The sequence below is a fragment of the Phoxinus phoxinus genome, assembly GCF_949152265.1.
Source record: "Phoxinus phoxinus genome assembly, chromosome: 23".
Taxonomy (NCBI): domain Eukaryota; kingdom Metazoa; phylum Chordata; class Actinopteri; order Cypriniformes; family Leuciscidae; genus Phoxinus; species Phoxinus phoxinus.
In genome coordinates this window covers 19,774,001-19,883,951 of record NC_136898.1, presented here as the reverse complement: position 1 = coordinate 19,883,951, position 109,951 = coordinate 19,774,001, and the positions used below count along the sequence as shown (strand labels likewise).

The window sequence follows — 109,951 nt, the reverse complement described above, 5'->3', positions numbered from 1 at the left end:
GTAATGTTGGAATAGAGCTGTGCCCACAGTAATAACAGGGCTGACAGTTTTATACTATATTGCCATTACTAGCCCTGTGCTCCAGGTCTTGAAAGGTGTCTATAAGAAAAATTAATTAGGTTTAAATTAATGCAAATATTTTCTGTACAAAATCATGGCAACTTGGTAACAGGGTTGACTATTTAAAATCGCACAGCCGGCAAACATAATAATATTTATAGATGATGAAAGAGAGTTCACAAGAGGATGAGACTGTTATTATGAGATATTTTTTAGTTATGAAATTGTACAGTATTCAAGTTATAGTTAACCTAACTTGGATTTTTTTTTATGTCTATTACAATACATAATAGAAGAATACATAAAAATGTTTCCAAAGTTACTGGATTTTTGCTGATGTGTTAAAAAAATGGCTAGAATATCACAGTTAAAATCAGTTTTTACTTGTTAATGCCGGACACAAAATGATGGCCTATATAACAGTATAAGGTGGATTACTATAAACTTTCACTTTAAAAAAAAATTGTTTACTCTTTATCAGTGAATATAGCTGTTTGTACAGCAAACCAGACATATAATGTCCTACAATGCAACAGCATCACTGTGTCATGGGATTCATATGAACTTTGAGTCCTCTGCTTTGAATATCCAGACAGTTTTCCATCCATTTCAGTTTGGGCGATAAGCGTTCATCTTTTAAAGTGGTCTATACTGTGAATTCTGACGGGTAATAATAGACTCAAGGATACGGTCATTCTAATAATAGTTGAGACAGTTGTTTGGTCCTCCCCAGGGTCAAACCTGTAAATATAGCACAACAAATCCTCCTTCAAAAGGAAGCAATCAGGGTGTTGAGTTACACACCGTCTACACAACTAGTGACGCGTCACGACACACTCCTGTGACGCTGCTGACGTCGTGAACTTGCAGTGTAGACCAGGTGTTTGGATGAGGTGTTACATCCATGCAAATAAGTTCTTATCAGATACACTCTTAAAAAAGATCTTTATTGGCCTCTGTGGTTCCACGAAGAACCGTTAACATCCACGGAATCTTATTAAAATGTTCCACTATCAAGAAATTATTCTTTTAAAAACTGTTCACTGAAGGGTTCTTTGAGGAACTGAAAATAGTTCTTCTGTTGCATCGCTATACGAAAACACCCTGTTGGAACCTTTATTTGACTTATTCCTTATTTGCTTCTACTATTACAATGCTGACAAGTGACTTCAATTAGTAGGACATTTTTGGCATTGAATTCAGAATAAGGATTGTGGCTCAGGAATGTTAAGCCGATTTAAACGGCTTCTCGAACCAGAACAAATGTAGGGCATGACTTGATTTTGTCCAGAATTGATTGGATTGTGGTTTGCTATTGGTGGATCTCAGATTCTCATGTGAGTGACAGGTTACCCCGCCCTCCTGCCAGTAAACACGTCACCAGAGAAGAGATGAGCTGCAAGAGGAAGTTATTTTGATTAAAGATTACAAGGGTATGGATTTAAAAAAAAAATATATGCACTATTAAATTATTTGTAATAGACTAAATACGGCAATATTCCATTAAAAAAAATAAGAATGGTCAATTTTGATTTCATGGTGACTAAGTAGGCCTATGCCTACTGGTTACATAAAATAGATAGGCTACTAGTTTTAAGAAATAAATGTTGATCGGCTTGCCAGATCTGTCTGAGGTAGCCGCTGCCTTGCTGTCCCTCTGTCGGAAAATTGGGAGAAATGCAAGACTCTGCAAGTGTCCCCTACCACACGTTGTTAATAACTATCACTGTGAAACGGGGACATAAGTTGCACAGCTGTGGTCTGTGGTTAGATATGTCACTGGATTGATCGAAGGCCACACAGAATCGTCTTATTGAACAACAACAACAGCCATCGGCTGTTTAATAATGGCGAGTCGTGCGTTTGATCCGTTGTTTTTATTTTATTTTTCTTGTAGGCTATACTTAAAGCTTAAAGGTTATAATATGTATGTAGTGTTTTACACGTAACCATTAAGAAAGTGCTTTATACATTATATTTAAGGACATTGAACTCTGAGGTTGGTGAATGGCCCAGTTAGACATGTGAATTTGGAGACATCTGCCGGTGAATGATGGAAATGCGGAGCTAATTTCAGGAACGGGTTAAATAGGATAAAGGATAGGATAAAATCTTATAGAATACATAATAGAGGAGGAAAAGTGCGAATTTATAAAATGAAATTTTATGCCTTTATAAGGTTGACTGAATTCCTGAATGAACAAAGCATGATCTGGTTGTTTCCTGGCCACGAGTCAGCTGACCTGAAGCAGAACCAATGGGATTCCGGCTCTCAGGAAGACGAGCTCGAGCTGACAGCAGCAGCACGCGCTGAGCCTGCGAGTGTTTGAACTTTACATGTGTGCCCGGTCAATGTACATACATGAATACCGAGGTAAGTCTGCCTTCGAAACATTACATTTTCTGATCAGTCACCTGCAAGCAAAAAATATATAGAAATAACTAATAACATTTATATCACGTAATGGCATTCGATAAACTTGAATGTTTTGGCAACAGTTACGAAATTGTCCATATTGTCATAATAGCCCATATATCTACACGTTAAGCAGGTGTCGGTTCTGTACTTTGCAAAAAGTGCCGAATTAACGGGACTTAAAGCGGAGAACATCACTGTTCCGTCAAACATAACATCTCTACAGCTGTGGCAGGACTTGGAGACCAGACATCCGAGGTGAATTATTACCTCAACTATATTAATACTTATGTAGGATTTTTAAATCAGTGCTATTTACATTGCAAGTGATCGACACATTATAATCAAACATGCGGTCAGTCCATCAACCAGAGACTTTGTTTATGCGTTGCGCTCCTTCAGTGTACAACTTCAAATTGTTATATTGTATTACATATGGTAATTAGTATTGTTATTTAGTATATATGTTTACTTATAATATTAATTATTTGACGTAATAATTGTTATTATGTGTGTAATATTATTAATAATAAAATAATACATATTTATAATTTAACTTTCTGGCATATTATGTTAACTAACATTATCATGTCATATATATGTGTGTGTGTGTGTGTTTCATGTAATAATATTGGGTATTTGCAGTGTAAAATATTTCATGCATATGTGTCTTTCTTTGCCTTCTGAAGAGTTCTTTAAATTGTATTGTACTTTGCATGCTCTAAATAATATAAATAATGCTTAGAATAACAAATGAGTTAACCTATTATTTTCTGATTGAGCATCTGTTAATTTTATTTTATTTTCTATTGGTTATGTTCTGAATCTGATGAGATTCTTATTGAGCGCGTGTTTGTCCTGTTTGCCAGACTGTCAGTGTTACGGGATCAGGTGGTCCTGGCAGTGCGGCAGGAGTACGTGCCTCTGTGTGCGCAGCCCTTGAGCCTCAGAGAGGGAGACGAGGTGGCCATCATACCACCCCTTAGTGGAGGGTAAACCAACTACCAAGGTGAGCATCAAATCTGATAGCCTATCTGTCTGTCTGTATGTACAGTATATATATATATTTATATATATATATATATATATATATATATATATATACATACCGGTACATGTTTTTGTGTGTGTTTTTGTATATATAGAAAGTATTATTATTTTTTTATTCATGTTTTCTGTTTTTTTAAAGGTATGGCTGCAGATCAGGGTCAAGATCTAATTACACTCACGACGGACAAGCTTTCTGCTGATGGCGTCTCTGAATCTGTGACGTGTCCCTCCTGTGGCGCTATATCTCTGTTTATTGGTCAGTCTTTTGTAGTTGGATCATTGCTTCTGTTTAGAGTTGGCTTTCTTACAGATACATATATATTTTTTTGTTTATGATTAATTTAAACATTTTAGAAACACAAAATCATTACAAAAAAGGCTTCAGAGAGCAGAAATAGCAGAACTGTTGTGCGTTTTTGAGCAACACACTGCAGTGTTTAGTTTCTGAATGAATCCGTGTATTAAAGGAACACGCCGACTTTTGGGGACTTTAGCTTATTCACCGTATCCCCCAGAGTTAGATACAAGTCCATACATACCCTTGTCATCTCCGTGCGTGCCGTAACTCTGTCTGACGCATCCACCGCTAGCCTAGCTTAGCACAAAGACTGGAGGTAAACGGCTCCTGCTAGCATACTGCTCCCAAAAAGTGACAAAATAACGTTAGTGTGGCTGGTCCCAAGGGATGCCTATCACATTCTGGATCAATGGTTGGATTCATCCGAGCAAGTCGCATTTAGACCAGTGGGATCTATGAACCACCTTGCATTGTATTAGAGCATGACGTGCACCGAGAGACGAGGAGTGAACCCTGTCCAGAACGCCCTCCCATGTTTCTTGGTCTATTTCAATATTAAGGTTAAAACTGTTAGTTGGTCACATGATGCAAAATGTACCATCTATGTCGAGGAGACCCTGATCCCTCCAAGCAGATACACCACCAGAGCAGAATGGTGAAATGAAGGATTCGAATGTAATCCCCTTTTTCAGGGACTACCAGAGATAATTTTGAGGGGAAGAAAGTAATACGGCTTGAATATGAGGCATACATTCCAATGGCAGAGTCAGAACTGAGGAAGATCTGCAGTGATATCAGGACAAAGTGGCCCAGCGTCAGACATATCTGCATACAACATAGACTTGGGTGAGTCTCGCAGTTTGTTTAGATAATGTGAGTTCATTGCTTGATATTTTTACATCTAAAGAATATTTGTGTTCTCTCCCTGCTCTGTCCACACACAGTGTGGTTCCTGTAACGGAAGCAAGCGTTATAATAGGGATCTCATCACCGCACAGAAGTGAGTCCCTGGAGGCGGTGAAGTACGGCATCGACACACTCAAAGCCACTGTACCAATCTGGAAAAAGGTATGAAGTTGAACATGCCTAGTAGTGCATGACTTCTGTGTAACCCCAGAGAAAAAAAAAAAAAAGTTTTTTTTTTTTTTTTTTTACAAATGGTCATTAAAAGGTGATTAATCTTCAGTAAATGCTATTTGTCTGCCTCAGGAGGTCAAAATAAATGTTTATTTCCTTCTTACATTTGATAGGAGGTTTGAAAACCATAATGCGTCACATAAAACCAATGTGTTTGATTCTGTTAATTTCTTGTAATAACAAGCTTAAACACTGAAGAGACACGATTGATGCGACGACTTAAAGTAAAATGTAAATAAAGAAAGCCAGAATGGGTAACAGGGTTGCAGATGTTTCTCAGTAGAGACTACCGGTAGCTAGTTTTGCGCCTAATGCTTTTTGGTAGTTATTAATAAACTTAAGTTTACAGTAAGACTATATTTTATGAATCACTTTTACTTGCAAACGTAGTAATACGTTTCATAAATGCAGTCGACACAATTCGTGTAAATACTGAGTTTTGTCTTCCTGCCATGTTTTAGTTTTAAGTGATACATGAAATGTTACTTTAAGGAATGTTTAATTACATTTTAATCATTAGAATTATTTCATTAAACATTTTTGATGCAATAACTTGAATATAAAGTGTGCATCATGACTTGTGTTTATAATTATTGGATAGTTGAGAAGGTCAAAACCTCAGAAAACAGACATTTGTCCAGCTAGTTTTCATGCTAGGTTAAAAGTATATAATCAAATAGTTTACACAACAAAAAAGGAAATGTGAGCCTTTATTAAGTATAATTAACTTTATTGAATATTAAAGTAATAGAGTTATAAGACATGACAGTCTACCCTGTTTGTGGAACACTGACTTTTGTTTCTTTATAATAAATTATGGTTACACTTTATTTTAAGGTGACATAGTTGCATTGTACTTACTCAAATAAGTACTATTAATTAACTTTAGAGCTACGGTAATGGTTACTTGTAATTAAGTACATGTAGTAATGTGAAACTGTCACCTTAAAATTAAGTGTTAAAAATTATAAAGTTATATAATTATAGTTATATAATAATTTGTAACTTGTTCATTATTGCCATCAAAGTGTAATCATTTCTCTTGTGCAATTGTTTACAACATGTTTGTAATTATGTTCTTTTCAGGAAATATATGAGTCTGGGCAGCCTTGCTGGAAAGAGAACAAGGAGTGTTTGTGGGCGGATGATGGAACAGATTCCAAGGAAAGTTGAACTGGTAAATGAGCAAATGGGCTACAGTAAATCTCGTGAAGCATCAAGACTTTTTTATTGAAAAAATACAAAGCTCAAGTTCTCCTGTAACACCTGATGAAACACAAATACAGATTTTCATCAAACGAGTATATTCTGCTCTTTTTTTGTGTAAAGAATAGAAAGTTTTACAAAGGTACCGGTGCAAAAACATCATGTAAACATTAAGGAAAATCTTTGTTGTGAATCTTGCCTTTGATTGGTCAGGCCTCTTTTCCTGTCACACCATCAGTAGAAGTTAAACCCTGAATTAATACAAATTAATACCTACTTATATTAACTGTCCTTTCAAAATATTAAATAAAAGTTAACATTATCAGTAATTCCTAGACATTTCAAAGTATCCGAGTGTTTATTAACAAAAGTATTATACACTGCCCGCCCAACAAAAAAATGTCGCGATTTGAATTTCAATAGGCAAATTCTTAAGAGTTTATGATTGAATCATAACCAGCATGTTATATGTTTGGTAACAGTTCTTCTAACCCTAATTGATGGAGTAGATTTTAATTTCTTTAACAACCATGTAGGAAGACGCATCATGGCCATATTCCAGGATGACAATGTCAAGATTCATCAGGATCAGATTGTGAAAGAAAGGTTGTGAGGATCATGAATCATTTTCACACATGAATCGGCTCCTCTGAGTCCAGACGTTAACTTCATTGAAAGTCTTTGGGATGTGCTGGAGGAGACTTTACAGAGTGCTGGACTCTTGCATTGTCAATAAAAGATCTTGACCAAAAATGTATGCAGCTCTTGATGGATATAACATCACAACATTTATTTCCATTGAGAGGTGCATCAATTTCTGGTCAAGATCTTGTAATATCTTGCTTATTTAAATCCAAACAGTGACTTTTTTTTGGCCGGGTAGTACAGGTGAAACTCAAAAAATTTGAATATGGTAAAACCTTTCTTTTTACTAACTTTATTAATTTGTGCAAGTATTCACTAACTTTTTCTCGTTTAGTATCGGTACATTTCCCTGATGTTTTATGCAGAGTAGCACTGCTTATTACTTTAGTTATTTGCTCATGATTCTTGCATAGTACGGACTAAAGTGGCAGCTGTAGTATTTACAGAAAGAGTTTTACAGTGTGTTGCTTTGGCCATAACACATTTACATTCTATTATATTTATTTTATGTTATTGCTGAAATGGTTTCAACTATATATTTTGTAAACGCTTCACTGATATAATAAAGCACAAAAACATAAAGGCCCCGATATACTCGAGGCGAAGTTCTTTTTCGTTCTTATGAATATGTAAATATGTGCGGCAATATTTCCTTTCAACAACAGAATAAACAACAAAAATGACAGCAGTGAGAAAACAAGACTTAAAACATTAGATCTGCACAAACTCTGCAATTCAGCACTCCAGTCATGTTATTTATATAGCACTTTATACAATAGATTGCTTTAAAGAAAGCTGCTTTACAGTATTAAACATGAAAACTCTCCAGTGTGTTCAATGTTTTTACTCGTGTCTGACCTCCAAGGACTGAACAACAGAAGAAATTAATTTCCAGGATTTCCACGGCAGAGCCACAGCTATTACATAATCGCCACGGACCAATGGAACAAACTTTTCCAGAAAGTTCGCTATAGCACGCTGTTTCCAACTCCCGATTTTGCTTGAAATATATCGGAGCTCAACTTTAAAACAAATGAACAGATGTGTTCAAATAAGAACACTATGTATTCAAATGTATTCAAAGGAACTCAAAAGTTCATGTTTTCTCATATGCCAGCATATGACACCAATAATCAAAAGTTAGAATAGTCAAAAAGATCAAGTTAAGTACTAACTACTCAGAGGAAGTGGTCAGACTGTGCCAAAAGATACACCCGCTAGCAGAGAAAAAGCATGAGAAATGAATGGGATTGGAATACCAGTTGTCAGTTGATGCATGTAAATCAAACTGGCAATTTCCAGTATTTTTTTAACCCTGTTCTGGACATTTGTGTCAGGGAAGAAACCTGTGACATCTCCAAATGAGTCTCGGCCGATCTCTCAGGGCGCCTCGCTGTTTCCCTTCAGTTCCTGATCTTCCCCTTCATTCTCCTCGTTCTTCATCAGCTTTTGATACTTCCTCTTGAAGAATCCAAGCTGAACATAAACAGATTGGGTTTTAAAGGAAGACAATGGCACAAGATGTACGCTGAAAAGACAGTGAGGAAAAAGCTAAATGAAGCACCTTCCAAAGCAATGCGACGGCAAGAGCCAATAGTAACAGACCGCCGATAACACTCCCTGCAATGACGCCCACCGGAACGTCCCCTTTAGCTCCAGGTTGGCTCACTTTGACTTCCACCTGCAATGAACTCGTGTCAGTCTTCTCGACATGGGTAATGACTGTCGGCGCGTCGAAGACGTTTGAGGCGAAGTGTTGAAATGATCCTGCTGTATTTAGACCATACCTTCAGCTGTTTCTGCTCGATGAACAGGAGGTCCGGTTGAGACGTCTCTATATCAGCTCTCACAGAGAGCACGACGTACAGGAAATCAGCCTTGAATGGGCAAACAAACACATTGTTAAAGTCCCCATGTGGTGAAAATCCAGCTTTTAATGTTGTTTATATGTCTATGTGGTGTTTTTATTATGTTAAAGACAAACAATGTGCAAATTCTTAAGTCAACACCATTGTTGAGTCATTTTTCCTTAAACCTGCAGCGAATTAAAGACAGTCTCAAAAATGTGGTTTGAAATCGCTGGTGTTTCTGACGTCACAAACTACCTTGTAACCAATCAGATCAATGTGTGATCGTCAACGAGTGGTTCGCTGAGCTGCTGTGAGTGAGTGAGTGGAGGCGGGGCTCATTTGCATATTCATAGAACAGCGTATACTAAATGAGGCAAGTGTGTAGAGTTACAATGTTTTAAGGCATGACCATTTTTTTTTTAAATATGTAATTTTGATGATCGAAGATGAGTTTTAAGGGATAAAATGATTGACTGCAGGTGGACTTTAACCCCAACACTTGTATGAGAAAAGTAATATGAGTTCACTTACCATCGCAAAGGTGCCGTTCCATATGTTTGTAGTTACATTCAGGTAATAATCATTCTTCTCCTCCAGGTCCTTCAGGACGCATCGCATAAACTGACATGTGGCCGTTTTGCAGTTCTGGTGAACAGATGAGCAATACGGTTATGGCTGAGCGGATGCCAATTTCAAGACATCCTGTTATTTGTAATCATGAGACAGAATTAGTCATCTTGACTTGCACATCAACATCTAAATCTAATTAAAAACATTATTACACAAATAATTATAAACTGGGTTTCATTCTTCATTCATTATTCCTTCCTTTGTGTGTCGCAATCAATAACAAAGACAACGGTGAACGTTTTTTCTCTTTCTTGGATTTCAGGAAGATATTAGATCAAGCACTGACCAGTTCCTCTGTTCCTCTAAAACTCTCCTCGGTGAATCGGGCTGGATAAGGTTTCTGACTGATCTTAAATGGGTCGATCAGATTGCTGTCGGCACAATGGAATTTTTCAGCCTGTTGCAGGAAATATCGTCGTCAAATCATTTCCACATGCACAGACACAGCTTGCAGTCATATATGGATGATTAAATGTAAAAGAAACTGTTATTGCTCCTCACCGGTGAAGTTTTAATGCTGGTTATGTACAGGAGGGGATTTCCTGCTCTAGTGCTGGTTGGTAGCGACACATTGAGGTAAACCAGGCTGACTGGGACAGTTCCTGTAGAAACCTGTAGAAATAAATAAACACACTCACATTAGCAGGCTGAATCACTACCATGCACTTCCCTGTCAGAGCAAACCAACAGATGGTGGTAGTGAACAGCCTGAAGGATTTATGCATTTCACTACAACATGAACTCACCTTTAAATTAAAGTTCAAATCTGGGCCGATGTCCTTGTAACCCCTTACTGTGGTTGCAAAGTTTTCCTCTTTTTCCAGCAAATAAACCTCTAAGTTTGATTCTCTGAAAAAAAATGTGAATAAAGAAACATTTAAACATTAAGAATAGGGTTAAAATGTTTTATTTAACTACTGAACATATATATTATTAAAAAAGAGGTTTTAAAACAGAACAGAAATATAATGTTTATATCAATTACTAAGTTACAAGAAGGGTTCCTTCAATTAACTTTCATGATTTTGTCCATGACTTTTCCAAAGTTTGTGATCAGTAAGATATTTTAATGTTTTTTAAAAAAAGTATCCTATACCATTAATTTAATCACAAATATAGTAAAAACAGCAATATTAAAATAGTAACAGTTTTCTATTGTAATATATTTTAAAATGTAATTTATTCCTGTGATCAAAGCTGCATTTTCACCAATCCTTCAGAAATCATTCTAGTAAGAAACGTTTCTTATTTTTATCAATGTTGAAAAGAGTTGTGTAGCTTAATAATTGTGTAAAAACTTTAAAAACAAATATATAAATTATTTGAAATAGAAAGATGTATATGTATACGCTCGTAACATGTATATGTTTTCGATCAGTTTAAAGCATCTTTGCAGAATACATTTTTTTTTTAAATGCCCAAAGTTTGAACGGTACCGTATAATTACTAGAGGATTTTTAAAAATCACTTCATCGAGATCACAGTCACAAAGAGCATTTTTTTTACCAGAAAACATTATTTAAAACTGAGGTAGAAAAATGTACACTGACAGTTTTAATTTCTGAAACTTTTCAATGACCTTTTAATATTGTATTAATTTCCATGACTTTTCCAAGTGTGGAAATCACACATTTCAAATGCTTTCCTGAAATGTGGGAACCCTGTACAAGAAAAATGAAACTAGCACAGCTGGTAGACACAGCTGACCAATCAGAATCAGGCATTCCTGATAGGTGTTTAATAAAGGAAATGTTGTAATGTTGTAAAAGGGGTGTGTTGTCTGACCTGCTGAGGATGATCTCAGAGTTGTACTGGACAGGAATGGATTCATGGAAAATATTATCAGCGGGAGTTTCCTCTGTGCTGTCACTGCAGTGCAAATAAACCAATCAAACATTGATTAACATCAATTCATCTCCTTACACATTAAACCTGTGGACCTTGAGCTATGAGCTGTCACATATTTCAACTTTTCTTAATGTCTATATTTACCTTAAAGCCTCAAAGACAACTTTGGCATCTTTTTCAAGCCGATTCAAGTTAAAGTCAAAGTTGACCACAAACGTAACCTGAGGGAAAGTAACAAAATCGTTAAAATCATATCAGTCGGATCTGAAGACGAATGCTCGCAGACGTCTGTCTCACCGATTGGTCTGTCCTCAGGGCTGGATAACTCAATTGGCAGATGAGTTTGTCTGAATCTTTCATCAGACTGCACTTCACCTCTGTTCCATCAATCTGAAATATCAGAAAGCAAAAACAGCTGTTTTGAACACTCTTGTGCCTGTGCTGTGTAAGTAAAACACAAAATACAGTACAGAGTATATTGCACTGAAAGGGATAGTTCACCCAAAATTCTGTCCTTAGTCACTCACCCTCATGTCCTTCCGCACCCGTAAGACCATCATTCATCTTCAGAACACAAATTAAGATATTTTTGATGAAATTCGAGAGCAGTCCCCCCCCCCCCCCCCCCCCCCCATTGGGACCAAAGCAATTTACACATTCAAGCCCCAGAAAGATAAATACATAATTAAAGTGCAATCCAGTAGGGGGAGCACCGAGCATCACGACGGATGCGTGTCGTGTTGACTTGAGAGCTGACGTACTTCTGTGAACGCTCTTTGGATAATATTATTTTGTAAATATAGAGGTAAATTATGTTTGTTTGTTTTTTTGCCGCAAACAAAGCACTTGCGTCGCTTCATAAAATTGAGGTTAAACCACTGGAGTCGTGTGGACTACTTTAATGATGTATTACTGTTCTGGACCTTGAATGTGTAAATTGCGTTGCTCACAATAGAGTGACCAAAAGCTCTCGGATTTCATCAAAAATATCCTCATTTGTGTTTCGAAGATGAACAAAAGTTCATCTTATGGGTGTGGAACAACATGAGGGTTTTCATTTTAGGGTGAACTATCCCTTTAAATTATGGGTAGATTCTTCTGGTGAGCCGTAGCCTGCCACAGCACCACCTGAATCCTGCCCAGTTCTATAAAAAATCTTTTCACAATCATATATTGTACTGCTGATGTCAAGTAGAATATAATGAATGAATTGTTTGGATTAGTTGTAAAGTACCAGTGGTGTAAAAGAAGCGTAGAACAGGTTACTGGAGTGGCTGACTGTCACCCGTGCATTGTATGCATTTTCCTTCCGGTTCATCACTGTCACGGTGAAGGAGAGTCTTCTCTTGTTCTGGCTCACCACCAGTGGAGTTTTGCTAGAAATAATAAAATAAAATAAAAAACACTTTCACTCTTTTTTACAGCCATGCAATAGAATAACTATTTTGGATTCTCCAAAGAACTTTTCAGTGAAGAACCTTTTTTCATAGTGTGCAAAAGATAATTTTATTCATCTAAAGAACCTCTTATGGTATGGAAAGGTTCCATGAAATATTAAAGGTTCTTCATGGAAGCTTCAATGCTAATAAATAACCTTTATTTTTAAGAGTGTGAGAGATTTATATGGATGTGTTATCGAAACTTTTCACAAAAGAAATTGGGTTAATTCGATCATTTCAAATTTCCTTATAAGAGATCATTTATTAACATTTCTGTCTTGTTTAAGTCATATGGTTGAAAGAATCTTACCCACGTTTCTCTTCACTCTCCACACTCAGTACCAAGTCACTGAAGCAAACTTCATCTTGGCCACAGTCCTTTGAGAATGGGATCTGGACCAAACCAAACCAAACCAAACCCCAGAGACAAACACAAGGATTTAGGAAGAGTTTCCTGAACAAAGATGATGCATTCTTCTATTCTTAATAGCCTAAGTCAGAGGATTTTAAACTGGGCTCCAGGGGGTTCCATGGGAAATTTGATAGATTAAAAAAAATAAAACTACTACTACTGTAGCCAAGGTATATCTACTGCCATGCCCTTCCATCCCCAATTGACGCCCCTGATCGAAAGGTTAGAAATCCCCTGACACAGTTGATTATTAATTGCCCCTTTTCTTAACACATTCCCATCACAGTAAACCACAGGTACTTCAATTTTGGCTCTCGCAACACTCACAAAAAACTCCCACGCATTGGGACTGAAGACGTCTAGAACAGGGTTTGCGTCTGGATAGCTGAGAACTACGTCCACACGCAAAGCAATTGAGTTGACGAGGTCAGGGGTCTCCTGCACATATACATCATGCTCTTCACACATGTCCTGCGCAGAGACGCTGATGTCTTTCTGGAGGACCCGATCCAAGTTGCTGAAATAACCTCTAGGGCTGACTCGAGAAGACTGCAGGTCAGAATCCAGGTTCAGGTTGTACTTGATACCTGTTTTTAATAAATGGGTGTTTAAATGCATTACTTCCTCTGACCAAATGTGTCCAATCTCCTAAAAATATATGACCCAGACCAGAATCAGTATCCTTACCCACTAGGCCGAGTGGATTCGTTGGTTTAAATGTTGCGCTGAAACACACTTTAGCCTTGAAGCAGGACACCTGCCTCCCACTGTAGCGACACGGTTTACTCAGGATACTGATCTTATCAGGGGTGAAGGAAACCTTGGCTGTGACCACTGCAACTGCGCTACTCCTAAAACCACAATGAAAGAGTTCAAGAATGCATCAATTAAAACTCAACCGTTCAATTGATTTATGGGTTTTGGAACAAACAGGAGAGTCCCACAGAAAGTTGATGCTTAGAGAATTGCTGAGGTGAAAAATGGGATTCCAGAGGACAGCTGGAGCGATCATTTCCCTGGCCACAAACATATCCAGATATCCCACCATGACTGAGGCCGTCGATGCAGCTGTTACACACTTCACTCAGTTGTTGAAGGTGGGCCATTAATGAAGTATTACAAATTAGCATGGTCTCCTGTTACATTGGGACGATCTAATCGAGCTGTTTTACACCCCCGCAAAGTTGTAAAAAATCAATTGGTTCAAATTCTCACCAGAGTTGGACGACTTTCCCAAAAGCCCCCACTGTGACATCTGGGATCGAGTCTCCATTCATATCTCCGCTGGCGTCTAGAGAACGGCCAAAGTACTTCAGCGCTGGGTCCAGTTTCGTTCCAATAATTTTCTAAATTTGTGAGAATATTCTGAATTCTGGCACTTGCAATTACATTTTATGTGCTGAGAACTCAATGAAGTGTTTCGTTTTACCTGTGAGCTCTGCTTTCTGATGGTCTTTCTGTCTCCATAGTAGATGTAAATGGCACCATGGCCATTGCCTTCCAGTGGGGCACCAACCACCACATCACTGAAGCCGTCCAGGTTCAGATCTGGGACGACAGTGATGGCCGTCCCAAACCGAGCATTCTTTTGAGAACCCTCCAAAAAACCCTGGTTACTTAAGATACCCTATTAAAAAGTAAAAATAAAGGGGTCTTATTACGCGGCTCTCTGAAATGTCACAACATTCTGAGGTCTGTGAATCAGTATTAATGAGTATCTCAAATCTCAAAAATATTATTTATGTGGTGAAAAGCTGTGTAATAAGTGATACAGTATATTACTATATTATCCCTTAAATGTCCATCTTGTCTGAAATGATTAACTTTGTGTGTCAAATAAATGCAGCCTTTGTGGGCATAAGAGACATCTTTCAAAAACATCAAACAAATCTTACCAACACCAAACATGTTGGATTTGGTGGTATTTAAGGTGCATTCGTGTCATGTTGGAATTATCGTAATTCACCCTTCGCAGGGAGTTTGATTGACAGGCGATCTGACCAATCATAATCCGGCATTTTGTCCGACAAAGTAGTCAGGAGAGTTAGATCAACGTCGGTGGACTTGAACTTGAAAAACAGTGTGTACTGATATCTTTCTGTGGTTGAAACAACATTCCTTCTGATGTTCATTCATGTTTATTTGATGCTATAAATTAACTAGAAGGAAATGATGGGTTCACGAGCAGCTCTAACTGAGCCTCTACAGCACAACACATTGAAGAGCCAAAAAATGATATTTATTGTTTAAATTTCTTTAAAGATAATGAAATTTTAAAGTTCAGACTTTGTTTCAAAAGTATTTGTTCAAAAGTAACCTGATCTGTTTAGTCTGTCGATGTGTTGTCAGTGTCCTCTTTGCTCCGCAATGTATTTTTCACTGCGTGAGAACATGATGTGTGGCGTGAGAGCGCAGTGGCTTGTCGGACATAGCAACAGTACTGCAACTAAAGGGGACGGGTCTTTACGAACGGTCAATTGCGGCCGACATGTAAAAAGTGTTCACGTCCTCATAGAACTCATAATTACAACTTGTAAACTGCATTTTTTGAGAGCTCCGACTTATACCACGTGACCGTAGCAGATTCAGATTCAACTTGCGACATCTGTGGCCTTGTGCTGTATGATAAAACTGCACATTTTAGAGTGACCTTTATTGTGGCCAGCCTAAGGCACACCTGTGCAATAATCATGCTGTCTAATCAGCATCTTGATATGCCACACCTGTGAGGTGGACGGATTATCTCGGCAAAGGAGAAGTGCTCACTAACACAGATTTAGACAGATTTGTGAACAATATTTAAGAGAAATAGGCCTTTTGTGTACATAGAAAAAGTCTTACATCTTTGAGGTCAGCTCATGAAATATGGGGGCAAAAACAAAAGTGTTGCGTTTATTATTTTGTTCAGTGTAGTATGAAATTCTGACGTATTACATACGCCATGTTGTCACTGTCATGTGACCTGTACCGTCAGTTGCGTTGCTTCAGCGCCATTCACAAATTCTTTCCTGTGGCCTCATGGGATAGTAAAGTGTCCATCGAATGCGCACTTCAGAAACGTGGCGGAAGAAGTAGATAATCCGGGAACTTTTCGCCTACTGTGTATTAGGGACACTAACTCTGTTGCCATACTGGTTTTCTCCTACTATATAGTAGGGAAGTATTCGATTTCGGATGCAGTGCATGAAACTCGAACGTTACATGTTGACATCTCATAATCATGGTAATTTAAACATGGTGTGAGTGCAGCATTAGTGTATATAAATCTCTTTTACAACTTTCGCTTTATTAGTAGGTTATAGTATAACTAACTACAGAAAAAAAGAGAAGGAAATAAGCACAATATACATAATCACCTTGGTAATGGTGAACAGGTAGACTCGTCCTGTCTCAGACTTCTCCTCGCTCATGTACATCGGAGCACCGACCAGCAGCAGATCAGTCACTCCATCAGCGTCCACATCGACGGGACAGAGAACGCTGCCAAAATAAGACCCGATCTGCAAACCACAGACACCACAGTTACATATTACAGGACTTTACTGTCTAATGAAACCCAAGGTCATTAAGGGTCAAATGTACCTGATCTCCTCTTTGTGAATCTATGACCACAGGTTGTCTCTGGCTGTCAATAATGTAAACTATAACCTGTCCTCTATGAACGGCACGAGGAGCACCGGCCACATAAAACTCAGACGAGCCGTCAGTCACAGAGCTCACAGAGTAGCCTGGACACATGACAGGGGGAAATGTATACACAAAAATAAGTGAATTAATCTAATATGCTACCTTTTGGAAAAACATTCCAGTGTTAATGTGAAAATTATGATATTTCAGTTCATTAGATGCAACAAAACGAACTTATCTATACTGCTGGTACAATGCTTACCAAGTAATGAACTGTGGTTTCTATCTTCCAAAAATTTCTCAAACGCAGCTTTGGGCAAAAATTCTGATTTCTGAGCAGTTTGGTGAACAATAGTCCCGATCCAATTATATGCTCCAGCTGCTCCCAGTAGGATCACATCCTACAACCAAGACTCAATGTAAACCACCAGGAGAAAAATACATCTAGAAACACTGATGGAAATACACAGACATATTAAGCCAGCACCTTATTTCTGGTCTGGTATGCACTGAACCCCACTTGAGACATTTCCAGTTTGAAATTATCCCCACTACCTTTTCCAACACCTAAAGACGTCAATGAACAAAAACAAAGAAAATATTAATTTGAACATTATATATTTGTAAAGAAACGCATGTCTGTTACATTGTTACATATAAATGAAAGCATTTTATGAGTACACAGTAAAATCAACATAATCATGGACCTTCAATGTTGAAGATTCGATCTCCGAGAGTCCCGACAATCTCTATAAGCGTCGCCTCCTCAGACACATTGAAAAAGTATTTCTCGGTTGGATTACTGGCTATTGACTTAATCTCAGCGATGAGTTTGCTTGTGTCAATGTCATTCCTTATGTAATATCCAAGCACCTAAAAAAGTGCACAAATCCACCTCTTCACAACATTCATAAATACTGAATATTGTTATTTATAAAATATTACCCATTTTATTTTCACTAACCGCAATGCCAAAGCGAGTAATATCTTGGCTGTCGCATGCCGGAATAACGGTTTTCCTCAGATTTGCATCATGTGACTCTCCATCAGTTACCACCACCATCACTTTAGTTGCCCCAGGACGACCTCCGTATTTGGCCAGGAATGCCTCCTTTCTGTGAGATCCAATCACCCGCAGAAATCAGCACAAACCCACCAAGGGAAAAGAAAGCATTTAGTGTGAAAATTGTAAAGCTAAAGTGTAAAAACTACACTTATAGTGGTTTTTATATATTTACTATATCAACTTTGGGCAATTTTTTGATAAGTTAACTTATTTAACTTTTATCATGTCTTCATTATTTTTGCTGCTTTTCAAATGCCTTTTATGTAATTTTTTTTTTTTTTTTGGCTTGAGATATTTGATATACAAGTGATCTATGAAGGAAACAAAGAAAAATCAAAGTACTGTAACTATCACTTGTGAGCAGAATATGTACAGTACACTGTAAAAAAAAAAAGATATGATCAATAAGTTCTCACAACGTATGTTTTTACATTACAGTATCATCAAAATAAGTTAGGCAATAAGCTATACAAGATTAACAAATTTTTAAGTTAATGTAATTTAAGTTGAAATTACTTAAATTAGAGTAGTCCAGGTGAAGTTGTTCAGAAAGAATCATGCATACCTGGCAAAATCAATGGCTTTGAAAGTATTAGTCTCTAATCCTTGTTTCTGCTGAATTTTTGAAGCTGCTTTAAGCATGGACTCTTTTGTCTGATAGGAATTAAAGTAGAACTCGAACGAGGCGTCAACGGCGTACTGCATCACACTGACCTGTCGCAAACGAAATCAGAAATATATGTAAACAACCGATACAGACCAGAAAAACAGGTTAAATAAATTGTACACAAGCGGTCTGACTGGCCTGAGTGCTTTGAGGTCCAATGTCTAAGTTTTCCAAAAGTTTCTTGAGAAAAGCGACGATTGGTTCCCATGGGTATATACTGTTGGATCCATCCAAAACAATGGCAATGTCCATAAAACTGCCACAAGCTGTTCGAAAGAGAAACGAAACAACATAAATGTTCATATTCTGCTGGGGATTCACAATGGAGATTAAGCTGACCAGTAAACTTTCAGAGACAAGACATGGAAGTGTGTGTACTTTGAGTGGCAGGGGAAAAGACGGACTGGAGTGTAAACTGTGGGCTCACTTCAGCACAGATTCCTGGGTAAAAGTACAGACTTCCACAGAGTTGAGCCCACAGAGGACCGCATGTCTGAAACACAAACACAAATATAACTTAATATAATAATAACTGAGCACATGACATCCCACATAAACTAACTGAAAACACAAGTAGAAGAACCTATTTTTCAAAGAAGCAGTTTTTATTATTAGAGCCACACGATTAATTGTTAAAAGATTGCGATCTCGATAAAAAAAACCCACACGATATTATTCCTAATTGGCAACGGTTACTAGAGTAACTTGATACTTCAAAGAACAATTTTATCAGTTATACTGTTACACCAGCAGATGGCGACAAGTGACATTTGTAATTAAATCATTCATCAAGAGATTAGTTCAAAAACGCTGATTCATCCAGTAATGAAACAAGTCTTTATGGGAGAGTTATTGGATCATTCATTCAAAACGATTTTTTGGTGCTGCAGCAATTAACATTTAGTCAGAACCTCTAGTAAATTGCTTGTTATTTTGTTTAGTTGTCTATTCAGAATCGTGGGAGAATCATTCGTGATCTCTATTTAAAAAAAGAAAAAGAAAAAGTGTGATTCTCAATTAATACAGAATCGTGCAGCTCTAATTCGTATTACAAACAAACAGGGAACTTCTCTTAGTGCAGGTCCCAAAATAATAGAAAATCTAATGTAAAATGTATGTTACAAAACTTTAGCGGCATTTCTGCAAAATGACATTACATTGCTTCTTACACGTTTCATGGAAATTTCAAGTTGAAAGGCCCAGTGATTGTCTGTAAAAGCGCATTCATTTTTATCCAAAACAGATGAACGTGAATCTGACAACGCTTTATTATGTTGGTTGTTGTTCGTATGGCGGCAGTTCGGAAATGAAATTTCCGGTGAGTGGCGCCACAAGGTTATTGCTCTATTGAGTTTGAAAATAACATACCACATACACGATGTGTCAACTAAAGCAAACGTGAGATTAGAGCACATTTGCTGAAGCAACAATGGCATTTTAGCTTGCTTCTACACTTATTGTGAGTCCTGTTTTATCTCAAGAGTATTGTACCAGGTGAGCTACCGGGCAAGTTTACCACATCAGAAAAGCCACATATGGAGATGAATATGTGAAGCAAGTCGAAATCTATTAGTTTACATATCATGCACTTTTGAGATCATAATAGTATTGTACAAAGAACCGCAGAAAAATAAGTCTTTATTACAGTAATTGATAATCTGCCTATGTAATCATAATTTGTGTAAAAAGTTGTTGCTGTTTTACTGCCACTAGTGTTCATTTCAGAAAATACATTGAATTGTATGTATACAGTAGGTACGTTTTGGGATTTTTGCATAAATGTATGTAGAGGTACACTTTTCCAATGAGCCTGCAATGCATCTGTCTTACCATAAACCCGCTGTTTTTGGTTGTTGGAGTTAGAGTAAGACCTAGACTCATGTTGATGTTGTTGTTGTTGGGGATTTTTGGCATATCGACTGAATCTGAGGGCATATTAAACATAGTGACATCTTCACCTTTACTTCATAATATTGCATAATTTCTTATTAAAAATCCAAGAATTTGCTATTGAACTTCACAGCATGAGATTGCTCTGTGAACACTGTTTTGATGTACTGTATCTCACTGGGAATGATGGGGAATGTTTGCTTACTCTGAAGGTTAAGTGGCTGACAGCTGGTTCCAGGCTTGTTAACCTCACACTTATAGATATCTCCCTTCCGATTTTGATCGTATCCCTTCCACGGAGAACCCACGAGGAGCCTGAGGAACAGTATTAGGTGTTGGTTTAGTACTTCTATCCTGAAGTACAGGTTCAGGTGAGTTTGCGGAGCACATAGCAGTTATTCAGGATATTCTACAAGACAGGATCGCAGAAACAGATTTAATGAACGGTAGCCGTAGGGTGTGTTTTTGAAAGCGGTTCCAAGATTATGTGTGTAGGTGCACCGAACATCCAATATATAATCTAAACACACCCACTAAATTACACAGAATATCACTGCAAGGTCATCATAATGTGATAAGGTGCTCTGCCCAGACTAAACACAGCATTCCTTGTTAAACAGACACATTGCACAACAGCATATATATATACAGTGGAGAGAACAAGTATTTGATACACTGCCAATTTTGCAGGTTTTCCTACTTACTCATGTAGAGTTCTGTAAAAAAAAAAACACATTGTATGATTTTTAAATAATTAATTTGCATTTTATTGCATGACATAAGTATTTGATCACCAACCAACCAGTAAGAATTCCGGCTCTCACAGACCTATTAGTTTTTCTTTAAGAAGCCCTCCTGTTCTCCACTCATTACCTGTACTAACTGCACCTGTTTGAACTCGTTACCTGTATAAAAGACACCTGTCCACACACTCAATCAAACAGACTCCAACCTCTCCACAATGGCCAAGACCAGAGAGGTGTGTAAGGACATCAGGGATATAATTGTAGACCTGCACAAGGCTGGGATGGGCTACATACAGGACAATAGGCAAGCAGCTTGATGAGAAGGCAACGACTGTTGGCACAATTATTCCAGCGCATGTCCAGGCCCGTCTGAAGTTTCCCAATGACCATCTGGATGATCCAGAGGAGGAATGGGAGAAGGTCATGTGGTCTGATGAGACAAAAATAGGGCTTTGTGGTTTAAACTCCACTCGCCGTGTTTGGAGGAAGAAGAAGGATGAGTACAACCCCAAGAACACCATCCCAACCGTGAAGCATGGAGGTGGAAACATCATTCTTTGGGGATGCTTTTCTGCACAGGGGACAGGACGACTGCAGCGTGTTGAGGGGAGGATGGATGGGGCCATCATGTATCGCGAGATCTTGGCCAACAACCTCCTTCCCTCAGTAAGAGCATTGAAGATGGGTTGTGGCTGGGTCTTCCAGCATGACAACGACTCGAAACACACAGCCAGGGCAACTAAGGAGTGGCTCCGTAAGAAGCATCTCAAGGTCCTGGAGTGGCCTAGCCAGTCTCCAGACCTGAACCCAATAGAAAATCTTTGGAGGAGCTGAAAGTCCGCATTGCCCAGCGACAGCCCCGAAACCTGAAGGATCTGGAGAAGGTCTGTATGGAGGAGTGGGCCAAAATCCCTCCTGCCGTGTGTGCAAACCTGGTCAAGAACTACAGGAAACGTATGATCTCTGTAATTGCAAACAAAGTTTTCTGTACCAAATATTAAGTTCTGCTTTTCTGATGTATCAAATACTTATGTCATGCAATAAAATGCAAATTCATTACTTAAAAATCATACAATGTGAATTACTGAAATAAATTAACTTTTGCACGATTCAAATTTTTCGAGTTTCCCCTGTATATATATATATATATATATATATATATATATATAAACAATTACGCTACTTAAAATAAAATACATTTAAACAGAAATACCTCAAGTTAACCTAAATGAGAATGTGAAATGTTGATCAGGCAACTAGGCTACCTGAAATAAAGTAAGACCATTTCAACTAAAACTTTTTATGTGTTTTGGCCGTTGATTTACACACCAATGGCGTTTTGGAGGCCTGAAAACGCAAACTTTTGAAAACGGGTTTCAACGTGCACGTTTTTGAAAAGGATACCATTATTGCCTCCGTGGAAGTAAACCACAAAAACGCAAATTTGTGAAATTGAGACGTCATGCGTATGTGTATTACGTGTTCAGAGCATTGTGTTTCTTTACAAAGTGACATCGCCACCTAATGGCCTGGCATCAATAATCCAGCGTTTTAGTCGTTTTCACGGATGTGTGTGAACCTGGTGTGAACGGGCATCGTTTTGACAATGTTGCCGTCTGTAGCCTACGTGGAAAACACAAAGAAAAACGTTTCTGTTTTTAGTACAATCATTGTTGTGTAAACGTACCATAAGTTTAAGTGTATAAATTTTTTTTAATATATAAATACACTTAAAGCTGCCGTCGGCAACATTTTTTTGATCAAATTCAGTGAAATTGACACTATAATCCGACAGAACAACATAAATAAGGTGGTTTTAGAAAAAACCCTGAGCTTCTAACTCCACCTGGAGCGTGTTATTTTGTTTTGCAAAAATCCACCGCTCCCGGATGATCGGGTCTAATCAGCGCAGGGGGTGTGAGATCTGACTGTCAATCACAGGTCGTGCACAAATCACAGATCCCCCTCCCTCGCGCAGACGCGGACGTTACAATATCACATGCACACGACACGCCTGAAGTTCGCCTGAAGATTGTACGAAGCGTGATGGCAGAGAGAAAATCTAATAACAAGCTTCCAGTTCCTCGGTTATTGCTATCTATGGATAGATTAGCATGGGCAGCCTACCTCCGAGTCTATGGTGTTGATCGATGCTGAAGAGACGGACGCGTTCACAGAAAATCAGGTACACACGCACTGACGATGGGCGGGTGCTCGTTGGTAGTGGGGGAGGGGCATGATAGTTGTAAACATTCAACATTTTGTCTAAGTCCACTCAATCTGCCAGACTTGCCGACGGCAGCTTTAAACTTATGTTATTTCAGTTGCCTTGCAATACTAAATAACTAAAACTAATTACAAAAACACAACATTTCTAAACTTTAAAATGAAAATAAAACGGACAATACAAAAATAATACTAGAATAACACAATATATATGTTATTATTTCAATTAAACATTCAAATTAAACAGACAACATTTATAAATTTAAATAGAAAACTACATGGTAACAGGGTTGCAAATTTAGACTAAATGAACTCAGCCAGCTAATTTTGAGAATAGTAATTGTTTTTTAGTTACTGAAAAAATTGTGTTTATCATAAATGAAAGAAAAGGAAATTGTTAACATAACAGAGTTGAATGGTTTAGATTGACAAACAACATCAATACAATTGTGTAAAAATTAAGAAAATGGAATTACACTTACTTTTGTTCAAGCCATGTTACTTACGAACTGCTGCAATTTAATAACATCTTAAACATGTTTGTAATGGGAAAAATCATGCAGTAACAGGGTTGCATGTAAAATGTCTGACACAAATATTATGTTTTTGGTCATTAAAATAAGTTAATGATTAACAGTATTTTGAATATCAACTCAGGAGATCATATCAAAAGTTTGACATTGTTGTAAGATTGTAATTGTTGTATAATGTTGGACAGGACAAACATCAGCATTTTAAGAGGATACAGACATATGAAGCAGTTGACCACCTTAATGAGATAGTTTATCTATTTAAGAGTTCTCACGACAACAATTTATTTATTTTTTTGCTTCTAATGAGAAAAGTAATGGGATACTAAATAAGGAAATTTCAGGGGATTTTAGAAACTGACGTACACCAATATTCAAAATAAGTACATCAGAATATGAAACGGACTCTGGGTAATAATGACTCATTGTCCATGGAAACGGCTGTTAGGGGTCTCTAATGTGTATTGTGGGAGGCCAAACCAGATCAGTCAGACGGAGCTAATGCTGGACTCACAGTGAGACTGATGACATCAGCACCATTCACAAAAGCACGAACCATCAAACTAACATGATGTCACCAAAACCTCCCAATGCAGCAGAGCCCACGCGTGAGCAGGAAGTGCCTCATCTGACCTGTTGCACAACACGGGAATGTTGAGAAATACTCTCATAAAGTTCGTCTAGACTGGGAAGGTGAGCAGAAGCGAACAATAACACACTTTATGGCCACAACAAAGTATATGAATTGACCCAGCAGTCATTATAGAGTTATCAAATGTTTAGCAAAATTGTGCAGTTTGGATGAAAGTTTTCTTTGTGTTTTAGAGGAAAGACTGTATATTATACCAACCAATTGTGTGACTTATTGCGGTTGTTTTAGAGCATGTGTTAGTATAGCTATTATAGGAACGAGGGGAAACCCTACATTTCCCTTGCAGATTCTAAAGAAACTTTATTGCGATCTCCCGGATGCAGGCAAATTGAATGAGCACAGGAAGTGTGTGTGCTGTATATTGAGTGGATTGATATACTGAGGGGAAACAACTATCAGCTATCAGTGTGTGTAAGACATGCATACTGCAGCAGGAGTGGCCCTATGATTTCCACGATGTGGAAAATGCAGAATCCATTTGGATGAAAATTTTGGATAAAAAATAAAATAAAATAAAAAATTGGCTTTTGAAATAAATCTCTTCTTTGCCAAAGGAATTGTTTAATTTTCATTTTGAAAATCAAAACACACAACACAAGGCCTAGGGCTCTATTATTTTAAAAGTTCAATAATGTATTGTATTGTTAAAGTTTTAATAATTAAATTGATTAGACATGAATTTTGATTATTAAAATGTAATTTAACCAATCAAATTGAATCCAGAAAAACAGATTTCATAGGGCCCTAAATATTACATTTCTCAATTCTCTTAAAATTCTAATAAGTTGTTCTTGTCAATACTGGATGCGCGTGCATTCAATAGAGGCAAAACCGCTAACAGGTGTTATGCCGAGTTCTGCATTTTCAGCATCATTAATCCTGTCTAATATGGTAATTTTGATAAAACATATATTTTTTTTTCAGGATTATTTGATGAATAGAAAGTTCAAAAGAACGGCATTTATTCGAAATAGAATATTTTGTAACATTATAAATGTCTACTGTACCTTTCGATCAATGTAATTCATCCTTGATGAATAAAAGTATTGATATACTTACATTTTCGGCGGTTAGTGTAGTTTACCGCACAACAGCTCCGTGTCATCTCTGTTTCTGTAAAGAGTGCTGCTTTTTGCCGCCTAGTTGCGCGCGCATCTCTGTGATGACGTTGCACAGAAACCCGTACTATAAGTTTCACGATTCAAATTAATTACACGATTTTTGATTACTAAAATTTCATTTAAGTCCATAAAAATTCTAATGGAATTAAAAAAGTTTTAAAATTTAAATTAATTATAATTTTTGATGTCTAAAAAAAATAATAATAATTCCTGAAAAACATTACTGGAATTTTGGGGGGAAAAATGTAATAAAAGGGAATTTGGGAACAGATTTCGAGCACTAAGCATGGCCTGTTGCTCTGGTCATGTGACACCCCTCGAAATCCAATAAAACTTGAGAAATAGGATATAGTTTTTCGAGTAATGTTAGTATTTAAATGTTCCTTTTGTAGAGAATGTATTTGGAAATTAAAGAGTATTTTTAATTCTCAAATAAAACTACATCCAACATAGGGACAAACACAACTCTCACAATAATTAAATAAAACTATAGCACGCAATTCCCATTATATTTTATCTTACCATTTTCCTTGACCGTTGCTGAACTGTTGTACAGAGTAACCAAACTGTTCTTCTGCAGACCCTGAGAAGATCTTAGCTCCAGAAGTCCCCACATTAAAACCCTGAGAGTTATCGATGCTGAAACCTGTTGAGACATGCACAAATCAGTCTTTTGTCTTAACAAATACATCCATAAAAATATTATAAATCAACAACACATCTGGTCTGATACGCAGCATAATAGTCTCTGAAATGGAGTTGTATTTTTAATAGGTATGTGATATAGACATGCCCCAGCACGAATGTGAACGAGTGCCTGTGTGCAGGACAACTTTGATGTGGAGATAGTAAACAATATTTAGTCATAAACACAGAGATAACCTCCTCTCTGTATTTTGGAAGAGCTTTATGGGTCAGTGACACGAAATAATAATAAAGAGTATCAAATCTTTTTAATAAAGTTTTCTTTTCAAGAATTTGACTTCAAGTTGATTTAGAGCTTCATGAAATGTAGAAACATGCCTGAGCAGGGTTTCTCTCTGATGACTCAACGTATGCTCTCAAAGCTCCCTGCGCATCTGCATCTTAATCCTGCTATCTCGGTTTATCTTTTAACGTTTAATCTGAAGTTCAGTAGAAAAGGGATAAAGGGATAAAAATATCTTTGAGTGACACAATCCATAACATCATGAATGAGGGAACATATAGTATCTCCTCTTACAGAGTTCTCCATTCATTATGTATAGAGACAGTCATCACACAAAGAGAGCCTTTAAACAGTGTGTGTGTGAACGCATGGAACGAGACAGAGGAAGAATTAAGCATGGACATGGGCGGAGGAAAAAAGGAGAGGTCAGACAGAGGGGTTAAAGAGAGAGAGAGAGTGTGTGTGTGTGTGTGTGTGTGTTTCCAGTCCAGTGCCTGTGTATAGACACTGATCTTTGACACCATTCAGACAATGGCTTCGACAAGCATCCTGCAGTGCTACTACACCATTTTAACCATGATGTTTTGACATGTGGGTTGATTACTAATAATAATCTTGATAAAAAAACATGCTAATTACAGCGATCCTATAAAAATAACCATTTAAAAAAAAAACTTGTACGACTATGGTAAGTGGAATGGTGTTATGGAATGGAGAGGTTCCATGGATGTTAAAGACTCTATAGGAACCACTGATACCAATGAAGGACCTTTGTATTTTAGATTGTAAGTGTGTTCATGCCATGTCGTAGTTAGTGTAAATTTGAGATTATGACAAAAGCATGTGTCCACTCGAAGCACCGATTAATTTCCCTCTTTCAGTTCAAATTAATAGTTAGCACAGCATGTTTGCATATGAAATATGACATCATATAGCATGCAAATGCAAAAAAAAAAAAAAGATTAAAGGGGTGGTTGAGTATATTTTCACTTTTCTAACTTTAGTTAGTGTGTAATGTTGCTGTTTGAGCATAAACAACATCTGCAAAGTTACAACGCTCAACGTTCAAAGCAAAGGGAGATATTTTCTTTTAAAGAAAAGGACTACAACAAACAGCTGGTGGGACTACACGACATTCCTCCGGGTTTAGTGACATCAGCAAGTCTAAAATGTACATAAGCCCCGCCCCCGGGAACACAGTCCATGTTGAGAAGAGGAAGAGTTGTTGTAGTCGAGCACATTTGTGAGTCAGCTCAAACTTTAGCATCCGTCTTTTCACATGCAATAGAAAGTCACGCTGTGTGCATCTCACAACAGTTCCTATACGAGCGATTTATAGATTACCATGACAGAATATGCTAATTGAAGATAGTTAACTCCACATCAGCAACATAAATTACCATTCATAGATTGGTCCTGTTGCATTCTACATGTTGTCACGTCAGACGACAAAATAAATATACATCGCAACGCGACGAAATAAATAAAAAACATGTTAACTTTCAAACTCAGTGAGAACAAACAAGTGTATTCCATGACAAAGATTATTTCAGTCACCTAGTGTGTAGTTTTAATATTGTTAAAATGGTTGTAGGCTAATATTTATGAATTTGATAGAGATACTCCGCCCACTCTTCTGATTGGCTGTGACATTTTGTATGGATTTGGTTGGTGTGGACAGACAAATTGCTTGTCACTGTAATTTCATTGCATGGCCTCTGGTTCAGCAAAATGGTAACCACAGAAACTTCAACACAACATAAACCTTGTAAATGTTGAATAACTTAAAAACTTGAACAAACACTAAAAGGTCTTTCTCTTTACTCAAAAACTCATAAATAACACTCAATTTTAATATTTACATTCGAGTTTCAGCAAAGCATGATGGGAACTAAAAATCAACTTAATGCCAACCAAAATTATTTGTGCAATCTCAACTCTCAGAAAAAAAGATTGTTAACTTAATTTTAAACATTTGAAAATGAAATTGAATGCTAATGACGATCAAAATACTCAAGAATTGTGTTGCTACAGCTCATTTTGTTTAAATTTTGATAACCCTCAAAGTGGTTTTGGTTTTTTGGTTTTGACAAGCAGAGCGTGGGAACAAATGAATAGACATATAGGGCCTGTTCAAAAACCCACACATGCGATCTCTACCACCGGTGAGTGTGTGCATGCAACAGGAAGTAAGTGTGCAAGACTGCCCCAGGTCTTAAAAATAACAAAGCTCATTGCCCTTAAACGCACACTAAACCCACACTAAGAGACTCCCACAGTGTTCAGGACCTCAAGTGCCCTGAAATCACTAGATGTCAAGGAAAATATTCCACTGTAAGCTAAATGAATTAGATATTACATAATTTGGCAATAAACAAAGTGTTGCACATTTTACTGGTGCAAAGATGGGTAGGTCTATATGTATTTTGTACAACATTTTTGTTTGTGACGTTTTCCCCTTTAGCAGTTAAAAACAAAACTGCACGCATTTTGCAGAAGAACATTGTTTTGGTTGTGCTTTGGTGACTGTGCGGATGACTTTGGTCATCCTACTGCTTATAAAGCTGTCACTTCCAAGTTTAAAAAATGAAATTTCTATCATCATTTACTCACCCTCAAGTTGTTCCAAATCTGTTTTAGGTTACACTTGACTTTATTTGATAGTCCACTTTAGACATTCTACTAACTAAGTAACTTTTCAACTACATGTCAACTAACTCTCATTAGAGTATTAGTAGACTGTCAGTAGACTGTTATGGTTATGTTAGTTAGGTGTTACACAGTGAATACTGAACAGACATTCAGAAGTTTATTTTAAAATGCCAAGTATTGAAAATCGAAATAAAGCTCTGTAAGCATTTGCATTTTTTCACCACTGTAAGTCTGTCCTATCAGTTAATCAAAAGTTCTGGACACACTTGCTGTGTTCATGCCCAATTGAACACTTGGGTTATATACAGGAAATATGTCATGACTCATGTAAGTAGATAATGGGTAAGCAAAGACCGCAGATGTTAGTATTTGAGGGAGTTGAAGGCTTTCAGGGGATATTACGTATTGCATGTAAAGCACCCATCAGCCCGTGTCATCTGTTTCACGAGAAAGAAAATGAATGCAGTATTGATTATTTAGTTTTTTTTACTGAACAAAAAGTAGCATTTCATTTTTCATTTTTTTTAATCATTTTTGAATGTGAGACATTAAAAAATGATTAGTTCACTTTAGTTAAATGTCTACTTTTTCTTGGTAGTCAACTCTGTTATTTTTCATTTTGTACAGTAAAAAACTGAATAATAAATACTGCATTCATTTTCTTTCCAATAAACATTTAGTACTTTCCAGACCTGGAGAACATGGTTAATAGCTCAAATAATTCTAAAAACGGTCAACCCTGTTACCTGAGGCACAGCCATATCTCAATATAACTACACATTTAGACTGAGATGGCATGATTCAGCTATTAACACTTAAAATCTTTTTTTTTCTTCTAATATAATGTTTAAAATCATACAGAAACGCACTTTTAAAAAAAGTCACCAAAATCACCCTTTTGTTTTTCAGACTGCATATAGTTTACATGCACATCATACTTTATACAGTGCAGATAGACAACAAAAAATAGACAAATATCTGTTGCTCACAGACCCAAGAAAACAAAAAGAAAACTATTTTCTCAAATACACTGAGTTTTATTTCACCTCCAACACAATTTAGCACTGTAGTCATTCAATTTGGTCGAATTAATACAAAAAATAAAAATAAAACTAGCATATTTGCATAAGTTGGCTATACTTACATATAACAGTGAGAAGTACCTGCAGCATGTTCATTTTTAAGTCCACAGTGATATCCAGCATCAATGTGAGCTCACCAGTGTATCTGCATCTAGTTCAGTGTGAGTGTGTGTGTGTGTGTGTGAGTGTGAAACAGTGCTATGAATGAGAGGCTGCTCAATGCAGAGCCATGGGTGGAGCGTGAAGACCAGCTCCACCTCTCTGGATGTAAACCCCTCTGGGCATAATGGGCTCAAGCACACCCTAAGCCCACACATAACTCTATCCCTCCTCCCATGACGTCCAGAAAGCTGGAGCTCGACATCTTACATTTTTTTTCAATCGCTATGACAGTTTTTTCAATACATTTAACAAGTTTCCTAAACTCTTAACACAGTTAGCACAACATCCGTCTTTGTAGGCTATACAATTAACACATTTCTTGTTGCTTTGACACAAAATGCATACAGTTAACACACACATTTAAAATGCTTGAACTTATTTTGCACAGAAGCTCAACCAAGACCAAAACAATGTAATTTTACAGTCAATTTTACAAATGCTTTCACACTGTATGTCAGAACAGATAACATCATGCTCTAAACATAACTTATATAGGCTAAAGTCAAAGTGAACAGCTGTTCATATTGTGAATTGAAACACAAATATATCCCCTGTATTTTATTCCATTGCTGATGAGAAACAGCTTATTGAAGTTATGCAAATATATAAATCACAGCTGATTCCCATCTAGGAAGCACACTCAGGTGTTGAGGTTCTTTCAATCGCATGATCATATGTTCTAAAAGAGGACTCTTTGAGCTGATCTGAAAGCTCCTAAATGAAGAACAGAAACTTGCTATTGTCAACATGGTGATTCCTGACAATGAAATAAAACTGAAGGACATTCAGTCCAGAGTTGTAGAGGACAACCTTGTCCTTGGAAACATTGCAGCAATCAGCATAACATCCATTTCTCGGACTCTAGCTAAACACAGAGTCCGAATGAAACAACATAAGTTCCTTTTTGGGTGCATCAAAGAACTCCGTCACCAATACCAGGAAAGGTTATGCAATACAGTCATTACTGTACTATACACAGTGTGTTTTGCAGTAAACTACTCTATAAACCTGGAGTACAACTATCATCTGAAATAAAGGAAGATATAATGTAGCCTAAACGAGTAATTGACTTGTATTTTACAAAGGTTTAGATAATTACGTTAATAGTGTTTTTTTACAGTTAGTTTTATTTGAGTCAGAAGTATGTGGCAATTCTTTATTAATTACTAATGGATTCCCTTTTCACTTTAGAATACTGTTTCAGTTTATAAATAATTCCTGAAGAATCATCTAATAATTCTTTATTAATTACTAATAAGTTCCCTATATTTTCCATTTAGAATAATGTTTCCGGTTATAAGTAGCCTAATTCCTGGATAATTAGTGTATTATTGTAGCGTTAGTGTATTTTTGTATTTTGAAAATTAGTTTTGGAGTTTAGTTTACAATGTGTGATTTTGAGCATGAAATTAACCGTTTTGCCAATTGTGTGTTTTAGGTGTGTTGGTGCTTTAAGAGGTTAGGAAACTTCTTAAAATGTATTGAAAAAACTGTTGCGATTGTAAAAAACTGTAAGTTATTTTACACCATTCATTTTTATTTTACATTTTATTTTGAGTGCATACAAGTGAGGGTGAGCTTCTTGCATTATCTCTGTCATCGACAACAAGTGTTTTGCAGGTGTCATTTATTCAAAGCTGCAAGAGTGCAAGTAAAAAGACCCATTTGTTACAGTATGTTCTCAATACAGTATGTCACCCATTTTGAGAGTGCTTGATTTTGCCAAGTTAGACGTGTTCCTAATCAACACATTTTGTTGATCCTGGAACAACATTCCTGTCCGAAAATGTAATCATGTCTCATCCCTATACCTAACACTACCCATAAGTTATCCCTAAAACCAGAGGGAATAACACTGATGTAGAAGCACCTAACCCTGGTTGGAAGCCTAAACGTGACATAAACGGTAAACTTTTCCCTCAAATCTGATTGGTTGTTTGGAATGTTTTTCCAGGATTAACAAAGATGTTGATCCAGGAACACGTTGCACTTGGTGAAATCAGGATCTGCGTGCTCACACGCAAACTAAACCCATGTCGACACATTAAAAGACATCCATATATGGTAAAAGCAGGGTAAAATTACACTGAATAGGTTAACCTATCCATTGCGACATGGTGTGTGGCAATAGAATATGATGAAAATCAGTATGGTTTTTCCAAAAGCTGTTGGCGCACACAGAAAATATTTAGTTATATTACGGTAGTTAAATTGACCTGAGGCTCCATGTGAAATGGTGCTAGGAGTTTTTAAAATTAAAAAGTTGTTAAATGTGCAAAAAACATAATTAATGTTTAGGAACTATACTTTACAACCAACCTATTTCACAGACAACGCCTTTTCACAGTACATAGCAATGTTATATATATATATATATATATATATATATATATATATATATATATATATATATATATATATATATCATTTTTAAAATTAGAAACACAATTTGACATTCATAAATTAAAGTTGACTAATAAAACCCCAACTTTATGGTTTTATTAAGTAAATGAAGGCTGTAGACCCTATTAGAGACGCTTTGAGGCCACTATACTGAACAACACGAGTCTAATAAAACCATAACAATGTGCATCAATCTCTTTAAGATATGCTAAGTATTCCGAAATAGCCAGAAGGAAGAGAAAAAGGGAAGACCTGGCCAACAAAAACAAGGATTAAACCAAGAACATTATTTAAATAGCCCCTGGGGCTTGAACAATCACAGCAAGAGTCATTCATTACAAGTATTTCACATAGAGGAGTTAGAACACTGTGTCATCGTACTGCGAGTTTGTGCCATGAGTGAGTTAAACGTCTCAGAAACACTTCTCAAAGAGTGGTCTGAAACTAAAACAGCAGGACGTGAGGGACATTAGACAAACTTCAAATGATGTAAAGACTTATTTCTGATATGCTTTAACATACTGAAGCAAGTTAGAACGAGACAGGAACTGACAGGCATCTCACCCAACCCCCTCTGTCTTTAAGGAGACACATCGCAGCTCTCATGCAAGTACAAACTTATCCGTCCATACTTGAGACGGAGCACAACTGAGCAAAAAGCGATTAAGTCCAACAGTTGTTGTGAGATGCTTTAAAATACAGTAATATTATCATAACCGAGACCTCCAGCAGGACCCGTGCGGCAGCAAACTGAATATCAGTTATTTATCTGTACATTTCCAGGTACCATCGTTGTCATGTGTCCCGTTCATGCTGGATTCTCACACAGACCCTCTTGTTCTGCCTGGTCCTGTTCATTCTCCTTCTGTGGCAACCGCTTTCTCTTGAAGAAGCCAACCTGGTGGGAAATCAGTATAATATTATATTATATCATTAAAGCACACATTTTTCTGTAATTAATCGTGATTAATCGCACCTAACATTAAAGTTTTTAATACATTTTTATATTGTAAGACTTTCACACTGAATCTTCAAAATAATGTAGAAACAACCGTCAATGTGGTCTACGCTCCCGACGCATGTCCCAACTCGCCCGCCATCTCCTCCTATGGAGTCAGAAGCATCTGAGGTCGCTTCGTGCCATTCACATCCCTGACGTGCTCAATCGTGCAGCCGACGAGCTCCCCCTCAACGAGGCGCCTCTATGCTCTGAAGTGGAACCTGTTCGTTGAATGGTGTTATTCCCACCGGGAAGACCCCCGAAAGATATCCGATCAGATTCGTGCTTTCTTTCCTGCAAGATTGGTTGGAGCGAAGGCTGTCTCCCTCCACCCTAAAAGTGTATGTTGCCGCTATTGCCACACATCACGACGCAGTTGAAGGGAAGTCATTGGGAAAGCATGACCTGATCGTCAGGGGAGCGAGGAGACTGAATCAGGAACCTCAGATCAGCTCTTCGTCTGTTACGGAGGCCAGCAGAAGGGAAAGGCTGTCTCCAAGCAGAGAATGGCCCACTGCATTGGCTTACCACTGCAAGCCCGTTCGGGTTGCGAGCACACTCAACTAGAAGTGTTGCTTCCTCCTGGGCGTTGGCTCAAGGCGCCTTGCTGAGAGATATATGTAGAGCTGCTGGCTGGGCGACACCTAACATGTTCGCTAGACTCCCATGGGTCGGATACATGCGTCCATTGCTCCAGTAGTGTTCCCCAGAAATGGCTAACCCAGTGAGTTCCTTCGTCACCCCTGCGGCATTCAGACGATGCGGAGTGTCTGACGCCAGGCCTACACTCGTATGCATTGTGGATCCTGTGTTAGACTGGGTGTCCATATGTAGCGGTCCCTGCGGCGACCCCATATGTGTATTCCTCAACGATCAGCTCCTCTACGGATGAGCCCGTGTCTTTCCTCCTGTCGTCTCTGCTGGTGTTCTTTCCCCCCTATAACTAGGCTGGAACCACCCCAGACACTGCCATATGTTGTACTACCCTACTTGGCTAGTGTAACCGTCACAGTGCCTCCCTCCGGGGTAGGACGTGGCTTCCGCAGCGTTCCCTTCCCCAAGGGCACGCTTTCCCAGCGTTATCCAATAAATCACACTGAGTCTTGCGGAACAGCAGTGACTGACCTTCTCTGCTTAGAGCTCCTAAGCGCTGGAAGGGCCAGCAGCCGTGGCGTTTTGGTAGATATCCCCATTCGTCAGAATCAGTCGCCACAGTTGCTGAGCTTCCGCTGTAAGGCCGAGTCACAGGTCCGGCTCCTCAGCGGAAAAACAAGGATGCGAACGCACCTGCTGCTCGTTATATGCTCGTGCCGCGATGCACAGCAGCTGGTGCAATTATCGCATGCCAATATGCATTGGCTCGTTTTATTTCACTCGAAGTAGATAGGCTCTCGCAAGCGATCCCAATTCATCAGAATCACTTCTGACTCACGTCTCCGTTCCCTCCTCGGGGAACGAGGATTACCATACGTAACCGAGACGTTTTTACTTGCCCCATTTATTTATTTTTGACCCATGTAACCTAGTAAACAGTGCTTTAAGATTTTCCGGTAGGTCTAACATGTAAATATACAGAAATTGAATAATCAGTCACTGCATACATTATAGATTTAATACAGATTAATCCTTATTAAAGCTTATTAAAGCTTAAAGCTACATTCAGTCAAGAGCAGTGAGGGATTTTCTCTTTTGTTCTTCGATTAACATTAATCACAGACAGCAGCAGGTTTATTAGGCTGCCGTCACTTTAAGAGCTGGCACACATAACCCGGATCTGACACGCAACTCTTTACGTTCCTTTAACACTTTTTAACTAATTTAAGACTGTGCTTATGAGAATACTCGACAAAACGAGAATTTTGACAAAGGGGATACTGCTTTAAATATTTTGACATCTCTAATTATATTATATTATTAGAATAAAGCATTACAGTGCAGTTGTACAGTAGTTGTAGTTCATGCTAAAACAAAGAGCACATACCTTCCATAGAATCACTGTAGCAAGAACAAACAGGAGGAGTCCGCCAATGACACTTCCTATGATAACACCAATAGGAATATCTCCAATCGCTCCTTCTTTACTGACTGTAATTTTTATCTGCAGCGGAGTCAGGAAAGATTAGATAAAGCATATCAATGACACTTAAAGCAATACCACAGTACAGTCTAGACTAGCAAAGGTTGTTTTTCAACTTTTTGACAGGACTCCCAAATATGATAATCCCCTTTCCAAAAATATATTAGTGTGAGAAAAATATTAAAAGTACTATTTAAAGACAATATTATAGCTTTCACAATATTATATACAGTAAATATTATATACTGCAGACTATATACATATATACAATATTATATATTCACTACCGGTCAAAAGTTAGAATAATTTTGATTTTTTTATCTTAATATTTTTGCAGTGTTGATCATTGCTCAAACAACTGCAGAAAGGGTGATGAACTGACCTGTTGTTGTTTGTGTGTGACGACTATGAGATCAGGCTGAGATGTTTCTATTTCAGAGCTTCCAGCCACTAAAACGGTCTGAAAATCCGCCTAGAAGAAGATAAACATGGAGAGTGAACTGAAGTATCTGCTCAGGACAGATATCAGACATGATAAAGCGGTTCAAGAGACACTTACAGAGGCAAAGGTGCCCTTCCAGATCCTTGCGGTGATGTTTACAAAGTAGCTGGTTTTCATCTCCAGATCTTTGAGGACACAAGTCATGGGTTCACAGTTTGCCGCCTTGCAATTCTGGAAATGAACAACTGTATGTTACACAAGTTTGGGTTCAGTAAGACATTTCAACGTTCTTGACGTTGGTTGCTTTTGATCAAAAATATATTGTAAAATTGTATTACAATTTAAAATAACGGTTTTCTATTTGAATATATATTCAAATGTCATTTATTCCTGTGATCAAAGCTGTATTTTCAGCATCATTACTCCAGTCTTCAGTGTCACATGATCCTTCAGAAATCAGTCTGATATGCTGACACCAACTTTTAAACTGTATTGTATGTGCTGATTGTGCAAGAAGGCCTATGTTGCACTCTATAAATTTCACATTAACACACACACACACTGACCAGTTCTGTTGTCCCTCTAAAGCTCTGTTTAGTGAAGCTGGCAGTGTAGGTTTTCTCTCTGATGTTTAACGGGTCAATGAGAGCGTTGCTGTCACACTGCACATTTACAACCTGCGCATCAGAAACACAGCTTAAATGATCATTTTCATTTTGATCCCAGCCTGGGATTTACAGCATAATGTCCTGTGAAACACTTTATTTGTATAAGAAGTGCTCAGCAAAACGATAGAAGCTATACTTTTTAATCGGACGTTGAACTTACAGGTGCTGTTTTGACTGAAGTCACATATAGTAAATGGTTTCCAGCCTTGGTGCTGGTGGGCAGCGAGACGGTCAGATGAGCCTGATGGATTGGGAAGGTTCCCGTCGAAACCTGCAGAAAGACATGCTTCAAATAGCCATCGCATATTTCACATTGCAAACAGGGGAAGCTCAGGACATGTTAGTATAATATTACATTTTGAATTGTTTTGACTCACTCGTAATGTTATGTTGAATTCTGGGCCGATGTCATTGAAATCTGAGACTGTGTGTTTGACTTGATCCTCAGCACCAATGACGCAATAATCCAAGCTTATGTCTCTTGAAAAATAATTTAAAAGATTTATTTTTAAAATACAATATTTTTTTATGTATAATATATATATTTAAAATATGAGGGGTTACATATACATATATATATATATATATATATATATATATATATATATATATATATATATATATATATATATATATATATACTTTAACATTATGATCTGATTAAGGTTGTCAAAGCATCATAACATTAGTCCTGACCTGGTGAGGATGATTTCGGCATCATACTGGACTGGGATGGATAGAGAGACCTTGTTATCAGATGTCACTTCCTCCTTACTGTCACTGGAAAATATTATGCAATGTTATTGACAGGCAAAACAAACAGATGCACAAAAGTTAAAGAACCATCTTAAAATAGTCTCTTTACCTTTGCACTTCAAAGTTCACAACAGCATTTTTCTTTAGTTGATTCAGGTTGAAATCAAAGTTGATCTCGTATGTTACCTAATGGGACAAAATGGAGTTATTAAAGAAAACAAAAATGTTGTGTTTTCATGTTATATGGGGACATCCATAGACAATTATTTTTATACAGTACAAACTGCTGTATTTTCTGTCCCCTTACACTAACCCTACCCCTAAACCTACACATCTCCGAATACGATCTGCATTTTTACATTTTCAAAAATCATCTTAGAATGATTTATAAACCAAAAAATGTCTCCACAAGGTCAAACATTTCAGATATTGCCATCTTTGTGGAGACACTTTGTCCCCATAATGTAGGGTTTACCCGGCCGGCCGGCCACACACAAACACACACACTTTTCTCTTACCGTCTGGTCAGGCGCCAGGAATGGGTATCCAACTTTGCAGTCGAGTGAGCCTGCTTTTGAAGTGCATTTCACCTCAGTGTTATCACCCTGCAAACATGAGCAGAAAAGTTCACAAATACAATTTCTCGTACACAAAGCAGAGAAAGATTTATTGTCAAATCATAAAATGGTGCCCATACAGGGGGTGTAACAGAGGCGTAGAACAGGTTGCTGGAGAAGTTAGCAGACACTCTTGTGTTGTACGCATTTTCCTTCCTGTTCATTACTGTCACCGTGAAGGAGAGTCTTCTTCTGTCGGGACTGACAAGAAATGAAGATGAGCTGCAAAACACAACAAAGTCTGTCAGGAGGATTCTGGCTTTGATAACACATAGCCATGGGGATAGAAATTGAATATTTTTAGTTAACTCTTATTAACTCTGTGTATAGACACTGGCCCTTTAAAATATATTATAGGTTACCTTGGTACATCAACAGCTTTCACAGTCAGTTTCAGGTCACAAGTACATTTATCATCAGAGCCACAATCCTTTTCAAAGGGGACCTGAGCAAAAAGAAATGCATTTTTGTCAAAGTTTAAAAACTTTTAAACAATTGACGTTGGACGTACTGACGTCCTTAATTAAATCCAGAGGGAATCTTACAAAAAAATCCCATGCTTTGGGCTGAAATGCATCGAGGGCAGGGCCGGTTTCTGGATTCTGTGGACTGACGTCGACTCGCAAAGCAACTGGACTAGCAAAATCAGGGGTCTCCTATTACACGATGAAAACAACCATGTCAAATTATCATCAACGCACTTATAAATAAAACAAAGCTGTAGTGCAGTGAGCACTGTTGTTATGAACAGCATGAGGATCGTGGTAACTGGCAAAAACTCACCTGGACATAGACTTTATGATCTTCACAGGTTTGTGTTTCAGAGACGCTGACAGCTTTCTGGAGAACACGCTCTGAGTTGTCAAACTGGGCTCTTGAAGTGGCTCTTGATGACTGCAGGTCAGCGTCAAGGGTCAGGTTGTACTTGATATCTAAAGAACAGTGATTTCATTCACTTTCATGGAGATTTTTAGAGAAATGAACATACATGAGATACAAAATACATGAGACAACCTTACCTACTTTACCCACTAATGTAGTGGGTCTGAATGTTGACCTGAAACAGACTTTGGCAGTAACACACGGCACCATCCTTCCACCGAACATGCAAGTTTTACTCAGAATGCTGATCTTCCCCGGGTTGAAGGAGACCGTTGTTGTGATAACTGCGACTCCCCTTGACCTGAGATCAGAAATACTTTATAACATGACAATTTCAGTAAATGATTTACTAGATATTTAACAACTACACTGAGAGCTCACCAGAGCTGCACTACATTCCCATCTCCTCCGACCGAAATATCAGGGATTGAGTCACTGTTCATATCTTCACGGCCATCTAAAGAGCGTCCGAAGAACCGAAGCGCCATGTCCAGTTTGGATCCAAGAATTTTCTGCACGAAATAAGAAGACTTTCTTTTAGTATAAAGGTCAATGACAAATAAAAATGCTCATTTAAAAAAAAAATAAGGAAAAAAGATCATCTTTAAATATAAATATACAGTACATTTTCCTATAAGTGTGATCTTTGTATTTGCGTCAGAGTAGACCAATCACAATAGACTGGTCTACTGTGCTCTGATTGGTCAGATGGCCCAATCACAACAGACTGGTCTACTGTGCTCTGATTGGTCAGATGGCTCAATCACAACAGACTGGGCCCTCTGACCAATCAGAGTACAGTAGACCAATCACAACAGACCCGGCCATCTGACCAATCAGAATACAGTAGACCAATCACAACAGACTTTGCAAATTCATTGAACGGCATATACTAAATTAGGCAAGGGTGTAGTTACATTCAAGCTATTTTAAGGTTTAAATATGTAATTTTTGTGATCAAAGATGAGTTTTAAGGGATACAATTATTGACTAAAGTGGGATTTTAAAATATTATATATTATAAATTAAATTATAATATTTGATTAATATTATTATATTGTTGCAATTATATTATAATGTTACAATATTATTTTACAAAGAAATTATAACAAAATAATAACTACTTAATAAGGTTTTCATCAGTAAATTATGGAGTGCTGCAAGGATCTGTGTTAGGCCCCCTGCTATTTTCAATATATATGCTGCGACTTGATAATATTATAAGTAAACATGGAATTAGTTTCCAGTGTTTTGCCGATGATACTTTTAAGGATAAGGTTTTCATGGCTGGTCAACAACTTAACCAGCCACACTTCCTTGAATTCATACTGGTAATTTCAGCAGGAATATTAAAATAAAAATGAGTGCGTTCTACCTGTGAGCTCTGCTTTCTGATGGTCTTTCTGTCTCCATAGTAGATGTAAATGGCACCATGTCCATTGCCTTCCAGTGGGGCACCAACCACCACGTCACTGAAGCCGTCCAGGTTCAGATCTGGGACGACAGTGATGGCCGTCCCAAACCGAGCATTCTCAAATGCGGAGGGTCCCTCTAAACTGCCCTGGTTGCTTAAGATGCCCTACGAACAACATGAGGAAAGAAATGGACAGTCTTTTTAGGATATGCTTTGAGTGAAGATGATGATTATTGGGGCATGGACAGCAAATCTATGTCACCTTGGTAATGGTGAACAGGTAGACTCGTCCTGTCTCAGACTTCTCCTCGCTCATGTACATCGGAGCACCGACCAGCAGCAGATCAGTCACTCCATCAGCGTCCACATCGACGGGACAGAGAACGCTGCCAAAGTAAGACCCGATCTGCAAACCACAGACACCACAGTTACATATTACAGGACTTTACTGTCTAATGAAACTCAAGGTCATTAAGGGTCAAATGTACCTGATCTCCTCTTTGTGAATCTATGACCACAGGTTGTCTCTGGCTGTCAATAATGTAAACTATAACCTGTCCTCTATGAACGGCACGAGGAGCACCGGCCACATAAAACTCAGACGAGCCGTCAGTCACAGAGCTCACAGAGTAGCCTGGACACATGACAGGGGGAAAGAATCAAAAACTGAGAAAAATCCAATAGCTTGGATGTGAAAATAAACATACATGACATCTATATTAGCTTTCGGTAATGAAAAATACATTACAACTGAATTTCTGACACAACGCTGTCTCACCGAGTAATGAGCTGTGGTTTCTGTCATCCAGGGTTTTCTCAAAAGCATTTTTGAGGAATATGTTTGATTTTCCAGCTGTTTGATGGACGACGGTCCCGGTCCATCCATACGCTCCGACAGCACCCAGCATGATCTCATCCTGAGGAAAAAAACATGTTCTGAATCAGTATAGTACATTAGAGATTTGTTAGACTGCTCCATCAGATACATGATGTGTTGAAAGATTATTGCCACCTTTTTATTGGTCTGATGTGCGCTGAATCCAACTTGGGACATCTCCATTTGAAATTCTTGACCAAGATTGGTGCCTTAAATGAAACAAGACAATATATTCATATGCTTATCCTGATTTAAAGCTGTACTTTGTAAAAATGTTTTAAAAAACACGTTTGTGAATGCAAGATTTACCTTCAATGTTAAAGATTCTTTCCCCCAGACTTCCCGCGATATTGATGAGAGCTTCCTCTGATGACACATTGAACATGTAGTTCTCTGTCGGAGTGCTAGCGATCAGTTCAATCTCCTCGACGAACTTTTGAATATTGGCACCTTCCTTGAGAATCTGTGTGAATTCGTTAATGAGACTTTTAAATTTATTCATTATTTTGTTTGTTTTGTTGTCCAGTAAAAAAAACATATAAACAACCTTAAAACAATATGAAATGCATTTAATTAAAGACATATTATAAAATTTTTTAACTATTTCTGAAGTGTATAATATTAGATACACTTTATTGTGAAATTTGCCTATTTACATCAATATGATTTCATTTTTTGTAATGATTCTCACTACTCATTTTACCTAATGTTCTTCATTTGAACAGATTTCATATAATACCATAGATACAAATATAATCGTCAACATTAAAAACGTTTGATAACACTTTATTTTGAGGTGTAATATTAAATTAATAACAGTAAATTATGCATAAGTGACTAACCCTTAACTAAACCTTAACCTACATGTAGTTGTATACTTATTACTGATTAATTACATTGTAACAACATCACATTAAGATAAAGTGTTTTCATAAAAAACGTTTAATATTAATATTAATTAACAATGTATAGGATTAGGATTTGGTTGAGGGTTAGTTGCATGTAATTATTCATAATTTACTGTTATTACTACGGTAAGTATATGTAACATATGTAACAAGGACACTGTAAAGTAAAGTGTAAAAATAAAGTGTTACCAAATAAAGTTTCTGTTTTATGAATGTAAAGCTTTTTTGCATGCTGATCTCTCACTTACAGCAATGCCAAAGCGAATGATGCCATCTCGGTCTAATATCTCAATGACCTCTTGACCTTTATAACCATCAGCAGATTCTCCATCCGTCACCACTACCAACACCTTAGTGGCACCTGGACGTCCACCGTTCTCTGGTAGGAAAGCGTTTTTTCTGAAACACAAACCATTACAAACGTTGTTGATGTTTTTTTACAATAATTATCATAAAATTACAAAATAAAAATAAAAAGCTTCAATTAAATTGAATTCATTTAAAAAAAAGTGTACCTGGCATCGTCAAGTGCCGCAAACGTGTTGGTTTCGAATCCAGTTTTTTGGGTAATAGCCAAAGCCGCTGAAATAACTTTTTCTTTATTCTGGTCAGAACTAAAATAATAATGAAAGGACAAGTCCTCTGAATACTGCATAATACTGACCTAAAAACAACAACATCCAAATTAAGTCATATCATATAAATCAAAGACAAAATTGAATCAGGATAAGCTGCACAACTGTACTTACTCGAGTTGTATCTGGTCCGATATCAAGATTTTCCAAAAGCTTGGAGAGAAAGCTTATAACGTCTGGCCACGGATATATACTGTTTGATCCATCCAAAACAATTGCAACATCCATTGGCCCTCCACAAGCTGAATGAGAAATTCAGATTTAGAAGATTAAGAATGACTACTTTACCCAAGTAAACATGTATTTTGTAACTTTCTGACGGTAAAAAACGGGCTACTTTGAAGGGCAGGAGAGAAGGCCGGCTGGAGTGTGAACTGTGGGCTCACTTCAGCACAGACTCCTGGGTAGAAGTACTGACTGCCACAGCTCTGAGCCCACAGAGGACCACAGGTCTGAAACACAAGCATTTATATAACCTTAATACAGTTTAACCATAACAGAGTGTCTTCAGTGTGACAAGGATTGAATGAATGTTTTCAAAGAAGATTCTGGTGACACAATGCTATCACATCATACCATAAATCTGCCCGGTTTAGCTGTTGGAGTGAGAGTCAGACCCAGACTCATGTTGATGTTGATGCTCGGCACACCATCTATGCTGACGGAGTCTGCGAAGACACACGTATGTTTTGGGAAAAATCGAAACCCTATTAGTTATATTTTAAAGTCGGCAGGAAATCAAAATAGACAATTCAACTTCCTCTTGCAGCGTCATCTCTTCCCTGATGTTTACTGGCGTGAGGGCGGGGCAACCTGTCACTCACATGAGATTGACCAATAGCAAACCACAACCATCCAATCAGTTCCCAATCGACAAAATCAAGTCCCGCCCTACATTTGTTCTTGTTTGAAAAGCCGTTTCACTCTGATATAATTCACATTAGAGAAGAAAAGACTAACGCAACTTCCGTTTCATTCCGACTTTTCCAGTTCCTTACAAAAAAAGTAGGCCTACTGTTGTTTTCGAGAGCTAGCCTGGGAAAACCCTGACGAACTTCTGGCAAATTTAGATTTGCTCTGCAAGTCAGTCTGGCCAAGAGTCCATTCAAGCCCATTTCCAATTTTTCCAAATCGAGGCACCAATCACAAAAGTTGAGGCGGGCTTTACACGATGACGATCGCTCTGATTGGTTTTAAGTCTATCCAATTGCGCCCAGAGGCATTTGAGCGACGTCCGTTGGTGATGGAAATGGGAATGAACCTTCCCCAGACTCACTATCAGTTACAGCTGAGAAAGGTCTGGTGTCAACCAGGCAATCAGATAGCAATACAATGGCGCTGAATGATAAGCTATCATATTCATTATGCATTTGCATAGCACTCCATTGTATTATAATCGGCCAAAGCCCATGGCAATACCACAATACTTATTTGTAAGTGCATTATTATTTTAAAATAAAGAGATATTTACCTTGAAGGTTTAGTTTCTGGCAGTTGGTTGGACCACGAGTGTCACACTTATAGAGATCTCCTTTTCTATCCTGAGGGTATCCGCTCCATGGAGAACCTACCAGCAGCCTGAGGACAAATAACACACTTTCTCAATGCAACGCAAACAAACTTTGCATGCAGAATTTTGCCAGTGATTATGATATTCAGCCGGGCAGAGATTTTCCTCTACTAAAACAATGACACAAAATTTCCCTTCCAAGAATAAGACAAAACAAGCAAGAAAAAAAGATGAAGGTGTCTCATTTTTCCCCACTGTAATCTGTGACTGTGTCTCAACGCATCAGTCTGACACTTCCACTTCAGTGTATTTTTATATATTTTGAATATGTTGTGGAGAAAATACCACAGTGTGTGTGTGACAGATCTCACCATTTTCCTTGATCATTGTTCAACTGTCGTACAGTGTAGCCGAACTCTTTTCCCGCAGAACCTGATGAGAAGATCTTGGCACCTGCAGATCCTACATTAAAACCCTGAGTCCGAGTAATACAGAAACCTGCAGTAAAAGGATATTGTAAAAGTCGGTATATTTCAAACAATAGTCAAAGTGAGAACCCAACCCTTTTAGACTTTGCACATGCAACATGCCCACACAACAAACTACGGGACTTACACTGATTCATCATGCACAAAAGTATATTTCTTTTCCAAGAGTATGGATGGACATCAAAAGAAATAAAAAATCTAATAAAGTATTTGAACATAACTAAAATAGCCTAGATCAATTTACTTGAGAAGCAAAATTGCGTAAATTAATAAATTATCTTGATTTGATCTACAATTTTTCTTTCCCAATTGCCAATTATTTTAAATGTATTAAGATTTATTCTTAAATTAAGTAATGATGTAAGTGAGATATAAATTAAGTAAATGATGAATCAGAAAAATAAAAATTATATTTCTTGCTTATGTTTTATCATTTGCTTATGTCTTATCATTTCATCAAATAGATCTTAAATACAATTTACTCAAATTCCTTCATCATATTTTAAGAAATCATTATAATCATGTTGAAGTTTTTCTCATTACTATCATTTTGATGCGTTTATTATTTTAAATGTATGTTTAATACTTTTATTTTATTAATCTTTATGCCTCAAATGTAGCTGATTGACTTATGTAGTGCTGTTTAGATGAGGACAAAAGTCTATAAGTGTCCAACAGACCACAGATGCCCGAATGTCTCAAAATAAAGTGTAATTTATTTACAAAAGTATACTTTTGTAAATAAATTACACTCTATTTTGAGACATTCGGGCGTACATGAATGTTATCTTGACTCCACATCTTGGAGTGTGCGGGCTAACACCTCAGAGTTTGAAAACTGTGTCTTGTGTGTCTGCTTCGATGCAATTTACTATGAAAAGAGAAACTATTTTACTTAGAAATATCAGAAGTAATTTTAACTGTTCATTTTATGTTTGTTAAACTTTTAATCCGCATTATGGATGAATTAATTTTACTCTTCATTTATTATTTGATGGTCTGCTGTTAAGAAATAAAAATGGACTTATCTGACTGGATCTCCTGCATCATTAAGTAAAACGTTTTGTTATGGGGTAGGAAAATAAACTTCATATAATAAAGATGCAGTTTATTGTCTTATCTTGTACAATTTAAGTGTATCTTTGTTTGTTTTTTTAAGAGGTTTAGATATTCAGTAGGTATTTAAAACATTTTCATTATCAGATCATTAACACGAAATCTGAAAATCCAAATGTAAACATGTCTGTTTCCTCAAATGTATAAAAAAGATGAATAACTAGTAAACATAATTTGATAAACATAAAGTACTCACTCTGCAGTAATATCAGTAGTATCACAACTTTTTCCATGTTGTCCCTTGCTGGAGAAATTGTTAAGGAGAAGGAGCAGATAGTGTTGCCTCCAGTCATAATGAAACATCCTGAACTCAGGCTCAGGGTACAAATGAATATGGCAGGATATGATGTCACTGCAGCTCTGGCCAGATTCGGATCCTTCTTTGATGTTAGCCGACAAAATGCAAACAACTGACCAAATAAGGAAACTCATAGCTATCTTAAGAACAGTATGAAAAACACACCCTTTTCATACTTTATAAGAATCCAAATGGAAAAGTGATCAAAGACAGATAAAAAAAAGAACAGGGATAGATTGTGGAAACCAATAAAAGACCACAAAAACACAATTTACTCATGAAATTATGTTACAAAAAAGAGATTTTCAAGAAGTTGAGACATTGCGCACAGGTGCGCCTCGTCTGCGGTCTTTTCCTGCGTTCCTATTGGCTGAACTGAAATGGACTAGGCTGGGCGTGGACAGGTGGGAGTCAAGCAGCTGAGGAAAGCACAGCACTGTAATAGTCATACATGAGTGATCCCACTGCAGACCATGACACACACACACACACACACACACACACACACACACACACACACACACACACACACACACACACACACACACACACACACACACACACAATGATTAACCCAAGTCTCCTGACGAGATTTTATCTCCCAGACTGGGATGTAAATAATGAGTTTACCTCACTGGCATAGTTTCAAGGCAAACAGGAAATGTTTCCCACTGACATTTCTGTTGAATTCTGCAATTCCGCGGAAGACTCATGCAAGCCACAACCTTGACATAGGCTATGGCTAATAAAATGTTTCCAAAACTTGGTTTCAGATGTTATTTCAAAGGCTATTTATCAATGCATCTATAAAATCTATAAACATGATAAATGGTTGTGATCAAGGAATACCAATAATTAACTTAAGCTATTTGGGCGCTACACAACAATTGCCAGTTGGCGGCGACAGGTGTCAGTTTTTATGAGTGGTTCATTCACTAACGGAACACAACACAACTTTATCTGCAGAGAGGCGAAAGGTTCTGCCTTTTCTTCACTTGGAACTATTTAACTTGAAGGATGCATATGTAATTATGCATATGCTCATTTTCTGCAATAGGCTACGCCATTACAGAAAAAAAAAACATACAAATATGTCTCTTGAAGTGTCTAAATTACAAAATAAGCATTTATTTTTTTCCCGCACATTTTCTTGACAGCATGTGCAAGGCTTTTTAAATCCGTGCTGAAAAGTATGTACAATATGACAAACCAGTGCATTACATAGAAACTTCACAGCAGAGTGTCTCACATGTGCCCAAGACCGATGGTCTCCATCTGAGAGTGAGGCTCGATTATCCTGCATGTTTTAAACACCTTATATTTAAACACTTTTTATGTGTTTTAAACATGAATACTGTAGATTGTGATATTATATACAAGAGAATCATGGTTGGCATCTCATTCAATGTACAAGAAAAAAAAAAAAAACATAAATCGTGACTAGATGATACAAAGATATGACAGTTGATGTTAAATTTACAGTGGCAAATATGAAATGGAGCCTGTGAACAACATTTTGAACCACACAGCAATAACTCTATTCATGCCAACTTAAAAGAACAAAAATTGTGTGTTGAAATGACAATTGTATGATAAGCTGAATACTACAGATCATAAGCCAGTGCAACATGAATACGAAAGAAAGCCATTGTTCTGCAGAACACCATCTTTACCAATGAACGAGTGTTCAATCAAACCACTAATTTAACTAAATTAAAAATAATTGCATTATATTTAGTACTCATATTCTTAAACAGAGTTGAGAAAAACTGCTCTTTCTCGCTGAATGTGATAAATATTCACACTTGAGTGTCGAGCAAAATTTCCAACATCTCTGCCACATCTAGCATTCTGCACTTTCATGTTTGTGGCAAAAACTGGAGCATTAAAAACAAAATATATCTTAACTGATGCCAAAAAATGTCAACATGCGTACAGTAGGAAAAGCTTGCAATGTAAGTTTCACATGTTACACATGCATGGTTTTTACAAAGAAAAATGAAAAGGGGAAATAAATAACTGTTTTTGAGGTTTTATACTAGGCCTACTTTGAGTTTGTGGCAGACTCTGGTTAGATGTTGCAAAAATAATATTGCAAAAAAAAAAAAAATTTTTTAAACCAATCATTGGCTTAATGCAAAATTATCACAAATGTAAAAAAGCAAAGAAAGATTTCTTCTTTCCATTCGGAGAGTCAGTGCATTGCAAATTAAGGCACTGAATATGTACACTATGTTTGATTTCCCCCATTGCAATATGTAATTCAGTCTCATGTTTTGCATTTTGCATAATTTAACTGCACTATATATGTCAAGTGGTGTGCACTCTGGGTTTGACTATTTCTGCTGTTTCTCAGAAACTATTATATATATAGCACCACCTCCAAATATAGATATATACATATATATTTATAGCACCACCTACACATATATATATATATAGCACCACCTCCACATCATATATATATACACACACACACATACACATATATACGTGTAATTTTTTGTTAAAATATTTCTTCTATTCTGGCTTAATATGAACAGGCATCTGTTAGTCAGTGATTTTCCTTAGAAGTCACAAACACAGTTTCAGTGGCGATCTCAAAACAATGCTCTGTTTCCTGGACCTTCCCAGCCATCCCGACAACAGCAAAATTGACTCAACCAATGGTGTGAGTTTAAGGCGGGGCTGTCGTCCAATAGGAGAGCGTTTGGAAATCCTGTTTGAAAACAGTCATTGTTCAGTTTGGTGGTGCTAGTGGTGAATAAATTACACACTTTAGCTTTAACATTTAGTCAGGTAATGGTTTTTCTAATATTTACATATGGCAAAAACTAAAAAAAAAAAAAATAGTTGATGGCAGTCCAATTTTATGATTCCAGACATTCACTGAGTCTGCAAACCATCTGGAATACCTGAGAAACACTGCGGGCATCAATGCGCTTTCTACCTCCGAAAACATGGCAGGTATCAGACTGAATACAGATAATGCAATTATTTTGATAAAACCATTATTTCATTATTAAAGCTATATTGCAATCATAACTTTATATACACTTTAAGCTTTACATTTACAGTACAGGCATTTTCCTCTTCATTCCTGAAGACAAAAAGCGTGAAAAACATCAGTGCCAAAAAGTTGCTTCGTGAACAAAAAGGAATGTGCCAATATCCATAGCCCATAACACTAATCAAAACAAATGCTTTGAACTGAAAACTGTACAGTACTTCATCGAAACAAGCTCTAAAAGTGAGTAATTGGAATAGACCTCCATATATAAACCTGCTGCCAATGAGAGTGTATGGTTCTGATTACAGGACTGTAGATAACACTAGACGTTTCCAGGACGGGTTCCTGAGCCTTGCTATGCTGATGATGAATGCCGTAGGGGGGTTACAGATGAGGGTCCGTGGCTGGTGGGATGTTGAGTTCAGGCTATAGATGAACCTTTGATGCTTTGCTGTTCAAAGCTTGACTCTCGTGCTTGGCAAAATGTCCACCAATCTTGTGGCGTCTCAGAGGTTCACTTGAGTTCACGTTCAGTCGAATTTTGCAGGGAACACATGAAGATGAATCAAATTGTCAAGCAAAGCGCTGGGTTCTCTTTGGTGAACCCAGACTCTGATCTTCATATTTCTGAATGTTCCTAGAGATGTTCCTGCTATGCGATCTCGGTGACCTTGGCTAGAGGTGTCGTATGTGTTGACCTGAGGGATGGAGGCTACAGAACCGCAGGCTTCAATCAGAGTCCTTCATATCTTCCTCCATGTCTTTAACTGATTTTCTCTTGAAGAATCCAGCCTGGAGGAGAACAAACAGAGTCAGCATTCAACATCACTGAGCCATAGCACGTTTGCACTGAAGATGTGCAGCATAGGATGTGCAGAGGTGAGCCAACATAAGAAAAATAGTGACGCTTACCTTCCATAAAGCGAAGATAACAAGTGCCAGTATTAAAAGTCCTATAAGAATACTGAGGATAATAATCCATAGTGGGATTCCGCTTCGTATGTCTTTGGTGACTTGAATCTTCACCTGCAGTAAAGATGTAACACTAGTCACATTTTAAAAGCTAACATGGAGTACTAATTGCTAATTTAAAGGTGCTGTAAGAGATTTCAGCCATTTTGATAACTTAGCTAGTCCTAGTACCGCACACGGAGTATGTGTGAAACGGGCGTAACACGTCACGTCTCTGGCATAGACTGTAGTATTTAAAATAGCATGCATATGTATTAGTTATATTCTCAATTAAATTTTCAGAGCAATCCCTGCAAAGTTTAGAGACTAAGATTAGTGTGTGTCTGGGTGGGGGGCGTGGCATCACGATGGATGATCGGCACAACCCTATTATAGATGTTTTATTAGTGTCTGGTTTGTTTTAGAGACTAGGGTGTGTTCACACTTGTAGTTTCGGTCAGCTTGGTTCGTTTGGTCTGGACCGGAAAAAAAAAAAGTCCCAGTCTCACATTGGCATTTTAACACCTCCTAAAGGCATAGGGATGTGTTCACAACCTGATTGGTTGGCTTTCATGACATATTTCTTGACGGAACTTACAGAACATCCAAAAAAATGCCGTTCTGGGCTAATGCTCTCGTTATATGTGCATAGCCTACATATGATGATATTTTGACCAGCTGAGAACTCGTGAAGAGGCTTGTAAGGTCTGTAAAGGAGTCAAAACAGCTCTCAAGAATCCCTCCGTCACACACACAAACAAACTGATGTGCAACATGACGAGAAAAAAACAGGTATGCTTGAGCATTCGGTCCTTTTTTAGGGTCGCATCTTGTGACATTATATTTCAGCCGAACCGCATCAGAGTTCGTTTGAGACTTATCTTTTCAGCGTCTCGGCCTCTTTGTTTGGTTGCACCAAACATGCCAAGTGTGAACACACCCTTAAAATAAGGGCGATGAAACAAAAGTAGTGATAGATCTTCCAAATTTTGGGCCCTATCTTGCACCCAGCGCAATTGACTTTGTATGAATGTATCATTCCTATTTTGCACCCGCGCACAGCGGACTTTTCCCTCCACAGACGCACGTCGGTAAATTAGGGAATGAACTTGCGCTCGCGGGGGCGGTTCAGCGCAAAGAGGAGGCGTGTTCCGGCGCAAAACTCCCCTGGTGCTATTTTCCAGTTTTAGAAAGCAATTGCACCACTGACCAGGAAAAAAACAGTCTAAAGACAGTGGCGCGTTGCGCGTTAGTGATATGGTATTTTAAGGGCGCGTGCTTGGCCATAATGTAACGTGTTAACGCGCATCCACTTTGATTCTCTAATAATTATAAACAGACGCAGCAGTTTTCATTTGTGCAAATCATACATTATTACAAGGAAAAATATTAACACACGAGGGAAATCATTGTTGTGTCCGTGAAGATGTGAAAAAGATCTATCTAGATTAAAAAATATATAATCTAGATTAGGCTACACATTTACCCAAATTATACGCCTGTTTAACCGAAGCTAATTTGGGTGGGTTTCTCCCATCATCTCCAATGTCACTTCTCTGTGTTTTACGGCCCTGACGAGAACGTCGGTCTCCTCGGCTGTGAACCGCTCCTGGCGTGCGCTGGCAAATCCGCCGTTATAATAGCAATCCGCCGTGGAAGAAGCGCGTCTGCTCTTAAAGGGAATGTTAGATGACGCTCTGATTGGTTTATTTCACGTTACGCCCAAACCACACCTATGAATAATGAAGCTACTTCAGACCAACCCATTTTAGATTTGCGCCAGGCGCAAGAGTCGTTTATACCACCAGGAAAATAGCAACAGCGCCGGGATCCGCCCACAAAGTAACTTGCGCTTTGCGCTTCGACACTTGCGTTTCAGATCGTTAAAATAGGGCCCTTTGAAGTAGATCTAAGTGAAAAATGGATTATCAAAAAAGAAAACGATGTAGGGCTGGACTTGGTTCAATCCATCGGTTGTAATGTAGTGATGTCCAATGAACCTGGTTAAACCACTTCACTAAATTGTACTGAACTCTCCGAAACAGTCTTAGGCTCGAGTCAGCACAGATCTACATGTTCCTCAATCAAACTCACTTTCTGACATGCCTGACAGTCACCATGAGTATATGATCCTACGATGCCGGTTTTTACACACTGAACTGAGAACGCAGCCTGACATGCTGAGAAGTGAGTGCCAAGGGTTTCTAGCGGCAAATCTAGGAAATCTAGCGGCAGCAAATTTTATTTTGCAGCCAGGGTGGTCTAGCAACTCTCCGTTGGCTTTCGAGCTGGAAAAACCAAACTCTAGTCAGGCCAATCACATCATGTATAGAGTCGGCGGGCATGCTTAACATAATGAGGACAGAGTTGTGACGGTTCCCTGCTACTTGAAAACAAAGAATGACTGCTGCTGCTGCTGGCGAACAGCGGTCCTTCGAATCGGCTTTGGCCGCGACTCTTGGACTTGGAGTTAAGCTTTTCTTTGAGAAAAGAACAAAGAACAGCACTTAAGTCATTCTTAAAAAAGGACCATGTGTTCGTAGTTTTGCCGACCAGATACGGCAAAAGTTTAATCTATCAACTAGCTCCGCTGGTGGGAAAACGCTCTGGTTGGTTGTAGCGCTATCCTATTGCGTGCAGAGGGAATTTGAAAGACAACCATTTATCCCGCCCCTCGGATTGAGCCCTGCCAATGGTGAGTTCCCAGACCCAACATCTTGATGTGGGTCTGGCTTGCCGGGCTAGTGTTTTTGATGTATTTTTCTAAAAGAAAAATCATAAAGTATAACAAATAAAAACTATTGGAAATATATCAGCGATCTGATGGCAGTAGTTCTCGAGTCAACAGCAGTAAAATGATAGCAGTTCCCTCTCGAGTTCTCCAGTCACCAGTCACCAGTACACTGAACTGACTTGGACATGTCTGAACAACTGACTGAACAGTCACTATGGGTTTGTCAGCATTGTCATGACATCATTTTAGGGTGATTCCAGATGGATTATTCACATGACATTTAAAGATCAGGTAATTGTCTGGTACCAGGAACAGTTTATGTGCGGTATTAAAAAATAATCCCTTACAGCACTTTTAAATATAGACTGAGCCTGATGCAATTTTTATTCTTAATGGTCATGAATTTAATGTAAAATGCTGCTCATATTGATATTGGTGCAGAATTCAGGGCTGGCTTGCTTTCATACCTCTCTGTTCTTGACGTTATCATTTAACACGAACAGGTCCGTGTTCTTGTTCTCCAGCTTGGCATCGACAGCCATGTGAATGCTGGAAAATTCTCCCTAAAAATGATAAATTTTTTCAGACGGCAAAGTATATTACTACAGCATACTGACAGATCATACATAGCAGAACGTGAAAGAGAAGCAGAAGCGGAAGAGCGTACTTTGATGAAGGTGGGTCGCCACACTCGGAAAGTGGTGTTGATCTGGTTGAAGTCTCCAGGAGGGATGGAGCAGCTAAAGGACTTGCAGGGATTTCTTTCTTCTTTACAGCTCTGGGAGACAGAGAAAAATTGAGATGCGATCACATGCCCATTTCCAATTCACATATTCATAAGAAAAGCGATGCTTACTCACCAAAAGATAGACGCTCAAGGACTCTTTTTTAGGATTCACTGCATGAGGGTTGTCAGGCTTGATGAGTAAAGGGTTAATCCATTTGGCATCACAGCTGATGTTCTGTAAGAAAAAAATGAGGTAGTTGAGATATGTCTGAGCCAGGCATGTAGATAGGGCCACTTGAGGAATCTGAGCACCTACCGCTGTGTGTGTGAGATCTGTGAGGTACAGCAGCAAGTTTTTTGCAGACGTTTGATACGGGAATGTTATCGTGAGCAGCAGTGGAGGACTCGGCATTTCAGGTTCTCTCTCAATCTGTTGAACACATTCAGAAATCAGTCAGAACGGGGCTGCACGATTAATCGAAACTAAATTTCATGTGCAGCTTATCAGTGCAGCACAGATCTGGGATCAGTAGTAAATGCTGCATCTGAAAGCCAGAGGCCGCTCTCGCGCAGACACTCCAAACATGCTTTGATTTAACATGACTAACAAACACGACTACGACAATATATGGTTTGTCTGAGTTCCACAAGCCTTCTCGGGTATTTTCATGATAATAAAGTATATTTATACTTCAATGCTAATTGACATAGCCATTATCACTGTATAGAACACTATGAAATGATATGTTCTGTGCCTTATTCTGTGTAAGGAGCCACATCATCTCACAGAAGGATGCTCAACTGTCATAATGAAGTGAGTTGAGTACAACATTTTTTATTAAATGCGGTCTTTTGTTAGACAATATGTTCATAAATGCTTCTCATGTTTGGAAATATGTTTGCAGCGTTTGGAGCAGCGTTTACTACTGATCACAGAGCCGTGCTTTACTGACAAGCCATGCATACATTTTTTTTTTGCATAATTGCACTAAGCCAAATCGGGTTGTCAGAACCAGGAAGTATGACCATATTAGCCCCGTTCTGTCAACTCTGCATTGGCTCCCTATTAAATATCGTATACATTTTAATATATTGCTGATTACTTACAAAGCGCTAAATGGTTTAGCTCCGCAGTACTTGAGCGAGCTCTTAACGCATTATAGTCCTTCACGTCTATTGCGATCTCAAAATTCCGGCCAGTTAATAATCCAAAACTTTGGAACAGTCTTCCTACCATTGTCCGGGAAGCAGACACACTCTGTCAGTTCAAATCTAGACTAAAAACACATATCTTTGGCCAAGCATACACATAACACATTATAGACTTCTATAATTCAATGTTAGGCTGCATAGATTAGGTCAGCCGGAACCGGGAACACTTCCCTTATATCCTGATGTACTCGTTACATCATAAGAAGGATGGTGTCTACGCTAATATTAGTCTCTGTTTATCCCGAGGTTTACCGCAGTCCGCCGGATCCAGGCCGTATCCGGATCTGATGAAGGACCAGCGCCAGGACACGACGACAACGCAGTCCTGAAGTGTCAACTAGTCTCTCCCTGTGAAAGCCTCCCTCCCTTGCCTTTACCTCAGTCTGTACAGATAAAACGTTGTCAGGATAATTCCGGTTCACGTGGCTACGCGGAAGCGCAATTTTTTTTTCTGTATTATAAGTTATCAAGGCTCATACCTTGGAACTTATTTCATGGTTTGCGTTCTCGAGACACCAGGCACTGTTTTGTGCAAATGAGCGGCTGGATCGCATTGAGGGTTTTCTGTTAGAACGGTGTCTAAGTTAATAACTAATGATCGTTGCGACAGAAGTGAATCAATCAAATCTAACTTTAGCTGGACAATAACTTTAATCTAGAGCTGCTGTAAAGCCAAAACAATCACTGTTACTTTAATTCCCAATTATCACTGTAAAGCTGCTTTGATACAATCTATATTGGTAAAAGCACTATATAAATGAAGGTGACTTGACTTGACAGTATATCACTCTTTGTGACATAGTTTACGCCAATGTTTTATATGAACTACTATGACATAGACATAGTTCTCCTTCACAGTTCCTCATTAGTTTTTTCTCTTGACCACATGATAGTCTCCTGAGGGCCTGAAGGAAGTGATTCAAACTCCAGGTTGAGGTTTTGAGTCTTACCCTGTAGCTGATTTTCACCTCGTCTCCGATCACACTAGTGTGGTTGAAAAAATTGGGTATTGTCTCCTTCTCTTTCAATATGATGTGGTCCTCCTTCATGTACTTGTTACTACAATAAAAACATGAAATGACAATCTGACCAGTAGTTCTACTGTATATAATTTGTACAAAATATGATATTTAAAAAATAAATAAAAAAATAAACACCATACAAATAGTTAAATCTAGAGTTAACTTCAGTTGAGTTCAATTCTTAGTTTTGGCAAAGCTGATTGGTTGGTTTAAATAAGGCACTTACGAAATGAATCGCAGGTTGGCTTCATGCTTCACAGGGATGACAATACTCACAAAGTAGTCTTTCAGTGCCGAGTCTGACCTCTCACTATCACTGTGGTGAAAAATAAATGATATACATCAAAATATCCTTTTGATACTCAATACTCAAGCGAGTCAAACAGTACAAAGAAGAGTTCACTGGTAACTTTCAAAGTAGTCATGAACGTAATTCTTACGTTGTTGCAGTCACATTAATCACAATGTCCTTACGAATATGAGAGGGATTGGGCTCAAATTGGATTTTGAAGCTTTCCTGTTGGATTGAAATGATAAACAGTGTAAACAGAATGAAATATAACAATGCTGATTTTATTGCAGAGGCAAATCTCACCATTTGAGCAGTTTTAAGGTAAGGATATCCAACTGCACATACTATTCTGGTATTATTCGTTTCACAGTCCTTCTCTTTAGGCTGCAAAAAAATTAAAACAGAAACTGTTTTTGTCACACACAAAAAAAAAATCAATTTAAAATGTAATAAACGACTTGAACATTCACTGATTTGTTAGACCAACCGGCACTGACTGATCTACAGTATCTAAAACCAAGTGTTATTTACATGATGCCATTACAGTTGACTCACCTCAACTTTCACATAGTTGATATTTTCCGTGTGGCTCAGTGTAACCCTGGTATTATAAGCATTGTCTCCACTGTTGCGGACGTTGATGTCGACATAAAACTTCTCTTGGTTGCTTTTTATGAGAAGACTATAAATATACAGAAATAAGAGATAAACAAAGTCAGTTTGCATCCAGTGTTCTAGTTTGCTTCTGTTATCCTGTTTCATGCCTTGTGGACAAATCTGAGGCTGATGGAAATGACAGGACAACCCAACAGGGGAATATTCTTTCAAAAGTCAACAGAAGGGGGCAGCAGACGACAAGAATTGACTAAATAAATTGGAATACACCAGAAATCATTTACAATAAGAATAAAACAGCCCCAATGACATAATTATCTGCATTGTCAATCTACAACAATAATTATATTAAAGACAGAAGAATCAGAAAGACATTTTAGGAAAATAACATGAAGACTGGTCACATTTGGAAAGTTACTATTAATACCTTGAGATGTTTGCAGCGGCTTTAAGGTGTAGATTAGCAACACACTTGTCATTATTCCCGCAGTCTACTAATGCGATCTAGAGCGAAAGAAAATACAAAGTAAAGTAATAAAGGAAGATTTATTCTGACATGCTTGAAGGGTCATAAAAACACACTTCAAAACATCTTCATCCCCTTTAGTGTGCGAAACAATGTTTGGCCAAACATTTATAATGAAGTTTCCTGCCAGATTTCGTTTTACACCCTTTTCCAACGATGTCATTTAATTACACGCATTAAGCCAACAGTGTCCCGCAAATATACTTGGAGGACAAGAACAACAGAACTTCAGGGAGTAGCACTGGCAAACACTAGTGATGTCTCCAGGAAAAGCGGCTCTTCCTCCTGATAACCTTATCTCGTGAGCTGGCAAAGCTGTCTGCTTGGGAATTAGTGTGTGTGTGTGTGTGTGTGTGTGTGTGTGTGTGTGTGTGTGTGTGTGTGTGTGTGTGTGTGCCGTGCGTGCATGAGATACAGAAAGTAAAGAAGAAAATAAAACATTGAGTTATATAAGAATGTAAACATCCCTGTGTTTACCTCCAGTCTTTGTGCTAAGCTAGGCTAGCGGTGGGTGCGTCAGACTGAGTTACGGCACGCACGGAGATGAAAAGGGTATATCTAACGCTGGGTACGGGGAATAAGCTAAAGTCCCCAAAAGTCGGTGTGTTCCTTTAATGGTATTGGATGATTTGCTAAATGAATTTAATAGATTACACCTTCAGTCAAGCATTTGCGATTGGTTTGTAGAAGTGGTTTTAATGCATGTTTGGGCTCAGCAGGGTTCACTATAGCGTGTGGCATTTTGAGCTCTCTGAAACAGTGAATCATTTTGCAAAGCAATTGATTCAAAGCTTTGAAAAGCTTAGTATCTCCCATCACTATTATATGCACATCCAAAATTTATAAAACATTTTTTTTTTAAACAATTTAAAAAAACAGGCACACTGCTTTATCTGCGCGTTTACGAGACATGCAACGTTTAAATCCAAACATGGTCATTATTTGGTTGAAACATTTCCATTTATTAAAGTTTCATGGGAGCAGATTAAGCAGTGTGCTGTGTTCTAAATGAATCTCATATATGTTATTATAAATAAAAAATATTTATATTTAAATTGTAAACAACGTTGTCTTTATAATATCACAATGGGCATTTTTCTTATAAAAAAAGTTAGAACAACTTAAAAAAAAAAAACAAAAAAAAAACAGCATCTACGAAAAGTACAAATCTCACTATTAAATTGTGCAGATTCATACAAATATAAATGATTATACTTCACACACAAACAAAAAATGTACAGTATGCTTTTATAATCAAGTCATCAAAATGATAAAATAAACAAAAGTCTTGGCATTCCCTATGGCAGCCCATCCCTGTCTCTGCTAATCAAAATCTCATTATAACTGCGTGTGAGAGAGCAAACATGGAGAAAATCTCTCAGCGCTGGTAAAATTAGAGAGACTTCATTAGACTAACTTACAGCTGCCACCCACATTCACTCCCCCTTTTAATGAGCGTTATAAGTGGAGCGGTTACTGGAGCGGTGAATGTTACACTCTGACCTACACGTATAAACCTCAGATCAGGAACGAGAATGAGATCTTACGGTCTTGTTGAGTGACGTCGGTAATTCCCCGTCTAGGACTGGACCCTTGTCTTCATCCACTAAACCGAATTCCAGCGTGACCATAATGGGGTCTCTGAAATCCAGTTTATCCTGTGGGGGATAATAAAGGATGTTGCACATTTTTTCAGCTTAACGTCAGTCAGACAACTCAGAAATGGTATCAAATTAATTCAGTCGCTAGCAGCCGATTATCAACTCTGTATTATTGGTAGGACATATTCTGATATTGATCATGCAGTATTGCAACCGTCCATCATTACCACAAGGGGGCGTCGCCTCTTACAGCACGTTCTCTTCGGATAGCATACTTCCTCTAGAGCTCAGAGGACAAGTATGCACTGAAGCGGGACATGCTGTAGTCTCTCAACGGAGGCTGGGAGTGACTTTACTGGCCTCAGGCCTTTGATCAGAGAACCTCTGGCTTTTATTAAACTCAAGTCTACTTTCATGCTTAGTTTTATGCTCTTTATCTACTGAGAGACGTTAAACGTAACATAAGCTAGATCAGTTAATGGTTTCAGAGAAGAACGGGGGCTGGTTTTATAAGAAGCCAGTCTGCACACACAGGGAGGGAGTGTACAGTCTGCGTCGCGAGCTACCACTGCTTTACATTTATAGATTTGGCAGATACGTTTCTTCAAAGCAAAACACATTATATTCAAGAAGACATTTGAACATAATTAATACATCTTATACTCTGAAAATGTCTAATTATCTGGTATTGTAAGAGGCTTATTGACCAATGATATCATTTCCTGTTTCCCTGTCACAGAAGATGTCTATTCAAGTAATTGTATGCATTAATATCATTTTAAATAAATAAACAACTAATATAACTATAAACATCTTTACATCTATTAACATCTTCTATAAACATCTATTTTGATTATCGCCTTATTTGCTTGACTTTTTTTATGCGTTACATTGTTACTTGTTTGAAAAAGTGACTTGTTACTGGAAAAGATACACTATTAAGTTACTGTCATGTAGGGCTGTGCGATTAATCGTAGTTGATTTTTGATTTCGATTTTACCCTAATGGTTTTTGCCATAATCGAGCAGCCCTACTGTCGTGCTACTGAATATTGTAGTTAAGTTAGTAGTGCCGCTTCTTTATAAAAAATACATTAACACAAGCACCATATACTGTACACAAAGAGAAGCTAAAAATCACAAGACAGAAGTTTGTGCAGCCCTATAGACCTCAGTCAGGGTAGTGCCATATTTAAGTTTTGACAGGAATGAAAACGAGTCTGTGAGGGACAGAATACAGTGCGTGAAACTCCATGAAACAGTTTTTAAATTATATGATCCAGAACCTTTATACAGTGCATTGCATTGTAAAGACTTTAAGAGTTCAATTCAATATGGCGTCTAACATAACTAAGGTCTATACTTGCGTATGAAAAACTGATTTACTTGCCGACGTGTAGAAGATGTGCTCTCTGCAAAGCTGGTTAACGATCAACTCGTTCTTCTGCAATCTCCTGTCCTCAGTTTCGTTAAACCGTCCTCTGGCAATCGTTCTCAGCGAGTCCAGCGTTAAATTGTACCTGATGACTGGAGGGAAACGCCATTTAAAAACACAGAACATTAAAGACTTGATTGACAAAACAAAGAAAGAGCATCCGTGACTCACGAGTTCCTGTGATAGTGTCTTTGTCAGACTTCATTCGATATTTGAAACACACATTGGTCTTCACACATACTGTGGTCCTCCCGTGGATCTGACAGGTCTGCTGCAGATTGATCTTGCTTGGGTCGAAGGTCATTTCGGCACGAAGCTCTGCAACATCCCGAGACCTGGATTAAACAAATTCAACAAGATGTTTGTGTGAATGGAGCAGCAATTGGAGGATTACTAGGTGTGTCATTTCATTCCGTACAACAACAGCTGGTTCGTAGATCATAGACTGATTTCAGTCCAACTGAACACTTCAGATGGTCTCCAAAAAATGTAATATGTGGTCAATTACAGGCGAATGGAGAGCTCCTAAAAGGCTGGGAGGTGCAGCTTGGGGGAGTGAAGATGGCAGAGGTCACTAGACTCCACGGCTTTGCTGAGTCGTGGAGTCTCAGCATTTGGGGTCATTTTGTGGCTACTCTGGAATCTGTGATCTCTACAGGGGAATCTAAGAAAGGAAACGCTGCCAAGAGTTTATTTCGTGCTTGGAGGCACTCTCACACAGATTCGGAGCCCAACAGAAATGGGTCGTAGCGGAGGGACATAACCCCTGACGGACAAGCCTCTACGATGTGGGGTGTTTAGGCTCAGGTCCAGATTTGAGACAGCTGCTGTGGGTGGGAACCAGGAAGACAGACATCCAGAGGGTAGCGAGTTCATGTCTCATACCCATGGCTTTTTTAGATCCAGACATTAGTGGGAATTTAAAATGTTGCACTACAGAATAGATTCACTCACATAAAAATGACACTAAGTCAAACACACTCACCAATAAAGTGCGGCCCCTCCTATTCCTCCGATAGTGACGTCAATGATGCCATCACCATTCAAATCCATGATGCCGTGAATTGATTGGCCAAAGAACTTCATGCTCACTCCATCTCCTCCAGCAGCAATGCGCTAAACACAAACACCATATTTATTTGTATTATTATAGTCATTATATTCATATATTAATATATTAATAACAGTTATCTTAATATAACAATTATTACATTACATGAACTAAATAGAAATAAGTTTAGCTATAGGTTTCATTGCCAAACTTATTGAAATGTATCAAGTAAAGTTACAGGTATATAGGCTCCAGCATCCCGGCGACCCCACATGACATAATAGTTTGAAGAATGGGTGAAAGGATATACAAGTGACTCTACATCAATAATTAATATTTGAATAGCTCTTCAGTTTATCACAAATTCAATGTAAACATTAAATATTAAAGTTACTGTACGCGTGTTAAAAATCTAAATGTTTATAAAGGCGGTCTGCATTTCTAACCACCAAAACGTTAAAGACCATATGATGATATGCTGTCAAGTTTCCTTACCTGAACATACTTCTCCTTTATTGATTTCTGAGAACCGTGGTAAATATACACCGCCCCTCTGTGGTCGTTCTCCAAAGGCGATCCGATCACTATGTCATTAAAGCCGTCCAGGTTGAGGTCAGGAACGGCAGCGATTGCAGTGCCGAAGCGTGAGCCGCAGGGCTCGTTCTTACTGAAGCTTTTACAGTTGCTCCGAGAGTTAGCCGTACAACAGGTCTGATTGACCGGCTTCAGCGTCATCTCATGCTCAAACAGCCCATCCTGAGGGGAACAAGCAGACACAGAGTAAATGCCTGAGATACTGCAGCTCTCAGTGAGGCCTACAGTCTCCAATGAAAATTTCAAGCAAATATAAAATTGTTATAAAGATGATTAAACAGATGCAGGAAAGAACAGGAAAGAAAAGACAAATGACGATTCAATATGCAAATAACAAGAAGTCCGTAGATTCAGTGATTTGATTTGAACATTTTGGTGAAAAACAAAACAAAACAAATAATATGTGGGCTCTATACAGTGCTGCCGTGTAACACTAAAATGCCTCCAAAGAAACACTGACCAACGGGCAAAACCGATTGCTCCATTTACACCATTATTTGGAAGCTCTTGAGAGCAGGTGCTCCACAGAGGCTGGTATTTTGCTGGAGATATTACAGTTTCATTCGATTTCCATTCCCATGATGCCAAGCTCTTATTCCAACCCTTCCCCTGCTCTGGGACCACTTATCTCAGGCTGAACGCCAACGCAACACACACTCCCTGAAGACAGATCCAAATTTACTGCTACCACATGCTCCCGGGCTGGAATGAAGGTACTACACTCCCCATACACATGTTTTCAGTATGTGGAATGAGGCATATCACACACAGATTAAAGACACACACACACCTTATTGAGTTTGTAGACGTAGACTTGACCTTGTTCGTCTCTCTCTGGACCCATATACATGGGAGCTCCGACCAGAAGGATGTCAGTGTAATTGTCACGGTCAATGTCATGCGTCTGGAGGACGCTGCCGAAATACGAGCCGATCTAAGCATGACAGAAATAAAAAAACACCATTGAGAATGAAACTGCAATTTAAACACAAAGTGATGAATCACAATATGAAACAGAAATATGCTTTATAGCATATACATATTTTTTCTGTCATGACAACTCTCGGAGTGTATTAGCATGGTAATGGGTATGACAATGTGGATATATTTGGTCTCGGTGGAATAGATCTGCTTCGCTGCTGCTTTTATTGCTGCTGTGCTGTAGGTTATTGCTGTTGCTGCAGAGCAAATACAGGACTTGCTACTGCCAATACTAGAGGTCGACCGATAGTGGATTTTACCGATAACGATAGCTAGGTTGGGCCATACTTGCCGATAACCGATTAATGAACCGATAGTTTTTAAAATTGATACTGGATAAAAACAAACATAACACTCCAAGTAAAACAGTGCTGAACTTTATTATAAAAAAAAAAAAAACTGTATTGAACCATGAAAACATGCTAAATGAAATAAATATATAAATGTGAATAAATATTTAAGTCAATAAAAGACATTCATTCAAACTGAAACAAAAAGTAACACTCTAAATAACAAATAAAACCAGTTATATTCAAAATTTAACTATTTAACTGTTATTTTCAAGCCAACTTAATTAATAAAAAAGTAACAAAATTTGTATTAAAGTGAAGATGAAGAAAAAAAAAATAACCGAAATCGAATGCTTTTCTGATTCGTTTATGTTTCTGTCGGCTGTATGAACATATCAGTTTGCTTACGTCTCTAGCTTTAAATATGCAACTTCTCTGCATATTTAATGCATAAAAGTGACCAGCTGGATATGAACTAATGCAAATATAGAGGTAACAATTGTGACATTAAACATTCGGGTCGGACTTACGTTTATGTTTGTCAGTGTTTTAACCGCTTGAGGAACTACTAATGTTAGCGTCCTCTCAGCCTCGAAGGCAAACAAACATACTGTTGTGCTGTTATTTCTCTACTAATGCAGCATTTAGTCAACAAATTTATCACTTTATAATGATATGACAATGTACTGTATACATACATTTGAGCTGTCGGTGCTTTAAACGCGCGTCTGATGTCAGCGCTCTCCACGCAGCATGTGCTCTCAGTGCAGCACGCAGAATCACGTGTCGAAATAAACAACACGAGGCACGAGTTTTTATTACACCTCTAGAGGCCGCTCTTGTACTGCATCATGCCAGCAGACCCTTCTCAGCTCTTACACTGTAATGAATGACAGCGCGCGCTTCTCAGCCGCTCCAGCAATGGACGCAACCAGGAAAAACTATCGGTATATATTTTTGCCGATAACGATAGTTCCACCAGTCAACAATCGGTGCCGATTCATCGGCAAAACCGATGAATCGGTCGACCTCTAGCCAATACACACACAACACGCTGATGAGCAAGTAAGACACGCTGCTGCTGTTCAATACAGCGTACATGAATTACCCGTAGCAGATCTGTACAGGTGGAGCTGGGGAAGGTGGAGGGTTTCTGAAAGCGCGCTGCACTGCTAAGGCAAATGCTACTCAATTATTTGAAAGTTGATCAGCGAGCTCATTGGCTACTGATACAGCAGGAACCAATCAGCTGTGCCCTATAGATAACGATGAGATCTGTACAGAGACCTGTACAGAGAACAGGACCAATTAACCTGCCTCATCTAAAGTTTCATGACAGAACTTTGTATATATACAATTATTTCCCATCTACAATGGTAATGACAAAACACTCAAAAGAGTAATTATAATTATAAATTCAGATTTTTTCTATTGATTTTCTTGTAAAATAAAATACAATATCATTAATTTATATCATTTATTTTTAATTTAGGGGTGAAATGTGAGAGATTTTTGAGAGATCCACCCAAAATTGCTTGAGATTGTGATTATGAATATATACCTGCTCTCCTTTCAACGTCTGTGTCATGGTGAAATTTTCTCCGTCGAAGCGGTACACCATGACACGCCCGCTGTGGTTAAACCGTGGTGCTCCGGTGATGTACAGCACTCCATTGGGTGTGTATGCTGACTGCACATCATAACCTGCAAGGAAAAACCACACTGCAACGTTTATACCACACAACTAACCCAATCTCTAAAACAATTTACAGTAGTCTGCATGCTTAATATGAAACAGCTGGGGCTGAAATCATAAACGGTTTCATAACCGAGGACACAGACATCGTTGGGCGTAATAATGTTAGAATAAACCAACTCGACTGATTGTAAATCTTTTTCCTCAAATCAGCATTTGCGAAACGGCGCTCGTTCTCCAAACACGTTTACAGGCAGAGTCATTGCAAGTCACTCCCTTTGTTTCACTCTGGAGCGACATCCTTAAAAGGGGATGTGCAGAGAGTGTGAGCATTTGCACTTACCGTGTGAGTGTTTACGGGATGGCAGAAGATTGTGACAATGTGTTTAGACTACTACCACAATGCTGTCTTCTGCAGTTCTCCGTCTTCCTGATATGCACATACAGCATTTTTATTGTTGACTTTTTGGTACTCAAGAAGTATAATCATTCATGGCCTTGGCCTGACACTTAACATGCCTCTAACTAGGTATGAAGTTCAGAGGTGTAGCTAGTTACCAATGCTGTTAGTGACAAAGCCATGTCTAAGCTTTTGTTTCCAGGGATGGGACACAAGATCCAACACACTGATCTTGGGTTCGATTGTGACATTTGCCACCATTCTCCCACCCTGCATCATTTTCTCTCAACTCTCTACTCTTACTATCAATAAAAGTGGCAAAAGTCCCAAAAGAATTGGTTAAATGTTGAGTTCATACCTACGTATCCCGCCATGCCTTCGTACCTCTGCACCTCAGGGTCGTGGAAAGTGTTTTTTTTTGGAATGACAAACTTGTTCCCAGTTTGCATCACTACAGTCCCATTCCAGTCGAAAGCGCCCACGGCTCCCAGCATGACACCCGCCTGTCAGAAAGACATATATTACAGGAATATGACAAGATCAATATGTAAGTCAAGCAAGCACGTTTGAGCTTCAGCTTACGATATTTGATCAGCTCAACATATGCGTTGATCAATGTTTATATGTGAATAAAAGCCTAAATTGAATGTGTTTATCATATAAATCGATCATGCCTCTTCAAAAGACTTGGATTAAACCACTCCATTCATATGGATTACTTTTACAATGTTAGTTTTGTTATAGACTTTGAATGGAGGCATAGCAATCTCTCAGATTTTATTAAAAATATCTTAATTTGTGATTTGAGAATGATGAAAGTCTTATGGGTTTAGAACGACAACCCTCATGTCATGTCATCATTTTAATAAAATCTGAGAGATTGCTATCGCTCCATTGAAAGTCTATAACAAAACTAACATTGTAAAAGTAATCCATATGAATGGAGTGGTTTAATCCAAGTAACGTCACAGAACATCACTAAATCAACAGCATTTACACTTGTCCCTCCTTTTATTAAAAAAGAAAAGAAAATCTGGGTTACAATGAGATGCTTACAATGGAAGTGAATGGAGCCAATTCATAAATATTAAAATCCATGACAATGCATTGCCTAAAACGACTAAAAATTATGCTTTAAATAGCTTTACAGCTCAAATAATACAGACGTTTAAACTGAAGAATTAATGTAAGTGCTTTTAAAAAATGATCAGCTTTATATTTCTCAAACATCTTGCCCCATTCACATTGTAATTGCCTTACCCAAACATTTTTTTAAGAAATAACCTTTACCATTCAATATGCAACAAGGGATGAGATAATTTATCTAAAAATGTTTCTACACAATTTACACAAAATTTGTTCCGTTCGCATTTTAAGACTGAGGCCCAGCAATGCATTTGAAAATGTGTTAAAGTAACACTGTCGTCTCAGTAACATTGAGAAGGGATGTGACACACTGACACACTCAGAAAGCTCTTCCTTCTCTGATTCATAGCTAAGCACTGAGCCGTGTGCGCGTTTCCTCTGTCGCGACGCATGAGACTCCAGCAGCAGGAAGTCAGAATGAGGTATAAATCAGAGAACTGCATCTGATGTAATCTGATCTATATCACCGTATTCACGAGAGCAGACTGATCGAACACTTACTTTAGACGTGTGAGCGCTGAATCCAGACTGAGACATTTCCATCTCGAAGGAGGAGGTGTGATTCCCAGATGTGGCTGTTAGATATAAAGGCCATTTTTAAAAATGTTCATACACAGTTTTAATGAAGAAAGTTATGGTTACTACAACATTAAACATAAAAAACTTTTTCATATTCATAATTAGACTATATAACTCGAATTTTACTATTTTTGAAAAAAATAGGGCTAATCATTCTTACTTTTCAGATTCAAAACAGAATCATTTTTATGAAACTGACTTTAAAAAGATTAACCAGTCTTGAAAAAAAAAAAAAAATGACATGACTAAACTTTAAGACTAGTCTTAGCAGTTTATGCAACCGGCCACTGTTAAATATGACTCGGGTCCAGTCTAGGGGGATTTTATTTTTGTTTTTTGTGACGGATTCATCATCTACCAGGTGAAAATCGTATGTCCACTCATATTTTCCAGTACTTCAGGTTAGGGATCTAACATTTTTATCGTGATGCATTAGGTACATTACCCTCCAAGGCAAAGATCTTGCTTCCTAAAGCATCGACGATGGTCACTAAAGCAAGTTCATCAGACACATTGAAGAAATGATCGCTTCTGAGCTCGCTAGCAAGGGATTCAATTTCGTCAATAAACTTCTTCACCACTTCAGTGCTTTTATTCTGCCGGTTATAGTCGCCGAGGACCTATGAAAGAAAAATGACATGTGCCTCATTAAAAAGTCTACGTTCTATTTTTTCCACTGAATTCATGCAGCACAGTATTTGTTATTTGTTTTGTATTATTATACATGGATGAATGTACTTACAGCAATTGCAAACCTCTCAATACCATCGTTTTCACACTCGTCTATGACACGTCTCAAGTCGTAGTGGTCATGTGACTCCCCATCTGTGACGATCACCATGACTTTTTTGACCCCTGGTCTTGCTCCTCGCTCCACTGTAAAGGCCTCTTTCCTTTAGAAAACAAACAACATCAGGTCAAGATTCTGCACAATGTTTACGACTTCCTTTGTCGGAATAGACACTTATTAGATGGTTTTTCTGAAATACATCAGGGTCCAAAAGTCTGAGACTAACCAGTGAAAATTGCTTTAAAAAGTACATTATTTAATACAACTGTTTCATTACCAGTTACTGTATATTATCAGCGTAACAACTTGTATTAAACATGAATTTCTATTTCTTAGTTTTGTTATTCAGCACACAGTTTATTATAAAACGTTACATTTTTAGCAAACTTCCGACTTTAAAAGTAGATTTTGAATCATATTTTCACTGTGGCCTCAGACTTTGGGACTGAGGTAAGCGCAGCACCTTGCTTTATCAATGCCGAGAGCGGTCATGGTTTTTTGGCCGGTTCTTTGAGGTATCTTGCCGGCTTCAGTAACAAGGTCTTCTGTGTTACTGAACTGGCTGAGATTGAAGACATGGCCGACATCATCCCCGTACGACACGATGCCCACCTGGAGAAGCAAAAGCCCGGACAAAAACACACACACACACACATAAAGGTCAGGTGGTGCTACCAAACATGGACAGTTTGGGTGGCCCTCAGACACTCTCTGCTACATGTCTGTCTGTGCTGACTCAAATGTGATGTCATCCTCTAAAAAAGAAAAGTTTGACCATTTATTTAGCCATGGAATATGTGGTCTTCCCCAGCTCAGCGTACTGGGGCCGTATTTTCCAGCGCCGCGCTCAAGAAAGCCTTTATTTCCTTAGAATCAAACCACCCAGTAGCTTCTCCATGGAAAGTCTTTATATAATACTCCTTGTAATGATGTTAATATAAGATGATGACATTAGATGAGACTAGATGAACACAACTTTGACTAAATAAATGGCTTTGGTTTTCAACAAATACACTCTTTAGAAAACAAATCCAATCATTTGAAATCCCATGTAAAGGGAGAGTTCACTCAAGAATGTACAGATGTCTTTCCAAACCAGTGTTGTTATTGTTAACTAAAACCAAACTATTGAAAACATTTGTTTTGTTAATCGAAATAAAGCAGAGAAGCTGAAATAGAATATATTAGATGAAAAATTAAAAGGACTAAAATAAGTTTAAAGGGTTCGTAATTACCTAGTAATTACACCTGAGTAATTCATGATAGAATTTTCATTTTTGGGTGAACTGTCCCTTTAATTGGAAGTACTAAATTTAATGGACACCAGAGCTACTTGCTTGTCTCGCGATTGTTCCTGACGATCTCACTGCGTTTTGAATTATGGGTGACACTTCCAGTTTGGGAAACTTCCATTCAAAAAGGCTGAAACTAATCATTTCAAATCATAAGTTTGCCCAACAAATAAAGCTTGTCCGTTAGTTTGACTGGATGAGCTGTCAATTTCCCTTCATGGTTTATTTTCAGGCATCATGAGAATAACATACGCTTGGTATATTAACGTGACATGTTATAACAGGAATATCTACGACAAGAGCTCTTTTCAGTCGCTGCTTTCTATTCCTCATGATCATTTTCTTTTTTCCCTTTGGAATCCGCTGTAATAAAAAAAAATAAAAAAGGACAACATATACTGCGCATTTGTGGTCTGTTCTCCCGAATTTAATTTACGATATATTCCATTAATAATTCACTGGAATGCATGAATAATCTCTCGTTATTCTCATCAAATCATCACGTCTCTTTCCAGGTTTGTTTTCACAGGTAAATGCAATTTATAATCTGTCAAAATGACGGAAATCATTTTGAAATAGTATCACGTAATGCTGAAGTTAATGAACATTTTTGATTAAGGCAACATAAGTTACATAATACAGATATATTACAGTGATATTTATTAACCAAAGACTTGCGCTTTTGGGGTAATTTGATCAAAAGTACCTTGTTGATGCTTTTACACTTTTAAATTTCCTTTTAATGTTCGATGGTTAAACGGTGAGTAGATTAATGTCGTCTCGTTGTGACACTTTCTTAACATATTGCGTTCATAGAGCGAGCCTTTTCACTGATTGTTTACAGCGGAAGTTACACCCATAATTTGCGCAAAGCGTCATGGGGCGCAGGAATAGTGTGGATACGAGCGGTTTATAGATTATCATGACAGAATATCCTAATTGAAGATAGTTAACTCCACATCAGCAACATAAATTCATCAACTAACCATTCAGAGACGTCCTGTTGCATTCTACATGTTGTCACTTCTTATTGAGTCTCTCCATCTTTGACTCCGTTTAAACATAAAGGGCAGAACGGTTTCTGTCATTTTAGTGTGTGTCTGCGTGAGGTAATCGCAGCTGCTAACACACGAGCTCTTGAAACCCCGCCCTCTGCAGCAGCTCATTTGCATTTAAAGAGACAGAACAAAACGGTGTGTTTTTGCTGACCCTCAAAAAGTGACAACTTTAACATGCTATATAAAAATATCTGTGGGGTATTTTGAGCTAAAACTCCACATACACACTCTGGGGACATCAGAGATTTATTTTACATCTTGTGAAAAGGGCATTATACCACCCCTTTAAATAAGTAATTTTGGTGATCAAAGATTTTTGACTACATGAGGACAAAGTAAAAATACTTTGTCACTGTGTTAAACATCCAATGACGCAGTAAGTGGCTATTTTATTTTAAACTGGTGTGATTTCTAAGGTATTTCAAAGCAAGACTGCAAGGCTGTTCGACAAAGCACTAATCCAAAAAAATCTCACCCGGGCTGGTCCGATATTAATGTTCTGGAGGAATTTTTTCAGGAAGTCAGTGATGGGCTCCCAGGGGTAGATGCTGTTGGAACCGTCCAACACTATGACAATGTCCATATCCTGCTTGCACTCTGAAACAAGAAAATAAGCACAATCATTACAATTATACGAGTGAGAAAGATAAATAAATATCACATTGCTTTACATAATACACTTGCACACTTAAAGTACATACAAAATGTAATGAAACGTATTGAGCAATGCAATTGGACGTGACAGTGACCTCATTGTGAAATATGGAAGTGATATGGTGATTAACCACAGCTTATGTGACCTTTCATCAGAAACTCAATATAGTTTGAATATATTTATACCATTCAAATAAAGGCTTAGCCTGCACGTCTGAATGCTGACCAGAGCTATTTGCCTCAGAATCAAATTGAGAATTTAAATTTAAAGAGAATTTGAATTTAATAAAGCATAATTCAAATGAAATGATGCAACTGTCTTTCCTGTGCTTGGAGATGAGCGAGAAGTTGTTGCTATGATACTTCATACAGTATGTATGTGTGTGTTTATGATGAGTCACTGGCTCCATGTTGCGTTGGTAGATGTCAGCTCTCCTAAACTCTGTCCTAACATGGACATGCGAGGCAAGGGGGACCGGCTGTGGTTTACATGGCTGGAATGCGCTAATGTACACTGACAACACGTGTGTGTCGTACCTTGGACAGTTGGAGCGACGGAGTTGAGGACTTTGAAGGAGGAGCTGACGTTCGTGCAGATCCCAGTGATGTACTGCTGCTTTCCACACATGTAGCCATACTGGGGACCACAGGCCTGTCCAGAGGGAACGAGAGAAAGAGAGATTGGACAACTTTTGGAGGAATTCAAGGAACATGAGTTGCTGACATTTAACTCTACAGTCCTCATACATGCATATATATATCAGTACACACACACACACACACACACACACACACACACACACACACACACACACACACACACACACACACACACACACACACACACACACACACACACACACACACACACACACACACACACACACACACACACACACACCCATTCCGGTTTTAATTGGTGAGACTTGATAGCTTTAACTATAATAAATTATTTAATTTGTAATGTTTATCTGAAACTATCAGTCCTATCAGAAACTATCAGTTTCAGTCCTTTGCAGCATATGTAGTTTGAAACTACGTTTGGAAACTGTTAGAAACAATGTGTGAAAAAGCTGAAAAAAGTGTGACAAGCTGAACTCCACATTTTTATTCTATTGAACTGACTTTTAAAACTTAATTTGTCACACTGCAGGACCATATAAATAAACGAGTAAAATAAAAAAGTAAATAAAAACGTACTAAAACCTTAAAGGAACACTCCACTTTTTTTGGAAATAGGCTCATTTTACAACTCCCCCAGAGTTAAACAGTTGAGTTTTACCGGTTTCGAATCCATTCAGCCGATCTCCGGGTCTGGCGGTAGCACTTTTAGCATAGCTTAGCATAGATCATTGAATCTGATTAGATCGTTAGCATCTCTCTCAAAAAAAATGACCAAAGAGTTTCGATATTTTTCCTATTTAAAACTTGACTCTTTTGTAGTTACATCGTGTACTAAGACCAACAGAAAATGAAAAGTTGCAATTTTCTAGGCCAATATGACTAGGAACTATACTCTCATTCCTACGTAATAATTACGCAGCGCCTGAAAATAGTCCCCAGCTCGGTAACTTCCAACGTGACCGACACTAAGTTTGTAATATCATTGCGCTGCTGGTACAGTGTAAGGCTACGTTCACACTTAGCGTCTTTTTTGACAAAAAAAAGTTAACAACGGCGTTTTTTTAGCAAAAAAAAAAAAAACGCTGCGCGTTCGGTTACAAATAGCAGCCGAGCGCGTCTTTTGTTGCTATAACAACAGCTGCAACAGTAGTGTGCCCACACAGCCTCTTTGTGATGTATGTTATGATAGATTTGTGTACTCATATCAAACAGCTCCTTGTGCTCCGAAACAAGGACGATTAGTTTTTCTACCGGCACCGTGTCCATTTTTCTTGTTGTTATGGAAACGACAGGTCTCGCTACTCGCTTGTCATTGGTCAGCTGTCAAAAAGGCGCTTGACGTAGGGCGTTCTTTTCAGAAAAGTTAAACTTTTTTCAACTTTAAAAGACGCTCTGAGCTGCAGAAAAAGACGCCGGCGGTGGCGTTTAAAAAAGCGCTCAGGACTTTTTTGAAAAAACGGTTTACTCCATAGGGTTCTAATGTAGAACAGACGCTGGCAGTTTAAAAATAGACGCTAAGTGTGAACATAGCCTAAAGTGTTCCTTTAAACTTTTCCTTATACAAAATCTTGATGTTGAAAAAGTTCATGAACTACTCTGAGACAAACTCATACAGAGTTCCGTTATATACTTAATTCCAGAAATCCTAAAGGAATGCTCCTGGAATGTTTAACATAATTTGGACCCAATCCTAATGGGTTAAAAAAAATCTGACTGGATAAAATGAAATCCCTACTTTTCTATATATATTTTTTTCCAGAATGTCAGTTTACCCAATCAGATTACATTTGATTCGTAGAGGATTCCGGTTTGATCCCATTAGGTTTGAGTCCAAATTATTATTTTTTCTAGGATTGTTTGACCACTGGAAAAGCAGTGATTTTGTGAACAGCAATCATGGATTGCAGACAATTTGTTCAGTCATAAAAGATAAAATAAAAACACAGACATACGCAGCATGTCATTGGCTGTTCTATAATTATAAACATTAACTGGGGGAAAAAAGTGTGTTTCCATGAAGTTTTTTCTAATGTAATGATTTAAAAAGTCTGTGATCAGTCACTATTAATTAGCAGTGGCTAAAGTAACAGCGCAAGACACATCTGCAGATGTTCCCTACCAGAAACCCACTGCCATCTGGGTTAACCACCAGCGTCGTCCCCATAGTCATGTTTTCCTTGACTTCATTTATGTTCGGAATTGTTGTGTTTTCTGTAAGAAAAATAGACAAAAATGCACTCTCAGTGTTAAAGTCCTATGAAAAGAATATCTAAACAAAAACACTGCATTTTCCCATAGGCAGATAGGACGCTCTTTTCCTGCTATTTGCCTTTTGAAAAACTAAATTCATTTCTGGTGGGGCTTAATGGGGGGAAAGCACTTTTTGTCCTTTCCTGCTTAAACAAATCATGTGAAAACAATGTACAGTAAGCAACCGTGTCTCTCATGAAAAGAAAAAACACCTTACTATCAACCCATAAAATCAACATTGTCCATATTTAAGATTTAAAAAAAGTGAAATGACTGTGGGATTCAAGTGCTATCTGTTCAGAGTTCCTCTTGGATGGGTCTCATATTAAGGTAGATCCCTGAAGAAAGGCGACATGCAACATTGAGTTATCTGGTGAAAGATTCTGTAATTATGTGTAGTTTAGACATTAAAATATTTTTTGGATCGCTTCCTGTCTAGGCCTCCTCTGAGAGTCAGACATTGAGGCAGGGGTTAGCATTCAAACACACAAACAGAGCAACACTACAGGCTAATGAGTCTTACAAACAACACACACATTATATCATCGATCAAAATGTGCAGTGATGCAAAAATAAGCATCTCTTAAGAGAATATGTGCTTGACTCCCATTGCACATTCAGTATTCAAGACGCTACTGTAAGATGCTAAGTGAACGGGACATTCGAGACTCACACCTGTGTAGGTAAATACGGTTGTCAATCCCAAAAAATCACGGTGTAAACGACCACATTTAACCTATCTTTCGATATTTGGTGCATGTTTTTTTTTAAAAATATAAATATTTCAGCTAAAATGAATTTCATTCAGACATTTTTTTTTCATCATTGAATATTGTGTTTTACTCAATTGCGAAATATGTCACATTACTGAAGTAAAATACTAACTTCGATTATTTACTAACTCAATAATGAAAATTTGTTCAGGTCCTCTGTACTAGCTTGTTCTTTTCACTTGTAGTGAATCGTTTGAAATGTATCATTCCTCGTTTGTAAAGCTTCAGATAAAAGCTTCTGCTAAATAAATGTAATAAATGTAAATGTGATGTAAATGACGCATGAGTCAAGGTTAAAGTCTCTCTGGCCATCATGAACTCTTCTTTTCTCAGAATAACACCTCTAGACAGGGGAAACTGTTGGTTTCAGTTGTGCGGTTTTCTCAGTGTGGTGTTAAAGGGGTGGTATAATGCCACAGAGAGACTCAAGAAGAAGTGACAACATGTAGAAGCAACAGGACATTTCTGAATGGTTAGTTGTTGAATTTAGGTAGCCTATGTGTAGTTATCTTCTAGTCATTAATTAGCATATTCTGTCATGATAATCTATAAATCGCGTTCCCGGGGGCGGGGTTTATGTAAATTGTAGGGTTAGTGATGTCACTAACCCGGGAGGAATGTCGTGTAGTCCCTACCAGCCGTTTGTTGTAGTCCTTAAAAAGCTATTTCTTTAAAAGCAAATATCTTCCTTCGCTTTGAACTTTGAGCATTGTAACTTTGCAGATGTTGTTTATGCTCAAACAGCAACATTACACACTAACTAAAGTTAGAAAAGTGAAATCATTTCCTGACTTTATCAAAGAATTTGCGGACTTTCTATCAGAATTAGTATTGGCTGCAGATAAAGTACTAATTGTTGGTGATTTTAATATACACATAGATAATGAAAAAGATGCATTGGGATTGGCATTTAAAGACATTATAAACTCAATTGGAGTTAGACAACACGTGTCAGGACCTACTCATTGCCGTAATCATACTCTAGATCTAATGGAATAGATGTTGATGCTGTTGAAATACTGCAGCAGAGCGATGACATCTCAGATCATTATCTAGTCTCATGTAAATTTAGCCAAGGCTGCAAAGCCAACTCCGTGTTATAAAAATGTTAGACCGATCACTTCTGCCACTAAAGATTGCTTTATCAATAATCTTCCTAATCAGTTTCATCATCTGAGCATCCCGGATAGCTTAGAAGAACTAAAGGTATTTCGGATTTCATGGAAGGAGAGCTCGATTGCTTACAGAGAGGCTTTAAAAGTGCTTATTTTCAACACAATAAAGAAAATAAACACAATCCTAGGTATTGATTTGAAACAGTGGGTAAACTAACGAAAAAGAAAGCTTCAAGCCCAGAAGTTTAGACCGTACCATAGTACCGAGACAGCTCTCGTTAGAGTCACAAATGATTTGCTCTTATCATCCGATCGTGGGAGTATCTCTCTATTAGTGTTGACCTTAGTGCCGCATGACACCATTGACCACAACATCCTTTTAAATAGACTAGAAAACTATGTTGGCATTAGTGGAATTGCACTAGCATGGTTTACGATCGATCACAAGTTCAGAATGGCGTACCACAAGGCTCAGTACTAGGACCGCTGCAGTTCACTCTGTACATACTACCATTAGGAGATATCATTAGGAAACATGGAATTAGCTTTCACTGTTATGCCGATGATACTCAGCTGTATATTTCTTCAAAACCTAATGAAACCTACCAATTCACAAAATTAACGGAATGCATAGCTGATATAAAAAATTGGATGACTAGTAATTTCCTACTACTAAATTCTGAAAAAACTGAGATTCTAATTATTGGACAAAAAACTTCCACAAGTAATAACCTAGAATACTGTCTAACACTTCATGGCTGCTCTGTTAAGTCTTCGTCGGTTAGGAACCTGGGTGTGCTCTTTGATACCAATCTTTCATTTGAAAGTCACGTGTCTAGTATATGTAAAACCGCATTTTTCCATCTTAAAAATATATCTAAATTACGCCATATGCTCTCATTGACAAATGCGGAACAATTAGTTCATGCGTTCATGACATCAAGGCTAGATTATTGTAATGCTATTATGGGTGGTTGCCCTGCATGCTTAATAAACAAACTACAGCTAGTTCAAAACGCAGCAGCTCGAGTTCTTACCAGAACCAGGAAGTATGACCATATTAGCCCCGTTCTGTCAACACTGTATTGGCTCCCTATAATCGTATAAATTTTAAAATATTGCTGATTATTTACAAAGCACTAAATGGTTTAGCTCCACAGTACTTGAAAGAGCTCTTTACGCATTATAGTCCTTCGCGTCTATTGCGATCTAAAAATTCCGGCCAGTTAATAATACCTAGAATATCAAAATCGACTGCTGGCGGTAGATCCTTTTCCTATTTAGCACCAAAACTTTGGAACAATCTTCCTAACATTGTCCGGGAAGCAGACACACTCTGTCAGTTCAAAGCTCGATTAAACACACATCTCTTTGACATAGCATTCACATAATACATTATAGACTTCTATAACTCAATGTTAGGCTGCATAGATTAGGTCAGCCGGAACTGGGAACACTTCCCTTATATCCTGATGTACTCGTTAGTCGTTACATCATAAGAAGAATGGCATCTACGCTAATTTTAGTGTCTTTGTTTATCCCGAGGTTTTCCCGCAGCCCGCCGGATCCAGGCCGTATCCAGATCTGACGAAGGACCTTCGCCTGGACCCGATGACAACGCAGTGCTGAAGTGCCAACTAGTCTCCCTATGGAGGATCCCTTTACCACTCTACAGATAAAGCATTGTTGAAAATTTGCGTATCTTCACCACTCTACAGATAAAGCGTTGTGGGGAAATTCGGCTCAGCGTACCTACCCCGAAGTGATAAAATAAAATTCTGTACAAAAAATTTCAAATTTCAAAATAAAAAATAAAAAGTAGTTTGTTTAAGCATGGTTTGCAGCGAATTACAAACCTGCGCATATATATTCAAACGCATATAACTATATAATTAATTCTTGATGCGCATGTGAGCGCCATCAGCGTTTATCACAGGTTCGCGTTTAAAGTCTGTTTAGAGAAAAACGGTGTCGTCTTAGCGACCCCTAATTTAATAACAAATGATCACTTCGACGGAAGTGAATCAATCAAAACTAACTTTAGCTGGAAAATAACATTATTCAAGAACCGCTATAAAGCCAAAACAATCTGTTACCTTAAATTATACGTTTATCTCTGTAAAGCTGCTTTGAAACAATCTCCATTGTTAACAGCGCTATATAAATGCAATCCTTCAGTCACTTTGGTGCTCTTGCGCTCTGCACTTTCTTTCAACACAGCTGACACAGGTAAATACACGTGCTAGAAGAGTTTTTGCTAGAAGACATTCTGGTCCAATTTCGGATGCCACGATGCCATCAAGCGGTATCTCTGGTCGTAATCAGTCCTTCACTGACCAAATCAGCGTTCATTAGCAGAATGCTAGCGTGTTATGGGCAACAACAACTCAACCTGTAAGAAATCGAAAGCACATAAGTACTCGTTCATTCAACTTTCGACCTATAACCCATGTTGAACTTGCAAAACCTACAATCAAGTCTGAGATTTCTCAACGGCAATCGGGTGAAAGAGACAAATTTAGCCGTCTAGCTCCATAGACTCCCATTCATTTTGCAGTCATGGGTGATCGCCCCCAGTGGAACTCTGGTGGGACTACAACCAAAATTCGGTACAATAGGATTTAATAGGGAGTGGTCAGGCTCTCTGACCATCTGCTACTGTTCAATTACATTACATTCAATTACGTACATTACTGTTTGGGGTCGGTAAGTTTTTGTAAGAAGTCTCTTATGCTCACCACGGCTGCATTAATGGATTAAACAAACATTAACAACATTAATATTGTGAAATATTATTATAATTTAAAATAACCGTATATATATATAATATATAACTGTCATTTATTCCTGTGATCTGTGATCAAAGCTGAATTTTCAGCACCATTACCCCAGTCTTCAGTGTCACATGATCCTTCAGAAATAATTCTAATATGATGAATTAATTCTAACATTTCTTATTTCACTTAAAGCGGCACTCGGTAACTCTAGCCACTGCTTTGCTGATTTTCTCAACGAGCTCCCCCTATAGCTGCGGTGCGTATATTTTTCACATCACTATCGTAAAGTCACTTGCGGCGCGCCGGCGCACTCCTCCCCCTTTCTACCGCTGCTCATGTGCTTTTGTTATGGTCGGAGCCGGTGTGGTGAACAAATGAGTCCCAGACGCACCAACTTTATCGTGTGGAGCATATCTACCAAGGTGGGTAATACATCATACACAGTATAATTTAACATTGACATGTACATTTTGTATTCCGTAAAGCAGTTCGTGTTTCTCGCTCTTTCTCGCTTCTCACGAGACTTCCTATTTTCAACTTACCGGGACGTTAGTCCCAATGTTGCAAGGCTGGTTTTCCGCCTGGGAACGCTGGGGGGAGCGGGGAAAGTAACCATTCTCACCAGAACAGATTTAACCATCCAAATGATTTCTAAACGGATTTATTAAGTTGAAAAAGTTACCAAGTGCACCTTTAACATTTTCACTTAACACAAGTTGTGCTGCTTAATATTCTTGTGGAAACTGTAATATAAAAAAAATCAGGAATGTTAAAAAGTGGGCGTTCGTACTGTTAATAAAAAGTAAAACTGACTAAAATGAATCAATATAACAAATAATTAGACTCACTTTTCAAATGATTGATCAAAAAGACATGATGAATGATGTGGAATAAGACCAAGTACATGCATTTAGAAAAATGTTGACTGTAGGAAATGCACTGAGGAAGCGCGTACCATTTTACCTTCCTGGAGGTGTTATTTTGGAAATAAAAAGATGATTTCACAACCTGTTTTTCAAATCTGGAGGATTTTGTACACCCTGCTATAAACTCATGAACCAAAGTGCCAAGTTGGTGCAAGGCATACTTCTCTTCTGAAATCCACTAGTACCCTTGAGTCATGCAGTAATGTTTGGGACAGTCAAAGTGCCAATTTAGAAACTATGGCAATTTCAGGGCAACTGAGGTAATGTCTTTTACCTCTTCCTGTAACAGGGTTTTCTGGTATAAACACAGTGAATACAGACAGAGAGTACACAGTAATGAACAAAAATAGTCCATGGAAAAACACGATGGCATTACCGGTTACAGGAAGGACACCTCTCACCTGACAAACCGAATTTTTCACATGCAGTGCTTTTGTTTTGTCCCACGGGGCACCTGTAGACGTCTCCGGACCGGTTAGCCGGCTGTCCGTTAAGAGGAGAACCAATCAGAACCCTTCAGAAAAAAAGAGCAGGAAGTAGAGAATGGGGTCATTATTCCCTGACCACAAAAAAAAACCTTTGGGATTTGTGAGAAAGTGGAAGCCCGCTGAGCCAAAGTGCAGTTGATTGATTCGCCCGTTTTCCAGTGGGAAAGAAAAGCATAACATAAATATGCAGATGCTTATTTTTAAATATTACATTCAAATGGAACACATGTGAAAAGTCAGTACGACGGGGAGCAAAGAGTTTCTTTTTTCGTCACAATAACAGTTAGAGAGAGTTTGACTACGATATTGACGGATATGTGATGGTTTACCCTTGAACCCCACTGTGATTTATGTGCTTTACCGTGAGATAACGGAAGGCTGTTTAGGTTTCATTATGTTCTCTGGTCCATCTGAGTGCACTTAGCTGAATGAAGAACATTCGCCGTGTTCCTCAGATTTCTAATGGTGGTTTTTGACAACAGTGCTAAAAGTAGACATCCTTGTGTAAGCATGTAAACAAGTCAAGTCATTAACATTCCTGTGCACAAATGAGCCTTGACACAGCTGTGGATACAACACAATCTTCATTGGTTACAACAGGCACCAGTCACCTTATAGTCTACAATAATATATTTTAGGAATATTTTACAAAAAATCTAATTTTTATATTTTTTAATATCCTTTATGTTATTCAAATCTATGGAAGCTTGTTGCCGCCATGGAATAAAAAATGAAAAAGGTAATTGCGACATTTTATCTCACTTTTATTCTGACTTTTCTTCAGAATTCTGAGAGATAAATTTGATATTTCAAGTTATAAAGTCCGAATTGTGAGATATAAGCTTGCAATTGCGAGAGAGAAAAAGTTATGTGGTGGTTTGCATCTGTAGAAGGTAATGGGAGAAATGTTGCATAATGTCCTGGCTGCTCTATTCCATACAATGAAAGTGAATGGGGACAGTAAAGGCTGTAAAGTAAAAAAAATTAAAAAAGCCAAAATTGCACTAAAAAAGCACCATGGATTTTATCCACACAACTATTCTAAGTCTTCTGATGTCATATGACAGCTTTGTGTGAGAAAAACGTCACATACGCAGAAAAAACTCAAAAATATGGTCCACGAATCCATGTGGCCACAAGACATTCAAGAACCAGTGATTTTACATGCTGTTGTTGATGACCACTTCTAGGATAGTTCAATGTTTCTTGACCACTTTCGGAGTTCAACAACTGAACGTCATCATTCAGGTTCAATGTATGGAAAAGAGCAGCAAGAACATTCTGGAAAATGGACAGATGGATGGTTTTAAGCTTTCCATTAAACATATTTTGCTGTTTTATTGTCATAATTTGATCATCAAAAAAACTCTTGTATTCTGTAAAATCTATCCAAATCAATTCTGTCAAATAATCTAACGACCCTGAACAGATTATTGGCAAGGTTTCCACCTCAGTCAAGGCCACCTGTGAGAGGTTTATGTGAAGCTGTCTTGGGGTTTTCACACCAGCTGAGGTGTTTCTCTGGAGGTAGAAGGTTAACCTTTTACAAGTTGAGCTAAAACCTGCTGCTGGACCCATTTTTAAGAGGCTACAGATGTCTGAATTCACTAAGGTTTTACTTAGTTGAACTATTTCCTACAATAGGGAATCATTTCCATTTATTTATATGCTTAATGGAGTTAGCAGGCCTGAGTGCATTAGCTTGATGTCTTTATTTAAAAAAAACAAGAGCCATTACAAAAGCAGACTACATCAGTGGTGCTCATAGGTTTACCATGACATTCTAGCATTATTATTGAATTGTTCAGAGTATATTTTAATATGATGCATTTCAAGCACTCGCGATACTTCTCACAGGAAGGACAAATGTAGACCGCTTCTGGTTGTTGCACAATGCGACACATCAACAGTCACGTCCGGTGTAGACACGGTGTAAACATTTATAAAAGTAATATGTAGCTTACCACTTTCCCTCACTGTTCTCGAATTGTTGGATGGTGTATCCGAACAAGTCCTCCACTGGTCCACTGAATGACATCTTGTTCTTCTCGTCCACATTGAAACATGACAACCACGGCAGGAGAACTATCAAGAAAAGACACAATAAATATACAAGACAACATAAAACATACAGTAATGTATCCACTTTATCTTCTACAGAAGACGAGATTGTCCATTTAAAGGAGTTGAGCAGATAAAGGCCATTATAATGATAGTATTTATTTGATAACTGGAAGTCTAGAAGTCTGACTCCAATTCCAATTTTGTTCCATTGCCAAAACAAGACGAATGAACACCGCAAGTTAATGCAATTATTCAGCTGTTTATTAATTGCTAAATATTTCTAATGAATAATAATTTGCATCGATAAAATAAACACAAAAACTTTCCATTTCCCTTTTTTTTGTTTTGAGAGAGAGACAAGGGTCCCAGTTGTGCATGCCCAGTTGTGTGGGAATGAAACATGCGAATTCTACAGGGAGCAATACACGCATAGTAGGCAGAGGAATTTCACAGAGCAATGTGGAGCAGCCGTCCTGACCTCTCGGACAATGTCCTCTTCATGGAGACAACCAAAATCTGTCTTTTAGCACTGTATATAAAAGGATAGCTAAATATAGTGTTTAAATGCTTCATTGTGCGGAGGCCACAGAGAGCCTTTTCATGTGTTGTGTGCAATGGAATTCCTGTCATGATTTATTCAATTCCTGGATTTGGAAAGGAATTGTGAAGATTAACAAATCACTGTGGTGTTGAGTAGGTTCCTGGATCTGGGGGAGAGCACGAAGAGACAGAGAGACAGAAAGCCAGTTGTATGTATTTCCTAATGTCTGTTGTTGGTAACTGCCATGTTCTGAGCTAATGAATGTAGAATAATATGTAGGGCTTTGGTACTTTGGGCTCACTGCTAATGTCATGACTCAGTGAGGGAACAGAGAGACAGTGTACGTCTGTGGGCACGCCTCATGTGAACGTCCACTCGACAGGAATTAAGATTTCCAGCTATGCCTCCAAACCCGGTTTCCATTGAGTCTTACTTCTGAGGAGGATGTGCATGATGGGTGAACATCTGAAAAACCAGACCAACGACCATTTATACATATGATGAGGAAGACTAAAAAGAGTGTTTTGGAAAAGCAAGCAGAATAAAAATAAGCTGTAGAAGAAGAAACATGTCCATTTGAGACGTGCTGAGCCTTTCTTGGCCTGAGGAACTGCCGCTTTGTTTTTAGTAAGATGTGCAAGTTAGATAAGCACAATGAATTTCCTCCGCAATCTAGACCTAATGTGTTTTATAAAAGCATAAACATGAAGATGCTAAAGAATATGAAGGTGCAGAAGAAGACTAACACAGAGCTGATGAACATGATGAAGCTGAAGATAAGAACAATCTGAATATGAAGACAAAGCTGATAAAAGTCGATAGAAATTATGTAAAATGAAAAGAATGAAGAAGAATTTTTGAAAAGGAAGTCTTAAAATAAGCTGTTGAAGCTCAAGTAGGCCAAGAAGAATCTGGAAAACATGAAGATAATGCCAAATAAGATACAGAAGGAGAACATAAAAAACACTGAAGAATCTGAAGATGATAATTCAAATTTCTTTTGCACACTACTCAATGTGTTTGAGGAAAAGAAGAACAGAAAGAAGAAGGCGAACGCAAAGAGGAAGCTGAAGTAAACGAAGACAATGACACATAAAAAAGATTATGAATACAAAGAATAATAAGAGGAAGAAGTTGAATGAGCACGGAGAAAGAAGAAGCTGTTAAATCCTTAAGGGAGAAGCTTAAGAAAATCATTGAGCATTAAGACAAATAATAATAAGAGAAAGGAGTTGAATGAAGAAGAAAAAGAAGTTAGAAGACGATGATGATGATGATGATGATGAAAAAAGGAGAAGCTGCAAAAGCCTCAATGGACAATCTTAAGAAAAACACAATGAAGAACCTGAAGGACATAAAGAAGAACATTCGCAAGTTAGATACACAACAAATGTCCTCAAGCATGTTTTTGATGTTTTGAAAAAGCAAGAAGAGCAACAAAAATATGAAAAAGAGACAGAAGAAGAAGACAGACAGAGACGACACTGAAGATTTGCAAGTTAGATAAACAATGAATTTCCTCTGCAATCCACTGACTCTGTAAACAAAGACATAGAGAGCCAAAGGCAACCGGACAGCTGGTTTCCTCCCCGACTACGTCTATCTCCTCACAGACGAACACACGATCCTGTAAACCAGGAGGATATAGACTTCTTTCTTAATGAAGTGGGTGTTTGTAATGTGTAACGAGAGGAAAAGGCAAGACTTCCTGCTGAGGTTTAATGCAGGACGCGCTCGCAGCACACAGTGAGCTATGCTTTGCAAACACGCTACAAATCATACACACACAGCGCTTATGCAAACACAACGACACACACAAATCTCTGAAACCTTCGGAATACACCCTTAAAAACACTCTTGCATTAGATTTCAGTCATTTTTGCCGGATTCATGATAATGGTGAATGGAAAAGTTTAATCCATTCTCTCAATAGACTTGATTGATTTCAACCCGCTACAGTATAGAGAAAATACTAAGTCAATTAGGAGATTCAAGATGGCCACCAGCCAAAGAGGCCATTTGCATTGATCACAAATGGAGAAGAGATGCCCAGACGCATGGATCACGGCTCTACAAAAGCAATATTTACAACACCGTCTCACTCTTAAAAAGGGACCTATATTGCAGTTTTTAAATTTTTTACTTTCTTAAATGTGTAATGTTGCTGTTTGAGCAATGAAAAGGTCTGCAAAGTTACAAAGCACAAAGTCTATATCCGTGTCTGAACTCCCTGAAACGGCTCCATTGTAGTCTTGAGTTTTCTTCCAGGAATGCACACATCACAATTCCTCATTTGAATAATTCAGCATATGCAAAAAAGAGGCAAGGCCTGGTTGAGTTAGTTAGTAGTGTGTTGAAACTAGCGGTTATGGTAAGGGGCGTGACATTTCCCAAACACCAAAGCGGTTGACCAATCACAACACACTGGTCCAGCCAACCAATCAGAGCACATTGAGCTTTTCAATAGCTTTATAGGAACTAAACGGAAAGACTGAGAAGAGAGGAGCTGCAACAATGACAAATATGTGAAAAATCATGTGTTTTTTAACATTTAAGCATGAAAACCTGTTCTAGTAAAGCCCAAAAACTAAATCAAGACTTTGTAAAATGGCATAGCATGGCCTCTTATGAAATAATTGCAGAAACCCTCCTAACCACAGACTGAATATTATAAGAATATGAACTGAATATTAAACATCTCAGAATAACTGGCACAATATCAATTCCAATTAATTTGGGTATATATTTACATTTTGCATATGAAAGAAGTTTGCGCTGTATGTTTTGATTCACTGAAAGAGTCATTTGTTGTGACTCAAACTAATCTTGTTGTGCTGTATATGTTTGATTTCATAAAACAATAACTTGCTAAGAATATTCATTTGTTAGTGAATCGGCTGCATTGTATGTTTCTGCATGCAGCTTGTAAGGACAACTCAACAGAAACACATTTCCATTCTTTTTAGTACACAGTATTGTTTATTTTTTTATTATTCATATTCAATACAGAAAGCAACTCTTCTGTTTATGCTTTTTGTTTTGTCTTGATATGTCTCAAATATCAAAAGTATCAAAAGTCTCACACATGGATCAAAAGCACTTCCTGCAAGTCACAATGGAGCATCTGCTAAATGTTACATTTGAAAGTTCATTTCTATTAACAGGACATCCTTTACAAACACATGCAGGGCTTAAGTATGAAAAAAAATTGTAGCCCCACACACACACACACACACACACACACACACACACACACACACACACACACACACACACACACACACACACACACACACACACACACACACACACACGCACACACACAAATGGACGAAAACAATATGCTGGCGGTACTAAAGAATCGTAGGCATGTTTTGATCTTTCTATTCTTCCAAAGTTTACAGAAAGCATGCGTGACCTTTCATTTCTGAAAACTTTGCCAAACTATTATAACTAACATAGCTGGATGACACTTCACAATGACATCATAGCGACATCATCACAATATTATCACCACGCCCAAATGTTTATGGTGCAAGCCTTGGTATCCGTGGAGATGTGACAAGAAAACTGGGAACACATTTTGGATCTCTACAAGCTCTTTAAAGTGGTGAAGCTCCGAGCTTATATTGCAGACAAGGTCAAAGCGCGTTAAATGACGCTGTCTTCCTGCTTCAGGTTTGATCATGTGTCATATGTTTAGTGCCAAAATGTGATTAATTGTATAAAGCTGTAAGATACACTCATCCAATGCCGGCAACGTGTCGGATTTATCTGCTTTAAGACTTTTAAATCAGCCCATCTGGCAGCAGGAGAGTAGTGTGATGGAGAAACGAGGCCTGGGTCGAGTCCTTGTCTGGCTCACACATGCTCTTTCATGACAAAGCAGATCTCAAGATAATCAAGTAAATGTGTCCTCATGCACACACTCTCCTTGTCGTTTCTTTGCTGGCCAAAAGGGTTGATGTATCTCTGAATCAATCGGAGTACTGACATACACTTCCTTTGGTTATTAAGTGCACTAAAACGACAATATAGAATAAAAAGACATGAATAACTATTTATATTATAAGCAGTATGTATTAGTTTAAAAATTTGGCCAAATACAAATGTGCTAATTAATTAATTGTATACTATTTTGTTTAAATCAGGGTTTCCCAAATGTGTGTTTGCAAACCCATGGTTTTAAGACATAAATATTAGTATTGTAACTTGCAGTGTAAAATAACATAACTATTAGGCCTATGATTATGGAATATTCTTTTTTTAAATAGACAATTGTAATTTACAACATTAATTTGTATTTCTTCGTTTTTATAGAGTTACTAATATGATGATAATAGTTACTAGATGAGTAAAGTTTGTGAACAAACTTTGATGTTGGCTTGAGAAATCCTAGCCTGAATGTTTGAAGTAATTGTAAAAGCTTGAAGTGTGAAATAGTTTAGAGAGAGAGTTTAAAAAACTTGAAATGATTTAAATTTGAAGTAGTTTTAAGTTTGAATCCATTTTTAAAAAATTAAAAGTTTGAAGGTTTTACAGTTTTTTACGATCGCTATGACAGTTTTTTCAATACATTTAACAAGTTTCCTAAACTCTTAACACACCAACACACCTAAAACACACAATTGGCAAAACGGTTAATTTCATGCTCAAAATCACACATTGTAAACTAAACTCCAAAACTAATTTTCAAAATACAATAATACACTAACACAATACACTATATCTAACAAAACACTGCAAACATGTTTCAAAATCAAATAATTATTCAAAACACTAACACATGTTCTCTTCCAACAGGAACATTTAGTCAATCATAACACAATGACAAAAAAAACACTAACATCAGCTGAAATTACAGAAACTGCATTATGTTATGTGTCACGTCTGCCCTTATACAATAGACAGTATACTGTGAATATACATTTTTCTCTACATTTTTGTTTTGTTGAGTTTACAGTTTTTTGCGATCGCTATGACAGTTTTTTCAATACATTTAACAATTTTCCTAAACTCTTAACGCACCAACACACCTAAAACACACAATTGGCAAAACGGTTAATTTCATGCTCAAAATCACACACTGTAAACTAAACTCCAAAACTAATTTTCAAAATACAATAATACACTAACACAATACACTATGTCTAACAAAACACTGCAAACATGTTTCAAAATCAAATAATTACTCAAAACACTAACACATGTTCTCTTCCAACAGGAACATTTAGTCAATCATAACACAATGACGGAAAAAACACTAACATCAGCTGAAATTACAGAAACTGCATTATGTTATGTGTCGGGTCTGCCCTTATACAATACATTTACATTTATTCATTTAGCAGACGCTTTTATCCAAAGCGACTTACAAATGAGAAACAATAGAAGCAATTACGTAAACTAGCAGTAGGACAACAGTATGTAAGTGCTATAACCCTTCACAGTACAATGCAACGCACAATTTTTTTTTTTTTTTTTTTTTATAGAATAGAATAGATAAGAAAGTGTTAGTAGTGCTGAATCAAGTGCTCAAGTGCTGCCGAAAAAGATACGTCTTCAGCAGTTTCTTAAAGATGGCTACAGACTCAGCAGCTCTGGCTGAGTTAGGCAGACCATTCCACCAGCAGGGAACAGTCATGGTAAAGGTCCGAGAGAGAGATTTCGTGCCTCTATGAGATGGCACCACCAGACGCCGCTCACTTGCAGAGCACAAGTTTCTGGATGGCACATAAGTCTGAAGTAATGAGTTCAGGTACAGGGGAGCAGTGCCAGTGGTTGTTCTGTAGGCAATAGACAGTATATTGTATCAGGGCCGGAGTGGGACTCATTTTCAGCCCTGGAGTTTCATGCCTTAGACCGGCCCACTTTAGTTCCCTGACTGACTATATTAAAATAATGTAATTAAACCCTCAGTATATAAGTCTGCAATAGTGCACTGTTTTGTACAGCCTTGTAATTCATTGTATTTAAAAAAAATATAATTTTCTATTCAGTGCAATAGCAGTAGGCCTACACAGGGTTTTATAAATACAAAGGTCCCAAAAGTGATCTGGCTAGGGGGTTCGGGGGCATATTATGATTCCACTGTCATTGTCAAAGAACATAGGCTAGGCTATATCTGTGTTAAATAGGAATTCATTGTTATAAAGTTATTCTCATTCTGGGCACAGTATGCAATAGGCTATTCCTCTACCTGCTCTCCTCTCCCATCTACATCTCCTTCTCTCATTCTTCTTCTCTCAGTCTCTTTATCTTTAGTCTACCTGTAATCTCCCCTCCTCGAAGCTGAGCTTTGATTGACACAGTCTTTGCAAACTGATTATTTATGTCGGTTGTTTAAAAGTTCTATTGTAAAACAGCTGTTTAGTTTAGCTACTTGCATCTTATCTCGTGAAGCGTCGCGTTGGGATTCGCGCGCGGCCGCGGCTCGCGCTTCTGTGAACATAAATCCCACTTGCTTTGATCGGTCATCTCAAACATTTTCCCATTGCCGACGAGCGGTGTTTGAGTGCTGAAGCAGCTCAGATGATGAGGTCGGTTATCGTCGTGACTCGCGATATACGAGTCATTGCAGCAACAAATTAGAGTTAATATTAGGCAATTATTTCACAACGTTATACACTCAGAAAAATCGGAGAACTCAATAATGGGTACGGCTCTGACTCGTAGGCTATTTGGCCGCTTGAGTTTCTAGAGATTTTTTATTATTCTGTCCTTTTCAGCGCCGCCTTTGCGCTTATCCATGTTTTGTATCTCTAATTTTTTTGTTCGCACATCTCTAACAACTGACTTTATTTTTTGTGGGGCTGCGAGAAAATAATAATAAAAAAATAGTGGGGCTGCGCTGTGACTGGAGCTTATAAAGGGAAAACATTCAACCCAGTGCCATGACAACACCGGCCCTCCTGGCCAATAAAACAGACCGGCCCACCGGGAATTCTCCCGGTGCTCCCGATTAGCCAATCCGGGCCTGGATCATAGATTGTGTTTTGCACTGTAGTTTCTTGTGAAGCCTCTCTACATTTTTGTTTTGTTGGGTTCAGTAAATACATGCATTTTGTTTCTTTTGCTGCAGAAATTCAATACAAAAAAATAATGACCATCTCAGAGTAGCTTTATGTACAGTTTATGAAAAAAAAATGACAAAGACAGAATTGCTGCAGTAAAACCTTTATTTGCAAAAGGAAATTACTGCAAGATATACCTCTCCCTTGTCCTGGTCCTCGTCTTCCTCTCCCCCGTGCAGGCATTTTTTTTTCTTTCTTTCTTTCTTTCTTTCTTTCTTTCTTTCTTTCTTTCTTTCTTTCTTTCTTTCTTTCTTTCTTTCTTTCTTTCTTTGTGTTGCTCTATATTGTTCCTTTTCCACACACGATCAGCCCAAAGAGTCCTCTTATACATTATAACATATGGTCATGCGATTGAAAGAACCTCAACACCTGAGTGTGCTTCTGGATGGGAATCAGCTGAAATTTATATATTTGCATAACTTCAATAAGCTGTTGCTCAGTAGCAATGGAATAAAATACAGGGAATATATTTGTGTTTCAATTCACAATATGAACAGCTGTTCACTTTGACTTTAGCCTATATAAGTTTTGTTTAGAACATGATGTTATCTGTTCTGACATACAGTGTGAAAGCATTTGTAAATTTGGCAGTAAAATTACATTGTTTTGGTCTTGGTTGAGCTTGTGTGTAAAAGAAGTTCAAGCATTTTAAATTTGTGTTAACTGTATGCATTTTGTGTCAAAGCAACAAGAAATGTGTTAATTGTATAGCCTACAAAGACGGATGTTGTGCTAACCGTGTTAAGAGTTTAGGAAACTTGTTAAATGTATTGAAAAAACTGTCATAGCGATTGTAAAAAACTGTAAGTCTCTCAGACAAATTGCTTGCTACGCTGTTGCTATGGTATTCAGTGTGGTATAAGGTGTTGCTATGTGGTTGCTGGGTTACTCGCGCTGGTTTCTAGGGTGTTGCTATGTGGTTTCGAGGGTATTCATGCAAATTGATAGATCAATAACTAAAGGACAGTCGACGGAGGCGACGTGTTTTGTTTATGCTAAAAGGCTGCTTTGCAGAGCGCACCCTTTAAAAAATTTAAAAGTACATTCGATAGATACAAAAATTACATTCATGTGTTACTATGATTGAAAAAAACTGTTGTTTTTTTGCACATAATGTAAAGCATAGCCTACATTGATACATTTACTATCTTTGTTATTTGCACATTGTTTGAAGGACAATATTGGGTGAAATGTGGAATAACATAAAATACAGAATATAAAAAAACACCAGATTAAATGGTTATTAAATAAACATTAGTTGAGGCTCTACAGCGAATTCCATGGGAATACCAGGCTTACATTTCACTGCTTGTTGTATGAACTATAACTGGTATGTGACAAATAAACTTTGAACTTTGATTCACTAGTTTTATTCAAATGCAACCATTCCCACAAATTTAGCGCTGAAAGCAATTTACAAATGGAAAGGAGGGCCGTCACATGAGCCCTAAATTGCGGGTGATTTGGTAAATAAGCCTGAAATGCCGCATGTGAAAGTGGCAGAACTCTTTAGTGAATTCACCACACAGGCCCAATATACTGTTCCTGAATACTCTGCCTTCAGATGTGTCCTCCGGAGGACCAGCGTTTTATTGGCCATGAAAAAGTCCGCCCACAGAATGACATAATGCTCCCTGCTGATTACAGAAGCTTTTATTCCAGTTTCCTCTGCACTAGCCGGGAGAGAGACCCCTGATCATGTTCTGTCAGACGCCCACCCTGTGCAAACACTCACACACAAACACACCCAGACACTCCCCGAAAACTGTGGTTCCCACATAGTCCAGCCACACGGAGCACAGATGGGCCAGCAACCCGGGCTTGCTCAAAACATCACACAGAAATGTTTCGAGACTAAAAATACACAGCGCGGGGCGAAGCGGGTCACTTCCTGCATCTCAACCAAAAAACATAATGGCCTCAAGAGTCATATCACATACAGTCAGGAAACAATTTAAGGTAACCAATTGATGTTATGACATCCCATGACAAAAAAATAAATAATAATATACAAATAATAGGCAAAATATATTGCTAATATAAATATATAATGTATTGCTAATTTTAAAATATATTTGCATAAATAATATATTTACATTAGTTGTTTCAATCATGACAACTTTCGGAATAGTTTTAGCATATTATTGTATATGGCAATCTTAATGTATTTGCTCTTGTTGGCCTATATCTGCTTCTGCTGCTGCAAAACAAATTGGGACTTGCTTCTAGTAGATACACAGACACACTTCTGTGAGCATGTAAGATATGATGCTGCTGCATAAACATACATACATACTGTAAATCCCACAGCAGATCTCGACAGGTGGAGGACTTCTGAGGGCTGCAGCGCTAGCTTACAGTAAACAATGAACCAGACGATTTAAATGTTGAGGAAGCAATCTCATTGGCTGCAGGATCACCAGAGGCCAATCAGCTTGTGCCATGCGGTAATGATGTAATTCCGTGCAGATGGTGTGTAAAGGACTATTAGCCTGCCCTGCGCCCTCTTTTCTACTGAACAACTATATGAATATATTTTCTAAACAGAAAAAAAAATCTGTGTTTGATTATCCAGGACATTGACATATTCCGATCCTGAGATCCCATCCAATCAGAAAGCAAAATTAGCGACAAAATAGATGTTCTAGCAATTATTGCAAATTAGGTCAAATAAATAGCGCTGCCCTCCGTCCAAAAGGAAAAGGTTAGTCTGTCTATCTGCAGCATGAGAATAAATCGAAACATCCCCCGTGGCTAATCAGAGAATGTCACATGTGCTATAGCGCGGCTCTGGAAACAGTTAGCCTGTTCTGCTGTCCCGCTGGAGGGGAGTTCGATTCACTGCAGCAGACATTATCCAGTTCACTTCCTGGAGCTGTGCTGAATGCCAACATTCCCTGAGCCGTTTTACATGCTGCTGAAATTAACAGTCCTACATCATGTACATGGACTGACTTATGTCTCACAGCTGGAGTGGCCGTTTAACTCAAAGCTTGCCTAGTTGTCCCGGATGGTACTTGATTCATGTGAGTTTGGGGATTCTCTGTAGAGGGCAAAGTTCAAGCTAAATATTATGGTGCGATGGGGAAAAAAACCTGCAGGAGTTTATAGACTGGCAGCAAATGCTAATATATGGTATAAGCACACATTTCAGATATCATTATACAGATACAGTAGCAAAAACCATTGATATGGCAAGAGAAATTATGATGTTTCTATTTAGTGTGCCTTAGAGGCTTGATAAAACAAGAGCTCTGTGTTGTCGTGCAGCACGTCAACATTATTAATAGGCTGAAAGATTTACTTTTCTGCGTCTAGAAGAGATATGCTATTTGTTGTAGCGCTTAAGTGGAGATAATGCGATCATAATATAGGGGCATTCTTGCCTTTTCTTCGCACACACCCTGTGAAGTTCAGTCACATGACAGATAAAATAGGCTCATAAAGATGAACATTGTTTAGCTTTCTCTTGCACTGTCCTTCTAAATACAGCCCACTATATTTTATTTTAGTAACGTATCTTTATATACATATATATAAAGGTATAAACAAAAATGTTGTCACTTTATTTAAAGGGGAAATACACGTGAATTATTAGGGAATTAGGGAATAAGTGTCTGGATTCTCTTTTTTCATCAGTTCAATAAACAAGAAGTCAACATTGAGTTACTTACAATTTGATTTTAGACACAATATTGAGAGTTACTTTGTCTGTCAACAAAAACTATTCCAAACAGCAGCTGTAGTGAAAGAAGAGCATCAGTGGTTTTGAACAAACTGGTTGAATGAATGATTCAATGAATTATTCTTAAAAACTGCATCCGAAAACGTATTGCTTTTAAGTATGTACTTCTTTTGAATAATTAATAGAAGTAATTCCTTCATGAACATTAAAAAAGTATATTCTATACAGCATAAAGGTGTGTAGAATGTTGTCACTGTCATCTGACCTACATTAGGCCTCATAGGATAGTAAAGTGTCTATCATACGTCTATAATATGCACTTCAGAATTTCTCTGGAAGTAATAGGTCATTTACTTTTCACAAACTGCTTTATGAATTCTATTAATTGCTGTTTTTTATAGTACGGATTGTATGCATTCGGATGCAGCCAACCACTTGTTTCATTCATGAATGAATCAGCAGTTTTTAGCGAATCGGTTGAATGAACGATTCAATGACTCACTTATAGTAACTTGTCGCCACCTACTGGCATACCAAACTAACCTGCAGAAAGAAAAATCCCACACACTATACCAGCTAAACAATGTTTCCCTGGATACATTTACATTGAGAAAAAAAATACAAAAATCAATCAATAAATAACTTTACATAACGTACAATACAAAAGTTACATTTGCATAAAACATGATAAAAAAATGTAAAAAATGTAGTGACAGCAAAAACCCCCAACATGGTATTTGACAGTTCTGTCAACAGTCCTGAATCTGATACTCGTTTACTATGACGTTCACAGTTTCCCAGCCAGCTCATAAACAGCGACACACGGGTGAAATAGCACCTGTATAGAATCAGTTTATGGCGTTATTTTCCTGTCAAATGTCGAGAGCGCATTATTGTAGCGCGAAAGTACATTAATATGATGCGCGAGCGCGAATCTCTCTGCTCGCGCACGAAATATGATGCGCGAGCGCGAATCTCTCTGCTCGCGCGCGGAATATAATGTACCGAGCGCGAATCCCGCGCGCGCGCTCTCAGATACACGCTGCTCTTGTAAGAATGATCTCTGGGCTCGCTCAGAGAATATGCCTGCACTTAAAACCTGTTCAGTGCCATCGCGAATCTCTCCTCTTCGCTTAAAGTAAGCGTGTATGTGCTCAGACTGTGACCCGTGCGTTCGCGCATGCCTAAGTACTCTTCTCTTCCATTTCTTTCTCTTTGCTCTTGGCATAAACGCTGTCAAAACGGCAACAACCAATCATAAATAGGCTTCAACGGCTGACCAATGAAAACGCGTCATCGCGTTTTATTTGTTTTGATGTTAAATATGTCAAATGTATCTTAGAAATGTCTGGGAAGAGGGCGATTGGATTATTTTACATATAAATGACCTAGACTGTCTATCTGCACAATATGTTTTGTAAAAATTGGTAGGCTACTCCAGACTCTAAAGTTATCTGAAAGGAAATGTTACAGGGCTGGATTTCCCGAAACCTTCTTTAAATTATTATACCTTAAACTAAAGCTATATCTAACGTTAATACGTGTTTCCCGAAACGTTCTTATTTAAGTATAACTTTATAACATTTTACTAACATTCGTTAGTAAGGTTGGTCTGGACCACTCTTAGCTATAGGATACCTTATCACTGTGATAGGCTATATACGAATATAATTCTGAAGCTGTAGGCTAACACACCCAGTGTTCAATTAGGATTATGGCAAAGAATAAATTATGCAAAGATTCACTGCTAAATTCAAATGTGCTTTTGCACTGAACCAGAGACAAAGGCGCTCAACTCTTGTCATATTTCATACACATATCTATTTTTTTCTATTCTACTAGTAGTAGCTACGTGGTGGTGGGGTACTTACGTGTTACTTACATTCTTGTATATGTATAAATATATTCCTTTGTGTTCAACAGATCAAATAAATTCATACTGGTTTGAAACTACTTGAGTGGGAGCTAAATTATGACTTTAATCATTTTAATTTTGGGTTTAATTTTAATTTTTCCCTTTAAGCAACAATAAGGTATAGTTCGGGCAACACGTGAAAAGGTATCTTCAAATACCTTTAGAGTCTTATCTTAGATTCCCCCCAAATATTTGTTCAGATTTGAATTTAGCAGTTGATCTCGCTACGTACTTAATGGTTAATAACTGGTGTGATTGCACGAGACAATGTGTTAATTATCAGACGTAAAATATTATTTTTGCCTTTTGGAATCGGCTTTCAAATCTATTTGGCTCAAAAATCTCACTTTCAATGGGCATGGCACCTGTAGTGTGAACAATGTGGTTGACAGTCTAGGTCATTTATATGTAAATTAATCCAATCGCCCTCTTCCCAGACATTTCTAAGATACATTTGACATATTTAACATCAAAACAAATAAAACTCGTCGATTCGGCGGACCCATCTCGGCTTGTCTTGATTGAACTTATTCCATGTGCGGTTCAATATCAACCAATAAGATTCCATGTACGATGTCGCGTTTTCATTGGTCAGCCGTTGAAGCCTATTTATGATTGGTTGTTGCCGTTTTGACAGCGTTTATGCCAAGAGCAAAGAGAAAGAAATGGAAGAGAAGAGTACTTAGGCATGCGCGAACGCATGGGTCACAGTCTGAGCACATACACGCTTACTTTAAGCGAAGAGGAGAGATTCGCGATGGCACTGAACAGGTTTTAAGTGCAGGCATATTCTCTGAGCGAGCCCAGAGAAAATTCTTACAAGAGCAGCGTGTATCTGAGAGCGCGCGCGCGGGATTCGCGCTCGGTACATTATATTCCGCGCGCGAGCAGAGAGATTCGCGCTCGCACATCATATTTCGTGCGCGAGCAGAGAGATTCGCGCTCGCGCATTATATTAATGTACTTTCGCGCTACAATAATGCGCTCTCGACATTTGACAGGAAAATAACGCCATATCAGTTCCCTCTCATGATGTTTGTGCTGTGAGGTTTATGGCCTTTGAGAGAGAGGTCACCAGGTTGTGTCCCTGGGGTTATGTTTTTAAGATGCTTCAAAATATCTGGCTGGTTTTATGTTGAATATTTAATGGGAGAACAGGAGTTTACCCTGTAATGTTTCATTACTACAGTGCTCGTTTTGAGGAATGCTGCTTTAAAAAGAACGAGCGCTTCTAAAACGGCATCACAAATCTGACTTCACAAATCCCTCTCACTCCTAACCCTCTAACCGCCTGTCTCCTTCCTGGTATGTAACACCCAAACATTTGTGTCTGATGTAATCTGTGCTACTGTAGTTGACCTTTTCTATAAAAAGCTAGAAGGTATATGACAGAAACAAGAGAGATGCAGTTCAGTAACTTGCTGATTCAGAATAAACGTAATTGCATATGTGTCTCATTCTATGGTTGAATATTTAAGAAATATAATTTACAGTATTTGGTTTCAAAAATGTGCTTTTTTACAGTTTTCATCACATTAATGTAACATTCAGGAAGTTGTGACGTTCATGCACATACAAACTGATAGTTGCAAAGCTACTTTTCCTTAAATTATGCTTAATTTACCCAGTAATATAAGCTAAAAAAAAAAAGATTTTATTAAAAATAAAATAAAAAATTTGATAGTCTTCTATTTACTAGCATAAATATAATTTTGTAGATTACTGTAGTATTATGTTGCCAGAACATATCTTGAGGCTACTCTGTGAAATCTAATTTACAGTAGTAAGAGGCCATAGTCATATTATTTTTATTAAATCTGACAGCTTGTAATGAGTGTTGTTTTATGATGTTTATGAAGGCAAAGTCTGACTTATATAAAAGATAATAAAGTTTTTTCATAAACATTTGAGTTTTGTACTTTTGATTTTGTGGTTACAGTTTTGAGAAACTAGATTTCAGTAAAATGTGTCTAAGCAATTGAGGAAAAAAAAACTGAATATATTAATTTTGCACCAGCAGAAAGCAAGACAGGAAAATGAGATCTACTGCAGAGTTTCCTTTATAGTTGTTACAAAGAAGTGCAAAGATCTCAGCAGATTTAAACGCTAACAATGATAGTCTTCCGGTCTCAGAAGTGTTACTTCCTATGTCTCTTTTTTGAAGTTAAAGCAAGTTTGAGATCACAGTTGTGTGTTTCAAACACGCAAGAAACTATTAGATAAGAAACTGAGAAAACATAAGCTCTGAAGCCAGATGCACTATTCATAACAAAGGTTCAGTTCTTTTGCACCAGGGTGAGGATGTCATGTCGTTACAAACCATTATGTCTTCTGTTAGAAAAAAAAACTCTACATACAATTAACATCAATGGAGTCCAATGTTGTTTTAGACCCCATTGACTTTCATTGTATAGACAAAATCACATAAAACATTCTTCAAAATACAAAAGTCAAACAGGTTTGAAACGACATAACGGTAAGTAAATTACGACAGAATCTTTATTTCTGTCTTGACAACTCTTGGGGCCCTATAAACGCAAGTGTCAAAGCGCAAAGCGCAAGTAACTTTGTGGGCGGATCCCGGCGCTGTTGCTATTTTCCCGGTGGGATAAATGCCTCTTGCACCCGGCGCAAATCTAAAAGGGGTTGGTCTGAAGTAGCTTCATTATTCATAGGTGTGGTTTGGGCGTAACGTGAAATAAACCAATCAGAGCGTCATCTAACAATCAGAGTGCTTGTTCCAACGCGGATTGCTATTATAACGGCGGATTTGCCAGCGTACGCCAGGAGCGGTTCACAGCCGAGGAGACCGACGATCTCGTCAGGGCCGTAAAACACAGAGAAGTGACATTGGGGATGATGGGAGAAACCCACCCAAATTAGCTTCGGTTAAACAGGCGTATAATTTGGGTAAATGTGTAGCCTAATCTAGATTATTATTATTTTTTATCTAGATAGATTTTTTTCACATCTTCACGGACACAACAATGATTTCCCTCGTGTGTTAATATCTTTCCTTGTAATAATGTATGATTTACAAAAATGAAAACTGCTGCTATATTAGAGAATCAAAGTGGATGCGCGTTAACACGCTACATTATGGCCAAGCACGCGCCCTTAAAATACCATATGACTAACGCGCAACACGCCACTGTCTTTAGACTGTGTTTTTCCTGGTCAATGGCGGAATTGCTTTCTAAACCTGGAAAATAGCACCAGGGAACTTTTGCGCTGGAACACGCCTCCTCTGTTCGCCGAACCGCCCCCGCGAGCGCAAGTTCATTCCCTAATTTACCGACGTGCGTCTGTGGAGAGAAAAGTCCGCTGTGCGCGGGTGCAAAATAGAAATGATACATGCGTCGGTGTACAAAGTCAATTGCGCTGGGTGCAAGATAGGGCCCTTGGAGTGTTTGGCATGGTAATGCATATGACAATATTGATATGTTTGGTCTTGGCGGAATAGATCTGCTACGCTGTTGGGTATTGCCATATAGCATACATGAATGAATTACCCATGGCCGTGGCAGATCTATACAGGTGGAGCTGGGGAAGGTGGAGGGTTTCTGAAAGCGCGCTGCAACTGCTACAGCAAACGCTGACCAAGTATATGAAGGTTGAGCAGCTCATTGGCTACTGAGACAGCAGGAACCAATCAGCCGTGCCCTATAGAGAATGATGTGATTGCAAACAGATTGAGTTAAGGACCTATCAGCCATCTAGAGTTTCATGACTTTGTATTTTTTGGTGAACTACCCCTAATTATAGATAACTAAACCTTATGTCATTCTATAAGCACATTTGTTTTTCTAACCACTAGAAACGAAAGACATGATTTTCCTTTCAAAGTCACTTGTAGATCAAATTTGGAGATATTTTTGAAGCTCTGGAGGCTAAGTATGTGCAGATGGGATTATAAACTTCAGTCGCTGGCATATCTGATGGATCAGAGGAATGGAGCAGCAGAGAGAGATGTGCCAGCCTCCGGTTCACTCGCCCAAACAACCAACAGTACTTTTCCCGCTCTTGACAGCCTACTGGCACAGAGCAGATGACAGGAGCAGTTTTCCCAGGAAGCAAGAATGTTTAAAGTACCCTGGAACACGGAATACTTCCTGTGATCATGTCATAATAGCAAGAAAACGAGCCTTATCGCAACAATTAATGAGAAACGGTCCAGATCATGTATCATATTCAATGTGAATGTTTTCACAGTAGCTGTTTGAATAGTTGTTTAAGTTGGAGGCTCACCAAAGCAATAATTATATCTATTATTATCATTTAAACTGAACTGCCCATTTTGTGCCAGTTCTCAGAAAAACTAAGTGGTTTGCCAAACTTTATTGATGCCACTATGATATTTTCCATGAACAACCTGCTCATGAACTCTTCTTCTGGTACCATCAACTCCAAATATGCCAGGTCTGGAGATCATTTCTCTCAGGAGCAGTACAGTACATGCACCATGTCTCTCGACAACCATCTTCTGCTATAACAGTGTCAGAGTGTTTCCTTTGAGAGGACTGGGGCTTGTCTGCATGTAATGGAATGCCATTTCGAAGTTTCCAAGTATGGAAGAAGACAGTTCAAAGCAAGGTCTTCTGGGAGATTGGAAGCCCTTGCCAGTAAGTGCTCTAGATTTATAACTGTGGAGATCTTCTTAATGCCAGTGAGAGGGGAGTGGATGGTCAACTTTAGCCCGCCTCACTCTACACTTGACCATTCATCTCCTGATGACTCTATTTTTGGTGCACATTATTAAATTAGACGAAAAGGGTTGAAATGAATCTACAGTTAGCCATATTAGATGCGCAGGCTAAAAAACAAATCACTCGATGAAGTGAAACAAGGTTAATGAGTCTGCGCTGAAGATGTGTTAAGGGATAGTTGATCCAAAAATAATAAAATTCTGCCATCATTTACTCACCCTGATTTCTTTATTCTGTGAAACATAAAATAATATGTTTTGATAAATGTTTTTGTCCTTACAGTAAAAGTCAATGGGGTCCAAAACAAAGTTTCACATTTTTCTAAATATCGTATATTGTGTTACACGGAAGAAAGAAATGAGGGCGAGTGAATGATGACATTTTCATATTGAACTATGACTTTAAATTCAAAGCGCACAAACCGATTTGTTATGAATCTGTAAAGCATTCAATTAATTCATTATTTATCTGAAACAGTGCAGGCATAAAGCACACGCAGAAGGAATGCATTCCTATCAGAGCCTGGAGATAAACCGGACGCACCGCTAATCCATGGAAAAAAATCTCAACATTCACAAAATGAACTTTAATGTATGCATTAGTCTACAATATAGTAAATATTAGTAATATAAGTAAAATATACAAACATTTGTAAAATATAGGTATATACACAGTAGGCTATTGCCTACCCCCCCCCCCCCCCCCCCCTTAGCGTCAGTGAGCGGAAAAAACACAAAAATTCTGTCAGGATTACAATTTTTACGTTTTTTGTTTATTAAATTGTACATACTTATCCAATTTAGAAAACAAAAGCAAGCTAATTATAACAATTATAATATAAATGTCACATCTCCACTGACTTTTAACAGCATTTGACAGCCACACCGAAAGATATTCTGAAAATATTATTTATAAGGAAATGACCTAATCTATATACACAATACAGCTTTTTATACCATGTTCCACACCCTTTAGATATGTATGTGATATGTATGTCTGTGATGTCCCACACATCCATATACTGCTGACTGAAAACAGATGAATTGTCTCAAACCAAAAACACTTGCACGTTCATCTCCATTAGGAATTCACACGGCTTAAATGTCGCCACTGCAATAACCACATCTGGGTCTGGAAGAGACGCTCTCATTGCCAAACATGGATTTTCCCTGTTGTCCACAAGGGTGCTTATCTGTAAACTAGCAGGATCTAAGTGGTGAAGGACAAGACCTACAGTATACTAACAGAAAACCACCAAAAGGTATCATGGTGTATTACTGAATGCTTCACAGTACCATATAAGCATATTCAATGATATACAGGAAGGGACCACCTAGTGTGCTAGCCAATAGGAACTTGACTAGAGTTAAGTGTATGAATGAAGCAACGGTGTGATGAGCCTGCACCTAATGTGAGTCAATGTGAACCTCTATCTGCAGCTGCATCCACAACTTAATTCCTTAACGCACGTCACGCGCCTGCATCACATGCATTCCTACGACTCCGAGCCCAAGGACACATCTGAGCTCTCTTCACTTGGCTAAACAGTGAGGGAACATTGATTGCTATTCCTCATAAAACGTTGCCGTTTAATAACATTAATTACATTTTACATGAAAGGTGATTAAAAAGTTGTCAATATGCAGCTTCATGGACAACAGCCAAAATGTTGATTTATATTTAAAGGTCCCCTCAGTAATTTTTTATTTTTTATTTATAGATGGCTTAAATTCATTCCAATAGTTGAATGGACTTTATACTGACACCTATTGACTTGGATGTATGAAGTTTGTTCACACTCTGAAATTGCCATATAAATTAAACATAATAATGTTGTTGTTATAACATAATATAACTTCTTTAATTGCACAAGACAGCGGGTCATGTGATCCCAACAGGGATTACAAAGCATAAATCCGCTTTACAGAATAAAATAGCTTATTCTAAAAGACTGATGTAACTGGAGTCTTTATCTAATTCAGTTATTTTTTCTCAAAAATTATATTCATTTCTTAGTGTGTACAATTTTTTAAATGAGCAATTACAGAGTGCACCTTTAAAATTCACTGTAACTCAATGCAGGATGTCAGTGTGTAATGGTGATAATAATATAGGAAAGCAGTATCAAAATGTCAGTAACCAAGAGATATGCCCACTTGCTCTTAACGTCAGACTAGAAGTGCATTTTGAGGGAAACATTATACACACTGGACGTGGTGTGAAGCGCAAAAACGCCGCGCGTCTACAAAATAAATAACAATGAATTCTGTTCAGAATATCTTAACAGACCGCATTAGGGAAAAGTGGATATAGCCTCAAACCAGATCGTCAATAATAGATGATGTAGGCTATGGTCCTCAGAATATGGAATGACATGATGCACCGAATAAATAGGCTAATGCGCAAAGACTTGCTCTCGGGTGTATAATCAATACCACACATGTAACAGAAACCGCTACAAATAGGACACAATAAAAGAAAAACTTACCCAGAAGCGCCGCAAGTGTGAAATGATAGACTCCAGAAAGCATCTTCCCGGTTCCCTGTCAGCGCCTGGATACGAGGCTTCTTCCCTTGGAAGCGCGAACACTCAACTGAGCAGACCGACTCTCTGGAGGCAAAGACTCGAGTCAATTACTCTTAGAATGAGCTAGAGGCCATTTCCTCTGCTGCAAAATCAATGTCAATGTGCAAGTCTACAGATCTCACACCTAATGTCTTAACTTCTTGTTTGAGTTTTCTAATGCGTATTTGAGAGCATGAGGGGTGACGGACGGAGAGGGAGGGTTTAGCTGGGCATGAGGGGAGGATTCTTCCTCATTCAAATTCAAGAAGCTGAATTAGTATAGTAGAAAAACGTTTGTTCTAGGCTTGTAATATTATATAGCTAGCCTATGTGCAATTTTACAAACATATACACAATTAAAATATATAAATAAATAATAATAAAAACAATGATTTACACTTAATATTATAGTTACAACTGTGTTTTGACTGGTCTAAACTGGTCATTAGCTTTTCTGAGGTGGACATTAACTGGTCTAAACTAGTTCTACCAGAAAGACTCGGGAGAATAGATACTCGACAATTATACATTTATTAACAGCCCAGCAAGCCACATGCAATAAGTTCTTTGGCGTAGGCCCCGTCCGTAACTCGCAATCCGAGGGTACGGATTCAGCATTTCCCGCCTGAAGATGGCGGGGGCGCAGCCGACCCCCAATGCGGTATTGGAAGGGACCATCCTGGTGGTGGTGGGGAGGTTGAAGGGGAAATCCTATGGTGATAGGAAGGATGGACGGAGGAACCCATCTCTTGCTGGAGCGAAGAAATCATCTTGGTGGTGGAGGGGTGGATGGAGGTGAAGCGTCAGCATCTGCGAACTCAGACAAGTGTAAGTACGGTTCTTTTATACTTCTAGTATTAAAACGTGATTGGATAGATGAGAAGATAATTAATGACGCAACAATTGAGTCTTCCCAGCAGAACTTACGCTAAAGCTTCCATTTATTAGCTGGTTTAAGATGGTCTAAACTAGCATTAGCTGGTCTAAGCTGTTCATTAGCTGATCCAACCTGATAATTCGCTGGGCCTTGTCATTGTAGTTAATTATGTTCGTCTGTGTAGGGGCCGTTAAAAAAAAACAAAAACACTTTTAATACGTATTTGCCGTTCATTTACACGTCAATGACATCTTGGGGGCCTGAAAAGGCAAAGTTTTGAAAGTGTCTTTCAAAGTGAATGTGTTTTTAAAGGGGTGGTAAAAAAAGGGGCCCTTTTGACAAGATGTAAGATAAATCTCTGATGTCCCCAGAGAGTGTGTGTGTGTGTGTGTGTGTGTGTGTGTGTGTGTGTGAATTTTTACCACAAAATACCCCAATAATATATTTTTATATAGCATGTTAAAGTTGTCACATTTTGAGGGTTTGCAAAAACGCACCGTTTTGTGCCTGGCCCTTTAAATGCAAATGAGCTGCTGCAGAGGGCGGGGTTTCAAGAGCTCGTGTGTTAGCAGCTGCAATTACCTCACTGCAGACACTAAAATAACAGAAACTGTTCTGCCTTTAATGTTAAAACGGTGTCAGACAAAGATGGAGAGACTCAAGAAGAAGTGACAACATGTAGAATGCAACAGGACGTCTCTGAATGGTAATTTATGTTGCTGATGTGGAGTTAACTATCTTCAATTGGGATATTCTGTCATGGTAATCTAAAAATCACTCGTATAGGAACCGTTGTGAGATGAGGGTCTTTTTTACAACGTTGACTACGTCTTTACACTAAAAACAAAACATTTTTTTTCCAGTTTTTAGTACAATGTTGTGTTTAAACATTAGTGAACTCTGCTGTTGTTGTGTCTGTTCCTTATTCTCGCAATCTTGCTTAGTCACTTCTGTACTCAGAAATGCTGTTATTACGTTGCTACAATGCCATTAGTGCTACCAAATTACTGCCCATTAAAGCAAATCTCACTAGTCATTAGTTATTCTGACACTAGTGCTTTATATACCCAGCTCTTCATCACAGACTATAGGAGCAAGGGGATTCTGGAGAATTCTTCCTGCAATAATAACATTTTTAGATAGCTTGCAGTCAACAGCTGGTCTAAACTACTCATTAGGCAAGTATAAACTAGTCATTAGCTGGTTTAAGCTGGTCATTAGCGGGCTAAATTGGTCACTAGCTGCATGGTTTAACCTGGGGTCTTGTTTACAAAACTGTACGTAGGATCCTTACTAAAAGTGTACGTGCGCCCGAAAGCCAAAAAGTTGGCTACGTTTAAAGTTGTGTTGTACGCAAATAACGTAGTGCAGCGTTCTCAGCATGTACGGATTCAGTGTAATTGCTTGTCAAACATGACCAGCCTCAGGGTGAGCATCCAGCCACAGACACCACAGACTTATTAAGAGTTCACTGAGGGAATTAATGAAGTCTATCTCCGAGAAGGAAAGAGATGAGGCTGCTCTTATGGCTGCGCTTCAGAGCAAACTCAAGCAGTATGAAAATCGACAGCTTCGGCGTCAGGAGCGTATGGAACATATCACATCATTTCTGAGGGAAGAAGTGGATGAGGCAGAGGCGCTAAATGTAAAGACTGCCACACCACCGAAGAGATCACCTCCAGAACACTCACCTCATTCTTCCTGTTCATCACAGTCACCTGACATTGAGTTACATACCAAAGGTCAAGGACATGTGAGTGCCACACAAATAAATGTGAGCACACCTACTGCAGAGGCAGAGCACTTTAACCCTGGTTTCGTACCAATACAGCCAGTCACTTCACTTCCTTTGTACTCACCTATTTCGTCTGGTACGTTACCTGCCGCCGTGCTCCAACGCCAACATGCTACAAGAGCAGAGACTGTGCCACTACTGCTTAATACACAGTTTTGCCCTTATGACGATGCTGGATGCCTTTCAGTCTCGGGTGCAGCCACAGCTAGTAGCTCCCACGCCAACCTACCAGCATCCCAGAGTGCCTTACATCTATACAACAGTGGCACCTTCTCCACGACAGCCTGTCGCGGCTCCACCTGCATCCAGTTTTTCAGTTCCTCACTATACAATGCCTCCAGTAGCGTCAGTGCCTCAAACCCAGCACAGTGCTGCAGTTTCTGCCATGAACATTCCTGCTCTTGCAGGCTCTTCTCTACAGCCTTGGTGCCTCACCGCCCTTTGCATGCTAACCCCCAGCCAAAGATTCCTGATTTTGTGAATGACAATGAAAGGGAATTCGCTAATCTGAAGTTAGAAGTTAGAACATGCACTGTATTTATGATTATGACTCATAATGAAGATTTACGGCTTTCTTTCATGCCGTGAGTTATATATGCGACAGCAGTCAGCTTGACTTAATGGCCTGACGCGGGGACATTTAAGAAGGGATGGATGTTTGCTTCAAGTTGTAGGCTTGGTGAGTGAAATTATATTTGTATGATCTTGTATATGTGTAATTCTCTTTAAATATTCTGTCTGAAAGTGACCAAAAAGCCATTTAACTCCAGCTCACCATCGGTGTCGCCAAACTGCTCCATTTCCAGAATGTTCGTACACATGGGTCAGAGTTTGCGTGCAGGTGCTCAAATGTTCCCGTCAAGTTTGTTTTTATAAATCACAATTTATGCGTCGGAAGTGGCATACTGTGCCTCTTTCAGGACCTGTTTTGTGTGTATGCAATGGTTATAAATGAGAACCCTGGTCAAAGCTGGTTAAAGCTGGTCATCAGCTGGTCTAAACTAGTTAGTAGCCAGTCTAAAGTATAAATAAGCTGCATGATCTAATTTTCTGGTCCAACCATACTACGCATTTTAATATCAGTGTCGGGTAAGAGTTAAATGCTTGTCTAGATTTTGCTGCTCACTTATGTGGGTTTATCATAAACTTCTATAAACTCATGAAGTTTACTTAAATATGTTTTTTTCATATTTAGTGAACTCTGCTGTAGTTCTGTCTGTCTTATTCTCAAAATCTTGCTATGTCACTTCTGTTCTCAGAAATGCTGTTTTTACGTTGGTACAATGCCATCAGTGCTAGATAGTCATTAGTTACACCATTAGTTATACACCAAAGATATACACTTCTTATTTCATTAAAGACTAAAGCAGCACCAAGGAGAAATCTTCCTGCAATAATGACATTTTCAGATGGCAAGCGGTCACATACAAAATGAAAAAATTAATCAAAATTGAATCTCAAGAATCTCTGGAGAAAAGGACGGTTTACGTTATCCCAGCTTCCTCTGTTCTCCCAGAATCACGTTTCAGGAAAACACTGATTAGCGTTTTTTTTTTTTTTTTTTTTTTTCTGTGTCTTTCTTTAATCAATTTCCTACACCACGCCCGTCTGGAAGGCCTCCTCTGAAGGAGCAGACACAGCCTGTCACAGAAGAGATCTTACACATCCTACGCATGTACGTATCTCACAAACAGCTTATAGATATTCCAAACAAATCCCCCTGGCTGAAGGAAATGAGGCGGGTTATACTGAAAAATATTTTGCCAAAAGGTCAGTAATCAGTATGGGGCATTTCAGATCAAAACATAACTAATAATTTGTAAAGAAAATGCAATTATTAATTATTATTTATTATTATTAAAAATTCTATACAAATCACGACTTCAAGACACCTGTTCTATGATGATATAACTTAATAATGATATAAGATAATACCAAAAAAAGACTCATCAAGAGCTTGAAATTATTGGGGGGGAAATGGCCCAAAATAAATAATAATAATAATTATAAATATAATAATTATAATAATCGAAACATAATTGTGAAGTATAGGGGAATATTCTGTGAAGATGAACCGGTGTTTATCCTGTAAATAAATGTATCCTGTGGAAAAATACATTTAAAATGTTGTCCGTAGGCTGAGATTGAAGCATCCTTGGGGGAAACACATGCACAAACGATATACATTTACATTTTACATTTAATCATCATTTAGCAGATGCTTTTATCTAAAGCGACTTACAAATGAAGAGAACAACAGAAGCAATCAAACCAACAATAGGGCAGCAATATACAAATGCTGTGACAAGTAGCATTTAGTCCAGTACACATAGCATAGTTTAAAAAAATAAATAATATATTTAGAAAAGTGAGTGTTAGTATTAATAGGTCAAGTGTTGATGAAAAAGATGCGTCTTCAGTCAATTCTTGAAAATGGCTAAGACTCAGCAGCTCGGGTTGAGTTAGGCAGGTCATTTATTTAAATGAATCTTTTTCCTGAAAAAAAATTCACAATTTTTCAGTTACATCTTGAATCATGTCAGTTGAGGTCTCAGGATATTTAAGATATAGAAGAACATAGTCTGCATAGAGTGATACAGTCTTGGTTAGTATCGTAACCTCCGCTCTCTAATGGAAGGAAAGAGATATTTTGTCAAGACTGACACCAGGGGCTGTACTTGGGAGCCCTAAACGCCTCTGATACTTCAGAAAAGGCCTATTAGAATTGGCGAGTGGAATTTGCACACTACGGAGACCACTGAATTCCTCCGCTGTATTCAACTGCGGCAGGGTGCTGAAGGTAAGATATGTCCAGGATTCGCCAGTCTCATGAGGAACTCAAATTGGGGACACACAAAAAAAGCACACGTTATTGCGTCAGGGAGGCTCGCAGGCAGCTTACCTGCTCGTACCTGACAACACCAGACGAAACTGGCTCAACCCGGATATTGTGGCCCAGCAACCACTCTGCAGATTTCTGTCAGAGAGGCGCCATTGGCTAAAGCCCATGAGGATGCAACACTCCTCATGGACAGACAAACACTCCCCAAAACAGACCAAGAGCTGCTCAGAGCTTCTATAGATCTGCGTGCAGTCCAAGAAAATGCGTAAGGTCTGTACTGGACACAGCAACGATAAGGCTTAGTCTGCCTCGTCTTGCTAAAGGAAATTTGGGTACGTTGGAGCTCTCTGTAAGACCACAGAGATATCCCATGACAGAATAAGGCATGACCTAGGATGATTCAACAACCTGGCTCCTCTGAGGAACTTGATGATCAGGTCATGGTTCCCTAAAGACTTAACCTTCCAGTGTGTCGTGATGTGCCTCTATGGTGGCCACATACACTTTCAAGGTGGAAGTGGACAGCCAGGCCTCCAACCTCTCCTGCAGGAAAGAAACCACTGACCTAACTGTGCATCTCTGTGCGCATCCCTCAGAAAGCACACCAGTTATCGAACAGACTCCACTTCAAAGCATAGTCCCACCTCGTGGGTCACCGCTGGTGATAGACCACTTAAGTCTTCCGAGTCCTGTCCTGTGGATAAGCCTCATGCACTCACCAGCCTCACGAAGGTGAGAGGATCCAGGGGCTCCGTCTCCAGCCTCTGATCCCCCGGGTTCCCTTGTCCCACCGGCTCCACCTTAGTTAGTCGTCACCCTACATGTGCCACAGACCTGTGAGTCTTCCGCTGCGTTCTGTCTCTCCACCCCTACAGCTTCAGCGGACACCTCCTTGCCCCGGCTTCGCCTTGGTCCTCAGTCACACCCGCTCCGCCTCAGGACACTCGTCGCCGTGGCTCCGCCGAGGTCTCCAGTGCCAGGGGTGTTGTTCAGTTCCCGGCTCTCGCTGTCGCCCTGGGATCCCCTGACATCGGCTTTGTCTCCTTCGGCCGTCCCGCGGATGTCGTCGGCCACATCAACCTTGACTTCTCCTTCCATCGACTCCGCCGTGGGCTGTTGTCCTAACTGGGGTCTGGGTCTGTACCATCTGGCCACTCCTCCTGTCATTGTCCCCATGGATGCTCCCACCATCTGTACCTCCGTGGAGTCTCTGCCTGTCTGTCTGCCTATCCCTTAGCTTGCTTCTCTGCACCAGCCCTTCTGCGAGGGGACGTTATGTCACAAACATTCATTCTTAGTTTCATTATCATGGATTTTTTGGTTTGTTTTCACTAGTTTCCTGTCACTCTTTACTTGTCATAGTGATTAACTGTAGGTGTTTATTATTATTTCTTTAATTTGCCTTGTACTTAAAGGGGTATTTTTAAATTTTTCCCTGACGTCTGGATCTTTCGGCAGCGTATTCAAAGATGTTGTTTGTCCACAGCCAGGAACAGCACATCTGCATGGCATCGTAATTTTACTGTACACAGACCCACTCGCTGTCCGTCGACTGAACACTTGTGAGGCGCGCGGCACGCGGGGCGACAACGATACGAAGTGAGCGTAGTTGTCTTGCGCTTAAAGCGTAGTTGTCTTGTCCTGGAGGCGGTCATATGCAAACGCTGGTACGTCACTTCGTACCGTGACGTCACTTCTTACCGTGGATCCAGAACGAGCTGTATTTAGAGCTTGATTAAATAAATGATTCGTTTATAATGGGGAGGACGTCTTAAGCTATGAAATTTGCAGGACGTTTTAATGGTACAAAGACCTCTTATATACCAAAAGATCAAGGCAAATTTGGTT

At 38.3% G+C, this 109,951-nt stretch overlaps 4 protein-coding genes across 8 annotated transcripts; 1 reads left to right on the top strand and 3 right to left on the bottom strand.

The window, feature by feature from the left end:
• Positions 1-2,329: 2,329 nt before the first annotated feature.
• LOC306991894 (molybdopterin synthase catalytic subunit) lies at positions 2,330-9,571 on the top strand. Of its 3 annotated transcripts, none has more exons than XM_079600155.1 (7): positions 2,330-2,434; positions 3,346-3,485; positions 3,666-3,782; positions 4,517-4,670; positions 4,769-4,892; positions 6,048-6,138; positions 9,555-9,571. In XM_079600155.1, exons 3-6 carry the CDS (start codon positions 3,668-3,670, stop codon positions 6,132-6,134), a joined length of 480 nt encoding a protein of 159 aa, XP_079456281.1. In that variant the 5' UTR covers positions 2,330-2,434; positions 3,346-3,485; positions 3,666-3,667; the 3' UTR covers positions 6,135-6,138; positions 9,555-9,571. The 3 variants fall into 3 exon arrangements, with proteins under 3 accessions (XP_079456281.1, XP_079456280.1, XP_079456279.1); XM_079600154.1 differs by lacking the exon at positions 9,555-9,571 and adding an exon at positions 9,260-9,373; XM_079600153.1 differs by lacking the exon at positions 9,555-9,571 and having other exon boundaries at positions 2,332-2,434; positions 6,048-6,183.
• itga2.2 (integrin, alpha 2 (CD49B, alpha 2 subunit of VLA-2 receptor), tandem duplicate 2) lies at positions 6,173-31,153 on the bottom strand. 3 transcript variants are annotated; one of them, XM_079600146.1, is made up of 29 exons: positions 30,241-31,153; positions 26,039-26,162; positions 20,447-20,556; positions 20,182-20,276; positions 18,730-18,844; positions 18,490-18,617; positions 18,250-18,398; positions 17,583-17,733; positions 17,326-17,491; positions 17,106-17,185; positions 16,881-17,019; positions 16,574-16,719; positions 16,348-16,491; positions 14,421-14,618; positions 14,207-14,337; positions 13,679-13,842; positions 13,319-13,578; positions 12,890-12,972; positions 12,375-12,516; positions 11,438-11,530; positions 11,285-11,361; positions 11,078-11,161; positions 10,039-10,141; positions 9,794-9,904; positions 9,579-9,689; positions 9,194-9,307; positions 8,600-8,689; positions 8,377-8,493; positions 6,173-8,288 (listed from the first exon to the last, which is right to left on the bottom strand). In XM_079600146.1, exons 1-29 carry the CDS (start codon positions 30,299-30,301, stop codon positions 8,193-8,195), a joined length of 3,582 nt encoding a protein of 1,193 aa, XP_079456272.1. In that variant the 5' UTR covers positions 30,302-31,153; the 3' UTR covers positions 6,173-8,192. The 3 variants fall into 3 exon arrangements, with proteins under 3 accessions (XP_079456272.1, XP_079456273.1, XP_079456274.1); XM_079600147.1 differs by having other exon boundaries at positions 30,260-31,150; XM_079600148.1 differs by having other exon boundaries at positions 18,779-18,844; positions 30,241-31,148.
• Positions 31,154-32,766: 1,613 nt separating this feature from the next.
• Positions 32,767-46,413, bottom strand: LOC306991893 (integrin alpha-2). Its single transcript, XM_079600152.1, has 30 exons — positions 46,330-46,413; positions 44,901-45,027; positions 44,491-44,597; positions 43,596-43,687; positions 43,357-43,471; positions 43,134-43,261; positions 42,900-43,048; positions 42,633-42,783; positions 41,786-41,939; positions 41,612-41,685; positions 41,378-41,516; positions 41,088-41,233; positions 40,862-41,005; positions 40,561-40,764; positions 39,567-39,697; positions 39,323-39,486; positions 39,087-39,235; positions 38,849-38,959; positions 38,666-38,748; positions 38,384-38,525; positions 38,205-38,291; positions 37,796-37,872; positions 37,627-37,710; positions 37,308-37,410; positions 37,091-37,201; positions 36,829-36,939; positions 36,380-36,493; positions 36,203-36,292; positions 35,725-35,841; positions 32,767-33,641 (listed from the first exon to the last, which is right to left on the bottom strand). Exons 1-30 carry the CDS (start codon positions 46,364-46,366, stop codon positions 33,552-33,554), a joined length of 3,531 nt encoding a protein of 1,176 aa, XP_079456278.1. The 5' UTR covers positions 46,367-46,413; the 3' UTR covers positions 32,767-33,551.
• Positions 46,414-47,539: 1,126 nt separating this feature from the next.
• itga1 (integrin, alpha 1) lies at positions 47,540-102,784 on the bottom strand. Its single transcript, XM_079600151.1, has 30 exons — positions 102,512-102,784; positions 82,004-82,124; positions 79,953-80,065; positions 73,830-73,921; positions 71,624-71,738; positions 70,908-71,029; positions 68,546-68,694; positions 68,035-68,185; positions 67,738-67,912; positions 67,215-67,288; positions 65,926-66,070; positions 65,033-65,175; positions 62,991-63,134; positions 62,102-62,362; positions 61,541-61,671; positions 60,727-60,890; positions 60,511-60,647; positions 59,068-59,178; positions 57,422-57,498; positions 56,935-57,061; positions 56,683-56,763; positions 56,528-56,604; positions 56,314-56,403; positions 56,016-56,124; positions 54,170-54,283; positions 53,987-54,088; positions 53,794-53,904; positions 53,594-53,689; positions 50,354-50,467; positions 47,540-50,233 (listed from the first exon to the last, which is right to left on the bottom strand). The coding sequence occupies exons 1-30, from the start codon at positions 102,552-102,554 to the stop codon at positions 50,171-50,173; spliced, it is 3,552 nt and encodes a 1,183-aa protein (XP_079456277.1). The 5' UTR covers positions 102,555-102,784; the 3' UTR covers positions 47,540-50,170.
• Between the last annotated feature and the right edge of the window lie 7,167 nt (positions 102,785-109,951).

Excerpts from the sequence above, each read along its gene's own strand:
- LOC306991893 (XM_079600152.1), bottom strand. The coding sequence starts at position 46,366 with ATGGAAAAAGTTGTGATACTACTGATATTACTGCAGA. Across the intron at positions 39,487-39,566 it reads GGGAATGTAGTGCAGCTCTG|GTCAAGGGGAGTCGCAGTTA; the intron begins GTGAGCTCTCAG and ends TTCTGATCTCAG. Across the intron at positions 35,842-36,202 it reads TCACACACAAACAACAACAG|ATAAAAATTACAGTCAGTAA; the intron begins GTCAGTTCATCA and ends ACTCCGCTGCAG.
- itga2.2 (XM_079600146.1), bottom strand. The coding sequence starts at position 30,301 with ATGCTGGATATCACTGTGGACTTAAAAATGAACATGCTGCAGGTACTT. Across the intron at positions 20,277-20,446 it reads TCAGCCACTTAACCTTCAGA|ATTCAGTCGATATGCCAAAA; the intron begins GTAAGCAAACAT and ends ATATGCCCTCAG. Across the intron at positions 16,720-16,880 it reads AAACCACAGTTCATTACTTG|GCTACTCTGTGAGCTCTGTG; the intron begins GTAAGCATTGTA and ends TCATGTGTCCAG.
- LOC306991894 (XM_079600155.1), top strand. The coding sequence starts at position 3,668 with ATGGCTGCAGATCAGGGTCAAGATCTAATTACACTCACGACGGACAAG. Across the intron at positions 3,783-4,516 it reads CGCTATATCTCTGTTTATTG|GGACTACCAGAGATAATTTT; the intron begins GTCAGTCTTTTG and ends CCCCTTTTTCAG. Across the intron at positions 4,893-6,047 it reads CTGTACCAATCTGGAAAAAG|GAAATATATGAGTCTGGGCA; the intron begins GTATGAAGTTGA and ends TGTTCTTTTCAG.
- itga1 (XM_079600151.1), bottom strand. The coding sequence starts at position 102,554 with ATGCTTTCTGGAGTCTATCATTTCACACTTGCGGCGCTTCTGG. Across the intron at positions 54,284-56,015 it reads AGGTGAAAATCAGCTACAGG|ATTGAGAGAGAACCTGAAAT; the intron begins GTAAGACTCAAA and ends TGTGTTCAACAG. Across the intron at positions 50,234-50,353 it reads TTATCTTCGCTTTATGGAAG|GCTGGATTCTTCAAGAGAAA; the intron begins GTAAGCGTCACT and ends GTTCTCCTCCAG.